The sequence below is a fragment of the Musca domestica genome, unplaced genomic scaffold (genome assembly GCF_030504385.1).
Source record: "Musca domestica strain aabys unplaced genomic scaffold, Musca_domestica.polishedcontigs.V.1.1 27, whole genome shotgun sequence".
NCBI classification, from domain to species: domain Eukaryota; kingdom Metazoa; phylum Arthropoda; class Insecta; order Diptera; family Muscidae; genus Musca; species Musca domestica.
Genome location: NW_026712286.1, coordinates 322,035 through 448,605, shown reverse-complemented (window position 1 = coordinate 448,605; position 126,571 = coordinate 322,035). Strand labels below are relative to the sequence as shown.

General features: G+C 38.6%; 15 protein-coding genes across 23 annotated transcripts; 9 read left to right on the top strand and 6 right to left on the bottom strand.

Annotated features, from left to right (window-relative positions):
• Window positions 1–2,801: 2,801 nt before the first annotated feature.
• Window positions 2,802–3,527, top strand: LOC131803086 (DNA-directed RNA polymerases I, II, and III subunit RPABC3-like). The gene is made up of 2 exons (XM_059124047.1): window positions 2,802–2,917; window positions 2,977–3,527. Exon 2 carries the CDS (start codon window positions 2,986–2,988, stop codon window positions 3,436–3,438), a length of 453 nt encoding a protein of 150 aa, XP_058980030.1. The 5' UTR covers window positions 2,802–2,917; window positions 2,977–2,985; the 3' UTR covers window positions 3,439–3,527.
• Window positions 3,528–14,431: 10,904 nt separating this feature from the next.
• Window positions 14,432–15,861, top strand: LOC101895591 (larval cuticle protein 65Ag1). The gene is made up of 3 exons (XM_059124181.1): window positions 14,432–14,970; window positions 15,044–15,578; window positions 15,651–15,861. The coding sequence occupies exons 1-2, from the start codon at window positions 14,962–14,964 to the stop codon at window positions 15,575–15,577; spliced, it is 543 nt and encodes a 180-aa protein (XP_058980164.1). The 5' UTR covers window positions 14,432–14,961; the 3' UTR covers window position 15,578; window positions 15,651–15,861.
• A 166-nt stretch (window positions 15,862–16,027) lies between these two features.
• Window positions 16,028–46,860, bottom strand: LOC101896269 (ankyrin repeat and BTB/POZ domain-containing protein 2). 6 transcript variants are annotated; one of them, XM_059124173.1, is made up of 7 exons: window positions 46,038–46,860; window positions 39,338–39,683; window positions 31,486–32,014; window positions 17,818–20,816; window positions 17,389–17,752; window positions 16,409–16,733; window positions 16,028–16,344 (listed from the first exon to the last, which is right to left on the bottom strand). In XM_059124173.1, the coding sequence occupies exons 3-7, from the start codon at window positions 31,986–31,988 to the stop codon at window positions 16,081–16,083; spliced, it is 4,455 nt and encodes a 1,484-aa protein (XP_058980156.1). In that variant the 5' UTR covers window positions 31,989–32,014; window positions 39,338–39,683; window positions 46,038–46,860; the 3' UTR covers window positions 16,028–16,080. The 6 variants fall into 6 exon arrangements, with proteins under 6 accessions (XP_058980156.1, XP_058980158.1, XP_058980157.1 ...); XM_059124175.1 differs by having other exon boundaries at window positions 46,043–46,860; XM_059124174.1 differs by lacking the exon at window positions 46,038–46,860 and adding an exon at window positions 39,801–40,406.
• Window positions 46,861–46,916: 56 nt separating this feature from the next.
• Window positions 46,917–50,227, top strand: LOC101896803 (mucolipin-3). The gene is made up of 3 exons (XM_005177162.4): window positions 46,917–47,483; window positions 48,209–49,059; window positions 49,127–50,227. Exons 1-3 carry the CDS (start codon window positions 47,106–47,108, stop codon window positions 49,866–49,868), a joined length of 1,971 nt encoding a protein of 656 aa, XP_005177219.3. The 5' UTR covers window positions 46,917–47,105; the 3' UTR covers window positions 49,869–50,227.
• Window positions 50,228–50,901: 674 nt separating this feature from the next.
• LOC101896621 (receptor-type guanylate cyclase Gyc76C) lies at window positions 50,902–76,781 on the bottom strand. Its single transcript, XM_005177161.4, is given in 18 exon segments — window positions 50,902–54,084; window positions 54,086–54,469; window positions 54,534–54,762; window positions 54,829–54,971; window positions 54,973–55,139; window positions 55,214–55,379; window positions 55,442–55,774; window positions 55,842–56,138; window positions 56,250–56,410; window positions 56,483–56,660; window positions 57,084–57,306; window positions 57,387–57,541; window positions 57,619–57,831; window positions 57,900–57,965; window positions 58,034–58,231; window positions 58,311–58,557; window positions 65,954–66,033; window positions 76,157–76,781. Coding segments are annotated over 16 exon segments (4,731 nt in total). The 5' UTR covers window positions 58,503–58,557; window positions 65,954–66,033; window positions 76,157–76,781; the 3' UTR covers window positions 50,902–52,458.
• Window positions 58,673–59,733, bottom strand: LOC101896441 (uncharacterized). Its single transcript, XM_005177160.4, has one exon. It carries the CDS (start codon window positions 59,533–59,535, stop codon window positions 58,762–58,764), a length of 774 nt encoding a protein of 257 aa, XP_005177217.2. The 5' UTR covers window positions 59,536–59,733; the 3' UTR covers window positions 58,673–58,761.
• Window positions 76,782–76,911: 130 nt separating the features above from the next.
• Window positions 76,912–80,920, top strand: LOC101891269 (protein ORD). Its single transcript, XM_011298117.3, has 5 exons — window positions 76,912–77,248; window positions 77,319–77,899; window positions 77,963–78,413; window positions 78,475–78,543; window positions 78,604–80,920. The coding sequence occupies exons 1-5, from the start codon at window positions 77,147–77,149 to the stop codon at window positions 78,850–78,852; spliced, it is 1,452 nt and encodes a 483-aa protein (XP_011296419.2). The 5' UTR covers window positions 76,912–77,146; the 3' UTR covers window positions 78,853–80,920.
• LOC101891441 (uncharacterized) lies at window positions 80,537–81,308 on the bottom strand. The gene is made up of 3 exons (XM_059124127.1): window positions 81,130–81,308; window positions 80,762–81,075; window positions 80,537–80,683 (listed from the first exon to the last, which is right to left on the bottom strand). Exons 1-3 carry the CDS (start codon window positions 81,248–81,250, stop codon window positions 80,537–80,539), a joined length of 582 nt encoding a protein of 193 aa, XP_058980110.1. The 5' UTR covers window positions 81,251–81,308.
• A 933-nt stretch (window positions 81,309–82,241) lies between these two features.
• Window positions 82,242–83,647, top strand: LOC101896974 (corepressor interacting with RBPJ 1). The gene is made up of 2 exons (XM_005177163.4): window positions 82,242–82,406; window positions 82,467–83,647. Exons 1-2 carry the CDS (start codon window positions 82,335–82,337, stop codon window positions 83,490–83,492), a joined length of 1,098 nt encoding a protein of 365 aa, XP_005177220.1. The 5' UTR covers window positions 82,242–82,334; the 3' UTR covers window positions 83,493–83,647.
• LOC101897149 (COP9 signalosome complex subunit 1b) lies at window positions 83,598–85,865 on the bottom strand. Its single transcript, XM_005177164.4, has 5 exons — window positions 85,722–85,865; window positions 85,482–85,655; window positions 84,698–85,411; window positions 83,961–84,632; window positions 83,598–83,904 (listed from the first exon to the last, which is right to left on the bottom strand). The coding sequence occupies exons 2-5, from the start codon at window positions 85,512–85,514 to the stop codon at window positions 83,821–83,823; spliced, it is 1,503 nt and encodes a 500-aa protein (XP_005177221.1). The 5' UTR covers window positions 85,515–85,655; window positions 85,722–85,865; the 3' UTR covers window positions 83,598–83,820.
• Window positions 85,866–86,224: 359 nt separating this feature from the next.
• On the top strand, window positions 86,225–89,196 carry LOC101897329 (tRNA (uracil-5-)-methyltransferase homolog A). 2 transcript variants are annotated; one of them, XM_005177166.4, is made up of 4 exons: window positions 86,225–86,968; window positions 87,033–87,200; window positions 87,411–88,542; window positions 88,613–89,196. In XM_005177166.4, the coding sequence occupies exons 1-4, from the start codon at window positions 86,756–86,758 to the stop codon at window positions 88,930–88,932; spliced, it is 1,833 nt and encodes a 610-aa protein (XP_005177223.2). In that variant the 5' UTR covers window positions 86,225–86,755; the 3' UTR covers window positions 88,933–89,196. The 2 variants fall into 2 exon arrangements, with proteins under 2 accessions (XP_005177223.2, XP_058980163.1); XM_059124180.1 differs by lacking the exons at window positions 86,225–86,968; window positions 87,033–87,200 and adding an exon at window positions 87,229–87,345.
• A 1,563-nt stretch (window positions 89,197–90,759) lies between these two features.
• On the top strand, window positions 90,760–95,803 carry LOC101897609 (glycerophosphocholine phosphodiesterase GPCPD1). 3 transcript variants are annotated; one of them, XM_005177167.4, is made up of 2 exons: window positions 90,760–91,226; window positions 93,612–95,803. In XM_005177167.4, the coding sequence occupies exons 1-2, from the start codon at window positions 91,164–91,166 to the stop codon at window positions 95,553–95,555; spliced, it is 2,007 nt and encodes a 668-aa protein (XP_005177224.2). In that variant the 5' UTR covers window positions 90,760–91,163; the 3' UTR covers window positions 95,556–95,803. The 3 variants fall into 3 exon arrangements, 2 of the variants coding, with proteins under 2 accessions (XP_005177224.2, XP_011296421.2); XR_891823.3 differs by having other exon boundaries at window positions 91,157–91,298; window positions 93,612–93,753; XM_011298119.3 differs by lacking the exon at window positions 90,760–91,226 and adding an exon at window positions 91,522–92,580.
• A 1,150-nt stretch (window positions 95,804–96,953) lies between these two features.
• Window positions 96,954–100,490, top strand: LOC101891622 (glycerophosphocholine phosphodiesterase GPCPD1). Its single transcript, XM_005177219.4, has 2 exons — window positions 96,954–97,704; window positions 98,500–100,490. Exons 1-2 carry the CDS (start codon window positions 97,580–97,582, stop codon window positions 100,433–100,435), a joined length of 2,061 nt encoding a protein of 686 aa, XP_005177276.1. The 5' UTR covers window positions 96,954–97,579; the 3' UTR covers window positions 100,436–100,490.
• Window positions 100,491–100,661: 171 nt separating this feature from the next.
• On the bottom strand, window positions 100,662–101,478 carry LOC101897785 (uncharacterized). Its single transcript, XM_005177168.4, has one exon. It carries the CDS (start codon window positions 101,325–101,327, stop codon window positions 100,827–100,829), a length of 501 nt encoding a protein of 166 aa, XP_005177225.1. The 5' UTR covers window positions 101,328–101,478; the 3' UTR covers window positions 100,662–100,826.
• Window positions 101,479–122,282: 20,804 nt separating this feature from the next.
• LOC101897949 (uncharacterized) lies at window positions 122,283–123,846 on the top strand. The gene is made up of 3 exons (XM_005177169.4): window positions 122,283–122,517; window positions 122,592–123,322; window positions 123,383–123,846. Exons 1-3 carry the CDS (start codon window positions 122,310–122,312, stop codon window positions 123,776–123,778), a joined length of 1,335 nt encoding a protein of 444 aa, XP_005177226.1. The 5' UTR covers window positions 122,283–122,309; the 3' UTR covers window positions 123,779–123,846.
• The last annotated feature ends 2,725 nt before the right edge of the window (window positions 123,847–126,571 follow it).

Below are 126,571 nucleotides of genomic sequence, written 5' to 3'. Positions count from 1 at the left end.
TCGGCGATAAGAACCTTAGATAGATATCAACGCCAAAGGTAACAACAGAGAACTGTTCCTCCATTGAGTTTTAGATATTCGTAACTTAATAACCTCACCAAACAACCATTTGCAACCGTTTTTGCATTATTTCAGAGTGTTCGCTTGCGACAACGTCTGTTCGAAACTGATTTAATTATTGCCCCTATTCACTACAATACATGCATGCTCTGTACGAGTATAAGTATTGATGAAATTCAAATTGAATGCGCTTATATAAAAAAGTAGAACTCGCAAGCTTCAAAAACAAAGGAGGAGAAAAAAGGAATCGTATGGAAATATGGCTGACTTTGAAAACGTTGCCGAAGTCAGCATATGATTACATTTGACAGAAGAGAATAGTGAGAACAAAGATCTAATTTGAGTAACATGTATTTAAAAAAAAAAAATCTGCCGAGGACAAAAAGTCTATGGAGTTCCCTACCGCTTTAGGGGTGTAGACGAATAACACCAAGCAGACCAAGCAAATCGCTGTTCAATCAGAGGCACATATGCACAGCAGATGTTTGTGTTACGGGGACCGGGCAAAAATTTCCAATATTTGAAAAATAATAACATTGAACCCAATGCAACATAGCGAAGAACACTCCCAAACAGCACGCTTTAACTTTCATTGTTGACAAGACATGACAATTAAATTCTGTGACTTGACAATAGGAATGTTGTTTTATGTACGGTCGGTTAAACCCTCGCCCAGAAGCCGTAGCTCTTCAATTTTTAGCCACATGATGACAATTCTTAATAGAGTAAAAGAAAATGTGTTTGGTTAATAAGCTGTAAGTATGTATATGCTATCAGTTATCAGGACTAGTGTACATATGTATGTAGTATGTAGGCATATATATCTATGTATTATTGAACTGTAGGTACATGCGATGTCTGTGCTTAACAAAAGTTGTGTCACCAGTCTTTTGTTTAAAGATTTCTTAGTAATAATAAAGAGACTAAATGCTACCAATTTAGGGAAAACTCAGGCAAAGGCATATCGTTCCGAAAATCACCATTTTATGAAGGAAAAGCATGCAAATACATACAAATTTCTTTTACCACCTCAATATGAAATTAAAATATTCTCTTACCGTTGTGTGCTGCAGCTGCATTGCTAGAATTATCGAACAAACACACCAGTATATCTCTCCACCAATATTGCTCTGCTTACATGGCATTACTGACTTCAAACAATTCAATTCAAAATCGTAAACTCCAGTTCAAGCAAACATGATTGATTCCAATTGATATTTTTTGGCAAGGGGGGGTTGGTTGTTTGCAATTCAACCCTCACTCAGCTGTTAAGAACGAAATGGATAAAGTGGGCAGAGTATTGTTTCCAAGTTCACTGCCTCTGCACACGGTGGTGTTACACACACTTTTATCAATATAATAATTAATATTTCTTGTATTTGTTATTTAATTACGTACCGACAATGACCACCCACCGAACAAATTTCCCGACTAGAATATTCGCCACAAAATTCTTCTGTCAAGGCGAAAATATTTATTTTCGCCTCAAGCATGAATTTTGACATTTCATCTGGTAATCGAATGAGCGCGTGGGAAACCAAAATGAAAGACGTCCCCAACGGAACAAATAAGAAATCAAAAAGAAATGCCCGATAAAAAAGAACGAGAAAGCAAAATCCCCGAGGGATCTCTGTTGTTTACGAATGAGACATGAGGAAATCGAACCGCTAGCCACATTCATTAAATGAACCGGGGGACTAAGTTCCTTCAACTCCGAACAAATTTCCCGATTAATCGATTAATCCCATTTAATCGATTAAATCTTACGGTGGAGCGGGAGAAACCAAACTACAAAGCTTAATTAAAATTATGACGCCGTCGAAATAAGAAAGTAATGTGGCGTTTCCACTGCACTTGATTCGCTCTCTATTCGTTGTTTGACCCTTAACTATGAAAAAACTACTTAATTCTTCACACAATATTTCCTGAGCGAACACTCATATTTGTACATTGTTCAAATCAAATCACTCTCAGAACAACGAAAAAATATGATCCATCTCTAACACATGAGAGTATTTATCGAAAAAATAAATTATGACATTTAAAAATTAAAACTAGATAAATTTAATGAAATTTTAAAAATTTTTGGACTGAAATTTATGAATGAAAACTACAATGTTGAATAGCGTATGTACATTCAAACGAAAGTAAATTTTGTTTTCTCTCTCATCCGAGGTACGCATATTGTCCACGAGTTGGAATTTCCACAGGAAACTGGAAACAAAAGAGGCAATATTTTCAAAATGTTTATATCGGCAGAAAAAATGTTTGACAAGTGTCTCTCCAGCAAAATTAAAAAACAGAAAAATACAAAAATATGTTAAAAATGTCAACATTTACACAAAAGTTGAAACGTGAATGAAAATTATAAAATTAATGATATAATAAATCTTTGGGAGAAAAACAATCATTTCTTCTACTCATATTACTGAGAATTTAATGTATTTTAATATAAATTCCCATTAAAATCAACAAACAAAATTTTTGAAAAAATGAATTATTTTACTATGAATTACGAATCGTGCCGTATGAACGGGTTAATTCGTGTACCTAATTCTGAGAGCGAACAACGTTGTTCGGTTTTCAATGGAAACATGCTATAAGATACAATACATAAAATAAAAAATTATCGATTGTGAAATTATAGCATGGTCACACGGTCGTTTGAATATAAATTCACAAATCAATGATATTCTTGTATTGTGGATGTACGGAAATTTGATAAATCGATAACCTCTTTTAAAGTATCTTATCGTTACTATAGACATTGACATCGATTGTTTGCCACCTCCACTGCACGCGACTTTTGGAAGATCTGACTTGGAAGCACTCTGGACACTGGACACTCTTGAAGAAAGTATGTTTGTCAAACAATCTTTTTTTGCCATATCCTAATAGAGTGATTACCACTTCCAGCGATTAGCAATGGCCGGTGTTTTGTTCGAAGACATCTTCAATGTTAAGGATATGGACCCAGAAGGCAAAAAATTTGATCGTGTCTCCAGATTACACTGCGAATCCGAATCCTTTAAAATGGACTTGATATTGGACATTAACTCATGGTTATATCCCATGGAATTGGGAGATAAATTTCGTTTAGTTTTGGCGACCACGTTGCGTGAAGATGGGTGTCCAGATACTGGTGAATATAACCCCTTGGAAACTGAAGGTACCAGAGCTGATAGTTTTGAGTACGTGATGTTTGGCAAAACGTATCGCATAGAAGGCGACGAAGCACACAATGAAGCCTCTTCCAGACTATCGGCATATGTTTCCTTCGGTGGCCTGTTGATGCGACTGCAAGGTGATGCCAATAATTTACATGGCTTCGAAGTGGACCAGCAAATGTATCTGCTGATGAAAAAATTAGCTTTCTGATTAAATATTAGTATTTACGTGTAGTGTGTATGAGATTCAATAAAGTAATATTTTTTGTTAGCTGATCTATTTGTACATAAAACTTGAAACTAGTCGTATTAATCATACATTTGCCCCCAATATACATTTAAACCCTGCATAGTGTTTAAATGTATGAAGGAACGTGGAATACATGAATTATTGTCGTAAAGGAACCCAATGTCAAGAGTTCAAAAGGTACGACTCCCTAGATTTTGAATCCAAAGTTTGAAAAGTAATATATGTTGTTTACGAATTTTACCTGAATCTTGGATTTATTTTGTGGGGTACAAGATCAGTTCCGAGCCGGATTACTAATCGGCAGTTCTTAACCCAATAAGTTCTAATATCCTAAGACAATTCAGGAGTTCTAATATTATGGGTGAAGACTATACCATATTTAGTGTGTGTTATACTGATTATAGACAGAAATATGAAAGCCATTGGTGATTACAATAATTAATAATAGTTAGGTGTTAGGGTGATGGTAGCAGATCTTTATTAATGTCTCATGTCAACTATTGTTTGGAAGTCATCTCTGGGGCGAATGCTTGCCTAATTCTGCGCGTACGCAAACTTGTTAACTCTATTGTTAGGTATGTGTTTGGGTTGCACCGTAGTGATCGTGTAACACAGTATGTTATTAAGTTTCTTGGTCTGTCCTTTGACAGATATGTTGAATATCGCCTACTTTTGTGTCATTACAGGAATGTGTCATTATGAGAATTGTTAATTCTCCTTTATATAATAACTTTGTGTTTTGTAGATCAGCTCGAAATCCGCAATTGCTGTTTCCAAGATTTTCGTCTGTAGTTGTGAGAGTTGCGAGATTGTGGAATCAGTTCCCTCTGACCCTGCGTAATTTTACCTGTTCTTTTGGTATAGTCCCCATATAACGGTATCTCCCGATATTCGGTATTTTGATGATTTTAGCGACATAATTCACCGGAATTGTTTCAAATTCGGTATTTGAAGTTCGAAATGGATACTACAGCTTAAGACAGAAAATTATCTGTGCAGGTCCACGTCTTCGTATAGCCCCCATATAACGGTACCTCCCTATATGCGGTATTTTGACGAGTTTAGGTACAATACCCACCGAAATTGTTTGAGACGCGTATTTGAAGTTCGTAATGAATGCTAAAGCCTATGGCAGAATGATTATGATGATTTTTGCTAAATTATTCACCGTTTATTACAAGTTTTGAATTTGAATATGGTAATGACTTATGACAAACAATGCCCAAGTAGGTCCACGTCGTATAAACACCAATATAACGGCTATATTCGGTATTTTTAAAATGTTAACAAATTGTTTAAGGATTTTATCTCCAAATTCGTTCCAAAAGGTGGAGGGTATTCAAAGTTCGGTCCTGGCGAACTTACTGCTTTTCAACTTGTTGTTATTTATTTTTAGTTATTGGCTGAGGGCAATTTTTATGGTATATAAATGTATAGACTAAAAAGTTGTCTCAACTGTTATCTTCGAAAAAAAGTGCTTCAATAGATGTCGTTCATGCCACGAGAGAGCATAAGACAATTCACTATTCAAATAAATATTACAATTATTTATTATATTTATTATTATTTATCAATTGAAAACCAGTAAAGAAAGTCCTAAAGTCGGGTGGCGCCGACTTTATGATACCATACACCACTTGGCTAATTTAGTAGAGCTCCACATAACAAGTTTTTATGGGAGAATTCAATCATACACGCTATGTTTATAATTATAATTTAAAGTTCAAAGGACTAAATATGCCAAAGCATTTGTATCTTTTAAACTCGGACTTGTATTGCCCATTTGGTGCAAAATTAATTTGAAATCAGATTAAGATATATATGAGAGCTATATCCAAATCTGAACCGATCTCGATAAAATTTAGCAAAAGTATTTCTGAGCTGCATTTGATATATTTTCCCAAATATTATTACAGAGTGCATACTACGGCTGCGGAGGACAAAAATAACAAATCGGATGAACAATATATATATGAGCTATAGCTATATCTCAATCGATTTCGATCAAATTTGGCATACTTATTTTCAGCCCTATTTTAATGGAAGTGCAAAATTCCTTACTATTCGGGCTGATATATGGGAGCTATAGCTATATCTCAATCGATTTCGATCAAATTTGGCATACTTATTTTCAGCCCTATTTTAATGGAAGTGCAAAATTCCATACTACTCGGGCTGATATTACAAGTTTGGTGCACAATTAAAGGCAAATCGAATGAAGATACATATATGGGAGCTATATCTAAATTTTTACCAATTATTTCCAATTTCAATAGGGTTCGTCCTTTGGCCAAACAAATGCGACCTGCATTTTGTTCACAAGATTACATGGGCAGGCGGACTGACATGCATAAATCAACTCAGAAAGTGATTCTATGGAGATCCTTAAAAGTAACTATGGGTCTATCTCGCTTCCTTCTCCATGTTACAAACAAATGCACAAAGACATAATAACCTTACCACTATGTGGTGTAGGGTATAATGAAACAGTGACTTTGTTTACATTTACATTACCCAATTATGTCGTGAAATATAAAAATATAGACCTTGAATAGCAGAAAAATGAATAAATTGTTTTCGAATCGAGTGACTTCACTAGCCCTGAGTGACTTTACTGGCCCAAGATCAACCATAGTGACATCTGCCGGAAGGGGTAAATTTTAAAACTTTTTAGTTTATACATTTATTTGTCTATGCTTGTAGTAGCTGCAGCGCTTGAGTTTATTGATGCCTCTTGTCTTTTTCCTCTCTACCTTCCTTAACTGTAGTTCATCTTGGTAGAGGAGTTGTGTCTGAGGGTCTAATTACTAAATTGCTACTAAATTTAAATTATTATTATTTTTTTTATATATATTACTATTTGGTGATTATTTTTGTTATTTATTTTTTTTTAGATTGTATGTTGTATGTAAATATAAGATTTTGGCCATGTTGGCTTATTTATATGGAATTGTATGAAAATAAATGAAATGTTTACAATAAAGTTTTTCATTACAGTAAAATGCTCATGTTTGATTTATGCTCTGATCCGAGACCTGTAAGAACCCATATACAATACATTAATTTTGAAAGTTTTGTCGTGCGTAAAGATACAAGGATTTTTTTCTTAAAAAAATTCAATGCAGTGCCAACTTGTAATGTTCCCATTGTGGGAGAGGTCAGTATTACTGTACAAGACATCAATTATTTAGTAGGGATCTAATGAAATTGTCATTGGTACTTGTATGCGGAATGTAGTTAATATTGAAGGAGGGACAAGTATTTTTTTTTTTTTTCAAAAATTTGTTTTTGATGTATTGTCTTTGAAAATGTCAGTACTTAAAGAGTATTTTCTGTCCAATATAGATGCGGAAGTAAAATATAACTCTGATTCAGTACAATTTGTCTTGTTAATAATAAAGCAATGTATGTTTGTGAGCTAGCGTTGTTGCACTTATTAAATAACTGAATAATTTGAAATTTAGAATTTTGCATGAAACAATATATTCTTTTACATTTAGTTCAATTTCCGAAAATAGTGATCAAATTGTAAAATAGTGAAAATAAATTGTAACAAGCTTTAAAGATCTATTTGACTGAATAAAACTCTACTATACAGTTGTATTTTTTTCTATTTTCATCGGAAATAAATTACCGTTAAGATTGTGCCATGTGAAGTGTGAGCTTTCCCGCCTTTAAAATGAACAAAAAAGAATTCTTTAGTTAGGCATGTAAGGTTGTTGAAATTAGCTTTGTAAATCTGTGCACATGGACAAATTTAACTCAGTTCAAAAATTCAGCACAAACATTTAACCAATAGGGCTAATCGAAAAGCTTTCGAGTTTGAAATTCATCTAAATTAAAGATTTATATAAAATACAACTATAATGCAATACAAGTAATAATGCAGTTAAGTTGAATTGCTCGAAAAAAATCAAAAATATTGACAATCCATACAATTCCGATATGGAATTGCTTCAATAAATACATGTCTGTGATTAAACTAATACTGTCCCTGATTAGTTGGCTAGGCCATTATGTGACATAAATTTAATAGTGAAATTTCCTTGGCCCTGATCATTTGAATTATTTAATGGTACCAATGGCAATGCCTTAGCCTGTAAATTCATTTCATAAAAATCCTTATTTATTTTAAGCAGAGCCAAATAATTTAATATTCCCAATTAGATGGTACATAACAAGTTTTTACAAGAAGGAGAAAATCTTATAACAAGTTTGTATAACACCATTCTGTAACACAGTCAGTTTTAAATAGGACTTTTCCGTATCCATCAGCAATATATAATTGAATTGTATATTATTGCTTTAAACGAATACATTTGTTTGCCGCCGCTGTCCGCATTTTGATTGTTTACGATTTTATAAAAAAGTTTTGCTTAGTTTTCTTCATCATTTCTTAGGATGGGTGGATCCATTGAACAAACACAAATATATGCGAACATCGAGCTGTTTGATTTACGCACACATTCACAGACATATGTTTACACGTTCGGTTTAAGTCCAAGAGGATGGAAAGAAAACTGTTTTCTTATTTCCATGCCCACCCCAAAAATTTCTTTGCAGTAGATGCAAACCTAACAACAGAATAGAACAAGTGAAATGTTTACAAGGTGTGAAGAAATGTATTAAACAAAAAAGGTATATATTTAGATTTTATTGTATACAATTTAAATTAGTAATTGTTGGGAAGGCACAACGCACGATATAACTACATACAGTGAACACATTGGTCTTTCTTTCTAAATCTACGTTCGCTCCGGCCGCATAATATCCCTGGAAAACTTTCTTTGCGGGTTCTGAGGCATAATTTCAAACTTCGACGTTTCCTAAAGCAATAACTTTGATACATATAAACTGTTTGTCAAATATGGAAATTCTTAATAGTAATTATTGCTCTGTTCCAGAACCTGCAAGAGTTTACTAGTTTCTTTTTCGTATTACAATTTCCTTTTTAAAAAGTTGCATATATTTTTCACTTTCACTTATATTATAGTTTCGATTTAGTACATGTCAAATAATTCATTTCCTACATAATACGATTTATGATTATGATTTTTATCCCATATATGTTTACGTTTTGGTATAGCTCGGTCCGATGTTCGGTATTTTGAAAGTTGTGCCTACATTATGTAATCACAAGCTGGATTGATTTTGGTACGCGTTTGTCTGATATTCGTTATCTTTCATGGCAGAAGAATACAAGTAAATGCATCATCGATTGGGAACATTGATATATCAAAAATGTTAGAATTTATTATTATTTTTTTTAAATAAGTAGATTTTTATAAGTTTTCTTAGACGACATTTTTCAACAAATTTCAATCATTTTTCGTTTAAAATTTTCAATTCCAAAATTGGTTTGACAATTCATTGTCCCAGCAGCTGTGCCGATGCGACTTTCGCCTCATTCTCCCAATGATTTTAGTAACATTTGTGGCGTTATTGCTGCTCGCTCGGATACCGAATCAACCAATCAACAATGAAAGTTAAAGTCAGAAAGGAAGATGCATCTAAAAAATGCTTCGCTAAAAGCAGGTCAAGTGGCAGTTATTTGGCGTAAATCATTATTTTTATAATTTGTAATAAGATTTCGAAATGCTGTGCTATTATGCTATGAAATGCTCATTTTCAGAGAATCTCAATGTTGTTAAATACTTTATATCACGCTCTACCTGTAGGCAAGATAATGAGATTATTATAGTTGAGAAAAAGAAGAACATTTTTTGCAATACAAGATTTGTCGAAGAGTTCGCAAATTGACTATTTGTTAAGAATATTTTATGACAACTTTTGAACAAATCCTAGCAATACCCCAACCCTGTCGATTAACATTTCTCTCTACTATCAGATTCGTTAATTCATTAATGGAACATTGTCAGAGACCTTAGACGGCCGATATTTTTCTGTGAGATTCGGATTTTAAATTTAGAACTGTGTAGCATTCCCCGAAGATACCCGAATGAACAACGAATGCAGGCGTTCCCATTAATGGGGGAAATGCAGTAAGCAAACGGAAACTATCAATCGTCAAGAGTGCGTGTGGCGTGTTGTTTACTGTGTGGGTGTTTATACGTAAACAATGAGTCGCCTTAGATCCCTCCGTATTCATGCAATTGATTTGATGGTTCTGCGTTGTTTTGGATATGTTGGAGGCAATCACACATCACAATGGAACACACATTCACTTGGGCCACTTGTCGTTTTCTCCATGCTCGTCGATTGCTTTGGGCTCACTCCCTCTGTGTATTTTGTACACACACTCAGTGGATGGTTGAGTCGATTCTATGGGGGTGCTAGTTGTTATGAAATCTAACGATCCTGCGCATCTCCATCCATCACGGCGTATACGTATTTGTTTATTTTGTTTGGATTTTCTTTCTCCTACTTCTCTTCTGGCAGAGGAAAAACGAATGAAAAATGCTCATGTTTGTTCTTTCCCACTCGTAGTGAACATTTTGTGAATGTTGAAATATTGGAAAAAGACGAACAGAAAAGATTTGCAGAACAGAACGAAAGACGTCGGCGATCGGGAACTTGGGTTTTAATAAATTTTGGAGTGTGGGTGCAGTACGCCGCGACACGTTTACCAGTGCACATCAATTCTTTGGCTCCTCGCGTTCCCGTTGCTTCGAAAACACTTTACAGAATTGAAGAATTGTGTACATACGAACAGACATTTGGATGTGTGTTCAGTGAATCTACGTACGAATATATCGAAATGCTACATATCTACACGCACTCGAGCACTCGAGCAAATATTTTTGGAGATCGGTCTATTAAAAAAAAAACACACACAAAAAACAAACGGCTGAATCAAACAAAGTTCCCATGCCAAAAACTGTTCATTTGTGAGACTTCAAAAAAAAAAACAACAACAAAGAATCTTTGAGACAACTTGTGACGTGTAAGTGAAATGCTGTACACACATTACCAACTGAGCACCATGGAGTAAGTATCCATTCACATTTCGTTCCATAGCCCCATAACTTCTAGGACAAACGACCCCACAAAGTTCCTGGCTACATGGACACTTCGCCCGTGCACTTGTGCACTTGTCCCCATCGATACGCACAATTTACTTGTAATTTGGCTCACAATTAATTGCCAACATTTCGGTGGCAAATTGTCGCTGTCTTTGTGGCAATCTGGTGCATTATTCATGCCCACTTTGCACTTGCACCTTCAAAGGCACATGCCTTTGTAAAAGACAAATGGGCCTGTTAATTAAATAAATGTTTCATTGAATATTGTTTTTGTACGTTATAGCATTTGTACGGAAGGGAACTCCGTGTCAGCGAAGCACATTGACACACACACTTATGTGTGTATGGTGTAACTGAGCAAGAAAAATCGAAGAAAAATGTTTTTCTTTAAACTCTATTCCATATGATATTGATGTACATGTCTGGTCTGGTCTTTCCAGTCTGTTAACTGATCCTTGCGGTTGACGCACCACCTACCTATCCAAAAAAACTCACAAAAACGCTCGCACATACATACAACTGGTGAAATGTGTATGGGCTAATAAAAAAGTTTATGTTTCCGCACAATCGTTTCCAACACCGCCACTCAGATCTATTCGAACGAATCCGACAGAGCAGCTAGCAAACTGCAAAATATCGGAACAACACAAATGGTTTCCTTAGAACTGTATGAACAAACAACCTCCTCGTTAGGTCCATGCCTAGGCACTTTGCACACAATCCTATCTGCATCCACAAATCAGACAGGGAAATATGTCTTTTTAGAAATTGCACCAAAATTCGTGGCTGGACATATAACTGTTCATTACTCCTTTTTTAGAATATATTGCAAGACATTGGTCTGTTATTTGGAATGGAGGTCGATGTTTGTTTGGGCTATCCATTAATACATGTTCCAGTAACATAACAATAAAAGATTGTCTACAAGAGCCAACGTTGGCCAGTAACATTATCCAGTGCTACGACAATCGAGGTCTAACTTGAGTCCAGACATGGCTTTTCTATATAGTTCACAAATGGTGTTTCCTTGTCGACAAGACAAGGGAATGTTTGGTTAGGGGAAAATACTATAAAGTACATCACCTATTAACAACAAAAATTTGAAGCACCCCCAAAATACCCCTACATTCCATTTTTCTTTTGTATCCTCAAGTATTTATTTGAGACATTAGAGCATCAGCTGGAGATTTTTAAACAGTCTTTTTTTGACGGATTCGAAAATTGGACACGTGGCCAGTGTACGTTCTCCCTTCTGAAGAATTAAAATTAGACATATATAAATAATTGGTCGGCATTGTAGAAATGAATATTATTAAAAGAAATAAGTTTTGGAATATGCAATATTAAATACGTATAAACAAAATCTTTTTTCTTTTTAAATAAAACACGTCATGGCCATAAATTGAACTGAACATTCTATAAATCTGTCGAATGTTTGATTTGATTAAATTGTTGAAACTTTGAAGCACGCACACATATGCGCTACATTATTGGCTTGTGCCTTTGATGCTATTGAGCTATTAAATATCTAGGAAACGGTTTTTTGCTTATTCGAATGTCTAAACAGCTCGAAGAAAGAACTTCCATATGGCTAACAGTACGGTCGTCAAGTGTATTTGGTATTGAAAGCATTCATAGATGGAACTGGTTGCTGTGTCTGCAAGGGAGTAGCTGAAGTATGCATGTGCCTGTGTGGATTAACCTTTTGAACTATTAACACATTTTGGGGTAACAGATGGCCAGCAGAATTCGAGTTGATTTGTCTTTTTCCGCTTACTGGCGCTAATATTTGAGACGACAGGAAAGGGAAAAAGGCGCATAGACTACGAATGATCTCAACGCTGGACACACCGAAGAGAAATAAGTGAACTTGTGGCATGCATTGACTTCGGAGAACAGGAGCGCTCGCTGTGTACACATGTATGTTTGTTTGTATGCATGATCGCTCGAAAAGTGTTGAATTTTGTAAACAGTTTTTATTGATTCCATTTCCCGGTGCTAGAAATTAATAATCCCATGATAACGGTTCCGTTGCCTCAGTTGGTACTTTTCTGCAATTTATTGTTGCTATGTTTGGCATACACGAATGAGCATTCTCCCACATACACAAGCACACACACGCACTCATACATACATACGTTCATAAAATCATGTACGAATGCCCCGATATTATTGGCCTTCTGCCAGCTATTGGCATTACGAACGTATTTCTATTCATTATTATTATTGTTGTTGTTTTTGTTATTATTGTTGGGTGATGCTGCGGCATTCTAAAGAGAGAGTCTGTTTTATTTCCTAAATGATTTTATTTCTTTTGTTTTTTTTTTCTCGCTTTCTTCAAAAAGTAATTGTTCTATTATTATATGTTTAAGGAAATCCAATAACTTATTGATAATATTCAAACACATACATATACATATGCATAAAGGTTCATCTCCGTAAATCGTTAGATTGTCGAGATTTGGACAGAATTTCATTGGAATCTAGAGGAGAAAAAACCTTTGTGTTTGTTAAAAGTTAAAATGATTTACAAAAAAAAAAAAAACTCAATTTCACTAACTTCAATAATAGCAAACTTATAATCTTGCAATGTTTCATACTCAACACAATTTTTTAAGTGTCGGTCTTTTGGATACAGACTCGAAAACAGCGAAGAAATCATGGAATTTTCAATAATAGCCAACGCCCTCGATTTCGGCTAAACACAAGGCAAATATATAAACATGTACACATATATGTTTGTATATATAAATACAAATCAACGGGAAATATATATCAATATGTGTATATACCTAGGTACGTTCATATAATCAAGTAAAGCTGCGAGACGGTTTTCACTACCACACTACATGCATGTGCACCGATAGATCATCATGAGTAATACCTACGATTTGTTAGATCCCACAATCACCGATCTTTATTCCAGTCGTAATTAAAGGACCATGAATAGGCCATTGTTCTGTATGCGTTAGCAACATACATACGTTGTTGTTCTCATAAAACTACATAAATACATAGTATGTATATATGTATATACCTATGTATTCTTGGGTCTGGAGAAAATTAACATTAGGCCACACGCCACATACACAAACACAAATGACCGAAATGAATGAATGAAACAATCTTCCAAAAATAAACGCAAACATAAACATACCAAACAACTAGTGCACATGCATGTGTACATTCCTATACATACTTACATACGTGTTCGGATGTATCTCGTGCCCAAGTATTCTGGATGTTATTCCAATGAAGAAGAAGAAGAAGAACGAATGACCAGAATGGAATGTATTTTTATACACTCAGCCAACCAAACCAAACACAAGAAAGGAAATTATTAGCACGGCTGGAGGCATGGTGCAAGAGTGCAGGGTGTCAATTGCCTCATTACCATGCAATGCAAATTAGCCAAACTGGATTTTTATTAGGACGATTAAACAAACAAAACAATCGTGACCCAAAGCATCTGCTATGGGACAAGTATACAGTTCGTCAACTAAAGATTTTGGTTTGGTTTTTTGAACGGATAAAAGGCTATGTGTTATTGAGACTGGTTGAAAAACAGTACATTCTCTCAACAATGCCTGTCCTGTTCAAAATGGTGGTTCTATCTATCTTCTCTTGCCCACCTGGCAGGTTAAGTCATATTGTAACAAACTACCTTGGCACTTAAGGAAGTAGACCTTCGGGAACCATTAAAACCATATTCTATCGTTTAAGACAACTGAGATTTATTTTCGTTTGAGAAGACATACCTGACGGACTGTACACACATACGTATTTATGTATGTATATTTGTCTGTCGATTTAACTGATAATATTTTTTGCTACGATAATAATGAATTTATCAAAAATTTACCCAAATTGCCGTATTTAACTCACACATGAGACAAGACATTTTGTGGAAGACATTGCACGGTGTTCATTTGTGTGTACCTGTACGAAAGCGTTAGTCTAAGTTTTTAAAAGAAATTTTAAAAGTTGCAAACAGAGCACACGTTTTTGGAACAAACCGGCTTCGAATTAATCTGATTAAGGTCGTAATTTTGACCCCTATCACTTTTACGTTGAAAACTAAACTTTGATATCGGGCTAAAGCCTTTTGCATTGACAAACGTTATATCATAGGGTGCCGCAGACGAGTTTGTATTCTGTAGTTATGGACTGCAATATGTAAAAGAGCAAATTTCACAAAATCAGGAAAACTCGACCAGACAGCAAGTCCACAGCCAAAGTTGACTGCACTCGGGTAACACCCTTTTTTAGGGCAACACTGTGTTTTAGCTTTGAATGCAAAACAAAAACACACATATGTAACAAGGTATGTATGTCACATCGAACCGAACCAGATAAACATCTTTAAAAAAAAAAAAAACAAAAAATACTGTAATGATCGGTGCGGCCTTTGTTCGTGGAGAATAAAATGCGAGTTTAAATCACCAACAGCAACAATATCAAATCTAAATCTTCTTGGATCGGTTCTACACCGGACGTCACTATGAAATATGTAAGTTGAAATAATGTTTCTATTCAATGCTTTAAAGAATTAAAAGACTATGGTCGATATTGGACCCGTCCAGCTATGTGTTGTTATGTCTTTGGTAGGTGCAGCCTGTTCGGCCTCCATTGGCAATGCAGATCCAGAGAAAACTACTACCACACAAAAGCCCCACATTGTGGAGATTATGGAATCATCTTCCAGTCACAATATGGATGGCTCGTACAGTTTTCACTATCGTGGAGCTGATGGAACGTTTCGCGAAGAGACAGCAGTCGTAAAAGATGCAGGCACTGAACACCAACATCTGGAAATAACAGGAGCTTATTCCTTCTTCGACGCTGATGGAAAAGAAGTTGTGGTTCACTACAAGGCCGGGGACCGTGGTTTCGTTCCAGAAGGTAACAATATCCCCGAAGAGATATCGGCTGCCGCCAAAGCCAACAGTGAATTGCCAGCATCGACAGACATCGATGAGAGACCTAAAGATATCTCAATTACAGCTAAAGCAAGTAGCAAACTAGCAGCATCGCCTAACATCGTTGAGGGGAGTGACGACTCGGAAGAGGACGATATGTTCAAAGAGACCCCCCAGATGCCGAAGAGGATTTATTAAAGTGAGTTAAATACATTCACACATTCAATTGAACGAACTACGTACAAGTCTAATATAACTTAACATCTTGCAGGCAAAAACATACAAATCTGAAATACCCCACAAAAAAAAAAAAAAATACAGCCTGGCAACAATTACACACACGTATTGCCACCTACATATGTGTATGTATACAGCAGCCACAAGTATTCGAAATTAACGATCAAAATCGATATGTACAAATAATTGTATAAATAAATAAAGGAATGATTCTATTATTGGAAGAGCATGGAGAAATAATACAATGATTGGTTTTTACAATTGCGCATACAGACACAGATACAGATGTGGGTACAGATACAAATACTAGAACACAAGTTCGTATTAAATACAGATATACAAGATACACATACATACACACAAACATACATTTTATGTGTTTGAGTGGATTAAAAAAAGGCTAAAACTAAATAACTAAAACTGTTCAACAGAGTCTTTTAGGAAGTTCGACCGGCTGGAGTTGCTCATTTTGTTGCGCCTGCTGCCGAGGCTGATGTGGCCGAAACCGACGGCGAACTGAGTTGTTGGCGAAAGTTGCACGGACCCATTGATTTTCGTTCTTTGATGCGTTGCTGCAGGGCCTGCAACAGTCCGATCAGGACATCGTGGTTGGGAATCTTCTTGGCGAAGAGTAGTCTCTTGACAGAATCGTCATAGGTCAGCAGGGCCACCATGTTCTGCAATAGAAACCCTTGACAAAATTCTAACAGTTTGTTGGCATTGTAAACCTACAGAGATTGAGAGAGGATTAGTACTTGGGCATTAGCTGGGTAATGTGACAGATGCAGATACCTTGGCATGAATGTACATGGCAACCACATTGTCAATGTCTATCATTTCCGAACACCTCGATTCGGTGTAGCGTAGAAGACCTTCCAATTGAAAGAAACTGGCTGCCGCCATTAACTCCAGTACGTCGGTTTTTAAGACGTCGAGGCTGGTACAGCCACCACTGTACAAGTATTGCATCACCAACTGGAAAATGTGGTAGCGGATGTCGTTTATCTGCACCGTCGGGGTGCTATTTTCGCTCAATTTCGAGCTGAGCATGCTCTGGAACCGCGGGGAAGCCGTGACCAACACAATTTTGTGACCATAGAACAGCTTGCCCTCGACCCTGCAATATAGAAATTCAAAACAGAGTCAAACACACACACACACACACTTAAAACTATAGCACCATATTTCCAACAAACCAAAATGACGCAAGAAAAAAATCTCCTGAGAATGAATTAAAAAACAAATGGAGAATAATCCAAACTGATCCCTTACTCTTGCGATTCTAAAATAAGCTTTCTTAACTTATATCATAAGTTAATTGTTGTAAGCTCATTTATTTCATTTCATTCTTTATTCCCATGGGCTTCTCTCCTGCACCTCTTTCTGTTAACGCGGGACTTGATCCACAATCCACTAGAAAGATTGTATTGAGTTTCTGCAATTCGTATATTTATAGAACCGCAGACTCCCTAATAATCTTTCAGTTAGGAAGTATGTCCTTTGATTAGGAAACACTGTAGATTCTCTCTATATTGTTATTAACAAAAACGAGACATTTCTTGCTGACATTTTTTACAAAAATACAAAACAATTTTGTCAGCTGGGGAGAGACGTGGGAAAATTGGTTGGTCTTATGATGCACCCGACAGGATTTTTAAATAAAATTGTTATGACTAACTTCTTCTTTTAAAAATATTGTTTTCAGAACTATACTGTAGTTTCACTTATGTCTGGTATGTTGGGTTATGTTAATGCATTGACTGTGAACTTGCCTGAAGATAACGTCGCTCAATTCGGGATTGTTTACGAATTTCGGGTCAATCCGGGAACTGTTGATGGGCTGTGACGGGGGCTCCATAATCGGTTTGATCTGTTGCCAGCCATAGCAGGTGGCAAAAATGTCGGCCAGCAGCAGGGTTGTGCCCTCATTCTTACTATAACGAAATATATTGAAGAGCAGGGGCAGGCACTCGCCAACAAATTGCACACTGTAGTCGTCTGGACAGACTTGAAGAAAGTCCTGCAGGAGCTGGTCTATCACGCCCTCCAGGCGTAACTCATGCGCCGCTGCCAGAGCGTGCATCCAACAATGCAGTGTCCAGGGAACACCCAGTGTTCTCAGCTCAATGGTGATATCTGAAATTAAAGATTACGAATTATTTGTGACAATACTTATCCACAAGGTCCGACGTAAATACTACCCAAATGATTGTTTTCTGCACTGTGGTACATGGCTTCCTGGAGGCTTTTGATTTGGGTTTTGCTCAGGGCCGTGGCAATTTCGCTGTTGGACAATCGTTCGGCAACGGGTCCGGCTCTGGTACTGGAACAATCGCCCTCAGCTAGCATTTCCTCCAAAGACAGTACATCCTTTGAGCCCTGCGAAATTGGCGTCGATAGAAGCTTCCTCAGCACGGACCTTTGACCATGGGCTGCTGCGACTGACATTGCACAATAACATCCCCGTTGGGCAGACCCAGCAAAACTCATTGAGTCCCTCTGCTGGGTGGAGAGAAAGGCGTTCGCTCCGTGTAGTAACAAAAGCGACACCACCTCAAGGTTACCCGATCCACATGCAACCTGCAACGGTGTCAACGTATGTTTGTCTTCACTTTGCCGGGCGCCTCCTTCTACTTTACCGCCGCGCTCCAACAGGACTCGCAGAGCGGCATAATTGCCTCGACTCGCTGCAAATGTCACTGCCGTCCAGTGCTGGGTGTCGGGGTGTATGGCAGGGTAGTTGGGATTTCCAATTGCGGGTACTTCTATGTTTGGCTCGCAGCCAGCATCCAGAAGGGCTTGAACCACTACCTCATCATTGCGTATACTTGCGATCATCAATGCTGTCATCCCTGCGTGATTGAGGGTATCATAGCGTGTCGTGACAGGTAACAAGTTCGAGGCCTGGGCTAGAAGTTCAGCCCTTCCGGTCAACATTAGTTTGAAGGCCAGGGCAATGGTGGCACGCTTGCCCAGATCCGTGGAATCTTCACTTCCGTTTGAAGGCAATGCAGCGGCGTTTGCCAAATGGGGGAAGTGGGACTTCTTGGTGGTCAATTCTTCGTCGCTGCACACTGGCCGCATCGGACAATCTACGCCCGGCAGAAGGAGTCTTGCCGCTTGCATTATATCGTCTTTGTCGATCATTGCGGAATTCCTATATTCGGCATGTGCGGAGGCGACTCGAAGCCATTCGACCAATGGCGGCAACACCACATACGCTCGCTCGTAACACAATTCCTGAATGTTCTGGGTGCTGTTCGCATTGCTGTTGTTGCTATTGGCCGCTCCGGCCAATGGCTGTCCGGAGAATTCACTGTGCTCCAGCTGGGAACATCTCATAAAGTAGAAAAGCGCTGAAAGGGCAGCACTGGAGATGGCACATTGTTGGAATTTCTGCTGTGCTCTTTGGGCCAGATCCTTCAGTTCCGAAATGCTGCCAACGCAGGTTGTTAGCAAACATTCCATTGCAACATTACTGCTCCCACTCGAGGAACCACTCCTATGTGTGCCCGAGCCCAATGATGTCTGACTTGCCCATCGCGGCATAGTCAACGCTCCCGAAGCTATTCGTCCTGCGTTGAGGTGTGCAAAGGGCTGCAGAAGACCCCACATATCACCAGATAGCGATATTGCATGTTCCAGAGCGGCAGCTGTCAACTGTTGGCTTGAGTCGGCGGGAAAACATTGAAGTAGTATTTCTTCCAGGAGGTTTTCCATGCCTGCACAAAGGTACACAGCGGCGTATTCGTGGATGAATTTTCCTAACCTGGAGTCAGTCATCCATCGATGGAATCTTCCCACTGACAACTGTATGCCAGCTCGAGATGATTTGCTTTGTTTTAGCGCACTGTCACCCGGCACCGCGAACATGGCAGCCGCACGAAGGCACGCCTTTATACAGGAATCAGCCAGTGCGGGACAGAGCACTATCTTGAAGGCCCCAGCTACTTCTTGCTTGGAACAAAGACCCATATTCGAAGATAGTCTTTGTATTTCTCGGGCTATGCGCACCAATGCCCTCTGCAACAAATAACCGAGACGGGATAAGGCATCGGGCGCCACTCGGTCAGCGTACTCCTTACATCGCCCGTCTCGCAACACTTTGACAATGCAGTGTTGACTCCAGGGCGGGTGTTGCAGTTCCACCAAGCGATTGTGGGAGTCAACCCATACAAACTCGTCGGCGCTGGTTACATTGGTATTCACCGTCTCCAAGGAGGCATAGCGGCCTAGTCGTCTGGCCGGTTCTGAGCTCTCAGAACTGATACTGCTGTATGTGCTGGTACTTGTTTGAGACCTCATGGTCAGTTGCTGTATGGCGAGTTTTATGTCTTCCAGACCATTACCGCTCCATGGTGCTTTTGCGGGGGTGGCTCGATGTCTTGCTCGCGAGTGGTTTGTTGTCGTACGCGAGCGAGTGCTTCGATTGGTGACTGCTGCCGCCAAACGATCCTCCGGCAGAGGACACAGCGCAACACCACCGGGCGAGGAACTGCCATGACCACCGGTGTCCGACATGCTGGCATGACCAGATGATCGATTCTCATCCGAGGAGCTATGACACTCCTTTACACGTTCCAAAGCCCGAAACTCGTGGTGATGAGTTCGAGTGGGATGATTCCCTTTCGACGCATTGCTAGAATTTGGCTGAAAACTCCTCTCAATTGGTATGCCAATACCAGCTGCACTGAAGTCGTATGCGCTTCGATCGGAGCATTTGGTCGTACCACACGTATTGGTTGGTTGTTGACAGAGGCTGCCACTCAGCATTGGCGGCTGCGACCTTACCGGTGTACTTTGTGCTGTGAGCCGGGATGGCCCTGATATAGCCCGCTGCGGTCCCATCTTTCCCGTATTACCATTTTGCGATAAGGTCCTAACGTCCATCTTGGTTTGTCCATTTTCCAAATATGGAGGGACATGTGTCGACAGTTTTAAGGGACCAGCATTGGCCTCGCTTTGACCACCTAAATTTGTCAGCGGTCGTTGAGCCACTTCCTTAGGTATGCGTGGAGCTGGTGTTGCCACAGCCGGACTGTGAATGCGTACGGAGCTTGTGGAGCAGCTTTGTAAGCCACTTGCATTTACTTGAGTCATGTTGGCACTGGAAGTTGGGGTTGCCGGCAAGCCAGATGTATAGGAAAAAGGGGCGCTGGTACGCTGGCTGCATAAATCAGGACGTATGTTACCCACCGGTCTGGAAAAATAAATCGCAAGTGTTGACAATCCATCAATGAACAAGTTACAAATTATCAATAGATGTTGGATAACTGTAAAAATGCGATTTTTCCCAAGTTTCTTAAAATATATTAAAAATTATCTACATGTCCTACATTATCATTTTATCCTACATTATCATTCTAACAATAAATAATCAAAAAAAAAAAAAACAAATCCTGCCTCAACTCTACCCAGGTCTATTTGTGGTTTCAGACTGTTTAAAAAAAATATGCAATAGGTCATTTTTCAATTAAAAGAGTGATTTTTGAACTGAAATCGAAATTCATTGATAAATGCTCATCATTTCATTAATTAATAAAATTTGTCGGTAAATTGGCGTCCCAAGTAAAACAATCGCTGAGAGTTACCGATGCAATCTGTGTCATTCGCTTTTATTTAAAGTTCAATTTTAAAGTTGGTCGGTAACGGTAAGGTTGTTAAGAATTCCACCAGTAGCATTACCCACACCACCAGGTCTATAAAATAAATTAATTTAAGGAACAAACAAAGGGAATGTTACAGCACAAAAGGTTGCTATATACATATATTTGATCGCTATTTTATTTCATCTCAAAGCTGGGGAATTTCCCCTTTGGGAACGTTATATCAAGTAAATGTCTGAACATACTTCAAACCATTCGCCATATTCCTAGAGAGCAATAGGGCACCTCATATCAGATTTCACCTTTTTATTAGGTCTTAGTCGTCTACCCAAAGCAAACAATGAACTCTCTGTAATTAGCATTCTTTTGTTTTGTTGACTTAATCTAACTGTTGGCTGTCTCCGCTTGGGACAATCGAATTGAAATTATGTCACAGCCACCACAAGTGGAACGCACAACCCGTGACACATATCTGCCTTCTGAAAGAAATTCGCCAGCTTCTCTCCATTTGTAAACAGAGCCGACAAAGAGGTGTCGGCATTAGCATATGAAAAGAAAACTGTTAAATTGTTTTACCGTTCGATGTCTTGTTGGGATGTTAACAGCTTAACAGCTGAAAAGAACATGCCCGTTGAATAGTCAGTGTAACTTAAGAGTGCGACGAAGAAGAATTGTGTGCTAGATTCTTTAGCTGATCTAGGCATGTATGAGCATGTTGGTCGTGCCCAGCATGCAGGGTAGAAGATTTTGAAAATTGGAAGAAGAATTTGAAAAAGCAACAGACAAAAATTCTATTATTATTATACGCTGTTGTCGAATGAATACAGATAGTCTCTTAATTTAGGTCGACAAGACAACTGAACACCCTATATTCAATGAATCGTATTGAAAGCGAAAACAGTCTTTCGTTGACCTTCGTAAAACCGCCAGCACATGTTGTCGAATTTGTCCTTTGAACCAAAAAACAAATCAAAAATCATGATAAGATTGAAGGACAGTGGTCCCACATGTATGGGCAGTTGTGACAAAAATGTGCCTATACAACTAATTGATCTGGCTTTTTTAGAGTAGCTTTATAATAAGTAAAATACAGTGTGATCAAAAAAAATGAAGTATGATCCACTTTTAGGCATAATCCCCATAAAATTTGGCGTCTGGTGTTCTTAATGGATACCTGAATTTCTTGTAAAATAATATTGATATGGGTATACAATTTGATAGAGCTTCCATAGAATACCCCACTTTTACTTCTTTGGAGGGTTTTTACCATATGTTTGCAATTGATTTTGCCAAAATTTAACATTCGTGTTAGGGATAGGATAACAAATTGTTTTGTCAAAAACTGTCAACATTGAACATGTTTTTGATATACCTGACACAAAACCCGATTTGAAGAAATCAACAGTAAACCTCCCATATAAAGATACCTCCACATTTGCCTATTTTAAAGATCAAGCTTACATTCTGGAACACATGCAGATATATGCAGCTGTGACAATATTTTCGTAAACTACACACTTTTTCCAGTAATATGGACCAACGTTTGAGAGTGACGAGGAATGCCCCAGGAAGTAGAAGCAAACCTTTTTTAACAACATACATACATAAAGTCGCACTCTAAGAGTTTATTTCTACTGCAGTTAGAGTGAATTAATCCAAAAATTATTTTGATTTCAATTTTTGAGCTGCCTATACTGCAATTAGAATGTCAACCTTCTCCAAAATCATAAAAAAAATTATTCAACATTCTCTGATTTGGGATTGTCAAATGCGGTTTTTAAAGTAAAAAAATAGTATTCGAATATTAATATTTGATATGTTAAGAGAATATTTGCGCAGCGCTAAAGTAAAGATTTGTTGTATTCGGGTTTTTTTTATATTTTTGTCATGGTTTGGGACCACTGTGCAATGACTTTAATTTGTTGAGTAAAAACAAAACATTAAATGTAGTTTCCTTATTACCGTGCACGCCATCCTTGAACGAAACTCCAATCGCCAACGCCAACAGCTGCGTCCTCCTCGTCGCTACGCTCATGACCGCCGGCGCTGCCTTCGTCGTCGTCCTCATCATCGTCCGTTGGATTATCCTCGTTATCCCTGGGCTTGCCAACAAGCGCTTGACAGGGCCTAGACACCTTGTCGACTAGGGCAGTTGCTTGCTGATAGTTGCCTTCAATCTTAATATTAATTACACCATTCTGCACACTCTCAATGTAAGGTGGCAGCTCAGCGTTCGTTGTTGGCGTGTTCTCATTCTGTGTGTGCGAAACGAGATCGCTGGTATTGAGTTGCAATGCGATCGGTGTCGGTGACACTGCCTCATCTGTGCTGCTCTTGTTGCCGCGGTAAGCTAGCGAGTCGCCAAAGTAAATGACAACCTTGTGATTGGGTTTGGGCGGCGTTTGTGGCTTGCAGCCTCCGTTCTCGATGCTTCGGATTGACTGGGGCGAGGGAGGGGCCTGAGTCACTGGCGTGGGCGACGGAGTCTGGGTTTGGCGTCGACAAAAATCATAAATCTGGCCGATATCACGTTGTTGACACATTTCGCTGCATTTCAACGACTGCGGCTGAAATGTCTTGATGGAGCTCGAAGCCCGCCGACGCAAAATAAAATTTTCATTCAAACGGCCGAATATCGATGAAGTGACAGGAGGCCGGGGTGCAGGTTTCTTAACGCCTTTTCCCGGCTTGAATCCCCGCAATTCCCGACACAGACTACAATTACAGTCTTTGGTGCAATACATTACGTTTTGGTTCAGTAGCTTCTCGAGTCTTTGGTCTATCAGATACGACAGAAAAACAAACACTATCACACACACACACACACAAACACACTTGCTTAAGTGGAAACGTTCTCAAAGTAACCGGCGTTTACATTTTCGACCCGTTTCTATCTTTCATGTCATTGCCATTTTTACAGACATATGTACATATGTATTTTCATATCGATGTTGGAGTGCTGCCGCCGTCGTACACCCGCCGCACACCAATAGCGTGTGCTCTATGCTGTTTTGCAAATACTTGAATTTTATTTCGAGTTACGTTCCATTCATTAATTTCGATTATTACAACACTTCCTATGGACACACTTCACTAGCAACCGACCATTTCAAATAAGACCAAGATTGAGCTCCGGATCGAAAGCAAGAAAATTGCGAGCCGAGTAACGGACGTGAGCGTTCAAACAATGTGAAATCTCGGAAGAACTTTTCGCTGTCGTCTCAATGTTTCCGCTTGCGTTACGAACAGTAGTGTGTGTCAGGTCATCAAGCGTGCAGTTGCCTATTAACATTTTCCGCTCGGCGTCTGGAATGGAAACGTCGAAGAGACTGCCGTTCATATAAAGTAACTGAGTATTGTTCCGACACCAAGTTTTATCTTCTTTCCACGACAACCGTTCATGACCAGCAGTAAAATGAAACTGAAACTTTATTGCGGCTTAGCATGAGCTTGCTTTCAGTTTTGATGTGGATGATTGTTAGACGTTTGAAGTTAGATCTTTCACTGCTGAGCGCAGCTGCCACAGCCAGGCCTTGTCTGTGGGGCGGCGGCGATGATGAGCTGTGTTGTACAGCGCTAAAGTGCGGCTGCGCAACGTACTAGGCGTTTCAACAACAAATCACAGTGCATGAATGGTGGTCTGTCTGCCCCTCTATGCTATCCCTCCGCGCTTTTTAAGTCTTCATCTTGACTTGAACACGGGCCTTTGTTTCGCAAAGAAAACCAAGACGTCAAACAAACAATAGCGAGAGTATAACTGAAAATGCAAATTTATGTGTAATGGCAACAAAATGCGTTCGCACACAGATACACACCATTCTTTTACTCACCGAGTGTCATAACTCAAGAAAATCGATTCAGCAGAAAACGCATTCTAAAATTCCAATTGAACATTACCCCTAAGCGATGGACCAATGTAATCCTATTTAAATATATGTGCAAAATCAAACATGGACTGGAATTTAAAAGGTAGATACAATCTCAACAAATCGACTAAAGTAAAAGATCGCTGAGGCACAATATGAAGCAGAACTGAAGCAGAATGAATAACCTATAATTGAAAAAAAATTAATTTTGTGAGTTACGACACTCTCTTGGTAAGCGAGTGCTGATTGTGTATACACATTTAGATTGAATTTGTTATCTTATAATGGTAAGTATTCTTGTAAAACTCAAAAATAGTAATAATTAAAGAAAAAAAAAAAAACAAAACATTTATGAAGTAGAGGCATTAACGTATTTATGCACTGCAATTTGTGAGAAATAATCTGACCTTAAAGGCGTGTTTTTTAAACTTTCATTAGGGATGACTTTTTTTTGAAAAGTTATAACATTTTCAATATCTTGTTTGTTTGAACCGGTAAAGAAAGAATAAAAGTCGGGTGAGCCCGACTTTATGATACCCTACACCTCTTTGCATTTTTAGTACAGCTTCATTTAATATTTAACAATTTCAATAGGGTTCGTCCTTGGGTCAAACAAATGACTTGTGCAAACTTTAGTCTGGATCAGGCGATAAATGCTTTGTTTACAAAATATATGGATAGACGGACGGAAATGCATAAATCGACTCAGAATATGATTCTATGCGGCTCATCAAACGAAACTATGGGTCTATCTCGCTTCCTTTTGTTTGTTACAAACAAATGCACCAAGACATAATAACCTGACCACTTTGTGGTGAAGGGTATAAAAATCAACGGATCTAAGTCATTTTCATGGTAGAACTCATGGTACAATAAAAAGGTAAGATTTTGTGTATGTATTTATACTTCAAAATCAATGATTGGAAGACACGTATATCGCAGTTCGGGTAAATATATAAACGGAAAATATCAAATAAATGAAAACAACTTCTTGCATCTAATTTTGAATAATTCTGACAGAAAGCGGGCATTGCCTCAGGACTGCATTTGTGTAGTTTCATCATTTTGTTCTACCTCCTTATTATACCAAGAGAGAACTATAAAGGCTAAGTTATGCAATCATATGTTTACAATTTCCCTTTCAAAATGATACCTTTGACAACATGTCATTGTCAAAATGAAAATGTTGTATTAACACAAATCAGAGGGGGAACTTGTTTTCTATGCAGCTAAATTTGGAAAAATGTATATTACAGGAATTACAGAGCTGTACATGCTTCTTTGAAATGACGTTACCCTAATTTCATTGAACCTTTTACATTTACTAAAAGCTGACATTTTAATTCCAAAAAATAAAGCAGACGTTTTTACCACTGATTTGTCAACTTTTAATAACCAACGAATAGCTAACTATTTCGAGCGACATGCCTTGTAAAAATAAGGAGTTACTAGGTTTTACTAGCACTTACAATTGGCAAACAAACCCATTACATGGCAATGGATTTTTTTCTGGATTCTGTAGTTCCGATTGCCAATGTCAGCTAAAAATGAAGACATTGCAGATACAAGTTAGTTGTGCCACTGATACTATGGTTTTACAAAGTTTATCCAAAGTGTGCTTCTATTCCGTGGATAATAAGCTTGTATCTATTAGTTGCCAAAAAGTAATTGTCAGAGAACAAGTTCACAAAGATTAGAAAGATCCTATAGGCACAAACATTGTTCTCTTATACTTGGGCGTGAAGGCAAAAAGGCGCTGTGTCACTCCTCAACTGCCTGCGAAAACATCATCGTATCATTTATGGCAATGACTGGTGACAACGAAATTAGCATTTCATTAGGTAACCCGTTTTTCGCTTATTTCTCCGCTCAATATTTAATGCCAAAGAAGCATTTTTTCGTACCAAAACAGCCGTCTTGGTGAAATGATTGATGTGTGCTTAGCGATCTTCCAGTCGGCAAAATATTGAGCAGTTTAAGACTCATGTTCTTGTTTATGTTTATTGTGGAAAACACAATTACAGGCTCAAGATTAGATGCGAATGTATGCCTGCTTCATTCCGAATTAATTGCAAATACTTAAATTTCCTGTAGACACTTTCTACGCTTACTTGCCTAAGTGTTTTCAGCTTGCTTCTTCTCTTCTTCTTCAAATAGTTTCTTTTGTTTTAGCCAATTATAGAAAGAAATGATAATAATTAATTTATTATACAACCCAGCTGAATCAAATACATTACATGTACTCAGAGGTATGGCCCGTTGACTGGCTGCATAGTTCGGTAGCCGCTTGGCTGGCTGGTCGGTCGGTCGGTCGGTCGGTCGGTCGCACTTGCTATATCAAATATGAATTGAAGTCCAGAGCTCCAAGCCAGTGGAGCCAAGGCAACTGTGGCTCCGCTCGGTGTACAGGAAAACAAATGTGTCTGCAATTAAACAGAAAAAGTACTCGGCGGCCTGTTACTGTGAGAATACCCGTCGTAATGTCGACCGTATAAAACAAAAGTACAAGTTATTGTTTTAGAAATTTTAATGTTATGTTTGCGTGAAAAGTCTCGGAAAGTCAAACAATGAAAAGAAAAGTGATGATAGTAAGCAATATTTGCTGTTGTTGCCGTTTTTTTGTTATAGTAAGCCCAGCTACGGCAGTGTGGGATCATTGAAAATTCCCGTGGAACTATGGCCAAAGTGAAGACTTGTCGCTATTGTGGTAGGGGTTGTGTGTTGCACAACCATCACATTATGGGGTGTAGCTGACGAAGGTGTTGTTGGGAGACAATTTAAATAATTACCTTCATAATTACTTCCGAAGTTGGAAGATTGAACGTTGACTAAAATAAAAACCATACTGCTGGTTTGGGCCAACGGTTTACAAGTAAAAGTCGACATTTTGTAATACATGTATTGACGGCCAGTGAAGTAAACTATTCGACACTTCAAGTCATATTAAAGACACTAGACTATTACAGGGGCTCTGAGACCAATAGCCTCAAAAATATCTCCACACTGCAGTGCTGGCAAAATTTATTTGCGCCAAAGGGAAACAAAAGACAATGCAGCCGATAAAGTTCAGGTTGAAGTTGCAGCAGAATGAACTTGCATAAACATGACACGTCTGAAATGAAAAAGACAATGGGTTGATGGTGTGATTTTAGACCTGACAACTCCCACACTTTCTCGTCTCATTAAAGCGACAACTGGAACAAAAATCGTGTACATGGTAAATGCAATCAAATCTTTGTTATTTGGTAGCCGCTATACATGTGTTTCGGAGATGAGACCACATCAACTGAGGAGGAAAATTTAGTTATGAGTCCTCTGGACTTGCAATTCATATATGGGGGGAAATCTGTGGAAAAAATATTGGAGAGTAATAGAAATGGTTTGTTGGCCTTGTCATAGCATTTTTTTAAGACATTGTTTAAGGCTTCAAGAAATGCCCTGTGGGGGGTTAAAAAAAATCATTGTACCAATAAGGCATTTGATATGAATTTCATAATTTTTGTGATAAAAATCTCTTCTGATTTAGATGTAGCTTCCACGCGCACTCAACATAGGCAATTTCTTTACCGATTTCCCTCAAATTGTTATTATATTTTACCATAATATTTGTTATTTGGGTATTCAAAGATTCTTGGGGTACGACTTGGCTTTTAAAAGACCAAGGAGTTTAATCGCAATATTGCGAACTGGAAACTTTTCCCATAAAAGAGCAATGATTTCGGAGTAAGTGTGGCACTTAACACTGTCTTTGTTGAAGGTAAACGTTTTTTAGGTCAATACCATGGAACTCCCATAAATCATGAAAAAAAAAACATTAATAGGTGTGTCTGGTTACTTTTCCAGCAGGAATTGTCCAGCAACTTCTTTCTGAGAGAGTAAGGTAGTTTTATTCTCTTTTGCAAGGAAAATGCGAAAAGTAAACAGACGGTATTCCTACAGAAGTTTGCAACTAATCAGCTGATTTGTCAAAACAAACCAATTTGTCCCCATAAGGAGAATTAAAACAAAGGAAGCAATACTAATTTTACAAGTTTTTTAAATAAAAATGTTGGAAATAGTCTTTTATTTTCTTATTACATATTAATATTTACTTTTTTTCACATTCTTTTACGTTGTTCTCAAATTGAAACTAAACAAACAATAGAAAACATCTGATTGAATGTCGATGAATGAGAAGAAGAAGAGTTGCAAGTGATTGCAAGAAGAAATTTGTCCAGGAAGAATTTGCAAACTCTCACTGAAAGAACTGTCAAAATTTCTCTCTCCTTTTGCAGAACTTTCGGGTTAACAGACGACTTCCAGTAACAATTTGTAACAATTGTTACAAATTTTAGAGTAACCAGACGCACCTAATCTTTTTTCGGAATGTGAGATTAAACTCCCCACGGACCATGTACCGCACCAAACAGTCACACATTGAAGTTGGAGAGGTTTCTCAACAATAACTTTTTGAGTTTCGAGTCCCAGATGTGACATTTTTTCCACCGAGGTTGAAATGAGTTTCATCAGTCAAAATATCAAATTCGATGGAAATACGGGTAATTTTCATGATTTCAAAGAAGCAATCAGCAAAGACACGATGTTGTTGATGAGCGACCGACTTGAGTTCATGTGCTAACTGAACTTTATAAACTTTAAGGCGAAAGTCTTTATACACAATTCCAAAGAACGGCGAAGGGTGAACAGAGGAGTTGAGGTTTCTGCATCATTCTTAGCTGTTTTAAGCGACGGGCACAAGTTGTATTTTTCCGAAAGGGTGCTTCACAACCATCCAAAATTTCTTCAGTTTTGTCACGCATCTACGCCACTTTGTTTTGTCATGTTCCACTGATCCAATAACGAATTGGCAAATCAAAATTACATCAATCGAAGAGCTAAACCTTAGAAGTGCAGGTGTTACCTGTCGAATGTTGCATCTGGCAATGTAGCAACGGCACATGGACCTGATCAACCACACGCGCCCGCTCATTCATTGGTAACAACGGTCGCAACAGTTGGGACATGCTAGCGTGTAAACGTCATCAGTTGATGTATTTTCCGAGCCATTTATAAATATCTTTCTGTTTGACCATTCCGTATTCGATTATCAAATTCTGCCATTCTGTGCGTATGTAGTTGACAGTAACAAAAGACCCAAGAAACGAACACCCACCCAACTAGCCGGTCATTATTGTTGAATTTATCTCTCAGTATTTATTTTCTGCACAATCATCGTTTCTTTCCGAACTTGTATGTTATCTTAACACTCCATTATGTGATATAGTTTAAACCCAGAGATCGACTGATTGCAATCTATGCCTTATTGGTCAAACAAAGAATCGCGATATAAAACGAGTTTGTATTTCGTTGACCTTTTGCAGACCCATATTCCAGTGCCCTTTATTAAGGCCATCTTTGTATGTCCAACAAAATGTATTCACCCGAAACAACACAAGAAGCCAGCTCAAGACACAATTATCCAAATGGCATAATAAGAGTTCGCATTTACTACACACGCACATAGCCTCCTCTCCCCCTACAAATCGTCTCGCAGAGAAACGCCGAGTAGATATTTCGTGAACTAAAAAGGTTGAGAACACAATGGCGATGGTAAAACTATTTTGCTGACTTAATCTGCTGTTCTGCCAGTGTAGACATACATGCACACAAAAATGTGTACATATTTTATGGCCATAATTTTAGTTTCACTCGCACGCAGACCTTGACCAGCATAGAATGTGTTTTCACAGATTCTGAGATGGAAATCAAAAACAATTCCTTCTAGGCAAGACGACATTGCAAGCTGTGCGCCTAACCATAAACATAGATAAGTATGCTGTTTGGCCAAGAGCTTTCAAATTGATTCTAATCTTTTTTTGTTGATAAACCTAAAAAAAAATAATTGTTGCTATTGATTTTAGTTGGAAATGTTTTCCGAAGGTATATTTTTCCTTCCTTTCAGCCATAGGTGTATCGAAATCGTATGCTGCCGAATGGGGTTTTCTATGGGACTTAATTTGAAAAATGACAAATTTTTAATAAGTTGGGTAGACGCTTGTCAAGATTGTATTTGTAAATGTAATTTATAAAGATGACGTTTGATCAGCGATTTATAATCGAATATTACTCCCCTTTATCACACGTAATCGATTCAATTCATTATCCAATTGATCACCCAAAGACTTTTGGATGTTTTTCGCCATTGCAGTTGGTGGCTTTTTAGCAGACCAAAGGCAATCGCTGAGTGGCTGTTTTCGCCAAAATGCGCCTTAACATATGCCACACTTTAACACAGTCTAGTAACGGCGAATATCACAATATGTTGTTGTATACTTCACTGTGCCCTAATATGTAATAGCACATTTATGTATTTACACATATACATGTGTAGGGGAACGGGAGTTATGTACATAGTTACCTTCGTGGTTTCGGTCGAACAATTTCATGATTGGAATTGGTGATGCACAGCGGACTGAGTGCCGCTCCAGCTAGGTGTTCCACTCCGCCTAAACCAGGATCCCAACTATGATGTCCCGCCATGTCTGTGTTATTTTCTGTCGCAGCATTAGGTTGTGTAGCACTTGGTGTTAAGTGAGGTTGTTGTTGTTGTTGGTGTCGTGTAGAATTTGTAGTGCCTGTATTGTTGTTTATGACTCCTCCGCTCAGTTTGCCAACGCCACTGGTTGCGCTGACTGCTGTTGCGGTGGATCGAACTGCCGGCAATGGCATATTTTGCTGTCCACAGTTCTTCGAGGGGCCACAATTGATGCCGTCAACCGCGCATGTGGACGATGTGGAATTGCTGACATGAGCTTTGGTTGTGGAAGTGTGTGTAGTAACTGTAAGATTGTCATTCACTTTGGTTCTTAACTGGCCCTGTTGCGTCGCAGTTGTGGGGCTGACCGCTTTATTGGACACCATTGAATTGTCGGCATTTGCCAAGTGAGCTGTAAAAAGAAATGAATTTGTTTGTTACTAACAAATATGTATATTTATAAGAGATAATCAAAGCGAGCATTTTAAAAGTATTTATCTAGGAATAGTACCACGATCAAAAGAGGTTTAACCGGATCAAATCACTACTATAAAATTTGGTTTATGTTTTAATGAAGACATCAAAAAAAAAGAACTATTTCTGCGTGTTTTCAATTAAAACATATATCAAAAATAGGTAACATTTTTGTTGTTTTAAACGGAAAACTGTCGATATCCTCAATAATTCCATATATACTACAGCATCGCCTGAATGTAACATAGGCTACATATAAAATTTTAAAATTCTACTATCGGAGGTACCTTCAAAAAAATTTAGTTTTTGAATGCTCATATCTATTGATCGGTTAGAGATACAGTCCTCAAATTTGGAATGTGTAACGAAACTCAGTACACAAATAAATTTGCCCAATTATTTTGAAATCAGTTCGGATTTGGGTACAGCTCACATATATATTATCGGCCGATATTTGATGCACCAAACACGTCATGTATGTCCAATTCCAATGAAATTTGTGAATCTGAAACGGAATTTGGCACAAAAATAAATTTGCCCAATTTTTCAGAGATCGGTTTAGATTTGGATATAGTTTCTATATAGTTTTCTCGGACGATTTCGTGTGTTTGATGCACCAAAGACACTAAGTATATCAAATTTCAAAAGTGTGACAAAATTTGGTCTAAAAATAAATTTTGCCAATTTATGTTGAAACCGGTTTAGATTCGGATACTGTTTTATTAAGGATCCTTGATCCACACGCCTTTGCTAAAGTGTTAGGCTAACAGTAAAAAAAACTTCAAAACAATTTAATTGAGACTATGATTCTTACAGGGAAGTATGTAGGTTCATGTGTATTGCTACCTCAAATCCCTCTAATAGCAACAAAAATAACGTTTTTTCTTTGTATTTTCGTTATAAATTTCAAAACTTTGGTTATTAATTGGATATCGATATTAAGGTCCACAACCGTATAACAGTTTAGAACGTCACTATATGATTTACAAATCTCGGCAGCTAAATCTGTTAAAATGGGTCGACTAGTATTAGACGTGCAAAAACAACGAAAACTGTTTCCGTCAACCAACAGTATTCAGATCAAGTCAATTCTCCAGAAATTCAATAGCTTTTGACAAATCGAAAACCCCCAGCTCAGACATTCTATTACTTGGCGTAGCGATACACTAATCACGGTCATCACAGTCAGTATGTGGCCAAATGCCATCCACACGCTTGTTGGCATCTCTCATAGCAGCTGCACCAGTATCAACTCGCTCTTGTCATAGCCTAGTAAATTACGTGGCAAGCAATGAAATGGAAATTCCAATAATTCCAACTTACCGACACGCTATATTGGGAGCATCGTGGAATATTTGTGACCGATTATAGAGTGAAAGAACACGACGTTTCACAATGCGCACTGTGAGCGCCGCTTATTATTGGCTGTTTAACGGCGAGAAATGCGTCAGTGTCTAAATAGGAGAGGAAAATCTATTAAGTGGATTGCCACAGATTGCGTTAGCAACTTCTGTAGTGGGATTCGGAAACCCCTTAATGACATAATTAAAAAAAAAAAAAACAATCATAGAGGAGTAAAGCCACATGCAGTAGTGAGAATTGCTGGAAATTTCAAAACCCAAACTATTTTACGTTGAATACTGAATGTCGATCACTTTGTTTCTTAATTCATTGTCCAACGTAATTGGTAAAGGGAAGTCGGAATAATTTTTTATTATTTTCAAAGATTTGCAATTGAAAAAGTTGTTGTCGTATTGCAATTTATTCACTCCATATTGGATTGTCTTTGTTTTTTCTCTCTCCCACACGATTGCTCCAATCACCATTACGAAATGTGGTCTCATAAATATTACCACCTGAGGCGATCCACATCAATTTCCAATGGCCGTTTACATACCTTCGAGGGAAAATTTATGCATTTCAGCACGACATTTAAGATAAGTGGTACCAGTTGACATTAATGTACATTTAATGGCAGATTCGATTTAATGTTGCAGCATTCTAACCGTTTGTCACTTATCAGATTTCGAACATTACTTGCTCTCTAACACACACACAAACTAAAACAACCCATTTATTCTAGTGTTATTTGTTATTTTTAGTTTTGTGAAAAAAATATCGTGGATTGTAGGAAATGCCAAGATTTGTCCGAAAAATGAGGGTTTTTTAATTATATTACTTCAGAAGGTAGTGATGGCGGTGCTTATACATACCACATATGGTCGAGGAAAAATGTGAGTACATACATTCGTATGGAGGCTGGCAAGCATACTATAATGTTATTGACATGAGATACAACAAACACTGCAGGCAGAACAAAACAAAAGAATTTGGAAAGATGTTGTCAACACACACAGTTTGTCCACTAAATTCTGGTAAAATGAAAAATTAAAGACAATATTGATTTGTACATTGAGCAAGTAAACAACATTGTTAATAAATTTGTGTGCAATAAATTTGCGTATTACGGCTTTAGGGCCGTTTAAATTAGGTGGAGCGGGCGTTATCTAAACTCTATTGATATCATGGTACAATGAAGAGAAGGTAGGTCAACTTTAAAAAAAAATGCAAGTATAGAGGTCTACCTGTTTGGCTTGTAATGTCAGAATTAGTATCAAAACAATAAAAAATCAAACAACTTGTTGCATTAATTTTGAACAAATAATTGAAAACCGCGAAAACTGAATGAAAGGTCAACATTTCTTTTCAAAATCATGTTCTATATATATCTTATGGTTTATTTTGCGACATAAACTGTAGACTTTGTCGATGCATATGTTGCAATAAGCATTTTGAAAACACCCGAATTTGAATATTTTCTGAACAATTTTTTTATTATTGAAAAGAATATGCACACATAAACAAATGAAGTTGACATATTAAGCCAGAAAAATAAAAAAATTGAAATCATATGGTAGTTCTGCCCTACCTTGAATTTATTGTACCATGATTGATATTATGATAAAACATAATATGTATGGGAGGTGTTCAACAAACAATATATCGAATTTCCAAATCTGGGCCAATCATCACCAAAATCGTACATGGACAGGTATATAGATACACTGATATGCATTTCAAACTAAGTCCATCTTTGGTTTCTTATGGTCTGGTACCAGGTTGAGGTATGCGGTGGATTTACCCAACGTTTTTCAACTCGCTTTAATTCACATTCATTCCCTGATAACACAAACGTCGTATGGAAACCCGTTCATTATTGAAGCAATGGATTCATACAGAAAACTAAATCGCCGTTCGCAAACATTTAGTCGACAAACCGTATGTTTTGCAGCTGTTTATGTGCCAGGCACATTAACAGACACCAAATTCCCCATGTCCTGTTGGCCAAATTACAATTCGCGAAAGCACCAAATAACAACAACTACTGATTTTAAAAACCGGTTCGTAAAATACACGTACGGTATTCTCGTAATATCTTAAGGTTTACCCACACAGAAGAGAAGTGACAACACGTATCACGGCCAACTTAAAAATTAAAAAAAAAATAAAGTCTGCAAAAATGGCGGTGGACGGGGTGATGGCTATTAACTTTTTATTGGACATATCGTTGATCAAACGTTCCATCAACAGGTTAGATATGCAAACAAACTAAAAACCTAATGATATAGGCTCATCAACAACATCGCTGTTGTTCAAGCTGAAGCAACGCCAAAAACAATATTTTTTTAATAAACAATGAATATATTTAATGATGATTAATTACAGAACATTTACTTCTTGGCATGTTTTTAGTATGCTAATGATATGCTGCCAGTTGGCTGAAAAATCAGATGGAGGCACACACGCATGCACGTAAGTAAGACTCCGAAAGGAAACCCAAACGTCGGTAAGGGCCGACAACACAATGCCCTACATCACACTGGCTACTTAGAGCAGGAGCTTCCTTAACGTTGAATCTGAAGTTATGTGGAACCTATATGTGAGCCATATCTGAACCCGAATCGACTACCACAAAGTGGTTTTTGAATGAATGTTATCGCGAGAATAGAAAGGCCTTGGCCTTGGCCATGGTATAATTATTACGGCCTTGGCATGCCTTGATTGAGAAAGCGGATGAAATTGGACAAACGTAGCGTCATACCATGAAACATTTGAAGGAAGTATTTGTTGGCTTTAGATTATAGTGTGATGCAACAATGTAAAAAATCCAATTCTGAGCTGATTATCATAAATTCCACTCTTGGTCCAAACAAATCAACTGTGCACAATTGTATCTGAATTAAGCGATCAATACTTTACAAATGAGAATGTTTGGACAGAAAGGGTGGAACTGGGGGACGAATCCATTCTTTCCACAGCGTTGTGTAGGGGAATACATTAAATTATTGACAAATTGATGTCGTTGGGAATCTCTTGTGCCCTGAGCAATCACACGCTAATCCCACATCACATATTTGTTCATGTTCATGACATATGTTCTCTTATTGCGATTTCTTTGCTCCTAAATATTTCGTATAGATGCGCAGGAATAACAAATATATTCACATCTATAAGCACAATGTTCGCGTGCTTATCTAGTGCAGTGACCTGTCCAAGTGGCATTCCATTCATATTTGTTTCGGCTGAATAAAGTGGTTCTGCAACGTAATTGCGGACAAACACACTTTTTATTAGGTAGCATTATTATGCGGCTAACAATATATTCAAAGGGGTTAACAACGCAGCAAACACCTGAACAATAAATGTACATTTCCTTTATAGATTAGTGCCAAAATGTAATTCGCATATTGCCACAAAACCGCGATACATTTTAGAAGTGTCTTTAGAATAACATCAAAATTGCCAACACTCGATGCGCCAACACAAGAAATTCCATTGAACAGGTCGCCTCAACGGCCGTAAAGTAATTTTCCAGGTTTGTGTGCTAAGTCTTTTGTTTTTGCCTATGAGTGCTTGATTATGTATTTCTCATGTGCTATTTATTTATGGATCCAACTAAACATATGCGCGAAGATGAAATTTGTAAGGTGATGCAGATGCAGATTGTTAAATTGAAATGTCATAGCAATCCGCCCGTATAGGCCAAACACAGTTGTAATTGTTGGCTCTACGATTTTCACTTAAAGATGGATTCGTCTGAATATTATGTCTGTTTGGCATGTGTCAAAGTAATACGTTTGATAGCCTATCTAACTGTCATGTACAATTTGGTTTTTGATTGTAAAATACCTTTGTCTGTCTAAATTCCCTAACATATTTTTTGACTTATTGATCGATTTGAGTTTTTTTATTCCGATCAGTATACAGTTTCATTTCTTTTAACTGTCATATACCCATTTGGGCACATTATCATGCGTGTACTCACGCCAACGATCAGTCAGGGGCAAAGCATGGCGGAGAAAGTGTTCATCTGTCTGTGAGACGTGAATACATACATTCAATCGAGTACATGAGCATGCCAAACCTACCCAAATACCTCGGAATTTATTGTCTCGACCTGAGCATACGTCCAGCTAAAAACAACCCAAAAAATTGGGTCAGTATTGTCATGAAATGAATGTTTTATCAACACACACACACACACACGCAGATACATACAGTTTTGCCCGAAAAAAAAAACAAGAAAACAACAAATCTAAGATTTTAAATGAACTTGAAATCCATACCTCATACAATCAAAAATGACCACCTTTTCTTACTGCGATAACAGCGTTATTACTTGAATACGCAAAGGCAATGTCTTATAGTCAATCTAGTAAAAGCAAGGCAAATAAAATAATATTTTGCAAAATGTAACAATTTCCTAACTACAAACATTCACATAATGTGGAGTTCCATTTTACTAGACACATCCCATGGTACAATAAGAAGGTAGAAAAGCTTCGTAAAAACACAGGGCTATGGGGCTATGGGGGCTATGTCTGCTTCCTTTCAAAATTATATGCGACGGTTTTTTTTTTCTCAGATAAATTGATATCTTTTCTCATTTTTTAAATAAGTTAAACAGTGCGAAAAATTAATGGATGAAATGCCTGATTTTCTTCCAAAAATATTGTCCAAACTGCCCAAACTGCCCAAACTTTAAATTTCATGGCAGAACTGGTTAATATCTCTATTACGTGCCCCGCAATATACGTTTCTTCCAAAAACTGGCTTTGAAAATATTTTCTTCCTATTTTTCAAAACAATACACTGTATGTGCTGTGCATTGTAACTGCATCATGGACAGACAACGCCTGGATTTATGTTTTCAACGACAACAACAATCAAAACACGCATCGAAATTTCGATCTGATTTCCATTTTGTCCGAATGATCCACAAGATATCACTGTTATATTATTAATCTCATTTATTTATTGTACTGGTCTCATTGTTTAAAGTTGTGGTCTTGTGTTCGAGCGTGGGTCGCAGGCGATGGTGGTGGTGTTTTCTTACAACTATAATTAACTAATCAAGCGTTCGAACGTTCACGTTCAGGCGTGCGTTTGGATTAGCAAAACAAAATAGCAGAACAACCGAAAAATGTCACACATACACACAGACACAACTAAGGTCTGTGCAAAGTTGTTGTGAATTGATGGTGTCATAGGCAACATAACAAGAAAGAATTTATAGTCTTGACATGATTGTATGTGTCGGATTCGTCGAACAGGTTATAACCACTTGCGAAATGTTTTTTTTTTCTTATTTACATACCTACATAGCTAGATTCCAGAGAGACATATTTATGTTCCAATAGACCAAGCACTCATACACAAATCAACAATAGAATGCTTGTGTTGTATTCTTCGTGTACCACACTAAAGTCTGGTGTAAAATTGTTGAAAGTCTTTTTGAAAAGCAAATGAGATGCCAATTAATAAATGAGAAAAAGTAACAGCAACAACACTAATGGAATCACTGGGAGTATATGTAATACCTCTGGGTTGTGACCCCCACCTGTCACAATTCGTCCATTTGGGCAAACTATTTTGTGATTTGTATCACATCAAATAAACATCAAAACTACTAAGTGATTTTTTTCTGCGGTAAGGATTTCAAAATCGTTCTTAACACAGCAGCCAAAAGTGTTCCCTGGGTCGCTGGGATTTGACCTGAGCGAACAGTGGCTCGTAAATCGCAAATTTGTACCGAGTTTTGGGGAAACAAAGACAATTATTGTTTTAATCTTCGAGTTGGTAATCGTCGAAGGGTCTTCAGTTTTGTACCACATCAAAAATGTAACTACTTATAAATTTTTCATATATTTTGCTTTTTTTTGCCTTCCTAATGAACTAAATAATTAACAATTCTGCTTACCTTTGGGGAAATAACAAATACCAGTCGACCAGCATTTATGTCTGGGCGAATAATCCACAACTCCTTCCTGTCGACGTTGTTGAGTTCGCTGTTGTTTGTTGGTGTCGCTTTTCTGGTATGGCGTCTGTAACTCCTGGCCAAAACTTGTCTAGCCACTAAGTACATACAAACACACGTACATACATACGAATATGTGCATGTAAGGAGGCGAGTATGTCGCCTAGTACGATCGGCCCATTGTTGTTTGTTGCACAATCCGAATTTCGATTTCTAGTTTTCCCTTCGCTATGTATGTGTGTGTATGTATATTTATCAAATCGAATAAACTTAACACTTCTTTTTGTTACTGATCAATAGAATAGGTAAGTTAAAAGAACATGGGAAATTAAATTAAAAACAAAAACAAAAGCGACCGAAACAGTTAGAAATGGAACATTAGCACTATTTTTAAATCATCACACACCCTCCCATCACTTGGACATATTTGTTTTAATTCATAAAATCATTTTAAACTTGAATTACAATGCACTTTGTTTCATTTGCTTTTGCAAATATCTACTGAAATTTATATGTGTGTGTGAGTGTGCAAGTACGTTGGTGTACTCCGATTCACAACATCTTTGCACTTTCAACACCTCTGTTTTGCTCTTTTAATTTGTATTTTCTTTTTTTTCTGCTGTTGTATGTTTTTTTTTTTTCTCTTATTATGCTCCCAGCATGCACGTCTGCATGTGCGTTTGTTTGTACGCTTTCGTTCCTCTATAACATTGGACAAACGATCGGCACGCGCTCCACTCAAGTCAGAATGGTTCTTCTCTGCGAGAGTTCAAATCACAACTGTGGCTGAAATCGCGTATGGCCAGTCCAGCAACTCAACAACTCCCATTATCTTGTGAGCCAGTCTCGAGAGCTGTGTGGTATTGAGTGGTAGTGCCTGTGTTTTTCGTTTTTTCTTTTTTTTTTTTTCAATTTACCAGTTGAGGCAACGAGTATTCAATAAGGCCAATAGTATCTGAGCTCAAACGTGAGCACCAACGACCAAGAAACCTGTTACACACAACCTATTACATGGAAGCAGAGATGGGCATAATGCACTGTATTTTTAGTGCACTAATAATTTCACTATCACTGTTCATTTAGTGGTAGTGCAGTTTTTAATTCCACTACCACTAAAGGATTAGTGGTAGTGAAAAATAAATTGCACTACCACTAACCCTTTAGTGATATTTAAAAAAAAATTGCACTACCACTAAATTTTAGTGGTAGTGAAATTTCAATAGCACTACCACTAAATTTAGTGGTATTTAAAAAAACTTGCACTAAATTAGTGGTATTTCATAAAAAAGAGCACTAAATTAGTGCTATTTGGAAAAGTAATCAAATTTTATGAATATGTACTATATATTCTGGATTGTTGTTCCCCACTCACTTCAATAAACTTCTTTATAGCTGGTATAATACTTATATACATAGTGCTTTTTTTGGCTTCGCTAAAATTTAGTGGTAGTGCAAATTTTTTTTGAAAAATCACTAAATTTAGTGGTAGTGCTATTAAAATTTCACTACCACTAAAATTTAGTGATAGTGCAATTTTTTTTTAAATATCACTAAAGGGTTAGTGGTAGTGCAATTTATTTTTCACTACCACTAACCCTTTAGTGGTAGTGGAATTAAAAATTGCACTACCACTAATTATTTAATTCTTAGTGCACTAAAAATTTAGTGCAATATGCCCAACCCTGCATGGAAGTGCTCATTGCAGGTTCGATCACCAAAATAGCGTATACCAAAGTTAGGTCTTGGTAATCGGGGAAACCATTTGCCATCTATCGGTCTTTGTCGCGTTTGGTGCTGGCCTACCCTACACTGTTGTAGGGTGCGAAATTTGACATTCTACTTAAAAAATATCTAATCGCCATTTCTTATTGAGATAGCTTTACGCTCTCAAACAACAACATCGATGCCATACATTCCATAAGTGGATGATCAAACTATTCCAGTAAAAGGAGATGGTTATTGTTTCAAAATGGCAGGAAGAAAGGTCACAATTTATATATATATATGCCTTGGGCAAAAAAAACAACCCCGTTCTATAGGGTAAAACACGGCCGTCGATCCCAACTAGAGTTCATTTCTTGGCCATATTGCCAACAATTTGGAGTTTTTAAAAAACTCAACGCGAATCGCAACAAAAAAAAATTGAGAAATTCCTTCAAGTCGTTTAGTGTTTTGCGAAAATAAAGAGACATAAACTTGCCAGAGAGTGGGGCCAGCGGACGTTTATTCCAGTTTGGCACACGCTAGATGTCACTAAAATATGCCATGGATTCTGCTGTTGTTGTAGTTTGATTTGTTATTATTTTTGTAGTTTCTACGCTTTTTCCTCATTTTTCATAAAGTACACATTCTAACTGGTTCTCGTTTGAATGGATAGTGTGTATATGTGGGTCCGCTCCTTGGCTGCAATGTGGGCATTTTGGGCATTGGCGAGCTACCGAATTTTCGACATGGCATCTTGAGGAATTTCGCTGTTTTCTTGAAGAAAACTAGTCTTGCGGACAGAGGCTTGTATATGTGTTTACATTAAAAGTTCACATACACACATAGATATGTGTTTATAAACATATTTACATGGTTTTTTGCGGGCCGACATTCCATTCTGACGGAAAAGTAAACACATTGCGAGCAAAGTTATATACATATACATATGCATATGTATGTATATCTATCAAAATTATAATCTATAGTGTTAAATGCTGCTTACACCACTACATTAAAGTTCGACTGGCATCCTACCCACTTTGTCTTCAAAAGGAGCCTACATCACTTGGAGTGCTGTAAGCTTTGTTTTTCTAAGTTCAATGGCCTTTACATGAACTATGTGTACCAATTGGTGTATGTATATATGTATGTGTGTAATGGGCATTGTTCACTTTCTTTTAAAAATGCTAAAATATATTTTATAAAATTTAGATGCGTATCCCCAAAATTGCTTCAACATTGAACGCAAAGCTACACACTTGTCTATATAACTTGATCGAAATGTGACACTACATTTGTAGAGCCAATGCTAAATTACAGTGAACCAATACTAAATTACTAATAGCAAATGCCACAAGTGCAAGAATCTACTATGTTTGCACTTTTCCGATATCATAAAGAAAAAATCGGTTATTGTAGTAGAGATTTACATTTTTGCAGTTTTGGAACAGAACATTAATTTAATTTTTCACGGTTTGTGAAAGATCAAGATTCTTTCAATATATTGGGGTTTTGACAGGACTAATATTTTGTTTCACCTTCAAAACGCTAAAGTTTGTTTGTTAGTTTTACAGGCCTGATGCTGTGCATTGTCCTGCTTTGTATTTACTCCTTAATTTATATAAATTTTCGATATCAAGTCAGAGCTAAGCAGCAACTGGAATGGTATGGCATATTTAGTGACACATTATGAAGGAATAAATTTGATATTAATAAGCAATGCGATAACCGCTGCTCTCAAACCAACTTAAAATCGCAGCAGAAAAATATCGTGAGCCGATATTTATATTTTTATACCCTCCACCTTGGAAAGGAGGGTATATTAACTTTGTCATTCCGTTTGTAACATCCTTAAATATTCGTCTTAGACCCCATAAAGTATATATATTCATAATCAGCATAAAATTCTAAGTCGATTTAACGATGTCCGTCTGTCTGTCTGTCCGTCTGTCTGTATGTCTGTCTGTTGAAATCACGATACAGCCCACATTATTTGACGTAGAGGGCCAAAATTTAGCAGAGCTATTTGCATTGTGTCTAGGATGGTTGGTATTGAAAATGAGATATATCGGTCCACGTTCTGGTATAGTCCCCATATAACGGTACCTTCCGATATTCGGTATTTTGATGATTTATGCCACATTTTTTTACGGATTTGTCTGAAAATTGGTATTTGTAGGTCATAACGGGTCCCTGAGCGTGTGGCAAAACATTGCATGTGTAGGTCCACGTTTTGGTAAAGCCCCCTTATAACGGTACCTCCCGGTATTCGGTAATTGGATGATTTTTGCCACATTTTTTCACTGATTTGTCTAAAAATTGGTATTTGTGGGTCATAATGGGTTCTAGTTCGTGTGGCAAAACATTGTAGTTATAGGTCCACCTTTTGGTGTAGCCCCCATATAACGGTACCTCCCGATATTCGGAATTTTTATGGTTTTTGCCACATTTCTTCTAATGTTTCTTTTACCCTAAGGTGGAGGGTATTAAAAGTTTGGCCCGGCCGAACTTAATGTTTTTTTACTTGTTTACATTTAGAAAATATACAATTTTAAAATTACCGCCGGCCAGAAAATCGTTTCGCTCCCTTGTCTTATGCTTCCATCTTTTTTAACCCTATATTTTAACTTCTGTCTTTTTCTTGACCATTGTCTTTATGTTGTTTTTTTTTCTCATTGGTAAAATTTTTTTATTTTTATCTTCCTAATTCATAACTTTCATCTTCCATGCTGAACAAACAAATGTCGCGTTGTGTTGCCTCACGTTTTATTCGCAGCTGTCTGTGTGTTGCTTGTACTGGAGTAATAGTTGTCAACAGGCTTTTTTATTACTCAATAATTTCTGTTAAGTACATTTTCTTTGTAAGAATTTGTAAACTCTCGGCATTGCCAATTTACTCTCGTTTTCTGGAACCGAAGAACACACCCAATGTGTAGTTAACGGCGTCAAAATGACTACCTAAAGCCGGCCTCGAGCTCGTTTCTGATTGGTTGAAACAAATTTGCCGCAACCTATTAATGTCATGGCGAATCTATGTTACCAGGAACTTACTCCCCCGGTTCATTTAATGAATGTGGCCAGCGGTTCGATTTCCTCATGTCTCATTCGTAAACAACAGAGGTCCCTCGGGTTATGCATTCCACTCATTCGTAAACAACAGAGGTCCCTCGGGGATTTTGCTTTCTCGTTCTTTTTTATCGGGCATTTCTTTTTGATTTCTTATTTGTTCCGTTGGGGACGTCTTTCATTTTGGTTTCCCACGCGCTCATTCGATTTGCTCTTCACAACCGAACAAAGCGCGCGCACAAGCAGATTGGTTTGGTTGGAATTGAATTGGAAGGAAGAATTGGACAAATTGAATTGGACAACAAATTGGACATTGGTTGGATTGGAAAAGACACAGTGAGTATTTTGAGATTTTATTTTAGAAAGGACCAGTTGCAATGGCTGTTTTTGCATTGGCAACATTGCCGTGGCATCTGTCCTTCAAGCTGAGGGTATATCATTTGATACGGTCAAAACGTGCCTAGTCGAAATAATGGTTTTAAACCATAGGTCTCTTTGGACCAAATCCGTTTCAGAGCATTTGGAGTCGATCTACCGATGTCCGTCCGTCCGTCCGTCTGTCTGGCTGGTGCGCACTATAACTTTCGAAGGGAGTATCCGATTTGATTCAAACTTGGTACATCGTAATATTTTTGTCAAACTTAGATCGAGTTCGGATATGAGCAATATCGGTCCACTCCTTCTGGTACCTCCCACACAAAATGTCCAAATTTTCAAAGAAAATGTTTTGCTGCACAGAAAGAGAAGGGATGATCTGATTTTGCTCCAACTTTGCGAATTCTACTATTTGCATCAATTTTAGGTCAGGTAAGAAAATGGACAAGATCGGTCCACTCCATCAAGTACCTCCCCCACAAAGGGTAAAAATTTGGAATAATTATAAGTCTTATAAAATGTGATGTAAGGATCCGAACGTCTTCAAATTTCACACATTTCAATATTTTTATAAACCCAAGATCTGATGTTAACATGGGATGTATCGGTCCACTCCTTCTGGTACCTCCCCCACAAAGTGTCGAAATTTTGAATACCCATGAAGCACATAAAACGCCAAATTAACATGCGATTCCATTTAGACTTGGCACATCTCAATATTTCTATCAACACAAGATCTGTTATAAAGGTGGTATAGATTAAACCATTTCTTCTCCCCCATACATAGGTTTTAAGATTTTGAAAAACAAAACACTCAAAGCGAAATAAATATCCAACTCTCTTCAAATTTCACACACACACATATTTTTGCTAACACAAGATCTGTTGTGAAGTTGATACATATCTGCCAACCCCTTCTGGGGTCACAATTTTCAATAATTATATATGTTATAACTTTCGAAACAATTTAGCTATGTCAAATATTTCTCTCAATAAGAAGCCTGATATGAATATGACATTTATCGGAATTTATGATTTCGCATAAAATTTGACATAAATAAATTTTCTTGCCCCATATTTCGCTCAATATCAGATGAAGTATAAAAATTGAATATTTCGGTAGACTCTATATGGTACATCACGCAGTTTTTAACATTTTCTAAAAATTATTACATATCTCATATAAAGTAAGGAGTGAGCGTATATAATCCATACCAGGAACGTCGGAATATTTATATCATATTTTTGGGTCTGATACGAAATGGACAATATTGGTCCATTCCTTCGGAATCGTCTCCACAGAGGGTCAAACGTTTGAATAATTGTAACACTAGTCAAATACATTTCGATTATTTAATCGAACATAGGCTGAGGGTATATATCTGTTGGCAATACCGACTGATACTTTTTAACTTGTTTATTCTCAATTTTATAATTACCATGCCATTCAGTTTTTTAATAACAATTTCTTAACATTGAAATTCTACAATTATCATACCATACGAATTGGCTCATTCTACTCCACTACCATATTACAAGAGCCCTCTCGCAGTTCATTGAGGATTTCGCTAGGTTTTTTTTTGTTTCCTTTGTGCCCGCCATTGTTAAATGACAATCACAATTTCAATTTCCGTTGATTTTTTACAACATGTGGAATGCGGTAACATTCCACAAGTACTCCAAATTAGTTTATTAACATTGTCTTCTCTCTTTATGGAGTATCCAAATTTAATAGTTAAAAATTGTATGAATGAATCCCTCGAAAGTGATTTCGTTGAGATTAGAAAGCGTTGTGGTAGAAGACCTACTTTTCTGGAACTAGTCAATGTTAAGGCAAGATCCGATTATATTATTACACTAACCGGATCTCTTGATCGCACATTATTTTGGGCCGAAAAGTGTTTTCAATTACAACCTTCTGATAGCAATCGAAATTAATAGACATTTATTTCATCATGTCAAGCATTTGTCGATTTAATGATGTCTACTATACAACGCGGAATTTCTGCAGCTCCCAATGTCTGCATTAATGCTGGATATAGCTTTTTTCACAATATCTTCTTCTGTATTGTTTGTGTTGAATTGTATTGTAGTACTGTAGTTGTTGTTTGTAGTTTGTTGTTTTTGTAGTACTGTAGTTGAATTAGTTGTTTGTTTGTTTTATATATTATTAACTTTTTATTTTTAGTTTTAGATGGGGGTTATATGGAAAGTGATGCGATTACATAGCCTCTCCTTTCCAAGTGTCAACCTCGCCCACTCATGGTGGCCCCTGTTATCGCAAAAGAGGCACTGGCGAAAACAATTCTATCGATAACAGGTGAAATGTCAATTCATGCTTGAGGCGAAAATAAATATTTTCGCCTTGACAGAAGAATTTTGTGGCGAATATCTAATCGGGAAATTCCATTGTCTTCGGTGGTTTGTGTGGTTTGTTTTCAATACAAAGGTTTTTGTTTTTTGCGACATATACGTTGTAAATGCTTCATTATTGGGTGGAATCTGCGGTCCGAACATTTTTCTGAAATCCTGCCAGTGGAAGGAGAAAGTTTGACACAAGGAAACAATGTCGGCCAACAATGCATCCGTCAGTGGGCAGCTGCAAAACAAAGCGTCAGAACCCATAAACGAAGAATCAAAAGAATCTAGGAACGGAGAAAATTCCCCTGGGACCGATGAAGAATATGCCAGTCCTCATAGCAACACTGTGGCCTCCCGTTTGTCCTACAAGGAAGCCATGAACACACCTCTGTCAACAACAGCAGGCGACACTAATACGAATGGGTTTATGGAAATGCCCGCATCATCGACTTGTATTGAGGGTGTCTCCCCGATGGCCATTTACAACGAGGAACGTATGAGACGAAAGTTGCAGTTTTTCTTCATGAACCCCATAGAAAAGTGGCAAGCACGTAGAAAGTTCCCATATAAGTTCGTAGTACAGGTATGATATTGCTTTAAATACGACGGGGGTGCACATAAAATCTCATCTGTGCATGGGAACATTTATCCAACACATGAGCACTTCATTGTTGTCATCGTATTGTTCTGATGTTCAAGACAAGCAAGCGAATAATAGGTATACATTTTTGGGGTGGGTGGCATCCAACAAGATGATAATTCATGCTTATCGCTTGGCTCGTCAGCGACGAAACAAGCTTTTCAAAATATTTGCGATGTGCTTACTGGTTTTCCTTTTACACAATAAACACCAACAATCAAAGTCCGGCATTGATAAGATTTCGCTTCTTTAGCGGCTCCTGTTTCCAAGACGTCGTCTTCTACACAATGTTTATTGGTACGCATCTTTCGAATTTCTTAAAATAGTAGTGTAGTACCTACTTTGTTTTCAATAACATTTGCAATAGTTTCAACTATATTCGATAGTACAGGTAATAACCTGTATCATTGTTTTAGTTTATTAGTCACTCGTGACTAATTCTACTTAGTACCGAGCTCGTTATCGCCAAGAAAATCAAGATAAATTGCTGAGCAAATATTTGAATTGACAACGATGATTATGAACTTTTTAATATCTGTGTTTTTGTAAATGTGAAGGTAAAGATTTCGGTTACATGGAGTCGTTTTTAACAATGTTGATCTCACTTAGTTTCATTTAAACTATAAAATATGCCCTTTATTATGTTTGTAAAACTTGTCTTTTTGCAGATCGTAAAAATTATTTTGGTAACTATGCAACTATGCCTGTTTGCACATTCACGGTACAACCACATCAATTACACATGGGACAATCGAATTGCTTTCTCGCATCTCTTTTTGAGAGGCTGGGATTCTTCGCGGGAAGTCGAGTCGTATCCCCCATCAGTTGGCCCATTTGCCCTCTATGAGAAAAGCGAGTTTTTCGATACAATCGACTATGCCATCAATGGCTATGCCAATATGAATCGATCTATTGGACCGTATGATTATCCGACAAAGGATAACAGCATGGCTCCAATGAAATTGTGCCTTTACAATTATCGCGAAGGAACTATATTTGGTTTCAATGAATCCTATATATTTAATCCTGAAATTGAGCTGATATGTGAATCCATACCTCCAAATGTCACGGCTGTTGGTGTGGAAAAGTATCTGGAACAGAGGGGCGTTGATGTCAGCTTTTCCTCGCTAGTTAAGGCGACTTTGGTATTTGCGATAAAAACGGTTAATTTTAAGGCCTACGGTGGGCCTCTATCGGCTCCGGATTGTTTTAAATTTGACATTACCATGTTCTTTGATAATCGCGATCATGATGGCCAAATGCTCTTGTCACTGGATGCTGATGCAACGCGTCTCCACTGCAAAGGAGACGTGGACTTCATTTCGGATGCCGAATATGACGCCATACTTAGAAGTATACTGAATATATTTGTGCTGCTGGTTTGCGTGTTGTCATTTGCTCTTTGCGCCAGAGCACTTTACCGGGCATACCTCTTGCGTTGCCAAACGGTTAATTTTTTCCGTGCTCATTTTAATAAGGAACTTAGCTTTGATGGACGCCTTGAATTCGTTAACTTTTGGTGAGAACGATTTAACAGTTTAGAAAAACTTTCCATTTTTACATGACCCCCTTTTTTATATTTTTAGGTACATCATGATTATCTTCAATGACGTTTTGCTCATTTTGGGCTCTGCCTTGAAAGAACAAATCGAAAGAAAGTTTTTGGTGGCAGATCAGTGGGACACCTGTTCGCTGTTTTTGGGTATTGGTAATTTACTAGTGTGGTTTGGAGTTTTGCGCTATTTAGGATTTTTCAAAACCTACAACGTTGTTATACTCACATTAAGAAAAGCTGCTCCAAAAATATTCCGATTCCTCGTTGCTGCCTTACTTATATACGCGGGCTTTGCGTTTTGCGGTTGGTTGATACTCGGACCTTATCACATGAAATTCAGGTCTCTGGCCACGACATCTGAATGCCTTTTTTCATTAATAAACGGTGATGACATGTTCGCCACATTTGCCACACTTTCGTCCAAAGCCAATTGGCTGTGGTGGTTCTGCCAGATATATCTGTACTCGTTCATATCGCTCTACATCTATGTGGTGTTATCTCTATTCATATCTGTAATTATGGATGCATACGACACTATAAAGCGTTATTACCGCGACGGCTTTCCATTGTCCGACCTGAAGGAGTTCGTGGGAACACGTACCGAGGAGGACCTAACCTCAGGGGTTTTTATGAACAACATGGATGACTTTGACCAAAGCAGTTTTATCGATGTCATGCGAAAAGTTTTCTGCTTTGGTTGTTGTAGAAATGCCAACGCCTCGTCTGCCTCCGGTCCAACGGGCTACACAAGCCTAACAAGTATTATCAAATGAAAAGCCCATCGCCACATTATTGAACTGGATTCCCCCACTCACATTTATATATCGTTATGTTATTTAGTTCAATGTTACAGTAGATGTGTAAGATATATGTGTATATAGTAAGCTATTGTATTGTAAACGTTTAAGAAGCCGTTTTCCATCCATCGGGAAAGTCTGAAACGGTTGGGTGCATTTGCTTTAAACAAACCACCTTGTGTATGTTAGCAGACAGAATGAAGTGGATATGGTTGTATGTACGAATATTATACATAATATAAATATGGTATTAATTTATAACTTTAAAATTTGTATAATTCTTCAAATTGGCGTATCAATAACAACACAGAGCTCTTGTTTGATGCATTTATAAATCGTTTCCTAAATTATTTGCACAATGTTATATTGCATTCTTTGATTGGTCGGTAGCTGTCTCTTGTCTGATGACTTACGAAATATGCATAGTAAGTGTTTGAATTGAATATTTCGCATGCATTTTGTGTAACAACAAAAACATGTTGGGAATCTGTGCCTCTTTCCCTACTGCCAGTAAATACCATCTGTATTACCATTGGAATAAAATAGTGGCAAATTTATACCTTCTGCATTACCAGTAAGACACTAAATAGTATGTTATTCCTATAAAATGTGTAAGACAAAATGAATAGATCTGGTAGTGGGCTACGATCGCATATTCTATTCGTCTCTATAGTAAAGAGTAAAGGGCTACAGAGACGAAAGTTGTTCTAAGTGAGAAAAACGAAAGCTGTGCTTTGCTGTGATCAATTCTGTAACCAATGCTGGCTGGTGATACCGTGTCTAATCCCCAGAGCAGAAGAGAATTTAGAGAATTTTTACGATTACAACACTCATTTCGTTTTGCTGAATTACTTTTATTATTTTTTCAATTCTACGAAGAACGTTGGCTTGGTGATTTGAAAAGTAAATATGTCATAGAACGCGTGACGTTAGTGCAGGTATTATCATTGTTTCGAATCAATAAAAGTTTTCGACATTTCTTTCATATAAGTGAAACGAAGGGTTGAGGTATGCTTGTTTATAATTATTTATTATTTATTTAAAGTTGTAAATATTCATACTTTTAATATGGCAATTCATCATTTGAGAATAATTACAAAAATAACTAGAATCGATGCTATTTGATGTTTCCTTACAAAACATTTACATAAACAACAAAAACAAAGAATTAACCAGAATGCAAAAGCAAATAATAAAATAAAAAGAAGTATATTTTACTACTACTAGTATTGTTCTACTTTTTGCGTAATTCTGCTTCCGTTACAAGTTTTCGGGCAATGTAATTAATTGGTTCTTTTTCGTGCTCTTTGTCAGGATTACGGTAGTGAACATGATTTTCGACAGATATCCAGTAATAACATAAATACGTAGATTAAACTCAAGTTTCTTAATAATTCTCGACATTTCTGCATTCACATTTTATTTTTGTCTCTAAAGCTACATAAGTAAATGTAGAACAATCATCTTAAGAACTAGAAAACAATAATAGTATATGTTTATATATAAATAATTACGTACGACGATATGTAAATTGTAACACGTCTGCATTGTATAACCTAGGTGACCACAAGCACGGCATGGCACACATGCACCTAAACAGTAGGCGTGCATGCGGTCTCACAATATAAAACACAACAACACATAAGCAATGCACGTTTCGAGGTTGCTTATAACTATCTTACAAGTCGAATAACCAGAAAATGGTGTCGGGTCATAGCACCTCCTGACTGATGAAGATCAAAAGTATTTACTTGAATTACTTAATATTTCAATTACTAAGCTATCCAAATATGGTTTCAAAATTTAATTTCTGCAGCGTTTGTTCATGCTATTCGTACTTGAACCACAAACGCGTTAAGGTTGCTAGAGATCATGCTCTGCTTCCATTTTGACTTGCATTAGAAACACTCTTTAAATGTAAAAGTCTGGGACTGCAAAGGATCTTCTTTGACTAATACGGAAAGAGTGATTCATAGTTGATGGTGAAAATCAATATCTTATTTGTAGGGGATTTTTTTTATTTGCTACACTCATGGAAATGTTACATTACGCTAAAGTGAACTGAATGTGTTTCGTGTTGAAAAAGCAATACTTCATTATTTGATACATGTATAAATGTATATATATATATATACAAAGCACTTAAATTGTGCCATCTAACTCAATAACTAGATGTAGGTAGTAGTTTCATTTAGAGCTACAGAACTTATCTAAATTTTTATCTAATTAAGCATAAGATGTTGTCTGCTGTTCGATTAATAATTGGGCTTTCTTTCCGGATGTGTCTTCGAACAAGCGATCGAACAAAGTAAAATAACTAATTAAAAATAGGTGAAATTAGAATTATATATATTTAGTACTGCTACTGTGAATTTTGGGATTGGGGAATTGATGATGCGGGTGGAGAGACTTTGGGAGCCGGAGATAGAAGAAGGGTGCTAACATGGGGTTAATATTACAATAATTAATCTTGTTAAGAAAAACTAAAAATACATAGTTAGTCTAGAGACTGTGACTAGACACAATTCTGCGGACAGGGAAGATCTCAAAAAAAGCATATCATGTGTTACACTATACTTTCGCGGTCTCGTGATGAGCTGCTTAGGTCGTTGAATCCAGGAACTCCCCTTACAGAGCTGGGCAGAATGCCTACACGGCGCATTGAGGAGTTGGTGCCTTTTTTCCCGTTGCCGTGGAATATACTCACCAGGCGGTCCAGGAAAGAGGACGAATTTCCATTGCCGGGTGCATTGCGGTGGGATGATTTTTTGTTGCTTGCTGCCTTAGACGATGAGCTACTTGCCTCGGCTTGCCGACCGTCAATGTCGGCTGCATAGCTGACACTATTGACGGTATGGTGTTGAATTCCTTCAAGTGAATGCCATCGCTTGGCCTTTTCTAGGGTAGGTGTTGTAGTTAGAGAAGCCTGACGTTGCAACAGTGGGGCCTGGACGTCTTCTTCGATAGTCATGCCACCATTACAATTGTTGTTAAGATGTTTATAGGGTAACATTGAAACACCCGTATTCCCCGAACTGAGGCCAGCAATGGAGAAGCCACCGCCGCTCCGTCGTCTATTAAGCACAGATGATCCAGCGGGAACGATTGAGACTGAATTTCTTTTGTTCAGGTCACCATTATCACGTGACAGCAATAGCCCAATATCGTCTTCGAATTCCTCTGACATTTGCGTAGAGTTTGGTTCAGTGAGTGGTGCTTTACATCTTCGCTCCCCATCTGAGTTCGAATCTTGCGCTTGGGACGACGCCGTGCCTGTAGTCCCATTTGGATTATCGCTTATAAGTGATACACCTGCATCCAAAGACCTGGAATTATTTTTGCTAAGCTTGGATGGTGGCAGTATCTTTGGTTCATGCCGTTTTCGCAGCTGGAAGGGGATGGGATCAAGAGATCGGGCTTCTCGCAGATTATGATGAGCAACCACAGAAGTGCCGCTTATATATCCACTACCATAGTAATCCTGAGACGAGTTTGGATAGTTGACAATTCTATGTGGGCGCACCATCGCCAGAGGTTTTTGTGAAAGACTAGCAATAAGGCGTGAAGTGCAAAATGAAGAACTGATGTCGCCATTGACGCCCACGCCACTATTATCACAGTTTGTTTCGGAATGCTCCAGAGTGCTGTGCGATATTCGCGGAGACTCCGGCAAGATATCTGAGAAACCAACGCCATAGCTAGCGCCGCTCCCGCAGAAGCCCATGTGCTCAGGTATGCTATTGTCTTGAAAACTACCCACCCCGTTTGCCGATGGACGATCGTTGCGCTTTGAAGGCAAACGGGGCGAATCACGTAGCACTTGATGCGTGGAACCCTGTAGGCTATAATTAGATTCCATATCAGCTCGTGGAACACTGTTGGATTGTCGCCTCGAACCGCCCCCGGCGAAATGCATGCCGACAATACTAGGCTGTCTGGAATCAGAATTTAGTTTGGGACTTTTTCGCGGACGGCAAAACAACGGCGGCGGTAAATCGGTCATGTCCACTGGTTTCTTTTGTATGGCCTTCTCTGTGGCGCCCACGAGCCAGTAAGTGACGACCTCACCCTTGCCCTTCATATTGACTAGACCCCGTTTCTCGGTTATATAACCGTCCAGTTTATCTAAGGCTTCCTTACATTTGCTTGAGATGTGTATTCTTAATGCCTCGCCATTTGACTCCATCCGGGACTGCGGTGTTCACAGTGTCACCAAAGAGACAATAGCGTGGCATTGTGAGACCCACAACGCCTGCAACCACAGGCCCAGTATGCATTCCAATGCGCAACTTGAGCGTTTCGTTGGGTCGGTGGGCAATTCTGTGCTGTTTTACCGCTTGAAGTAGCTCCAAGGACATTGAAGCTATTTCGCCTGCATGTCTATCGCCATTCTTTATCGGCAAGCCGGACACTACCATATATGCATCCCCAATTGTCTCAACCTTGTAGACATCGTAACCCCTGATGATGCGGTCGAACACGGTGTATAAATCGTTAAGGAAATTCACAACTTGTAGCGGTGTACTCTCTGCTGACATGGCAGTAAAACCGACAATGTCGCTGAAGTATATGGTGACCTGTCGAATGATCGAAATTAGAATGATCCATGCCAAAACACACTACGCGATATTGAATACAAACCAAATCATAGGAAACTGGTTCCACACCCAATCCCATTGTGAGTTTTTCAGCCACAGACTGCGGCAACATACGATGCAGTAGATCTTCTGTCTTCCTCTTCTCTTCACACAACAGACGAGTGCGTTCCGTGACAATGTCTTCCAAATTGTTGGCGTACTTCTCCATCATCTCCATCATTTGATCCATAATGTTTTTCGTTTTGCCACCCCTCATTTTCTTAAGACGTGTTCTGTAAAGAAAATTGATTAAATATAAGCGGTCTTTCCTATAATTAGGTGGGCTAGCCACAGCATACCTTATGGTGGGAAAGTCGGGCCTAACCTCTGGATCTTCATGCCAACAGTCTGTTATACAGCTTAGGACGTAGTCGGGACATAACTCTCCCTCAATAATGCACTCAAGCTCCGGCCGAAATGGCAAGTGTCCCCGTCGTGGGCTCCTTCTTTACCAAATCTACAATTTCCTTAGGCTCGTACAGAGTTTGTCCAAATGGTCCCTTTCTACTGAATATTTCATACATAATAATCGCAAAGGCATAAACATCTCCCTTCTGGGAGCCATAAACATGCGGGTTTCTCAAAAGCTCTGGTGCCTTCCAGAACTGATCTGAAATTACAAAAAAAAAGCACAAAAAATAGAAATAAGTAAACCACAAAAACGTTTTTGATTTTAAAGCTCACTTCTGTAGTGTTGATGCTCTCCTATTGATTCGCTTTCGGCGCAATGCCTCAGATCGTGCAATCCAAAATCTGTGACCTGCAACATCCACCTCGATGTAACCACGCAATTAGATGATTTAAGGTTTCCATGGAAAACTAATGATGAGTTGTGTATATAAATCATTCCCTGCGAAGGCAAAAAATATGGTAACTACTTCGCCGATAAGTCCTTCCCCAGATGGCACATACCTTTATGAGATCGTGAATCAAGGACGCTATGAACAAATCGTCCAGTTTAATGTCCTCATTTTCAATGATATCGTATAAGCTTCCCTTTGCACAGTAGTCCGTGACTAGAAGGATTCTCATTGGCTCCACACAGGCGCCAATAAAACTATTCACATTGTCATGACGGAGTTCGCGCAACAGACGCATTTCCTTCATGATTTCCCGTGACATGTCCTTTTTTCTCAAGAATTTCAATTCCTTTATGCGGACCACAGCTCCACGTAGTCGGGCTGTCGATGTAAATACTTGGTTCGAGCACCGCGACCCAAATGACTGTGCACTCACCAGGCTTAACTGTACCAACAAATACCAAGCGAATACATATTACGCACATGATCCAACAATCATTCCAACTACGTACCTTACTTGGAGACGAGACCATGTCATTTACGGCATAACCTTTTATTTCCGATATATCAATTTTCCACAGTAAACCTTCGATTTCCAATTCAATCTTCCATTTCCGGTATATACTCATGGTTACTACGCCGGCACAGAAAAGTAGCAGGCCCAGAATACCGGCTGCCACTAAGGAAGTTATATGCCGATCATCCTTTTTACACAGCTCATTGGCAAATCCACACATGGGCTCGTCAAACGGCCGGTCTCCGCCTGAAGGCCAGTCCACACGCATAGACCCATTGATAAGTTTGTATTCCTAGAAATTACCAATCACACAACAGAGTTCAATTTAAAATCACTGTAGCAGGACAATTTGCAAATTGATTTTAACGTGAAAAACATAGATAAAAAGTGACGACTCACTCACTGGAATATCAGTTCCTTGTTGGAAATGTGCAACTGGTACCATGTGGAAATTACATTGTAAGTTTTCCCGGTATGAATACTTAAACGGTTTGTAAGCCAACACCGAGAAGTTACCTTCGGAATCCCCATTGTTGTCGATTTTGATGGTGGCTCCCGTAACACCTTCCAAACAAAGAAAAAAAGCGACAAATCACACCATTAGTCTGACATTCAAATCTTTAGAGAACAACTTACTTTTGTAGGTGCCATTTTTAATTATGGTCTCAATGATTTTCGTTCCATCGCTGGCTATATTGTATATCTCCTCAGAGGTCAAGGGGCGGTCTCCAGTTGAATTACGCAGTAATTCATCCAAAGCCCAGGCATACAACTTGGCAGAGTCATAGAGGTAAGCGGCATATATAGAAACAAACTTTTACCGCATCCCCGAGAAAGAGAAATTGAAGACGTCACCACGACCATCGCAAAGGAAAACATGCAAATAGAAACAATGAATTTAGGATACACCAGCTGACTCTGAACAAACAATGCGAAGCAATATTGAGTGGAAAATAAACAAAGAGTGCACACCCAACAACCATTAAATACTATGTACTCGTTGTCCTTGTCGAACTCCACACCCGCCAATGTCTTCGCCTCTCCCTACAACAAAACCAACAGCTCCACAATTATTTATGTCTTCACAAAAACAATTAGAGCATTCCATGGTCTTGTAAATCATAGATTCTCTTGTGTCTGTTATCTACGGCGGCGTTGGATGGGCGCATAGGACATGGGCAAGACTGTATTGCAACGCACGGAGTTGTGTTCTTACGAAGCCAAATAGTTTACCTACCTTGATGAAATTATTGCTGTGAAATAATTGTGGCAAGGTGAAGTTGAACGGCTGCTTCAGATTGTACTCCCTAACTTTGGCAGTAAAGTTCTCGTAGCTGTCCGTGGGTGGGGTGGAAGCAACCACCAGCAAACTTCTGGCGCGCTGAATGAAAGCATCCGTTTCACCACAACTCGTCATGTGCTCTACTTGCTCTGGCTTTCGCAAATACTTTTCGGCTTCTCTAAGGTGAAGTGATGTTGTTTAAATAAATAATAGATCGAAATGTCTATGGGTGCACAATGCACGGGCGGGTGTACTTACTTCGGTGTGTAAGTCATCATGTCCACAAATATGACCATATACTCGCCTTTGGAGAAAAGATTCGCCGTGTCCATAGAAGCCATGAACTCCACCAGAGCATTGGCCGTCCCAAGAAAGACGTAGATGCGCGTCCGATTCATAGTGTTTTGAACAATCTGGAATTCGATAAGTTTCGTTTAAGGATCGCTTCCAACTACATGTTTTTGAGCTAGTTTTACCAATAAGTCCATACCTGATACCAAAAGCCCGTACGACAACATGCCAGCATCTCTTCACAGCATTTGGCCATGTTGTCTATGAATGATTCCTTGTGATTGATGGTCATGTTCTTTTTAATGGCCTCCACTTTAAGCAGTTCCGCGACCATAGTCCAACTTTCGTCATGCAGAATGGAGAACTTTTTCCAGCCGTAGTAACGCAACAGAGAAATGACAGATTTGATTACCTACGAGTGAGGATAGAAAACGATTATTCCGTTTGCGGACCCAATGCTCTTTAGGTTTTTGGACCTACCTGTGTATCAGGAGGTTCGGTTCGGGCAAAAGTTGGTATTGATGATGCTTTGTTTTCTGGACATTTCTGAAAGGCAATTCCTTATTAGATGAGCCCACCTACAGATCTAAACAAGTCTCTAGTTGAATACTCACATATGATATCATTGGAATGTTACGACTTTGAGTGACTATCGCCTCGACATAACAATGACCTTCGGGTCCGAATATCATTGCAATGCCATCACAGATCATTTCTGTTATCGCTTTGGTGGCTAGGACTGTATCACCTTTGGTGTCATTCCAGCGTAGTGTCAGCTGAACATTGGGCAATAGACTAGTGTCATTATTGATCTAATCGGGACATTGCAAGCGATCACATGAGAATATTTAGTAAATTACAAATGAGCACGTGCGGGGGATAAAAACTCACCTCTTCCAAGGCCATTGTCAAGGCCCCGGATATAGCCAAGCCCTGCTTATCCTTCAGCTCACCTGTCAATGCCGTCAGGTAACCGACATTGATAACAGTCCGCTCCCCAGTACTGCGCACACATCTCACACTCGGAATCAGAACTACTGCCACCGAGAGCAAATGCAAGATGATAAAGGGCCACCGCTTCATGGCCCCTTTGGCCGGGGCCGATCAGCGCGACACCTATAGGTAGCAATGGTTTTCACTACAAATAACGAGAAAGGAATAAAATGTGTGTGGTCCACATAAGTAGCTGTTCTGTATTCCTTGCAATATTCTTAAGTACTTCACGGCCTACACGTTCAAGCAAAAAATCGGTGTTGTAGATAAATTAAAAAATATAATTTATTACTCATTACAGATTATTTTTATATCGGAATAGCAAGGGTTAGGATGAATTTTGTGCAAATCAATGATCCAGTGTCGGCGATATAAGATTGCGGGCGTCGAGACCGGTCGTGAGGAATGATATCTCAAACAGGGATGGCCGGCTGTGGTAAATATCGGCCAGCATTGTGACAAACCATCGCGCTAATCTATCGAAGTTTTCCATAGCACAAATTGCCACAACGGCTCCTGCACGTCGACCATGCTGATGAGAGTCGAAAAACGACACTGTATTACTGGGGAAATCAAAAACAAATATCGTTGTCCGACTGTCCGCTATTAGGGCGGCAAACAGGTTTTTGGCGCTGCTATTGCTGCTTGGTCTCTTAAACAGTTGCATTCCTAGCCGCAAGACCTGAGCAATGCGAGAGGACACCGATTCGGCGTAGGTTTCCTTCGTGGGATTGGCAGTGAGATGCGTGTAAAACCACTCTTTCAAATCGAATTCTATTTCGACTTGAGCGTTTAGTGCATCAATGGCCTCGGGTATATTAAGATTCGGAGCTCTTCTTTTGCCACTGCTGTCGAGCATAACGTCGGCTTGGTCAAACAACTGCCAATAGACTTTATTACCTTCGTTCATAGCATCACCAAATATTTGAACCCCTTTTGCAGGTAATATTGCCGAGTCATTGGGACGGAACACAATTTCTTTGGAGATTTTATTGGCCAGTATCAGCGTTATTAGGGTACACGAATTTGTACCGCTTGTTCGATATTCTCCATACCTCGACTGACAAAATTCCTTTGGAAACCACCAAATATTAACGTTGTCGTATTCCTCAAAGACCGCCATGACTCGGTCAGACGCGATATGTATTCATTTATACGTTCCTATTGATCACTGATTGCATTGCAGAATAGACTAGTCGCATGCCCGAATTCCCTGTTACATATTTGAAGAATTTTTATGCACAACAATAATATATTTAAGGAAAAGATTTCTCTACACTAAGTCCTCTCTAAACGTCGGAGTTGATTTGATAAATTCGACATTCGAAGCTAAGCTACTTTGATGTTGACATAAAAAGTAGTGAAAATTAGTTCTCCTATACAACTGTATGACAGATCTTTGAACAATAAATGTCATTTAAATTCAAAGAGGAGAAGAAAATGTGTAACTTTTCAATAAAGGAGTCACACTTTATATACCCTCTGTCATTCCGTTCGTAACTCCTCGAAATAATCGTGACAGACCCTACAAAGTAGGGATCAGCGTACAATTCTAAGTCGATTAAGCGATACCCGCCTGCATGTCTGCTGTAATCAGGCTATCTTCTACTAGATATAATACATTTATTAGTTTTGCCTTGTTAACATTTATGTTTTTAATTTTTGGTCTAATTTTGTAAATTGATCCTTAATAAACAATTTTAATAACACCTTCTTGTTCTCTGAACACCTTTCCTTTTTGTAAACCCAACAGTTATTTTTATTACAGAATTAGTTCGATATTAGAGCCAATTGTACTCAGGATAAAAGTAAACAAAGTTATAAAACTTATTTCCACCTGACGACTCGATACCTTTAGATTCATTTTGGCTCGTAATTTCCGAACACGTGATCTATTTTCATAATATTTGCCGGGATTGACTAGCTTTCTATGGCTTGAATGTTTATTCAAACGTACATACAGACATCTATGACAATATGGGACAGAATAAAACAAACAACTTGTTCGTCGTGGTATTTGTTTGGTATATTTGCATGTTTTTGATTCTGTTTTAAATTACAAAAACATCGATAGAAGAAACGACTTCGTCGCAAGGTGAGAAAAATATATCCAAGAATTTGGTATAAAAAATGCGACAGAGAAGAGCAACAACGCTCTCGCAGCGGTTGGAAGCACATTGTAGAAGAATCAGCTGGCTGTGACGATTTGCGCTTTGTCCACGGAAACACCACAACCAAAGAAACACACATTCATACAACGATTTTTAGCTGATCTTTAAATCGAAAACATTTGGGATTGCAAGCGTTTTCTTACTGAATCACGTATATTAAGGGTCAATGGGTTGATTAACTCCAAATTTCCCTGTCAAAAATACTAATTATGTGGTGGCCAATCCACATGCAACTGAATTACCCCTTACAAAACCTGTTTTCTAAATTCTTATTTTATTTTCTTTATGACATTAATTACTTTTTTGTTTAAATAAGTTTTAGTGTGCTCGCTTAGAACGCTGAAAAATAAACACTTTTGCCGCCAAATTCAAACATTTTGAACACTTTATTATTTAAACCGCAACTAACAACTAAACGCAACTAAAGATGATCTTGACTTTGTTATTCCGTTTGTTACTCTTCGAAACTAATTTTAGACCTCACAGGCATACAAACACACATTCTTCAAATTCCTTCTAAACTGAATAATCAGTTTTACCCAGTTTGTTGACCAACATTTTGGAATAATGGCAAACAGCTGTTGAATGAGAAGTAGATGTCGATTTTTGCATATCCCAAAAATAACTAGTTATCAACAGGGCTCTGTTACTTTTTAACCTAATGGGCCACAGCTTTGAGGCCTATTAAAAGCTTTCCGTATCAGCAGTCACTCGTACAAGTGTACACATTTTTTCCATCCCCAGTGAATGTCGGTACTCTTTTGTTACGATTGGCGCTCTCTTCATTGATTCATTCTTCTCTTCTCCCACTCATACCCACCCATGTCATTCTTCTAAAGAGCATGGTTATCATTACGAATTGAAAACATTGTACATACGTGACGACCGTCGACCCACACTCGCTCACAACGAATGAGTTACGAGTAACTACGACTATTGCAGAAAATAGCTAAAAATAAATGTGGACGGTAATAAAACAATAATAAGTAATAAACAAAAGAATATTTTGCGACGTGATAAAACGCTGAATGCGACAACAACGACGACTTTTCAATTTTATTTCCCCCACCGCCAAGCCATTGGCTACGACGCTCTGTTCTCGGTCAATGGTAGTAAACACTTTTGAGAATTGTGACAAAACAAAGTCGATCCATTCCAACTGAACTTGTCATCCAAATATCAGATCAGAAAGTCGTTGTAATTCGTGCGTACATTCGGTGAATATGTGAAACGAATGCTTGCTGGCCTGGAGCATCGGATAAAACCAACTATCCGCGTCCAAACATACAAAACACATACCTAGCTAGCTACCTATATGCAAATCGATTGATTACAAACATGGACGGACACATTTTACGCAGTGTTAGATTTCGAATGTACCCAGCTATGTATGCGAAAAGGAGGCAGTGTTGAGCTCTCGACTCGATACGTCATGTACATACCAATGTGTATGTATCGAATACGGAATATGCAAACACATGTACCTACATATGTATGTATGCATGTGTGTGCATAAACGCCCCACCAAGTAAAATTGGCTGTCTTGAGTTTCTTGTTTTGCTAAAAACAAAAATAAAAAACCAGATATGAAATAAAAATAAACTTTGCGTCTAAAAATAGCACCAAGCAATAATCGGAGAACGATCGTTGTAAAGCCGTCTTTCTGCTTCTGCTTCTGCTCTAAAATAAAAATAACGACAGACAATAACAAACTACAAACATCAGCCTTAGCTGCATCCACAATGTCTGAGCACTATTATCACAATACAAGTCATAAACACACTCACACAGGCAAATGCTGAGTGAATCTCACCCGATCCTACTCAAATTATGTGAGACGATAACTATCAATAAAAATACCCTGGATAAAAACCGAACCGATTTCATGTTCGGAGAGGTGAACCTTTTCAAAATCTATGCGCATGGGAATTGTTTGTTTCCAAATAAACTTCCGATCTGCATCCACATACAACAGGACCACAGAAACAGAATCAATGGTTCTAAACTTAGGTTCACTTATATAGTATACAGTCAGGGACAAAAGTTCACCTTCACCCTGTAAATTTAAAGTGAAGTATACATTTTTATGAGACTCCATATACGGACGTAGAACATGCACATTTCATTCCATAAACAGGCCAAATTAGTCGCAAACAAAAATACCGTAGCTCTGACAGCTTGTGGATACATATAGAGAAAATATAACTAGCGTTTTAGTACTTTTTTTACTTATATTCAATTAAAACAGTTACCTAGCCCATAGGGCCATGGACGGTTCCAAAAACTTCTATACATACTTTTTAGTACAAATTTAAAAAAATGTTACACACTTCCCCACCATACCAAATTTCAAAATTTGAATTTCAGCCGCTAACTCATACATTTGTAGAATGAATTTTCGAAAACCAGCTTTATTTCGCCCTATGAGGCAGTACAAGGCGAAAATCTGTATAAATCGGTGAATAGAAATGATAGCGAGAGGAGACCGTACCTAATTTACACTACACCGAATTCTAGCTTGATTTCAGAGATCTAGCTTTTTTCATGTCACACCCTGCGCCCCGCATTTGCAAACGTTAACGGTTATTTAGTAGCTCGTTTGCAGGATTTAAAATACGACTAAAGGATGTCTTGTATTTTTTCTGTGGACATTCTGAACATTCTTCCAACATTTCAATTCAATATTAATGTTTTATTCCTGATTTAAAAAGAAAGAATTGCCTTTCACGACTTTGTTTTCAATGCTGCTGCTCGATGGTCCGCCATAGTCATAGCCATGAAATGTTGAATTATATAACTCCTGCAAAAGTTTGCAAAGAAGAGAAGAACTCATTACAAGTTAAAAATTCTCAAGTGCATTAAGTGCGGAGATGCGTACAGACAAGTCCATGGAAACAGGTCGTCGCCATATCATCATATTCTGGTCACAACTTATTTCCACGTTTGTAACAAACTGCCAGCCATGAAAGTCATATAATTTCACTTTCATTTCGACAATTTGTCGCAACATCATCAGGCGAGCTGTTGAAACAGTTATCCAGTTTGTCCATATACGACAGGACGGCATAGATGAAACTTTTTATAAATGGAAAGGAAATTTTTTTGCTGTCGATGAGTAGTCGACAGGCGGGTGGAGCCATCTCCTCAATATCACAAATTCCATTAAAAATGCTTCACCAAAATTGTCACCGTCTTGGGAGCAGACGGAAGATGCCTGAACCAGATCTGAAAACTGCAACAGACATTGTAACAACTGGAATACTCTGCGATTAGGCCGTCAGTTGGAGAGTGTCGTAGCTCTATATTCACGCAACAAACAACGTACCTACCTTGTTGTGGTAGGTTGTCAGGCTCAATGGCTATTGATTGGATGTTGTGCCGATGTTCTACACATATAGCAAAAGCCTGCCTGACGCAGCAGCAGTGGGGTCTTTAAGCACTAAGGCAACAAGTTTCTGTGGCGCTGTGGCTGGTGTCAACGCAAACTGCACTTGTGCTTGTGTGCAATGCGTTTGCCAAAGTGTGGCGCACACCGTGGTCGTCCCATTCAACTGAGCAGGTATTTCCCCACGGTCTATTTTTAGACAATCCAGTTTTTGGCAGCAAAGCTGAACTTAGTTGTTCGAACACCTTAATTTCTGAAATGCAAACAGGCCATACCATACCAGACAAAAAAAAAAAAAACAAATTTGGACTGGCTATCTGTCTGTCTGTTCTCTTTTAGTGTAAATTATCTTCAAACTTATTCTTGAACTAGCTGAACCTCGAAAGCATAGAGGAGAAGATTTCTTTGATTTTGTCCCATACAAAAATATCCGTAAGCCAAATTAGTTATTAACATTTATGTATTCATTTGGTGCATTATGTATTTCTTTGAGAGGTTGTTTGCTAGCCATCTGTGCGATTATTCAAACATCGCCAACAAACGATAAAGTTTGAAAACACAGAAACGCGAAGAGAACCGACACAATTTAAACATTTTCATTGTTTCTCATATTGCCTTCTCCTCCGCTCTGGTGGGGCACCATGTGTTGGTTGTGCTTGTGATTGTTTGGATGGATGTGCCGCAATAATATAGGAAGACGTTTTGTGTTTTTTTAAATACAAGCACAGACCCAGCGTGTGTTTAGATGAGGATCGTCTGTTTGTTGTTTTGTATGTTTCCAACTCACTCTCACTGGGTCTCTCTCTCTCTCCCTCTCATACAATTCAAGGCCACTTTAAAATTTACTCTGCTAAAAATAGATCTATTTTGTGCCGTGACACCGTGCTATGGAAGAACAATGCGATAAAGCTTTTTAGAGTATTTTATTAGGGCGCCCACCAACACCCAACAATCCGATCGCTGACAATCTTTGGAGCCGACTAAGCAGCCACCAAAAAAACATCACAAAAACAAATAATGAAGAAAAGCTACTGTAATTTTCATTCTACTTTAGTTAATCCAAATGAAAAATTGGAATACAGATGAATATATGTGGATTGAGGCAGGTCCGAACTTGTCACGTTGGAGTAGTTCACTCGTCATGTAAAACATATTATTTTAACAAAGCTAATGCTTTAAGCAGAGATGTTCTGTTTATATATATATATATATGTATATAGTCCTCCACGTAAAATGAAGTTAGGCAATGTAACAAAATGATTCAACTACTGATCAATGAAATAATGGCCGAAACAGAGGCCGTGGGGTATTATTTACTTCAGGTGTTAAAAAAATTAAATGGTATAGCTATTACATAATTTTTTATACACCGGACTTGGAAATCGAACAAACACTTGCCCAACGGCCCTCGTACTTTTTATCTTTGTCAAAAGTCAATTTTAAAGTCATTAAATATAGTAGCCAATTAATCGGCATTTGCATATTCAACACCCCAACGCTCACCTAATTCAGTAGCTGAAATTAAAGCTCATCAATTATAGCCGGAACAACACAGCAGCAAAAGAGAAGCAAATCATGTGTGTTTTATTGTTTTGAACGCGATTTGCTTGCTCATCGATCAATATTAGATCTACACGCACATTAATTTGCCGATTGCAAATGAAGCTTTGAGCAAAACAAAAAAGTTGTTTATGCCAAAAACGAAAACAAAACAAATTATGTACGTATATTAAAATATTCAGACGCCAGTAGCAGACAAGCACATTTAAGCTCTTGTTTATGCTAATAAATCCTACGTTTCAAAATAAATAAATAATGTTGAGTCTTTAGAAGTAATAAACATTATGTTTAACAATATTCTAAACAATTAAAAATATTACAGAAAAAAGTCTGATATCGGAAAACGAAACTGAGCCTTAAAGCTCAAAAAGTCTGAATTGTCGTATGGAACACCTAAGCATGACACCGACAAATGTTACACTTACATGATGAAGGAGTTATTGCGATGATTACAGTTTATTTGACGATTGAGAAATGTTTGCAAGCGAACGAAATCCTTCCATAACTGAAATGAAAAACAAAAGGAAAGGTTTGGTCAATGTAAATAAATAAAGGCGTGATGCAAAAATAAAAGCACAAGGACAGAAACTAATAGGATAGGATAATAGTGAATAAACAGTGGTTTGGACGTGGATGGTCGTATAATGTTGAAAGATACAGAAGCTATAGCAAACATCACCATTCGTTTCAATAGCAAATAAGTTATATGATAAGGAATTGAGAGGATATATTTGCAATTGATGATTTTGTGTTTTTTGCACACATTTAATTGACAAACTGTAGGTATTTAATTTTTCAAAGACATGGATGCATATTTTCTACTGACAGCCCAGTCGTGTCCAATTTCAATTAAATAAAAATAACATTTTATCTGAGTTTCTGTTAATGCCAATTATGCAAAGGTTGAAGAAACAAAAAAGGAATGTATTTATGCGAAAACTCACAATTAAAAATGAAGAGTGGCTTCGTCGGAACTCGGAAACAATGATATCCATGCAATGCAAACATTTTATGCAAAAGGAATAAATCAAAGGAATGGAATGGCATTAATTATGGCATTGCAAACAAAAGCAAATTCGACATTAAGACATACTGCTGCAAGGAATATGTATGACCTAAAACAACGTGTAATTGTGCACGAACAATATAATTGTTCGCGGTACAAGCATCTGCCGAAAAATGTGTATTCTTTTAAATATGTGTGTTTGAAAAAGAGCTAGTGCAGTACTATTCGCTTTTTGTGACTACAAACATGTATTATATATTGTCTTAGATATAATTGACGTTAAAGGCGTTAACTCGCTTTAGCAGAACCAACTAGCGAGAGAAGATTTTATAGTTTGTAGCACCATGAGACTTTGGGAAATCCTATATCACCGATGTTACAAATGTTGTGCAGAAGTCCGATATCCCTCAAAACGATTAGTTATGCGTAGACGAGCAATTCAACTACATATTTTTACGATTATAGTTATGTGTTCGGGATAAACAACACCCATGTCATGAAGTCCAACTAGAAATCCTCTCTTTTATACCCAAGAAGATGTTGCGATTCTGGTTCGCTTTTCTTTGTGACACATACCATGCGTAAGACTGACTTAATGTCCTAGACTAGAGATACATGCCATATTAACAGTTGACTTTGTAAAAAAGGAATTTGAATATATTTGTATTTCTCAATGACCGATTCAGAATCATGCCCCCCGAATAAGATTAAATGTATCACCCATGTGCTAATCGACGGTTCGAGAATCAATCGAATGTACAATGACAAAATGTTATCAACTAATTCACATGGACCCACTAATAAATCATTGTGTTCTATAAATAGCTTCCGCTACTCATGCCTTTTGTACAGATTTCCACATTGCCTGACGTATAGGAGTTAGTTCAATATTTTGTCAAAGGGTTTAAATTTTGGCACTGACATTGCCACTCGCAAGACACTTGAAAAGCAGAGTGCAGTAGGGCATGTCTTTAGGGAAGCCGCAATCCATGTTTCTGCTTTAACTATTGTTTGAAATGCCGCAATAAACTAAAATTAAATAGAGTGTGCAAACAAGTCCACATTACCATAAATTCCCGTGGCAATTATTGCGAAAGCTAAACCATAGAAATTGGTATGCAAACAGTTGTAAAAGAAAAATGAGTAAAGGAACACAGACGTTAGGACGAAACTTTGTTAAACGTAACTTATTCCCAGTTATGGCAGCTATATTGAAATGGGAATGTGACATTTGCAATGGGATGAAAACTAGCTACGCAATTAACAGCGTAATGGTCGGTCACACACACCCACCCCACCACATCGATGGCTGTTGTGGACGCCTTTCTTAATGGCCAGAAACTTTTGCTATTTATTTACCAACAACAGCGTGTGTACAAAGAAAAGAGACAAGCCCAGAAAAGTGAATCCTTTGAAGTAATAACCAGAACACAAAAAGTTGAGAACTACAATTTGTTGAATTTACGTTCCGGTCCTTATTTGCAATAAAAAAAATCACTGATGACCCCACATATAAATCAAGCAAATTAACCAGACGCCGAGTTCAAACATATATTGAGGTGTCAACCGCTGGTCGGAACCGTTGCAGCTGAAGAACGTAGGTTATGTGGACAAACCAAAGTATTTTTGGCCCCAATTTGTACTAGACGCGAGTTAATAATTAGTTGGGGAACGTGTATCCAGCTTGACGTGAAGGTCTGCATACTATAATGTATCTTCTATCTGTATCTTCTATAATGTATCTTGTATCTGCCCAGCTAACATAATAATCCGGGAGATCTCTGGTTACAGTCTGTCAAAGTAATTGATTTTTTATATCGCAAAATTAAAGCAGAACCCGATTAGCGGATCTTCAAAACCAAATACACATAACTTCTACAATAACAAAGGTGCGTGAACTCATAGGAACGAAAATCATTCAATGTGACTACAGGTGGGCTGGCGTCAGCTTCAACGTTGCATTTATGATCAATGAAGAAGTACTTAAGTTCAACCACTGACGGTAAACTTGTCACAGCTTTATTCCTTTCATAATGATACGTTCGATGATATCGAGCGTGAAAACATATGTATATCTCTATACCAAACATAATGTGGCGTTTTCACTGCACTTGATTCGTTCTCTATTCGTTGTTTGCCCCTTAACTATGAAAAAACTCCTTAAATTTCCTGAGCGAACACTCATATTTGTACATTTTTCAAATCAAATCACTCTCAGAACAACGAATAAATATGATCCATCTCTAACACATGAGAGTATTTATCGAAAAAATAAATTATGACATTTAAAAATTAAAACTAGATAAATTTAATGAAATTTTAAAAATTTTTGGACTGAAATTTATGAATGAAAACTACAATGTTGAATGGCGTATGTACATTCAAACGAAAGTACACTTTAATCATAAAACATATGATCTTCGCCTTAACAAGGCAAAACTCAAAAATTCATCCGAGCCTGGCTGTGGGATTTGAACCGCGGACCTCTGTGTGCAGCCAACTAGAAGTTGCCGTCTCTACGTTCAGAGCCATTAACCCGTCTTCCTAAAGCAGCACTAAAACAAGTGTATGCTTTGGAAGCAATGTAGTTGTTGTGGACAAAAATCCATCACTACAAAAACAAAACGTTGCTGTGAAAAAGATCTGCCAATAGAACTTGAGTCGAACCTGGAGAGTTTCTAGTGTATAATTCGCATATGCTAATTTGCAATAAGTTCGAAATATATACTACTTTCCAGAGAACGGCCCTTGTAAGCCATCATCCACATCAAATATGCCTGATGAGCCGCTTAACCAACGGCGAAACGCGTCGCATAGTGGTGAGTGTGTGATAGTGTCTATCTGGCTTTCCTTTTCACTGCAAATTTCAGATCATTAAGCTCGTCTCGAAAGAGAAAACAAACACTTTAATCATAAAACATATGATCTTCGCCTTAACAAGGCAAAACTCGAAAGTACATTTTGTTTTCTCTCTCATTCGAGGTCAAAAAGTTGAAAACGTGAATAAAAATTGTAAAATTAATGATATCATTATTCTTTGGAAGAAAAACAATAATTTCTTCTATTCAATGCTGTGTTCCAGAACCTGCAAGAATCTACTATCTTTGCAATTTTTTTCGATATCATAAAGGGAACATCGGTTATCGTAGGAAAAAGTTTTACATTCTAGCAGTTCTGGAACAGATGAAAATTTCATGTATTGTTGTATAAATTCCCATTAAATCAACAAACAAAATTGTTTTTACTATGAATTACGAATCGTGCCGTATGAACGTGTTAATTCGTGTACGTAATTCTGAGAGCGAACAACGTAATTGAAAGTGTAATGGGAACATAGCATAAGAGAAGGCGGGTCTCCATGTCATATGTTGACAATAATAGAAATAGAAATCACCTTTGTAATTTAAAATCGCCCATATATTTCATGGAAAACACTGTCTCTGTCCCTCCCTCCCCCCTCTCTCTCTCACTTTCCTATCATATTCTCAATTCGCACTACAGGTGACGCTAAACGAATCGCTCTAAATACGTTCTTATCGCATGGGGACTCAAATACACTTTTTGCGATAAAGAAAAGTCAATCTGGAAACAAATAGTGACGCGCCACAAGCAACAATACATCAAATATCACACTGATGCGTGGGATATTCGTATGCAGCTGCGGAAAAAAATATAGCACCACGCCCCACGAAAGCGCCTTAAAAAACGATGATGTTCATAAGTTGCAAGTTTAGCAAATGCGGTTCATATGCGAACGTACATCGGAGAGCAATTCTGTTTTCGCTTGACAGCCAGCCAGCGACAACTTGATTTTGTCTTTTACACCCATATAATTTTTAACCAGCAACACACCCTTTTCCTTCTCTCCTACCCTGAATCTGTTCGACTATACTAAGCACACTCGTATAATTTTTCCCATTCATTCAGGTCGTTCTGTTTCAGCTCATCAGCAGATAAGAAACCACCAATGTGCTTTCATACCCAGCCACCACTATTGGGAACGTTGGTATTGTGAATTTGCGAGCATTTGATAAATGAATTGTGGTCATAAAGATAACAACGACCAAGACTTGTTTCCCCCTCCTGACAATCTGATAAGAATTCGGATACTGGATATTGTCTAAAAATAAATTAATATATGTTAGGTCTCAGTTGTGTGTTGTGATGACCTTGCTATTGGAATTTAGCCCACGGGAACCATGGGAAGAGTACAGAAAACTAAATGTCCCACTCCGAACGAAGAAGTAATAAGCAAAGCATTGCCATGTTTCCAAGATTGGCAGCCACTGCAGCTCATTCATTTTGCTAAAAGTAGTAACATTGTCCGAAACGTGATAATCCTCGGAAGCTCACGTGTTGTCCTGGTATATCTACATAGAAGTGACAACAAAAACGTTGAATTTACAATTGCCAGAATAAATCCGATTTGTTTAAAATCTAAACTTCACGTTAATGTGTGTGTTTCTGTTCCATTTCCCACACGACAACCACAACATACCAACAACAGGTGCAACACGTTTCATTTAAATTCCTGTCGACCTTTTTGGTATAACGGCGTTGTTAAAGCTCCGTTTTCACCAACACCTTTTTAAATTTCGAAAACATTTCGGGAGGTCCAATGTAGCAAAAAATTAACTGTAACAAGTAAAACATACAATAAATGACAGAAAATTAGTTTTTTTTTTTTTGGAGGACACCCAGGTCCCCGCACTGCCTACGTCCCTGAGTTGTATAATTTTATGTACATTGGAAAAAGCATACTCTTCAATTCTCATACCCACCGCAGATAGCCCCTGAGTTGTATAATTTTATGTACATTGGAAAAAGCATACTCTTCAATTCTCATACCCACCGCAGATAGCCTCTCTTACTACTTGAGTTATGTGTTCATAACTGTGTGTTGTGCGTCATGAAGAAATGACTTGGATTGGTACCCAGTGGAATAAAATGGAACTAGTTTGGGATGAAGTACTACTTTCACTGCTTGTTTCGAAGAAGGATTCGGATTTTATTAAATTATTGAATTTTAAAGATTTGTATTGAGAAGGTGTTATCTTGTTATTTCCTTATATCAAGATAATGGAAAGCAAGAAACGTCATTCTTATCGAATAATGCAAAAGTTATAGAAAATTAACTGGCACTCAAACATTTTGCTTGGCATGTGCATATTGCAATGTTCAATGTTAAATTCTATAATCCTTAACGATTAGAACTTTCATTCATTTTTCTTTTGGCTACTCTCTGTATGTCCAATTTTAAAAAGGGGATGAAGAGTGAAACCCGATGCAATGCCGTTGTTAGCAGCAACGATGACCATGACATCAAGGCAACGAACATTATCTGTCTGCAAACGCATATGACATTACTTATCCTCCGCTTTAAATTCATTAAAGTTACAAATTGAAAAACATTAAGTTGGTCATACGCAACAAGCAGAGATTTTTTTATACAATGTTAAATATATATGTATTTATTTTGTTATGTCTAGTGTTTTATAAATACAACGCCTAATTATCTGGAGAAAGAATTAGCAATAGTTAAAAGGCGTAAGCAGGAAGAAAATAGGCTTTCGAAAAGAAGAGGAAGATCAAATCGAAACTTGCAGAATATAGAAGATCTTGTAAGACTTACGAGAAAACTTATAAGTATTGTTTGTTTTTCTTTAAAAAAATATTTCAAAGACATGGTTTCAGTTTCAGAGTCATATTTTCACCTTAATGAAAAGTGGTGTTCGTGTCACCCAAACCCAGCGTCTACAACATTTTTGACGAAGCGGGTGAACGCAAGTATTCATAAACGTGGTTATAAAACGGTTAATGTTTGCTTAACATTTTCACAAGTGTATATTCGCAAATGCGTGTTGTGTGAGAGCAGTGGCTGCGGTACGAAACATACCGATTTGTTTATTTTTTGAATTTCTTTTTCTCAGAGCGCTTGGGAATTTTCCATGAATGCTGTTTGCTTAAGTTGTTCTTTTTTTTTTTTTTTTGACTAACAACAAACATAATTTCAAAAGGAACTGTTTTCAATCGGATTTAATGAGTCCATCCCATTCGATACGATCATTACTACCTCCCCCCCAATCGATTCGTATCAATTCAGCAAATCAATGCGTTTTAGCCGAGCAGTGGATGGGTTATATATCGTCGTTTGTAGATTTTTATCGTTATCACTATGGTGTGGACATTTCAAGTTTGAAATGTGGGTATGGATACGGCTAGGTAGATAGATAAATATTCGGCTGCTGACTGGCTGGCTGTATGCCGATAGGTATTTTGGTAGATAAACAAAATGAAGCTGAGCAGAAACCAGTTATTTACCTGTCGCTAATTCTTTTGTCGTCGTATGCGTGAACGTATGTTTGAACGTATTGCAGATTTTATGTTCCGAAAGAGACTCAGCCCTACACTTGAAATGTTTACGTTAATATTTTTTTGACTTTCTAATGAATCGTCTGAGCTTACTATGAAAACATGTTCTAGAAATAAGAAAATAACATTAGCCTTATTCTACAAAAATGAGTAACAAATAATTTGTAGGTACTGCTAACGGATCTTTTTAGTTTACCAGTTTGTTTTTACGCCACAAACACACATGGATATTCTTTGCGGATTTGTAATATGTTCTTGATTCTAAAGCGCCCGGATTGATTTAATTTATCCACATAACCCCAAAGAATCCTTTTTAAGGATTCAATAGTCTAAATAGCAAATTGTAAATAAATATGGTTAAATGCATATATGTATACCCTTAGATGACTTTTTTATCCCACAAGGTTTCGAGATTAGACACGACACCTGTGGTAGGGATAGCAAAAACGCCAATATGAAATACAGCATACGTTAAGGACGAAAGTTATTTGAAATTGAGACGAATCATCGAATTTAGTAATATTAGGTTTTCTTTTTGGGTGTTTCAGACTGCATGATTTAACGATCAGGGCAGAAGTTTGAAAAATTTATTAGCAATAAAGGTATATATGCATGTATGTGTGCTGTTGTAGAAGCAAAATGTAGAACCGCTAATGGTTCCACAAATAAAATATTTATTTTATGCTAGTGATCGATCGCCACCTCTTTCTTTAATGGAGCACACTCAGACACACACGCTCACTGTGCACTCCTCCCTGTATTGGTGTTTCGTCATTATACTGTCGAATTCATTGAAACTGTAAACAAACATGTGTGAGCTCTTTAGCATTATCATTATCATCAATTTGATGGCTTTCGTGTAAACAATTCAGAATGATAATTGTGTACAGCAGGAACAAGAACAAGGCGATTATTCTATTCGAGCAGAACCGCCGATGGCAAGTGAGAGCGAACTAGCGAGAACGACGGGGCAAGGACAGGCAAAAAGAGCAGAATGAATCCCAATGGCCGACAGACAACAAACAATTAACTTTTGGCAATAACAAGACTGCACCAAAAATAAACGTGTCGGGGTCCACTGAAATGGAATGTATATTTCAACGAGTCTTAAGAAACATATGACGCCAGTGAAGAAATTGTAGCGCCAATTTGTGGATGCCGCAGTTTCATTCTCTCAAAGGATTGGCGGAAGTGAAAACTACGCCGAAAAACAGACTAACATACCTTATAATACAAAATAAATCACTCATAGTCGTTCAAATGCAGTTAAATCTTTCTTTTTTTTAAAGAAAATAGAATATTGCAACAAATATAATACCTATAAAAAGCAACAAATGAGTGCGAAAAACATGTATTATATATTAACTATTTTGGTAAAAACCATAAGCGACCAATATCAAAACAGTTCTTTGGTTACACACCCCGAATATATACAAGTAGGTGAGATTTACTTTCCGGCCAGGCCATTTCCGGAAGGTATTCGCTGATATAGCATATTAGAACTTGACCCACGTTTGGTTATAAATATTACAATGTGCTAGATCAGGGAATCATTTCGTACTTTATGAGAGTTACGATTATTAAAAATGTTCACCCATTGTGGTTAAGGTGCCTGTTTCTATTAAATGTACATGATAATGGCTCTCCCCCTTGTGTAAAATTTTCGGAACACATTATTTTAAAGTAGAATTATTTCCCAGAGGTTGGTATGTTGACTCTGATATTGGGAATATATTTTTTGGAGGAGATTTTAGAACCCATTCCACCGAACGAATGTGGTTATTCCAACAATGTGGTCATATCTTGGGATTATTTCAGCCGGAAATTATAGCAGTTCCAAATTGTCGTGTGTAACAATTGCTTGATATTTTCGCATACCATACCGCACTATAGTTTTTCTATAGTTGATAATTTTTTTAAACAGCAGGTGTTCTAAACAAGAAAGTATCTACAGAGTCCCAACAATTTTTTTTAAGTTGCCGGTCTTCTGCCGGGTCTAATGCTTTTCTCCTTTGCGATAGATAGTTTAACATCGGCTACAAAGTTATCATAATTGTATGTTCATTTAAGTACCTAAAACTTAAAACTGTCTCCTTGTTTCGTTTGTTCAATACGAAAGATTTTTACTTTTAATAATGGTTGTAGTAGCGAACCTTCAGACCTGGGGTTTGAGATTAATTCCTCTGAGGCATGTCAAAACACCGGCTACACAAACTAAAGGTCATTTATATTCAATCGTCTTTTTATTATATTGAAGGATATATCTAGCACCACTTAGAAAGTTTGGATTGCCCCCGAAGCGGCCAAAATAACATATGGTCACTTGTTATATAGGTATTTTCCGAGTTTAATTCGGCTATATACCCGTTCCCCAAAAAGTATATATTTTCCCTCCGAAAAACTTTTTAGAAAAATCGCAGCGTTTTTACTAAAAAAGGAGAAACTAAATGTCTTTACTAGGATTGGTTCTGTTTGTAAATGTTTAAAATACTTTATAGTCAAAAAATATATATCTATCGGGTTTCGAAAGTTTACGATTTTTAACAAGACCTTAATTTTGAAAAGAGGCCTGTTAGTATAGAGAAATTTGCTAGAAAAAGGTAATTGAAACCTTTTTCAACATCTTCCAGCTGTCTAAAATAATTTTGGACCCTGGGTCTATTAAATTACATGCCATGATCAGAACCTTGAATCTGCTGTATAATTTTGGACTGTCTAAAACGGATTCCCTTCTACATTGTGCACCTCGTATTACCCAATAAAACCTCGAACTCCGATTAGATACTCTACTTATAAGTACCCGAATACTTGATACCCGGCGTTTGTTTCCAGGCATTCCATCATGTGGTGCTATCAACAGGTTGCAAGAGAAACAAGGAACGGTTGTCGTGTGAATTGGAATCAAGTTAAATACAAATTTGCATTCAATACAGGGATGTGCCTCAATTAGAAGATACTAAACAAAATGCCCATAATCCTTGTTGTACTTGGACAACTTTTGTAGTATTGTTTGCTAACTATATTATTGCGCCTCCAACAAAGTAGATACTTCCCTCGCAAAGTACTCAACTTTCCATCATTCTCCTGATAATATTCGAAATGTAAAGAAAAAGAAATAGCTTCACAGAAGCAACACTGCAATGCTTCAATTTGAATACGGCAACCATACGACTACTGCCGCAGCCCGCACGGCAGCGAACATACTCCAAATAGTTTTTATAGCCTCAAATCGTTGTCCACTTATACTTACAGCTTACAGCCAGATGACTCTCTGCAATTTGACCGACGGCAACAATAGACTGCTGGCGGTGGGTGTGGATGGATGGGTAAAGGACTGCTGCCACCACACTGTCTCTGTTACTACCTTTGTTTTTTTAATATCCTATTATCACTTTTTTATGGAAGTTAATCTCTGACTTTTCCAGGGAATAATATATTAATTGTGTGTTTTCACGATCACTGTGCGTTAAATTTCCATATGCGCATGTTTTTGTCGAGGTATCCACTGATGTATATGTACGAGAACCTAGTTGTACGATCGCTTGCGCTCACTTTTCTCACTGTCTCGTCGTGCCTCGCCAGCCACTCACACAGCCATACTATTCACTTTCAAGCAACAAGAACTTTGGTACACATTCAACCATTCAAAATCACAAATAATAACACATGATTTGCTGCTTTCTTTTCATATCATCCATCGCCAGTACAGATACCGAATAAAATCTATATTTCCCGATAACTGCTATTTGATTTCTCGTACGCTCGTATCTTCTTGTATTTTTTTTTTTAGAATTTGTTCAGTTAACTTTCAACTTTTATTAACTACAATTAATTGAAACCGAAAGAAGCGTGCGGTGCGGCAGAATCTGTTCGCTTGAAGATCCAAATCGAAAATGACACTAGGGATACGTAAGTCGACTTTCGATTAATCGACTCAGGTGTTCAAAAGTCTAAGAATTGAAATCGATTTTTGCCTATAGCGAATACACACTGTCATTCAAAACTAACAGTTCAGCGTAATTATCGATTGTTTTATTGGTGTTTGGCGCTTTCTATGTGGCCACGTTATTATTTATATTGGAAATAAAGCTGCCCATCAATTCATAAAATTAGTCGGACAATAGAGTGAAAGAGTGAAAACGGACTAATTATACAACTAAGGAGAAATAACTGTTTCTCCATATAGACATGTAAATAACGTTCAGTAAATTTTCTACCTTGGAACCCCTGGACGTTGAAGATGCTCCAGAAAATCGACCTATTTACCCCTTTTTTAAATGATCGACGGTTGAGAAAACATCACTTTGCCGCCCGAAATCCAATCGAGATGAAACTGCTGGAAGTAAATTAAAATTTGACAATAATTACGAGTCAGAGTAGATAATAAGAAAGTACATATTTTAATATTACAGCTAGAGTTAAACGACATCGCTAACTGCCCACACGCTCACTTGGATTTTCAATTTGATTCCATATCAACATTTCTCATACGGGGTGAGTTCAAGTCTGACGTTCTTCAGTTGGCTTTGGAGTTGGTTTGCACCACTAAATACGATTCATTTGAGAAGCTTGGAAGTATATATCCAAGAATAAGAAATGGAAAAATCAGAATTAAGTTCATTTTACCCCTGCCTGAGATAGAAGGAGGTACAACGAATGGAGCTGTTGATAGCAGTGATAGTGAAGCTCCATGCACATCAAGGGAAGCGCGGGAAAGAGCTTTCAGGAGAAATCAAAGCAGGGCAAAGGAACAAAAAGATAACTTTACATTAGTTACGGCGACGCGGGATTTCTACTCTAATCCTCATGTAATTAGTTACGCCGAGGGTGATGGTGAAGTTAAAACATGTTCAGCTGATGTATTTCATTCGCGATTTTTCAACTGCACGGATATAATATTCCCACGACTGGCTGACTTGCAGAATGGCGACTGTGTAGATGGCCGCTGGATGGATATTATTAGTTTGGATTTTGTGGGTGGTAGAATGAAATTGTAACTATACAATTTGGTAGGGAAATATTGCAAGTTTAATGTATATATGTCTTTGTTCTGCAGGAAGGATTACATCGTTCAGTTTTGTGAGCTTTACGCAAAACGCAAAGTTGAGATTCAACATGAATTGGGCTCTATAACAACCGCTGCTCTAAAGGGCCGAAGTTCGGTAAACAAAAATAGAATAGTATCATTTGTGTACATTTTACAGGATATACGTTGTATTTTTGAGTACATATCCTGCTCCACTTACACAGTCTGGTTTTTGCTTCCCACAAATTACGGACATCTTCAGGATATTAAGGAAATAAACGATGTGGGAGACATTTCGGAGAATAACATAAACTTCAATTTGATTAGAACTCAGCTGCAACTGATTGGTTCAACCACGTCTCACAAATTTCCATGGACAGAGGCTGAAATTTACATTAAGCAACTGTTCCTCGTCGCAGTACAGCTAGCGTTTGGTTATCACTTCCGCCAGAATTTAATATTTCTACACGACTTGGAGGAGGTATAGCTGCATTGAGTTTTTTTCTGTTTCAATAAGAACAAATGTAATATTGCCTTTTTAGTTAGCAATTCACCAAAATTTTGAGTATTTCAAAGCTGCCTTCAAACTGAGTCGCAGAGGGTGCCCACAGGTAATATATAAAGATCAATCAAGCAAAGGTGACAATGTCCGTTAATCTTTTAATTTACAGGTTATAGGAAAAAATTATATAAAGAGAATCATAGATGTTTGTCTAAAAAGTGGCTTGACATGCATTTTGGATTATAGAGGCGGGGAAATATTCGATGTGGAAAAGGTTGTTGTTATAGAATGTAAGAAAGTTGAAGACTGCACCTATTACACCAAAATACCTTGGTCACTCCCAATGCAATTTAATGCCAACGAAATAGCGAATTATATACGCAGAGCAACAGAGGAAGCAAAGGAAGGTAATCAATAAATCTAATCTAGTATTCCAAACAAATCCATCAGTGGATTTTTTACTCTTATACGAATAATTATGAGTTTAACAATTCTAATTTTTTCTATAAAAACATTCTCTACTACTCTTACATTCCAATGAATTACTTTCTATCATTTTTCAATAATTTTGTACATCGAAACCATTGCGCTTCACAGCCCCAATTAAAATTATCTATTTGTGAATTGTATATTAAAGTTGATTTATATTTTGTTTTCCATATATTTGTTCTTGCAACTTTTGATCTGCGTGCGATTTTTTGAATTGAAGACAAACTTTTAGTGTTTTAGCCACATTATTCGTCCATATGTTAGTGAATCTCTTCGGAATTTAAACAGTTTTAACTTTATACGAAATGGAAACTTGGCAGCATGAACAGTTTTCTTTCCAAAAATTATCACGTAGGCTCCACTATTTAGAACAGAAAACAGTATATCTTCTGAAGATTCAGTATATCAACGAATTACTTAATCTCAAGTTCTTTAAATAAATACGAAACTGGAAATGATTTTACAGTTACTGTCGATCATCTTATTCAATGATGCCCAAGTGTAGATATGCACAGGATTGGATTGTATATTTTATAGACGTTGGAGCATGAAAATGGACGGAATGTTTCGAAACTAATACACAACTGGAAATGATTTTATAGTTATTGTCGATCATCTTATTCAATGATGCCCAAGTGTAGATATGCATGGATTGGATTGAGCATGAAAATGGACACCAACCGATCATAACAACAACCTTTACAAAGTCCTCGTTTCGAATATAAAAATTAATACATTAGGTGGTGGAATAAATCTGAAATTGTCGATAGATCTTACTATACAAAAATGTTGCTCAAAACATTAGTATTATTACTAATACTGAACCAGTTCGGAATCTAGGTCAAACCAGTTAAAAAGTATCAGTCGGTTTAGCCGACAGATGTGTATACACTCAGCCAATGTTCGATTATTTAAATATATTTTGACTTCTGTTCTGATTGTTCAAATTGTTGACCCTCTATGAATTATGTTCCGAAGGAATGGGCCAATATTGTCCATTTCGTGTCGGGCCTAAATATGATATAAAAATTACGACGTGGCTAAGGATTTGCAAAGTTGGAGTTTTTTTTTGGAAAATTGGACCGATGTTCCCCATCTCCGAACTCGATCTAAGTAGTATAATTATCAAGCAAACGATGTACCAAGTTTAGACCAAATGTAATAATACTTTCGAATCGCTAGATCGATTCCAAATGTCCTGAAACTAGGGTCTAAAACCCCTTACTTCGATAAGGCACGTTTTGGCCGTATTCATATTTATTTTATTTTAAACACAGTAGACCGTAGTCGAAGTATTAACTTCATGTAATATAAAATGTACGACTATGACATATTGTTTAATACATTCTATAGATCAGAGAACCGAATTTGTAATATGGGAAAATGTCGAAATAGATTGTTAAAAATCTTTAAAAATTAAAATTTAATCTTTCCATATTTTGAAATGAGACCAATTTTTAGTATTCATCGGAAGACAAACTTCCTAATAATAATATGTTAGTATATCGTCCTATGGGTCAACGTAAATGCCGGCGATGTGGATGTATTATGGAATGAGACTTCTAATTTCGTGTAAACATTGATTTTCGAACATCGATTTGTATTGTTCGATATTAGTGCGATAATCTCTTCAATTCTTGTGAGGACATAACCACTGGGACAAAGGCATCGCATTTTGTGCAAGTGGTGTTACAATTGTTATAAGGATCCCTTTGCATTAGCAAATATTTCATCCAAATATCGTTGCTGTCGTCCAATTTCTTTGAATTACAATTAGAAATGTGGAAGTATTTGTTTGATATATATACATTTCCTGGCCCAGACCTCTGTCTATATGCATTCCGAAGTTCCAATTTCAGTTCAAAATTTTGCCTTTCTAGCTTATGGACATGTTGTACAAGTGCATCCTTTGACCTCTTGAGAATACAGTCGGCATGAGGTTTTTGTAAATTCTGCTCAAAGTTTGTTAGTGTTTTAATTTGTTTGTACAATTCTCTTGCCAGATAACCCTCCGTTACAACCGCGACCTTTGCTAGGACACAAATACAAGCGAGCAGACAAATGAAATTCACATAAAACTCCTTTACATGATATTGAGGAATTGTTGGTAGGTAAGAGAAGTCATTCTGTTCCATTTTTAATGTCTGAAATGCTATTAAGACCTTATCACATTCATAATCAATGCGAACTAAAATGTAAAACATACCATTATGTTCATCGATATTTTCCGGTGAATACATTAGGTATTCCTCAACTTTTTTCAAATAACAGAGAATTATCCAGGAGAAAAGGCCCAATGAAGAAAGAAAGAGGAATTGAACCGACATTATTTAGAATTTTCAATTTTGATTCAAGTTGATTCAAATAGCATTGCTTACTATAATTTTAAAGTTGTGTGTTCTTGGTTGCTAAGCCTGGATATTTTCTTAGCAAAGTTATAGTCGAAAATGGGATTTACGTCTGAGAAAAATCTTGGACTGTCTTCTGCAGGTGTTACAACGTATCTACCTCTTCGTCTCTTTCACATAGTCTGCAGTGGTCTGGTTAGCCACTTATAGTGCATTCAAATTCTGATTCAAAAATTTTTTGACAAGTGACTCTCCAACCGATTTTAAAAACAGAAAAATATATAAAATGCCAACATTTATACAAAAAGTTCAAAACACGACCTAAAATAACTAAACAAAGTATTAAACCATTCATGAATAAAAATTGTTAAATGAAAGATAAAATAAATCTTTAGAGGAAAAACAATAATTTCTTCTATTATTATTAATGCAAATTTCGTGTACTTTCGTACAAAATCGTATAAAAATCAACAAACAAAAAGTTTGATAAAAGGAATCATGCATGGCAGAAGAATACAGGTAGATGCATCAACCCTTGGGAGCATTGATATGTCAAAAAAATTTAAATGTTTTTTTCAAATATAAGTGGAATTTTATATGTTTTCTTATACTACATCATTTGGAGGCTATTATAATTCGCATTTTTCAATAATTTTTACAAATTTAAATAATTTTTCATTCAAAATGTTCAATTCCAAAATTGGTTTGACAGTTCATTGTCCCAGCAGCTGTGTCGACGCGTCTACCTATATTCTTCTACCATGGAATCATGTTACTATGAATTACGAATCGTACGGTATGAATGGGTTAATCCGTTTACCTGATTTTGAGAGCGAACAACGTGATTGAAATTGCAATGAGAACATAGCATAAGTCGAACAATCGACTATGAATTGTCGAGTACTCGGTTTTCATCCAAGTCATTAGTCGAGTTTCCGAACTTTGAGTACTCAAAGTCGATTAATTGGAAGTCGACTTACCTATCCCTAGTAATCTTTATTGAGAAGAATATTGGACATTGTTGGTGGCTTGTCGAGAGTTGGGACAATACAACACACACAAAATGGGCAAAGGATTTAATAATTACATGTGCAAAAAATTCTTCCATCCCGCATCCAGGGACAATCTGAAGCGGGTAAGCGGGTTATAAAATGCATTTCCGTGTTTCAAATACTAAAGTGATATATGATTTCAGGTATGGATGGCCGAGCAGCAAGCTGAAGCTTATAAAAAGAAGCAGGAGGAGCTTCGCAGCCAGTACGAGAAGGAACAAAATTTGCATGAAAACAAGGCCATGATAAGCAAAGAGAGCAGGGACAAACTTAGTGTGAACTTTATGTACGAGCCTCCGCCAGGTGTACGGAAGGAACGCGAAAAGGATGATAATGAGCCAGAATACAAATTCGAGTGGCAGCGGAAATACAATGCGCCTCGTGAGTCTTACTGCAAAGGTGATACTGAAATCCGGGACCAACCCTTTGGCATTCAAGTCCGCAATGTCAGATGTATCAAATGTCACAAGTGGGGTCATATAAACACCGATAAAGAATGCACAATGTACAGCATATCGATGAGTGAAGCTCGAAAACTGCATTCGGAGGCAGAAGCTGCCGATATCATGACCAAATCAGTCTTGGAAGAACAGATGAAAAGTGATGGTTTAATGATGAAACGTTCCGCCTTGGAACTGCAAAACACCAATAGTCAAACTCATGCTCTGGTTCCTAGCGACCCCGAGGACAATTCCAGATCCAATGGCGAGGAGGAGGTCAATCCTGAGAAAACGTTTTTGAAATCACTTACTAAGGAGCAGAAAATTAAACTGCTTAAAAAACTTGAGAAAATAGAAAAACTAAAGAAAGGTAAGAGTGACAAAAGCAAGAAAAAAACAAAGTCCAAAAAGGATAAGCGCCGTGAAAAGTCGGGAAAAAGTAAATCAAGACACAAGAAAAAACCAAAATCAGACAGCTCTTCGTCATCAGACACGGACAGTGAAGACGATTCCCGCAATGACCATCTCCAGGAAACCAAAAAATACAGTGACAAAGAACTGCATTCGCGTTCACAAGAACTAGCAAAAGATCGGAATGATGGCCGTCAAATGTCCAGATCTAGAGATCGTAAACATATAGGCAGAACATCAAAATCCAGATCACGGGAACGAGGTCCCAGGCGTAGCAGATCTAGATCTCGAGAGCATCATCAACGACACAGACGTTAGATTATTTAATACCTATTTGTAAAAAATATAAATCCAACCAATAAAGATTTTTTACAAAACAACTAAATAAAAAAGTGGAAAAAAAATAAATCCAACCAATAACGATTTAAAAAAAATAATAAAAATAATTTTAATTGATATTTATGAATACCATACTTCAAGCAAGCATGTGGCACTATGGTAACCAAACTCTGGTATAAGGAGCAGCCAGGTTAGTATTGGTATTTCACACAAAATCGAATACAGTCATTTTTAATTTATATTCATAATCATCATATTTTAAGCAAATGTGTAAACAAAATGGGCCATTGACAAATTCGCATGAAAATTAGATCCTAGCTGTAGTGGGGGTACTAGAACCGGCAGCAACGCATAAATCAGTGACATGACTTCCCGAATCACGTGGAATACTCTGAAATAAATACCAATTGGATAATATCGAATGATCATAAAAAAAAAACAACTAACCTTAACGTGGATATTGCTCTTGAGTAGAGCAGCTCTTAATACTAACATTCGCGTACGTCTTTGATATTCCTTTCCCATAAGAATTGCTCTCTCGAAAGTGCTGCTGCGTTGGTCTGTTTCCTTGGCATAGAGAATTTTATTATGGGAATCTATGCGCGCCTGGATCTGTCCTTCCAAAATCAACTGCATTACTTCGTTCTCAAGAGCTTCGACAGTGCGATTGAAGGAAGTAGCCATTTTACGCATATCAGCCGACAAATAAGGACTAAAGTACTGAATCAAAGCACGATTACGGATTTTTGTGTATAGAGTATTGACATGGGGTGCAATGTACATATCTAATAGAAGGTTATCCCTTATTTCGTCGAGCAGTGTCAGACATGATGCGTATTTAGATTCATAAAATTTGAAGACAATATCCCGTAGTTGCGGTTCCAATTCCAGAAATAACTTAAATGAGCTAGAGGAAATTACATTTTTTTGCAGTTCTTGGCGATCAAAAGTGGCCAATGCACACAGGCCACCATACATGGCGACGTTGTTTGGAGATATCATTTCAGGAAAGTCGCAATGGTCAAAGCTGGCCTGAAGAAAGAATTTTGCAGCTAGCTTGTATTTTTTGGTTTGCAGCTCGGCTAAACCAGCCGCACACTTCAGACGTGTTAGGACAGCCTACGATAAAAGGATACATAACTTTGTAAAAACACTAAGTTTGCACAAAAGAAATGATTTCTAACCTGGTTTGCATCCTTTGAACTTTCACTGAAATCTGGAGTACTTTCTGCTTTAGAAACGTAGCTTAGGACGTGCGACCAATTTTGCAAATAGAGTGACACCTTTATGACATTCAAGCACATGTTTACCACATCTTTGCCGCTGGTACAATAGTCCCTTGCTCTGGAATAGCATTTGAGTGCATTTGATAGATCCCCGCAACTCAGGTAATGATCGCCAAGATCATCGTGACCTCTACGTATACTTTCTTTTATGGAGCTTGATTTAAAATTCTTAAGGTCAGAATCCAACTTTTCTAACTTAAGAGCAGCCTTCTTGCTTTTAGTTTCAACCCAACTCTGGTCAAAAACTGGCAAATCTCCCTGGGCAGCCAATGCCGGCTGGGCCGCAATATCTGGAAGGGGTCCACCAGAAGCGTTCGCTCCTCCAGCACCGTTACTGTTAACATATATGTCGTTCAGCTTCTTATGTAGCACTCGATACATGGTTACGTTGTAGGTGGTCATCACATAGTTAATTGCCATTTTTAAGGCCTCTAGTCGCAATGATGGACAAACATCGGCCACGAAAATCAAGCGATACAGACGGGCCAAACCCACATAAGAGTTAGCGTAGACCTCCAAGTCCAATGTTGGATTTTCCACAATAAGATGGTGTTCCTCGTTGTTGTCGTTGTCCTCCATTGGAGCATCGACTTGCATTGGTTCGATAGCATTCTAAACGACAGAGGACAAACAAAGACAAACATACGTACTCGTAATAGAAGTACGTGTATATTATTCTTACCTGTGCCAAAGGAGGCAGGGGCATTTGAGGCATGTCTTCTACAGAGTTTTTTCTTTTAGTAGGACACCAGATATTCCTATATTCTTTCCAATTAAATAAAAGGTCTCCACAAACGTAACGTAGGTCGGGGGACAATTATTTGGAAATGTTTATATTCCGAACGTCGCTATTATCCTTTAAAATTAAAGGTATTAGTGAAAGAATAGGAAACAACAGGTAAAAATCAATAGTGAGGAGTACCTCGAAAATATCCTGTACAGAGTAGATTCTCGGTACAGAGATGGGTGATGAAGCCACAGTGTTCACAGTGTTCGTTGAAGAAGATGAAGTTTCCACAAATTCTTCATAGGGATAGGTAAGTCGACTTCCGATCAATCGACTTTGAGTACTCAAAGTTCTGAAACTCGAACTCGTCTATGGATTTGGGTGAAAACCGAGTACTCGACAATTCATAGTCGATTGTTCGACTTATGCTATGTTCTCATTGCAATTTTAATCAGATTGTTCGCTCTCAAAATTAGGTAAACGGATATTAACCCGGTCACACGGCACGATTCGTAATTCATAGTAACATGATTCCTCTTTTCAAACTTTTTGTTTGTTTATTTATAAAGGAATTTGAACGAAAGTACTGGATATTAGCATTAATAACAATCTCTAAGAGTGAAAATAAGTAGAACATTTTTTATTTGGTGGTTTGTGTGTCCGTGTGTGCAGCAGCAAACCGGTTTTGATGTTGCTGTGAACTTCGAAGTTGGGGAGGCAGATTGTTCTTGTTGATCGTGTACAAAATCAAAGAAAGGAGCAGCAGAATGAATGGATCGGTGGTGTGTACAAAACGCATTCCTAGAAGATTTCGAACAGTGTTGTGGTTTTTGAAGAAAATATCTTTAAAGAAACTGACGAAATTGGTTTGACAGTTCAGTGTCCCAACAGCGGCGTCGATGCGTCCGCGGCTCGTGTATTGAATGTTTCCGGCTGATTGTGTTGTTCTCGTTGTTCTCATTCGTAAACAACAAAGTTCGCGGGTATTTTATTTTCTGTTTATTTTTTATCGGCCATTACCTGTTTGCCTTCTTATTCGTTTCGTTGGGCACGTCTTTTCTTTTGGTTTCGACGCAGGAATCACGGATGAACTCTCAGAAACATTGCCGGAGTTAGTCTCTATTACCCAATACCACCTTACAAAGCGTACACACAGTTGCAGAGTACAATTCGTGGCGGAATAAAGTCTACGCCATAACAAACAGAAATCACCACACCACGTGTTGAGGATGCGAGGTGATCAACAAGTAAAACAACAAGAAATGGAACAATATTCTGCGGAGGAAGAAGTGACTAAAGAAAGCCAAGAAGTGGTCGACAAGAAGGAAGATCCTAACTCTGGAGAAGTGGTTCCTTCAGAATTTGGATATCTCCAGCGCAATGAGTTCACTTCCGAAATTTACAAAATAGAAGTGCGAAATCTGGGCTACTTTGGAATAGGGGTATGTACGACAAACTTGGCATGATATCAAGCAAATGTCTGTAATTGTGTTTTTTATATGGTAGGAGTTTAAAAAGCTTTTGAAGAGCAAGCTCAAGCTGGACATGAGCAAGATAAAATCGCCACAGCGGAAAGATTTTGCATTTGTTTGTTTCCGAAGTCAGGAGGATCAAGAGAAAGCATTATCGTTGCTTAACGGGTACAAATGGAAGGGGAAAGTTTTACAAGCACACGTATGTTATCACACACCTTAGATTTCCGTAGAATTAAGGAAACATATTTCCTTCTAAGCAAGTGTACATTCCCCTAGTTTTGTTAAACTTTCGTGTAGAAAGTGATAAACTGTACTGGATGGATTCTGTACCCATTGCTCATATGGTAGATTAAGCAACTTCCAATATCATTGATTTTTATTTGAAAGTGATTTTGGTTTTTGTACACAGATCGCAAAGGCTTCGGCCGATCCATTACAGCGTAAAAGAAAGGAAGCAGGAAATGTCGAGGACGTTGAATCCAATAAGCGACAAAGGTCGTCGGCCGAGGCCACCTGTCCGTTGTCCGGTATGCCATACGAGGACCAGCTTAGGCAAAAGGATTCCAGTATGAAGGAATTAATAAAAAAATTTGTTGGTGAATTGAAAAAGACCAACCGCGACTCGGCTAAGAATTTAGAAAACTTCAAATATGAAGGTGTACTTCCGTCACCAGCAATTGACGGTTACCGAAACAAAAATGAATTTACTGTAGGCAAAAATGGTCAAGGCGAAGTTGTGGTGGGCTTTCGACTTGGAAGCTATGCTGACGGTTCAGTAGAAGTCGCTGAAGTGGAAACCCTGCCCCACATACCAAAAGCGGCAAAATGGGGAGCGAAATCCTTTCAGAACTTTGTCAGGAAGTCTAGATTTGAACCATTTAATCCCGAAGGCAATGCTGGCCACTTCAAACAGCTAATGGTACGAACATCTTCATCAAACACTAATGAACTTATGTTGGTTGCAGGTATTTATTCTTCCAACTTGAGTGATAGTGACTTGATGGAATTAAAGCGTGACTTAAAAGAGTATTATGAAACGATCGAAGAAGGTGACTTCAAATGCTCCTCGCTATATTATCAAGATGTGAAACACCGTGAAGCAGGACAAATGGTTTCGCCCGTGGAACACCTTTCGGGATCAACCCATATATTCGACACAATCCACGGGCTAAACTTTAGAATTAGCCCGTTAGCATTTTTTCAAATTAATACAGCTGGTGCCAATGTTTTGTATCAGAAGGCAATAGATTTAGCTGCTCCGAAAGCTCACTCAACCGTATTGGATATTTGTTGCGGGACTGGGACGATTGCACTTGCATTTGCAAAGCATTGCAAACAAGTTCTGGGCGTTGAAATTATTCCAGATGCCATTAAAGATGCGGAATTCAATGCAGAAAATAATCACATCTCAAATTGTAAATTTTACGCTGGAAATGCCGATGACTATATACAATCCATGGTGCGCGAAGTTACCTACGGAACGCCCCCCGGATCTCCTTTGAATATTATTGCCGTTGTTGATCCCCCTCGAGCAGGACTACGTATGAATTGTCGCTATCTAATTTGCTTCCTCATTCACTAAAAATCGTTTCTTTCTACAACTTTTCACAGACAATCGATCGATTGCAGCGATTCGGGCAGCGGAAGGAATTAAACGATTGGTGTATATATCATGTAATCCACAACGAGCACAACGAAATTGGATTGAATTGGGTCGGCCGCAATCAAAACAGTATAAAGGTGATCCGTTTTACCCTGTAACCGCCGTGGCTGTGGATATGTTTCCCCACACAAGTCATACAGAGATGATTATTCTTTTTGAGAGGAAGAACGATGTCGAAGAGCGTACAGATGTTGACAGAAATCAATCTACGACTTTAGTTGATGCAGGAACCACAGAGATTGCAGCAGATACCATAGGCGAAACATAATTACAGGTTATAATATATTTGCAGTCTAGCGACTTGTAGTTCTTAAATTACATTTTTTTTATTTTATTTGTACTTCCTAACAATACAACACATATAAGTAGTTTACATAACGTGCATAAATTACCTAAGTGCACAATAATAAATGAGATTGCCGGCTTCGTTAAAAGAAATCATTGTGATCTCTGGGCAACCCAAAAAAAAAAAAACATCCATTAATTATTTCGGTACCAAATATACAACGCATATTCTGTAACAGCAACGACATACATGTGACATAATTGCGAGTGGTGGGATGATACTAGACTCTGCAAAATTAAATCAATGGGCAATTCATATGCACGCGCAATACCTGTCCATCTACAATATTCTCATCCGTTTCTGAATCCAGCCAAACTATATTGAAATATTTATCGAAACGAAATTGGGTTCTCGCACCAAAATAATGCTAAGTATGAGCGGGGCTGGCAAGAGTAGTTAAAGGGTCATAGGCAGGTACGAAAACAAGAACAAACCATATGAACATACTTCTGGCTGCAATATTATTTAAAATGCACATCATATTCACAATTCCACATAACAGTTGGAATTATGTCTGGGACGATTGATATTGGAAATGGTCTTCATGTTTGGTGTTTCAGTAGTTTCTGTTTCATTAGTGGCCGGTCATTTATTTTACAGATCCTATTCGCATATTTCAGCCGAAGGGGATCTAATTTGTTATAACTGAAGTTTTTACATCGCGAGGCCCCGGTCGGAATTAACACCATTTTCACAGATTCCCATGTTTTAGGATTTCTTTTGAAATCACACCAATCGAATTCAAATGGACTTTGGCCGATATTCACGCTAATAAAAGTGTAAATGTGTCAAATACAGAGAGACATACATACTATATAAATACATATAACGCCACAAATAGACGTTTGTTTGCATACTTTTGTTTTTGTTTACAAATAAAAGATTAAGCATGCTGTCGATTAGATCTGTATTTTGAACTAAGTCAGTAAATTATTTGCAAAGTTTAATGATTTTGTGTCAGATTTTGAAAGAAGCAAAGTTTCTCTACAGTGAAGAAAACCTTGAACACAAAAGCTCTACCACCTGACGACAAAACACACCCCCGATTTTCAAGTATAAGCATATTTTTTTACTGCTAATAATTTTTTTTAAATACCTTGATAGCTTGCTAAATACTGATGATAGTGTTGATGCTTTTGTTTACATTCAGAAAATAAAATTAAAAATAAAACACAAACAACATGTGAGCGGGCAACGACATGGAACAGAACGAGGGCTTCTGAGAGAAACAAAACAAAGGAAACTAAAAAGCTCCCACCGAACGTAAACATGTTTACGGAAATTTATTTTCTTTATTCTTGTTTTACAACTCTTCAACGGTCAGTCACAGTCACGTTCACGTGCTGCCGAGATGGCAAGACAGATGCGCGACTATTCAAGCTATGTCCAATCCATTTTCTGCGCCCATTGTTTCAGACAAAGCGAGTTGGGAACATCTGTCCTCTTCGCACATGAACCTGCTTTGAGGGTGGAATACGTATTCCTTCGTGCTTTGTTCGAGAGCGGCAAGCACCAACTATTTCTGCGGAATGATTAGACCCATAGCGACACCAGCGAGTGTAGTACCGCCTTTTGCTATCATCACCACACACACGCGACAATAGTTTTTTTTATCTTTTGATATTTTTCTTTATAAATTATATTATATTTTTGATGCAACAACAACGAATGTGCTCTGCGGACGGACGGACGGCCAATAAAAAGCTCGAAGAAAGCTACTGTTTGCTGTTTTGCTTGGGTTATAAAGGCCAAACCAAACGCCCCTCCGTTGTTATTCGCCTGAGAACGCTTAAGAAAAATAATCACGGTGACAAAGTCAAGTCAATCGTAAACCACCAAGGGCAAACAATAACAAATTAAACAAAAAAATAGAAGAAAACAGCCATCGATTTTGCTCGTTTGTGTCGTTGTACGTTTATTTTTATTAATTGCGCCCGAGTGGAAGTGCAAAACATTTTAATTGTGACAAAAGCAATGAGGAACTTTTTAACAAATTGTGAAGCAGCAACTTCAACATGAGCGTTTGCCAACTGTGAGACAACGCTGCAACGCACACAGCAACGTGAAATACAAGAATCGATTTAGCAGACCAGGTCTGAGGTATTGGAAAACTGCCGCCCCCTAAAACGCTGACCTGCTTCAAAGAACAGAATATGTCTGTTCCGGCCGTTTTGCTTGCGGACAACCCCCTTACGCTGGACGAGTGCAATCAAACAGTAAATACCCACACTAGCATTTGTCTTCACACACCATCCAATGGTGAATTCATCTGACTTCTGCAATCAAGAGTAATTATTCTACCATCTGTCACGGCGGTGGTTTGTCCTCTCATATAAATCTCATTTCAACGTGTAGTTTAGTGAAGTATAAGTTCCTGGCGAGGTGGACATGGGATTTGGGTTGTCCTTAGTTGTGCTTGGCCCACACTGTTCATGCAATTACCCATACGTCGAAATTTTATGACACAGTGGATGTTCATTAAGTATGGAAAAGAAGTTAATGTTATCTTCAAATGGGGGTACTTCTTCTTGAGGATTATCTTTTTGGATGGGCCCACAACGAAGTTACTCAATGTGTCCCAAACATGATGCGACTTAGTAATTGCCTTTGATAATCACAGAGTTTGCCCGAATTTTTGGTTGTTGTATGTCGAGGGCTATATTGAATGAACATAGTGTAGCATCTTTAAATCTGAAATTTGATTTCCGCTTAGTTCAATAGTTGTCACTAAAAACATATTTAAACAATTATCATTTTTGCCAGACAATTCCTAAAAACTACATTGATTAAAATATTCCGTGGACAGACGGAACCACGAGCGGAATCATGAGCATATCACCAAATTTTTATGTTTTGTAAACAACTGAACAACAATACGATTACCTAAAACCGGTGGACTATCATCCATATTTGGCAACATGACACATTTTATTCGCCAGTGAATTGTGGTAGTGATTTATGCCGATCCGGGGATTAACATTTCAAAAGAGTTCTTTCAGAAAGATTGGGGCTTGGGCACTTCGATTTAACCCCGATGAAAAAACTTTAATTGTGTGTGTGTGTGTGTGTGTGTTTTTTCTCATACCGCACTAACGTTCACACATGTAGGCTTCAAACATATTCATTTGTTACCACTACCATTTGAACGACCATAGGCAAATGCTCTTTTGGCTACATGCCAATCACGCTCAAATAAACGACACGATGATTTTATCTCTTCATATCTCGTGATTCCTGAAGAAGACCAACAAATGCCCCGAGCAGAAAGTCGTTTAGTATTGCTCGAATTTTCAGACACACAAATGTACATAGGCAGTGTGATCTTGGTGTCGGTAGTTGGCATAAATAAAAGTAAAAGAAAGTATTCTATACGTTGATATGTTTGTTTTAAGTGTCCAAAGAGGGAAATTATATTTGAAAATATCAAGACAATGTAATCTGTCGAAAACGAACTGTACTCTATTTTCGAAACTATTGTTCCATCTGTTGTCGTCGAACAGCGAATCGGATCGAACACTGAATCGCTATATTTACATTCTACGTTCCCAACACTACTCTGACAATGTCCAGGTAATTAAGGCGTCGCATCAGCCCACACATGGCACCCTGTGGTCAATTTTATTATACTGTTCGAAGGTGGAATATAGAGATACGAGATTTGAAATTTTATCAAACTTCGTCGGATATTTTGTGAATTTTGAGTAGCTTGTTTTACAGTGACTTGTTGCAGGTCCTGTTATATGCGATATAAACAATTTACACAAGACAAAGATTCAACTTTGCTTCCTAGATAATTGAATTTAAATTGTAATTCAAAATTCATTACATTTTACTCGATATTCGAATTATTTCAATGAAAAATAACTGCATTTTTTCTCAAGTTCTAAATGGAATAATTGAAATGAAAATGGAATGAATAATTCGAATTGGAAATATGTAATCCCCAATGCCAATTTGCTTGTCAAAATTCATAGGAATATTTAAACAAAAAATATAATAATACATTTAAAAATTAATTTTACCCCCACTGTGCCTGGACAACGTAGTATGACGTAAAGATTTAAGAGACAAATATCATCAATAGATCGTTTTGTTTGCTACGCCAAATTTGGGTAGATTGTTGTTTAATTAGATTTTCGCTATCTAAGCTTTCAAATTTATAACGCAGCTCTAAAATTGAGCGATTGGTGTCACCGATGCCATGGGACAAACATCATGTTCTGTCTTCTGTCCACCATTCAGTGCAGATAAGAGAGGTGGCTTATGATAGGAACAGTGCAGAACTAATCACAACAGAACTATAAAACTCGGACCCATACACATTTGTGTTTATTGTTTCGTCCCGCCTCATTTCGCCTGCCATTCTGTCACGTTCAGCGACTTATCATCAAATAGACTGTATGTACAAACGCTTCGACAGTTGCCTCGGTTAGGCATTTGAGACAAACGCTACAGTATACAAGTTCTAGCGCTCACGTGTGCACGTATTCGATCGGAACACAGCTCATTGCTAGCTTCAAATCATTTTTCTTCCATCCACACATTGCAAGGCAATGGGGCGATACATTTTCTTAATATTGTCGGTTATTCTTTCTCGACAGAGTGACACGTTTGGGGATGCAGCGGCCGTCACAACGTTCGGCAAGGTCGATGCGACGGTCAGTGCGGTAGAAGCGGTAAAGGACGAGGTGGTTTCACCGACATGTGTACCGACCCTGCGGGCATTCAGTGTGCTCGTGAAGCATGACCTCGAACCCAATGAGTATGTGGGCTTGACGGGAGATAACAAGGCTCTGGGCGAATGGCAACTGGAAGGGGCCATTGCCCTGGAGCGGAAGAACGGCACCATAGAATGGACCACCAAGGTTCTACTGCAGGCATGCCGCAACTTCCATTATCGCTACTTTACCTTTGTCGAGGACAAGAGCGGGCAGAGGCATATTCGGCTGTGGGAGAGCCATTTGAAGCCACGTATTCTTGGCGGATGTGTGGCCCATTGCCCCCAAATGGACGTGTTCGGTCAGCAGGAAAATGGAGACGTGCAATTAAATAGAGGCTGGATAACGAATGAGGTTGTCTATCAATTCAAATTTGAGCGAGAACACATGTTCCAAGTCCACGACATTGAAAAGTTCGATCCGGAAAATGTGTTGATCAAGTTGCTACCATTGGAAGAGGACCACCAAACCGCGTTGGACATCCAGGCGGCTGGGGTAAACATTGAAGTGGTCAAAATGAACAACGGCGCGAGTCGCTTGCAGAAGCAAAATTCATTGGGCGTGGCGCACAAGCGAAACGAGGTTGTCATTTTCCATGTGACAGTTCCTAAGACTATTAATCCGGCATATGAATTACAATTCCACTCTGCCGACGGCAAGTCCATGGGCAGTGCTGTTATAGACCCATCTCAGTTGCGGGGCAGTGAAGGAGAAATAGAACTCAGTATTACGATGGCGACGCCAAAAGGCGAATCTCCGGTGATTGCGAGATTGAAATTGCCATATTTGGTTGTGAAACCATTCAGCGATGTCGGTATTTTAGATTTCCGCACAACCTATGCACACTACTGGCCAAGGAGCTGGCCCATTTTGGACGTCGGACACAGAGGAAATGGAAAAAGCTACATAGCTAATCCGCCAGTAGAACTAGAGAATACGGTGGCGTCATTCCTAAAAGCCTACGAAGTGTTTGCGGACATGGTCGAATTGGATGTCCATTTGACTGCGGACGGAGTACCTGTGATATATCATGATTTTGGGCTACGAACGGCTCCTCAGGGCAAAAAAGTCACGGATGTGACCCAGCTAGAGTATGTTTTAATAAAAGACGTCACATATGCCGAGCTATGTGCCCTGCGAGTTTTTGCCGTTATTAACAACGAGATTAAAGAATATCCCTCCCACAACTCGGAGCCAATAGTAGAGCGTCGTATATTCCCCCGCTTGGTCGACGTCTTGCAAGCATTACCCAAAACTCTGGGCATCGATGTCGAAATCAAGTGGCCTCAGCGAAGGAAATGTGGCGGCGTCGAGGCAGAACAGACCCTCGACAAAAACTTTTTCGTAGATCGGGTCCTCGAAACGATAATTCACAAAGGCTGCGGCAGGCCATTGATATTCTCCAGCTTCGATGCTGACATCTGCACCATGCTGCGCTTCAAGCAAAACATTTTCCCCGTTATGTTCCTCTCAATGGGCGAGACCAAGAAATGGGAACCTTTCCTCGATCTCCGCACAAGGACATTTCAGCAGGCCATCAACAACGCCCAGGCATTTGAGTTGGCTGGTACAGCTCCCCATGCCGAAGATTTTATTGACAATGAAAACGCCGCTGCGATGATGTCAAAGGCCCGTTCCTTGGGCCAAATAGCCCTGGTGTGGGGCGATGACTGCAATTCCAAAGAGGCCGTTAAATACTTCCAGAAAATAGGCGCTACCGCTACCTGTTACGATCGCAGTGACCTCTACATGCCGGAGAACAAAAGCCGATCTTTCTTCAATTCCAGCCTCTCGCTTGATGAGTTCCAAGGCCAGTGCCGTCAGTAGACAACGCGATCTACCGACACCCAACTACCAATCCTTCCAAATACCCCCTTTTCAGCATCTTAGAAATTAGATTATCTATTTTTGTAAGCCTTTTATGCACCGACGTAAGTATGTAAGTATTGTTAATAAAAAGTATCGGACAAGCCGCGGTGTAGTGGTGTGCGGCAGACAGTGAGTGCTTGTTACGTTTTTTTGTTTTCTTAAAAAGTAAAAAATTAAATAAATGAATAACAATAAAATTGATTGCATTTAATGCATTTTGCTTTAAAATTCTCGAATGGACGGGCGGGTGCTTCAAGATCGGTGGTGAGTATATTTCTACAATGGATTTGTTTTCAAACGCTCCAAACAAAATGTGGAGCCAACAAATGTGGGAGAGGGAAGTGCTAGGCAACTAAAATGCACCATTGGGTGCAAGCGTTTGTACTGGAAGCTACTCTGTAAGCCGCCATCTCGGGGGATTCCAGCTGATACAGCCGTCATGTATAGACGGAATAAACACTAATAAATATGGATTTATAGTTGATTAGTTAACAAATAATAAAATACGTTTAACTGCATAAACAAGATTTTTCTCTATTCCAAAAATGTAACAACATTAGGTCTGAATTGGATTCAAATTTAGAAATTAATCATTGGAACTTCTAAAAATTGTCACATCGACCTCACAACGTCTGACTAAATATCGACTGATCAAACTTTCAATTATTCCTGAGCAAATTTTCTCAGTGGTTCAGCTGTCAACTTTGCTCCCGCCACTCGCTGGACGGGACTTTTGAGTTGTTGAACAATGGTCCGTAGCAATTTGTACAAAATCTTACATGAGTCGGGTTGACTTTTTCCACTATGGCAGTAGTAGTAGAACATAAAACAAGTGCATCATAACGTGCTTAAACGCGGGAAATAACATTTTTAAAGGCTACCACGAAAGGCTATATTGGGATAGAAACCACATCTATCATATAGGCGTTAAACCGAATTTTAATAAAATTTGCAATGAATTATCCTTAATTATGTGAGATGACTGGAGGACATGTTATATTGACAATTTCCCACTTGCATTGCCTCTAATGTCACCCTCTTTGCCTGGAGTTCATCGTTTCATCGATGTTCTGTTCCAGTACCTAGAAGAACCTACTACTTTTGCCATTTTTTTTTTCGATATAATAACGGGAAAATCGTTTATCGTAGTAAAAACTTTACATTCTGGCAGTTCTGAAACAGACCACGAGATACGATGAACATGGTTCTATCGACAACCAATCTAAATTGAAAACGTCAAGCCACATAAGTTTTGTATATGCCGAGAAAATAGATTTAACATAGATTTCTTCCAATTGACCAAGTAGAAAAGTGAGCACTCCTCCCGTAGGGTATCCGACATTCAAACACTCAATAACTATAACTTTCATCACATTTGAGTCATATAGATTGGCGGCATATTGATAACTTGTTTCTTTCGTTTATCGTTGACGTTGGGCCAAATGATACCAAAAACCTTCGTCTGTACGAATTGTGAGTGTGTGCGAGCCCGTTGCGGTGGGAATCATTAAAATGCTCAAAATCATTTTAGAAGAGAAGAAAACGACACATTGTTGTTCAGCGGTTACAACAACTTTCCAAAACCAAGGCAGAGCAAGTCACAGATTCTTCCCATAAATCCAAAGGCCAGAGACAGCTATTTTCAGTTGTGATTTGATGGTGGCCGGTGCAAACACCAACCAGACAATAGAAAAATCAGATAGCAGATATATTAACAAATACACAAACTAGTTCTCTTTAAAAACATATTGACGATTTGACGCTTGATTCTAGTCTAGTTTGAATGGGGCTATTGAGCGCAGCCTTAAGCCAGGTATCTTAAAGAATGCAATGTATTTGCCCAGCCACTGCAAAACGACAACAACATAGTAACAAAACAACAAATAAGAGATAAGGTTCTCGGCTCGCCCATGTTTTGCTGTTAATGGTGGGCAGTTTCATTCGCAATTTGGAAATTTCGCATTCACAGTCCGAGGTAACAAATGTCAACCGCCGCCCACAGATGGAGCAATTTAGGCTGGTTAATGTGCTTGATAAATGTTTGCAGCAGTCTGGTGTTGACACCAACCAACAGCCATGAGCTTTTGACTACCAACAGAACCAAGAGGTAAGCTATTTTCGAAAGCTTATTTGTTTCCAAACACAAAAATCTATTTGACGGCTTTTCTGTACACTGAATGGCGCCCAAACAAGTAACATTTGGATGTTAGTGCTGGCAAACGCCACTATGCTAATGTTTTCAGCACACCATACTGCAAAACAGAACCCAAAATGAGGTATAATAACAGTTAGTGGAGACGACTATGCGATGCCCTATTCGAGTTGAGGACGAACACTGGTAAAATTAAGTCGGATAGAAGTTATACTGGTTCGATAAAGGAATATATGTTGTGAACCCTTTTCCTAAACTATGATGCAGAGTGGGGGGAATGAACGAATGCTTACTTCATTTCTATTGAGTACCAAAGGTAACGCACATCTATTCTGAACTAGATTTTCCTGTCTATTAATGTCTCGTTGTCCCCGATTTCCGAAATATTTGTTAAATTTGAACTGATTGCCAGAGTGGGCAAGAAACAAGATCCACATTTTTAAAGGTGTGGGCGATTATTATTTTATTATCTACTCCATGAGTAAAATATGTCCATCTGTTGAAAAATCACAGAACTTTAATTTGGGGAGCGATTCGAAATCCCTGTGCAGCCTATTAAGATCCTCTAAATATTTTCCTACTTGCAAAACATTCAAGCATTAGCTTGCCGTTCAAATATACTATATACGCATTCTGTACGGCCGTATTATTAAAATACACAGGGTTTAACGAACGGCTAACAGACCGCTCAGTGATCCAATTAAATGTCCATTTGTAATTGGGGTTCGAAATCTGCTCTTATTTTTTTAGGAGTCTGAAATGCATACCCATGATCAAACATTTTGAAGTGGAGCTGTATGAGGCATTACAACCTGGTGAGCGAATGGGCCTTACGGGGGACCACGTAAAGCTGGGCCACTGGATCGTTGAGAAAAGTCTGGAAATGAAGCAGCGAAGGCGAAATCCTCTAAAGTGGTATTTGAAAATACCCATGTGCTCGGCGGCACGCATCTATTATCGCTTCTTCGTCTATTACAAGGATTCACGAGGACTGAAGAGAATACGGCGATGGGAGGGACAACAGCACGCTCGCGTTCTCGAGGCCTACGAAATGTACCGCAGTCGGGGCTCTTTGAAATTCGGTGAGGCGCATCCGACCGCAATTGGAGGGGGTGTGCAGAGCGAAAGAGGCTGGTTGCGTGGAGAACAGGTAGTCCAAATGAAATTTATATGGCCGCAGCACATACGTTTCACATCGTTTTCGCATTTCATACGAAATCTCGAGTACAACCTAAAGGTGGAGAGTTTTCCCATTGATGAGCCTTCGGCAGAGCTGAATGCAGATGTCGAGATTGAAGTGGCTCGTTTCAGTATTAAAAACTCGCACTTGCGAGCACAGGCTGATCTCGGCGAATACTATAAACCAGGCCAGGTACTAATCTACCACGTAACTGTTCCTTTGGGCTTCGATAACTACTATGTCCTTAACATCGAGTCAAAGGAGGGGGAGCACTTGGGTGCGGTCACCATTTCTGGGTCATACTTTCAGAGCGGAGAAGACATATTAGAGTTGCCGATCTACGAAAAATGGCAAAAGCAAAGGATAGGATGGCTAACACTGCCATATGTTCGCATAGATCCACTGCCCATTGCTGGAGAATTTAACTTCCGCTCCAGTTTCCATCACTACTGGCCAGCCAACTGGCCCACCCTCGATGTGGCTCATCGAGGAATGGGCAAAAGCTTCTACTATCACTCGGCGAGGGCTTTAGAAAACACAATCCAAAGTTTCCTTAAGGCCTATAGGCTGCACAGCGACATGGTGGAGCTGGACATTCAACTTACAAAGGATTACGTCCCGATTGTTTTCAGCGACTGTGGTTTCTACACGGTCGACCATAGGAACAAACTATCCAACTTCGACATGCATTTCGTCTACATCAATGAGATGACGCTTGCAGAACTGCGTCGCCAGAGAGTGTTTGTGTTCCTAAATGGAGCTATGGTTGAGCTGTCGCATCTGAATTCAGACTATGTAGATGAACGGGAAATGCTTTTCCCCCGTTTGGAGGACGTTTTCAAATATCTGCCGTCTTCATTGGGTCTTATAATGGAAGTGAAATGGCCGCAGCTGCTGAGCAGCGGTTCACTCGAATACCCACAGTCCTTGGATAAGAACAGATATGTCGACACCATCCTAATGATCAGCATCCAGTATAGTTGTGGGCGTCCTTTGATTTTCAGTAGCTTCGATGCGGATGTATGCAGCATGATTCGGGTCAAACAGCACGTCTTCCCCGTCGTTCTGTTGACAGTCGGTCAGCAGAGTCCATGGGAATCGTACGCGGATCTTAGGACAAGATCTCTAGGAAGTGCCATAAACTTTGTCCAATCGTCTGAGATTCTGGGAACGGCTATTTATGCAGGTGACTTGGACCAGTCGGTTCAAGAGGAGGAGGTCGATGCAATGTTCCAACTGCAGCAGGTTCTGTTTGTGTGGGGAGATCAATTGAACAGTTCGGCAGCTCTGAACAGCTTAAGGCGCCTGGAGGTGGCCGGCGTGATCTATGACCATTTGGACGAGTTGCTGGAAGAGAGCAAGCGTTTCTCATTCTTCAAGGCACCTGAGATGCAGCACATATTTTTGAGGCAGTGCATTGTTGCTGGCAATATTACTGCAAGTGAAGGGGCACCCGACACCCATTCCCCATTTTGGCCTCGGGTGCGTACTGCCGACGAGCTATAGATGCCGACCGTAAATTTATTTCAATGAAACAAATAAATTGAGACCACATTAAGAAACATTGAATTCGATTTTTTTGTAAAAAAATGATTTGAGATGACATCAGTTGTTCAATGAATCCCTAACAGCTGAGAGGAAAGTAGAGAATGTCCTTATTCAGAGGGGTCTTCTGATGCAAAACCACAGAGCCCAGTGGAACCTCTTTCGAACCCATTAAAACGTACAAGCCTTTGCATACGGTCTTTTGCCATTTAACAACTACATTTATTGACGTTTCAATACAATTTTAACGATGTAACGGAACTAAGAATAGGTGAACAGTTGAGAAAGGTAAGAAAATGTGTACTCCTGCATTGTGTGCCAACACTTTGCGATCCTTGGGCAGCTATCCACCCTACATGCACTCGGCATTGAAGACATCGATGTAGTCGCCCGAAACACAGGCATTGCCGTTTACATAGGCCATCGACTGGCAAATACCCGGTATTTTGCTGCTGATCTCAATGGAACAGCGTCGGATGGAGGGCGTAGAGCCGGGCGCGTGTCCTTGTCGATGGGAATGGCTGTGCTTTGGGTGTTTATGTTTGGGCTCGTGCTGCGCCATGTGCGCCTCTATCCAGTTTGGGGCCACACCCTTTGCGTTTGATTCGTCCTCCGCATATTCCTTCTCTTCACCAGAAGAAACCTTCGGAATAAAGCCGTATTCATCCTCAATGCTCGGCGGTATCTCGACAACGCTGTCCGAGTGCGAAGGGAACAAAAGGTGTCGTGAATAATCCATCGGCTTGGAGTTTTCGTGCATCAACTCCAGGGGCATCTCCAAAGCACTCAAATGACTAAATGCCGTGATCAACTGCAGCAGTACAGCGCCGAATGAGAACATTTTCCTCGGCATTGCAAAGAATTGATAGAGTGTCCACGCAGTAGCAAACAGTCCCAAACGGCTAGTCTCGATGTGCCAACTATTTATTTCCAGTCTGGTAGCACTTTGTTGCTGCTATCGTTGCCTAGAGATGACTGATATTTGCTCGATTATCCTAAATGGCTTTTATAGATGGCTCAAACTTTTGAGGTTGCATTGTCGTCCAGTGGGTTGACTTTTCCAATACGCAGACATTGGTGTGTACAGTTGGGGAAAGAGCCCTAGTTGTCCATATGAACGGACATTAGAGGGTATCGAAAAGTAGAATCTAGTGTGTTCGTACACCAGTTGCTTGTACCAGCTATCTGACTGCCCCGACATCGTTATCAAATATGAAATGAAAAAAATTAATTCCCTTTACCAGACTTTGCTTGCTCCGAATCGACATAGTCTAATGTTCGTTCTACATCATCACGAACAGATGTCGAAGGACATGCACAGTTGTAACAATAAAATTGGAAGGAAGCTATACAAATGACTTCATATGTGATTTCTGATTAAAATAGACACAAAACGCATCGAAAGCCAAAAGGACATGCAGAACATTACGGACGTATGGTGAAATTGAACTTTTAATGACATAGTTATCCACTCTAATTGGATAGCATCGTTCGGATATATTCAGATACAGAAATAGACATCATGTCATTGTTGTGACTCAGTTGTGGCAATCCCAAAGAAGATAGTAAGGGATGAGAATGATTCGTTCCCCATCCAGCTTATATTTGTAAGCCCAGGATTTTCGACAGATTTGCTTTTGGGAGATCGCAAACATGGTGCTATAATAGGCATTGCATAGCTATCAGCTGATAATAATATTTTCTGAGTTTGCATCACTTCTGTGGAAAGTCCACCGTGTTATTTAATATTTCCCATTTCAATCAATGAGACCACCTTGTTCCTTATCATTTTAAATAATTCTAACAGAACCCAGATATAGCCGCAGAGTTAAAGTTTCAAATTTCACCATTGTATCAATTGTATCAATTGGTGTGTCAGTGCATTCGATTTTTTGTTATAATCTATGATATTTTAGTGAAAGTTGTATTTTTCCCAAGAAATTCGGTAAACATAAATACGATTAATTAAGTTTTCCTTTTTTGAAAAATTTTCTCCAGTAACATTCCAATTTTAAAATATTCTGTAGGCCCATTTTTCAACTTCACGATAAAATCAAAATTTTTCAGTGGACGTCGCACTATGTAGCTCCACGGTACCTCAAATTATTTAGTATTTTGAAAGATGTGTTTCAAAATTGATTCTTGATGTTCTCAATAGATACCAACCACTGTAGCAAACAATTGACTACACATAGTTTCATGATTTCCTATAGCCCCATATATCGGTACCTCTCGATGTTCGTGGTTTTTATGATTTTAAGCACTTTTTCTAACGGATTTGTTTAAATGGGATCCACGTGTGGTGGCGAAACACTCTCTATATAGATCCACGTTTTTCTATACCCCCCATATACAGGTACTTTCCGATTTCGGGAATATTCATGATATTTGTCACATTTTTAATATAATTGTTTCAAATTTGGTACTTCTGGGTCCAATGTTTGGTATATCCTCATTTAACATTGCGGCACATTTTTAATATTTGAAGTTCTTAACAACTCCTCCAACCGAATTGGGATTTTCATTTTCAAACTTTTATTTTTAAAGGTTTTCCTCATTCGCTGGGATGGTTATTAAATGCTCGGTCCTGCCGAACTTAATGTGTTGTTTGTTCTTTACCTTATCGACAACATAAAAACAAAATGTCGTTATGACTTCCGCCAAATTCGATGATACAAGTTTACCAATATATGGGTGTTTTGTTCTGACAAAACTTTTCCGTATAGGCGAAATACGTGAGCGACCTCTTAATGTAGAATTATTAGTTTTCTAAATATTAATTATAATAAGAACAATAATACGTACAATAATCAGTTTTAAATACTTTGTAGAATAAGTATAACCTTCAAACTTGCCGAATCGAAATCAAATGCACCGTTCCGAGCTAATCTTTTAAATTTATTTCTACTCTTTGTCTGTTAGGACAACATCTTTTACATTTTGAAGACAATTTCAATGTTTGGTTTTCCTTTTAATTACTAATTCGCATTTGCATTCTGCCCTCAACAAATGTTTTAAGTGTACACATAACATATGACCTATTCCGATGAGTCACTTCTGCCCATTTCCGCAAAATATCATATTTTTTTATTGAGGTGGTCACTGGAAATGGCAAATAACATTTTCGTCCGCAAACCCCAGTAGCGGAAATCTTAACACGTTTAAAGTACTCACTTTTCCCAACTCCAACAATAAATAAAATCGATATACACTTTTATACAAAAAAATCCCACTCTGCTAATTTCAGAATTTGCTCTACTAATGTGATGAAATAAGTACTTTGTAAGTCTAAACACCTTATGATCAGTATTGACACGCCAGTGAATGTAGAGCCAGGCTTACTACATCCCAAGAAAGCTTACTAATCACATTTGAAGTGACCAATGTTTGAATTTTTAAATAGTTGATTATAATAAATTATTTTAGACAACAAATTATCTACAATTGTCGGATTTAAATCCTTATATAGTAAAAAATACTTGACAAATCAATTACAAAGTTCAGATTCCTTCTAATTAATATGTTTTGTATCAATTCCCATCAATAAATTGGAACTGCAAGATCATTTTTGGCCACGGTCGCAACACTGTGCGTCGTCTATTTATTTTTTGCAATAAATGTCTCTCTCTCTCTCTCTCTCTCTCGAAACAACATACTGAGTAAATATCACTGGAAAGTGTACAGATTATGTTACATAATGTTAAATAAACAGAGATAGATAATTTATTTGATTTTTAATATGTGTGGAAAAAAATAGAGCAGTTCCTTTCCTGATAGTTCTTACCGAAGTCATCTGTTTACGTTTTGCCTTATTTTATTTTTTTTTTTTTGAAATTACTCTCTTGCATGAAGTTACTGATATTTGGATGGATTTGACTTTCTCAGGAACAATAACTCATTAGCTTCTGATGAGAGGATTTGCTCTCTCACGTACACATACTGCAAAAGGGTATCGATTGACCGTCAGTAAAATCCAGTGAGAAGTAAACGATGAAAAAAAAAAATAATTGCTGACTAAAAGTCTGATCAGCTACTCTATCTTGAAACGCTCTCATTTTCTGAACTCTACAGGTAACAATTTGCTTCAAATGTATGAGTTAACAAATACACCTATACTTGTGTGTTTGCCGAAAATCGAATTTTGTTGATTATCTAACAACATCTAACAGTTGTAAGCGATATATTGTGGAATTGCATATATGTACATGAAATATTCTGATTGATTCCCAAACTATTTTTGTTTTGTTCAGGAAACTCCATTTGCCGGTGGCGGCATCTGGCCATGTGGCGTTTAATCGGCTTAAATTCAATGGCAGAATGCAGCAGCGTTAAATATGTTTTCATTTTTTTACTGAGGCGAACCCATTATAATGGAAATTAATTTTATGGATTGAATGATTTTTATCATTTTGCCATTGATTGAAACACCACAATAGTTACTTACAGTTCTCCGTTGGTGGTAGGAATTGAATAGAAGATTATGGAGGTAAATTCCCCCCACATCGCAGCCTTCCGAAGAGAAAAACACATTTTCAGTATCGAAATCGCTAGGGAGACATATTTGTCACACTTCGCTCCGACATGGCAACAGATACTCGCTTTGGTTCGTCCGTTGTTCGAACGCAAGTGGACATCGGACAATCAGGTGACCCTTTATTAATTAATAATAAGGACAATGTATCTTCATTTTTGCTATGCCGTCCATTAGGAGCAAAAAAGTAGGAGTTTTTTTTTGTGCTGAGTCCATCGATTCGTAGTCCACAAACACACAAAGAATCCTGAAGCACAAATACTTCATTAGGACTTATAAATATTGATGTCATCGTAAATCACATTTACGTCGAGCGGCCAGTGATGGATGTGGGAAACGTCACACAAATACCTAGAAATGAGCGGCTGTGACCTTCACCACCGGTCAGTCACATGATATCGAACGGAGGAAAGTGTGGAGACACAAAACTTGTAATTGATAAAGTTTATTTCGTATTTATGTGATAAATTATCATATTCGAGTTAGCTCGTTGTTATTCATAGGCCTAGCCTTTTATCTTCGGGGGAAAAGAACAACGGTGAGCAGTTTCGTTTCCAATTTATGTAAATAGATGTGTGTGTGTGGGTGAAAAAAGGAATGAATGAAGAATCGATTAAACGATTGTCTGCAGAAATCCAAAAAAAAAAAAAAAAACAATATTTTATGGGACTTGCATTTTTATTTTAATTTATTTAATTTTTTATACCCTTCATCATACTATGGAGGATATATGAACTTTGTCATTCCGTTTGTAGTTCCTCGAAATACTCATGTCAGACCCTACAAAGTATATATATATTCTCGACCAATGTACAATTCTAATTCGATTTAGCGATGTCAGTCTGCCTGTCTGTTGTAATCATGCTATCTTTCGAACAAACTGAAATAGAAGCCTAAAATTTTGAACACACGTGTATTTTGCCAGTAGGCAGGTTAAGTTCGTAAATGGTACCTTCCCATATAACAGTACCTTCCAATATTTTTTATTCTGATGATTTTAGTGTCATTATTTACCGAAAACAAACTTCGTATCTGAAGATCTGAATGGGTACTTCAACATATGACAGAAAATTGTCTATGCAGATCCACGTCTTCGTGTACCCTACATATAAGGATACCCTTTTTCGGTATTTTGATGATATTATTCAACGGAATAATTTTAAATTTCATATTCGGGGGTTCTAATGGGTACTACAATCTATGACAAAAATGTCTTATGCAGGTCCACGTCTTCGTATAGTTCCTATATAACAGTACCTCCCAATATTCTGTATTTTGATGGTATTAGAGACATTACCGACCGGAATTGTTTCAAGTTTCGTATTTAAAGTTTTTAAACTGTATTTTTTGACGACGTTTTTTATAGTTCCACAAGTTCCTTCTAAATGATGGAGGATATTAAAAGTTCGGCCTATGATGCTTTTTTCCTTGTTTTTATTGGATACACTACTACAGTTCGGCTTCTCTTCGTCAGCCCGGTGGTCATGTGACCTTTGTCGCAATGTTAATGTAGTAGACAAAATCGGATTTTTGAATATAGGTTAGACTGTCGACGGTATTGAATGGTGCTTGGTTCTCAAAAAATTTTAGACAACCAGGGTGTTAGTTTTAGGACCCAAAATATACTTTAATAAGGTCAATTGATTTTGAATGAGCAGACACTTAGCTTATGAAAGAGGAATATTTTTTTTTATAATAAATAAATTAGAATTTGTAGTTTCATAAGATCACTGCTGTACGGTGTTGTTTGTGTTGTTTTCAATTGTCTCGTCATATTCTCCTTCACTTCGACAATACAGGATTTTTTATTAATTTTGTGGCCTATGTTTCACCACATTGTAGTGCAATGCAAAGTTTCCTCAACAATTTGAAAGAGTTGTAGTCATGCTGAATGTTACTGAGAGAGACAACTCGGGTCGGGTTGTAAATGTCAAGATCATAAAAAATATAAGTGAAGCCGAAGCTTTAAACGTTAACAGAAGGAGGTTAAGGAATAGTTTCCTCTTTTTGTCTCGCGTTTAAATATGCCATTCCTATTACGAAGACACTTTAAACAACAACTACGAATTATGCATGTGACAAAAACTCAATATCCATGGCGTTGCTCACCTCTGCGCTCACAACACCCTTAACTTGAAAATTGCCTTTCTTGAGTTATTGTCGTTTTTAATTAACAAAGTTGTGCTCTGATGAAAAGCAAACTGAAATCATTTAGTTCTCCGCCACAAAAAATTGCTACGTATCTCATTTTCCAATGTCGGAGCAAAGAAGGAATGTCACAAGCATCATTTGAACACATTCAAACGAACATCCGAAATGGGGAGGATGTGGTAAATACATTTTCACACGCCGACACACTCACGCGGGCAAAACAATGTTGGGCAGCCAGCTGGATATACGACAGGTTAAATTAGGCTGAAAAGTGTTAAACAAACACGTTTGTCAGCGACAACCTCGACTAATGGCAGTCCTCGTAAACCACGCACAAGGTGACACATACGTAGCTACATGTCGGCGAATGGATTCGCAGAACTGCTGCGTAAAAGCCAGACTAGTAGATTTTTAAAAAAAGGTCAGGACGAGTGCTCTAAGTATCTGAACATGCTTTGCCAATTCATACGAGGCTCTATTATTGAGTGGTGGATATATGCCTATCTATATTTGTAGAAATGGTCTCACTTAAAAGGATGAAGTTCAAAGAGTCGGTTGCAAACCATCTGATTATTTGATATACAAACAAGAATTCAACTTTTTATTCTAAACATTTCTCTACGGGGCTATCATCGACCAGCAATCAATTCTTCCACCGTGTGCCCGTCAACACGGCAAACGGCAGGTCGAAGGGCAGGTTGAGTAGAGGCAACACTTTAATTGAAATCGTTGATGGTGTCTCATTTGCCGGCATACCATGTGGTGTAGTGTGGCCAACAGGTGATGTCTGAGAACTGACGCTATACAAGGCTCACAAATGATGGAATGCATCATTTGCCAGGATAATTAAAAGTACCTGCGAGCACTGTATGTAGAGATGAAGCCAGGGTTCGCTAGCCACCAGCTGCCCTCAAAACAAACTTGCCGATATATTGCATTGTTGTTGTTTCCTCTGTGGCACAGATGACTGCTTCTCTAATCATTTCCACACATTACAAAAGGATATTCTCGTGCGGCATTATAAATCCTACAAAACCGTAAAACCATATTTTTTCCTTCCCTTTGGTCCTTTGACACATTTCGATTGTTCTCTTCATAGTTTGGTTGCAGTGACAAGAATTGGTAGCATTTACTGTCTTTACTGTTTTAAAGAACGCGGACCTAAAAAACGGTGGCAAACGGTGCAACAACTCCGGGTTTTAGGTTATAAAAGAAAAAAAGGAACGATGTTTTATTGCAGACAGTTTGTTGTTATCTGTTCGTCCACCCCATTGCGCTGCTGGGTAACTACTTTGAGCTATGACGTCATATGGTCATTCATGCATGCATATATTTTGTAAATTATTTCCCAGGAAGACTAGGTGCTTGTTTATTGAGCTCCAACTACTGCTCCACCATCTGTCACCTGTATAACCCCTCTCTGCCTCGTGTGGGGCAATTTTAGTTGCAAACAAATGATCGGCAATTGAAAGTGTTGTGAAACTGTGGAATACAACTTACAAAGCGTACATGCACTTTGGGTAATCCTCTTTGCTATTCGACACAAAACCAAATTTTAATCCGCTTTCGGTTTAAAACTTTTTTTTGCCAAGTTAAATGATGTTGAAGTCGGCATTGAATTTCAGTTGGTTGGCAAATTGAAAACAGAACAAGCATAAGCTTATGTCTGCGCGGTGGATACTTTTCGAGTCCAAACAAAAAGGATTTAAGAGCCTCAATATCGTGGGAAACAATAGAAACAAATTCTCCAATTCTCTGGCTCTTTGGCTCGGTCCCCTGCGGCTCATCTCCCTTCTATTGTGGCCAACTAATGTTGCTTTGCTAACTACAGATGGAGAGCCCAAAACAAAAATAAGTCGGAAAACATCAACCAATCAAACATTAAGTGCATCCATTTAAACAAACATCGAATCAGCTAGTCAGCCATTTAGCCATTTAGCCGGATACGTGCCATGATATTAAATTACATTCCGTTTTTAAAGAGCCGACTCCAAGTTGGAATTGTTTTCCGAATAAATCCAAAGAGCTTTAATGGAAACAAATCAAATTAAAATCAAAAGTGGTAGCATAAAACGAGGCAAAAACGACGGAATGGAATAAATCTAATTTACCGTTAGCATAACAAATATCCTGTCAACGAAAATGGCTAAGCGAAACGTTTGTAGCTTTTTTATTGCGTTGACAATGAAACAAGGCCAACAACAATCTGCAATAAAGCTGCAGAAAGCGCTTTAAAATAAAATGAAAGAAAAATATGGCTGTGTGAATCGCCATTACAAAGTGTACGAATGAAGCGCTTGCACCCTACCCAATGTTTAGACATGTTTAGAAATGTCTAGACATCACGCGGTAGAGGCTACAGGCATGAAGGCTTGTAGGATCGCGTTCTGTTCACTGTACGTCTAAATCTGGCAACATTAACATCGGCCAAGAAAGCTACGAATGTTTTTTTCTAACTCATACATACCGCTGCTCCCGACCGGGCTCTAGCAATTGCCCATAAATCTACTACAAAGCTCGTAACGTCTGCCTGTGAAAAGATTTCTTCAATTTGATTTCACCAGGGGATTTCTGGATTCCATTTGTCTAAATTTCGTTACTTATGTTGCGGTGTAAGCTTCAACAATACCAACCCCGTGGCCCCTTCTACGAATGTATGGATGTGTGTAGGCCAAGAACCCAATGAAAATTTAGGGACGAAATAATGAAAGTACACCCATACATCCGCACACACACACACACACAGTGAGTATTCCGAAGAAGCAAACCGACCTGATGCCAGCCTTCATTCATTCACCAAGAAACACTGAGTCAGCCGTCCTCCACCCCCTCCACTTTCCGCTTAATTGAAATGCGTAAATGAAACTCGTTTAAGAGAAATGTTAATTTTATTATTTTTCATAGTTTTTCGTTATAGAAAAATTGTAGAGTTCTGTTTTCAGATATTTTTGTTTCATTTGCAGCCACTCATTGTACCCGATTGGATTTAATTGAGAAGCTTCTGCCGTTTCTGCTTTTGTTGCCAGCTGTGGTGGTCGGTGTTTTCCCCTCGGTCACAGTTCGTTGTTACTGCGAAAAGAGGGGACCACAAACATTCAAGGTTGAGCAGGTTGCCATTTAGGGTGGTTAGGGGTAGGCAAATTGAAGCAAACCAAAGTCAATAGAAAGAATGTATACAACCCATAAAACCAGCTATACATTCATATTTATTGCGAGAAAACAAATAAAACTGTCAAGGGAATTGTTTTTAATGTACCTACATGATGTTCCTAGGATCCGTAACGATTTTACTTTAACGAATCCGCACACACACACACACACAAGCGCCATCAACACCCAGTTGCTCCATGAATAGCAGTTGTCTCCTTTTACTCAGCTATATCCAATGGTAGCTACTTGTTAAGCGAACTACTTCTTATCAAAGATGGAAAATGAAAATGAGTTCCAATCAGAAGAACGCGAGTTCAACCCCTCCACAACCATAAATCCGTGGTTTGCACCAGTACTGGCCCCATAATGTACTTGGTAAACCCATGATTCGGTAAGAAGAGTTGTTGCTGGATTGTAATTCGAGAAATCCAGTTGTTATTTGTTTCATTCTATTCGAAATTCGATTCAAACCTTTGAAATTTAAAACAAAAACAGCTACATTTCGTTTTGTATTGGCTTTGTGCTGATTTTCGAATTTCAAATGAAGTTTTCGCTAGTTCGGCACTAGTTACTTGAGCAACTGGGTACGTACGGCGTATCCTTCCACGTTTGCGACCACGACCACTAATGTCACAAAGATTGCTGGGCTATCGATTAAGAGTGGCTGGAGAATGTGTGTAGCTGCAGACAGAGCCAGATCACACCTCAATCAGTTCATTAAAGGAATAGAGAATGTAAAAGAATCACACATCCATTCACATGCACATATACCAACAAGACAAATCGACGAATCCAGATGGTTCAGTAGATTTCAATTCGCTGACATGGGATATTATCCGAAAAGAAACAAAAAGAATGGATATGGAATGGCAAACATGCTCATCACGTCCGATGCGTCCTAGAAATATAGGCATGATGGTTGTGTACGATGTGGAAGATATTCTACTACTGTCATTAGGCTATATTAAAATAAGAAAAAAAAAGAGCTAAAGATAATCTTTAAAAATAAAGGTATTCGTATCTCATACTCGGACCAATTCCATTTTGAACTGAACGGATTGCTATGTAGAGCGATAATTGAAAAGTGTGCAATTATCTGCTACAACGTCAGATATAAAATGTAAAACACTTTTGTTAAAAATGTGGCTAAAATCATTAGAAATAATTAATAGTCGAAGGTACAGCGCTACGGCGAATGGCATGAAAAGGAAAATAACGAGCAGCCTCTTTTTCCCATACAGAGAAACTCCGGATGTCTCTTAGGTACCTTAGTACTGGTGATGAGAAATTTCCATATTCAACGAGACTCCTTTATATTTAGCGTTGGTTGTATTTCCTTTCCCAAGACTAACGAAATTCAGTATTGATACATTAAATCGGTACGAAGAGCGTTACAGTACGATATTAGCAATTCGTCCAAGTCCACGATTGTAGATAATATCAAAATATATCAACTACGACAACTACAACGAGATGTGCCGTTAGACGACTAGCTGTATATGATTGAATATCTATGCTCCTTTCGAATAAGAATCGAACATACACTTCGAAAAAAATAGGTGTAATCCAAGCCACATACAAACAATTGGTATTATCGCGAGATTGAAAAGGTGCAACGCTTAGACAGACTTTGTACGATGGGTTAAGCTACATCCAGTTGCCATCAAAGATGCAATCAATATCTGGTGTGACACAGAAATAATAGTTTAATATCTATATATATATATGTGTGTGTGTGTGCCTATGTGCCCGCGGACATCAGCACATGCATAGCCATGTCTAAGACGTGAGCTCGGGAAGAGCAATGTGTGCAGCAAAGCAATTCGAATCTTATGTGCAAACACACTTATGGTAAAGTCCAAGCAATGGACTTGACGCTACTGCTGAGACAGTGTTTCCAGTGCGAGCGAACGCAATCAATTAAAATCTCGGAAACTTTGCCTACACGAGGGGTGTGATGCGGTTCAAAGGAGCAAAGTGAAAATGAAAACAAAATTAAAATAAAGGACTCAGGTGGGCACAGCAAAGAATTCTAAATTGGAAAAGTTTCATTTTTTCCATCGGTAACAACAGAAAGTTTTAAAGTTTCAACTGCCGTTTTTAATTAAGAGAGGGAGGGAGAAAAAGAGATAGGGAGAGGGATACAACTATGGTAGACCTCACAGTAAAAACGTTAAAAAAAAACATTTACAATGTAAAACAGATTTACAAGGATACATATACACACACACACACACACACACAGCGATACTGATACACCCATCCATTAACATCCAGCACAAGTATAAACAAAACATTATGTATTTGAATTTGATTTTCTTGTCCGTCCCGAGTTTCAGTTTTTTCTTGTGCCAAAACAATTTGCAACCCAGTTTAAAAAGTATTCTCAACAATAGCAAGAACAACAACAATGTAGCCGTTTTAAATGTTACTTATAATTCACAACTATGCACAAACAACATTTACAACAACAACTCTTCGAATATACCAGGAATTTTTGGGGCGACTCAACTTCTAAATTGCATTAAATTTCCAGAATGAAAACACAAATTATGATCTCCTAACATCGCCGTATACAGCCCCAGAGGCCGGGTGATATTTCTTCTGATGCATTTAAGTTTTCCAAAAGGATTCTAAAAGAAACATGATTGTTGTTTGGGAATAACGACGAGTACAAATCCCAAAGAAAGTTTAAATTCGAATAAAGGAAAGTGGGCTAGACAAAAATTCATTGCAGCCGGTGGGAGGGGGAGTGGTCAATTACCCATCTATTGTAGCTGTGTGTGGTGTGCAGATATTTAAGATTGTACTGAACGGAACTTTGTTGTTGGTTTTTTTAAAGCTAGATAAACCGCACTGACACTGCGTCTGGTAGGCGTCGATGCGTATACATACGACGCAGTGTCCAACTTGTTCGTGCTGTACACGCCACATAGGGCACATACTTTGCGACTATGTGAGAAGGATTCTGGACCCGACGGAAAGATTGTCAAAGATGGCACACAGGTTGGTGCAATGTACACGGAGTTAGAGTGGACTTTGGTGTCACGACATTTGCTTCTGTATTTGTGGTGACCCATAAATTGTTTGCTTTTGTTTTGCCTTGGTAGGTAAGAATTGTGATTAAGAGGAAACTCGTTCTGGTTACTCCTCTATCGACCACAAAATTTACTTGAAATAATTGTTTCAAAATAACGCACGGGGGAAAACATCCTCTTAAATCAGAAGCCCGATTTGAGACATACAAAACCCTTTAAAATCTCCTAGTGTCTGCAAATAGACATAAAAGTATGGGATGGGTATACCGTTCATAGTTCCTTCTGGGAGGCCTTCCAGTATCGCAGTGTGGATGTCAGACCCAAAGTCCACATTTTCACGTATTTTCTGAACTTCTGCATTTAAAATCGTTTCTAGCCTCATTCAAAGTGTCCTAAGTTATGTTGGCAAATTTAATTTATTCTCATTCGCAATGTGTCCACATTGGGGTAACGTAACACTGGCTTACAGCGCGTGTGAACTTGATCAATCGCCGACAGCGTACTACCTGCACCGAGCAGATGGCAAGTCCGCCTCCTTGATTAATTTCCAGCAATTTTTTATTGAGTCCATGTGTGCCGGAGCATGTGTGTGTCCTTATTAAACTGTCACTTGTGGTTTACAGTTTCCCCGGTACTGGCATTGTAAACACTGGACGTGCAGCAGTGAGCCGGTGTGCTCTGCTCGGAAAGAGCTCTGTTTGAATGTGACGACTGATTGGTGGTGGCTGCTTCATGTTTTATTCGCTTTGCAATCTGTAGAGCAGGTGCAAATGCGAGAACAAGCTGCCGGGTATGAAATTTAAGCAACAGTAAAATGCAATGCCAGAGAACCTGTGTCAGTGTGTGTCCCAGCTCCGGTGTGCAAATACAACTCGTTACGACTACATTGTTGATTTATGGGCGAGCCTTCACTGTTCACTGTTTGTGCAAACATACAAACACACACACGTACACATTTGCATAGTAAAGTATGTGGTAGGAATGGAAGGTTGTGTATAGGCATGTGAGCACATTGGTGTTGCAACCTGTTGTAAACATGACCACAGTTCAAACATTTGATGCCACCTCCTCGATACATTCCTTCGTCCGTTCGTTCATTCATTTATTTATTAATTTTATTTTCCATTTGTTTGTGGCTGGAAATAATTTGAAGGCCACATATCCATGAAAATTAAAATTTAAACAATGAGAATGGTCGAAAAAAATTAATCGGCTATACATTAGCCGAAATTTTAAAAACATTTGCAACGAATTTGTTTTTTGTATTGAGTCTTCTGGGTTTTGTGAAAAATTAATATCGAAATATGGATGGGGATGTACAAATATAAGCCACATGAACGATTATTGTAAATGAGAAAAGAAAACCAACCGAATGGAGTGGCTGTTGATTCAATTCTGATTTTATTTCAAAAACATGTTTCTTAAGTGCTACAAAAACTAATCTAACTTAACCTAGTCGCAGCCACACAATTGTTCTTATCTATTGGAGAACATTGCAGGGCTGCTTCACATCTCATTAAAGTGGTCTTGTGCATCTACTGAGTGCATCGATATCTGTGCGTGTGGGTCATAACCTTTATTATCTCACACATTATCGTATGCATCAACGCACAAGATCACTGAATTGTTCACATGTGGTATTTTATGGCGGCTGGGAAATATGTAATTTTTGAATATTTATTGCTTATTGCTAGATTTTCCCAGCGGAAAACGTATTTTGTACAATTATTTATTATTAAAGTTGTAACAGATCCTTTGGAATGTACCACGATGCTAGGAATGTGAGTCCGTATTATGAGTATTTATTTGTTTAGCAATTAAGGCTATTTTATACTTTATTGGCCAATTAATCATATTCCCTTCAGGTACAAAAATTTCAACAACAATGTTCTGAACTATAATAAAATTCCAATTCTAATTATCGAAAAGGACATACAAATCTATAGATTTGGCTACGATAAATGCGAGTGGTAAAAGACAATATTTTTATTTTGGTAATTTCTTCTCTTTACATCCATTGCGACCCAATTCATTCAATTCATGTTTAAGGATTTTTGAACTTGTTTTCAACTCCGAAATCGAAATAAGTAATGCTAAGGTCGTGCTTACCTTTACGCCTTTCATCGTGATGAAGTGTTGTGTCTTTACACATTTGTCGCAAAACAAATGTTTCTAAATGATTTTCGTGTGAGAAGTTGTCTAGTAAGCCGTGGCAAACCCAACCAGCTGTTTGCATTTGACTGACGTTGTTCTCCTACAAGAAGTTACCGATAAAGTATCCACATGCCAATCGGCTTAATTATCACTAATGTTATACGTCATATAATAATTTAAAGATGATTTTTCCATTTGGTTGACATTTTATTCTTCTCTGAAATGTATAGCAAGCAGAATTGTTGAGAGACCCGGCAAAAGAGCTGATAGATAAAAGACCGCCTGTCTGAGGATTGTGTTCCCAAAAAAGGAACTCTAATTCCACAGTAGGTTCCAATCAATTGCCTGACTCTAGCTATTACTTCCTACTGTGTCCCCAATTTGTCAATTGGAAAGTGATTTGCTCGGATTTGTAAATAATTCGCAACACTCGATTTCGCTCTAGTTGGTCTTCCACTGGCTGCCACCAGATTGAGGCTATAATTGAGCTCGGCAGTAATCACCGCTGGATCTCCCCACAATGCTGTGTACCGTGGTGGAGGGCGCGCTTAATAAGATTATGAGTGTTTGCATTTCCCTCGACGAGGGTTCGCTTGTATGTGCATACATATACATTTAAAACGGTGTACAAACAAGTGGATGGCATTGTGTGTGAGTGTGTCTACATTAATTGTTAAATGCTTATGAAAGCTGACAGTAAAGTTGGTGAAATCATTTCGCATGATGTGAAATAGAATTGGATTATCGGATTAAAAGGACGAGCACGCCGCATACTGCGTACATTACACATGCATGTATGTATGTATAGATAGACATTCGCGCATACATTTGTACAACATCCATTCACACATATGCACACGCACACATACACACACACGTACATTTGGGAAATTTGACTTTCCATTACAGCCATCTCGCATGACGAATCGCTGCCTGCCTTGAAAGTCATACACCATGCTACACATCGGCCTACTCCAACTATGCGCCGAACATTCCTTCGCTCTTTGCAGCCAGTTATGCGACTTTGGAATTCAAATCATTCGCTAATATTGTTATGATTATCGAAACTTGGAGAGCAATTTTAATCTGGGAAATAATGAAGTGTGATAGGAATCATTAGGTGGCGATGTAATAAAGGTGGTGGGCGGTGGGCTGTGGGGCGTTCGGTATGTGACTGTTGTAACACAATTATTCATGATAGTCCTCCCCGAATGGCACATTAGAGATGTACATACGAATCCGTAATTCGTTGTTGAACTCTGTTAAGTTCCAATGCCTTGTCAGAAGACGACGCAAGAGTCAAGAGCTTTACATTGAGGAGTGGGGGGAATTAAATTTAGACAAGTGACGAGTAGTATTGTCAGTGAGTCTGCCTGTCTGTCAGTTAGTCAGTCAGTCTTTTCGTCATCAGTCATGTGGATACATGTTCGTATGTGTGTCAATGCGCCCTCTACACGGAGGCGCTCGCTCGAGCTGTTTGAAGTTTACGCAGATCCAACTCCTAGGAGAATGCCTGTCCTACACGTAACATCTAGTCGACATGTAATCCATTTTTGCAATTTAGATCCTTATTATGTTATTGTTATTGCTATTGCCAGTGTTGGTGGTGCCGGTGCTGGTGCTAGCATTGGGTGTGTGTGAGTGTGTGTTTGTGTGTGCTGGTGCTTTTTCTTTCTGCAACGTAAGCTTTCCCTCTTTACGCTCGAGTGTTTAACCTTTCAGATAGAAAATCAATGATACATAACAGTCTCCATAAAGCATTTGGCTGTTATTCCCCGCACCAGACTCTCAGCTCCACACGGTCCTTTGGCTCTATTTTAGCTGTGTTCTGGTATGGGCGGGAGTGTGTATGTGTGTGAGTGGGGCTCATACATAAATGTCGATTTACTTCATTATACATGCATCTTGTTAAGTGAAAAGGGATCCTTTTCCTTTTCCAGTTGATTTCTGATTTCCATCTTAGATAGCGGTGACGACGATGAGGGTCTATCTATGGCTGGTACCGCACGACGGGGCGTAGCGGGGCGGGGCGCTGAATCACCGGACTAGTCAATTGCTTGTTAAATAAGCAAATGGCTTTGGGAAATGCTGTTTGCTTCTGAACCGACACTGACACCGACACCATCGCCGTCGTCGTTGTCGTCTTCGTCGCCGTCGTCAGAACTAGCCGACCAGCAAATGGGCCATTTATGATTCAAGGACAATAACCTTTCATTTGAAAGTGGGTTTCTTTTCTTACTTCGTCGAGCATAAAATGGTCTGCAGCCGAGGCGGAAAATGTGGCAAAGGCTGGATGGCTTAACAAATTATCGTCTATCGTTTGCTGTGGACGGTTTGTTTTAAATTTTTACGACTTTACATCGAATCATCGGCCCCATCATCCAATCTAAGCCATGTATTTATTTTTGCTGTTTCCAATGCTCCGGAATATCCTCGAAATCCGTAATCCATTATACCAGCAAGGACTTATCATCACAAAAGATTGAGATGGAAAACATGTGAATGCGTGTGAAAGTTTAAAAGTAAACAGACAAGCCAAGTTCTTGGAAGATGATTGTGTGTGTGTGTGTGTGTGTGTGTGTGTGCCTTACATACAAACAAAACCCATATCACCCTCACCTTGCGCAAAAAAAGGATTTCCTCAGATTTACTTATCGAAGTGTTATAGTCGTCTTACGCTTTCCGCCTGGCAGCGTTGGGCGGGGGGTGTGGCTGTGCGATTTCTTAACAAAATCTTGCGACAAATGTATCTTTGTCAAAGATGTAGACATGGTCTTATGCAGGATTTTGACAAAGGGATTCAATTATTTGCGCATAAAGGAGCACCGATATTCTTCCCATGACTTTGCACACACTCACACACCCGATACTTCCCAGTCCACACTACTTATGTATATCTACCGGCACACAGAGATCTCCACATAAACTCCCTCCCCCTTCCTATTCCAATCGGGGAACACAAACAACACCAACAATTGCACACATCGAAATCCAATTTCTAAAGTTGTGTAATTGATTCGGACCAAGATTTCAAACATCCACCCATCCATCATACAGCTGCTATGCTTTTGTAGTGTGGGGAGGCGGGGGTGATTTGTGTTCCAAGGAGTGGGCTTGGTAAATATGATGGCGGTGCTTTAATATCAGAGTTGATTTAATGTTTTATTTGTTTCGGCTCAACCCTTTTCATTAGACGCACCAAATGCCAAGTACTTAACGAACCTTTAAAAGTGTCATTAATCATTTTATTCGAGGGTCGCTTTTTATTGCTGCTGTTGTTGTTGTTGTTGCTGTTGTCGAACATTAACTAAATGAAATGGTTGTTATGTCGTCGTCGCCGTCGCCGTCGTCATCGTCATCGTCATCAGTCCATGTCCTTCTTCTCAGCCCACTCAGCCGTCATGTGCCGTTTCCCGGGCGCCCAATTGGTTTGGTGTTCGCAAGACTTTTTCTTGTTGATTTCTTTGTTCCACACCATTGCAGGGGTGGCAGACACGTTCAGTCCCTCGTTGTCGGGTTCGTTCTGTTCGTGCTTGTGTGAAGAATGTCGGAAATCTGTTGCGCCGTTAAAGGCAAACAAACTTCCACACAAGTCATCAATTACAAGAAATTAAACAAACTCCGAGAACATGACCACCACCCCTCTCCCACCTGGTGCCACTGGCCAAGTGCCAATTCACGTTTACATTTACATCACTAATTGTTCTTGCCTTGCTGTGCAGCACATTCGCTTCTTTACACTTGATTTTTCTCCGAGAACTTTAATTCGGAATCTGTCCAGAGATAATACTAATTACATAACATTGACAGCTCCTGCTGTGTGTTGAGGGTGAGCGTTGCTCTATATTTCGGTTTTTCTTTTTTAATTTCATTCTTTTTTGTCTTCATTTCACTTTGCTAAATAAGTTTGAATTAAATTTGAAATGCGATAAAGGGACCGAATCAATGAATGTTGACATGACCCTTTGCACTGGAGACTGGCCGAAGCACCAGCTGTATTAGTTGTGGCCTAAGCATAGGGTTTCTTTGGTAACACGGGTAAACAATGGTAAGAAGGTAAAAACTGCATCCTACAGAGAAAAATCAAAATCCGGCCATGTTTACTGCGACACAGTAGTATTAATAAGCCTTTAGCGGAACGGGTTGATGGGATGTACCAACGTAAAAGTGAGTATAACCTTATTCAAGGACAATGTAAAAAATGTCCACTTCGAGGTAGTTTAATTTGCTCGTTGCCCTTTGAACAATTTGATAAATATTGGAAACAATCCAATTGATGTGTCTCGAAACACCTCTGCCTAGTCAGCACCTTGTCAGGGAGCCTATGTTTCTGGAATTATTTCGGAGCTTCTCTAACAGGTTCATTTCTAAATTTTTGAAAACGACATTCGGATTTTATGCTATCAAAGAGGGTGCAAATTCATATTAATTGATATGTCAAATGGCCACTTTTGAGGTTATGTAGATTTTTGTTTCTCCAAAAAAACTAACCGTTTAATGTGAAAAAAACCCCAGATAAATATTCTCCAATCCCTCGGTTTCAAAAAGAAAAAAACTGGATAATAGAGTATGTATCCTTTCCTTTTTCAGCAACGTCGATGAAAAATGCTTGAGAGTGACAAAAAATCGGCAGCAAAATACATTCTAATACAGGACAATTTGTCTTGAGCAAACGCCGGATAATGCGTTAAGAAACCCGAATAGTGTGAACGCAGATTTACATTGAACTTAACTCATATATTCATTTAAAAATGCTTATGCAATTATCGAACTTCGTTGTCTTGCCTTTTGGACCCTAAAAGATAAATGTACATGTACAAATTCGATACGTTCCACCACATCATCCCAATCCCCGTCAATCACGGATGCGGATTGGTATAGTCGCACCACCTCTACAACATCTTAGTAAGCGGTTTAGCCTGCATTGGTTGTTGTTGATTTGCTCTCAAAAGAGATAAGGGATCCTCTGCGATCACTAAGAACCTCTGCGTTCACTTGCCTGCATTTGTATATGTATGGTAGATAGACGTGGGATCCTCAGCGAGCACTAAGAACCTCTGCGTTCACTTCGTTCTACTAGTAACGACAGCAAATGTACACGGCCTCTGTCGCCACCTCAAATTACATAATGGTAATTTTATATTAAATGAATACTAATTATATTTCTGTGTTTTATTTCCGTGAGAATCACCCTCAACTCTCACCATCACATTACATAATTCTTCGCACTCCCCTGAGTTAAGCAGTACATATAATGCATAACCCAATTTTAATCAAATTTTCTTCTCAAACCTGAAAACCGCAATTGTTACACACAGGAAAACAAGGGAGCTGGTGACTTTTTCCGAAATCTAGGTATTCTCTGCCTTACCCCGTGGTAAACATTGCCAGCTCTCTCTTTACTAATAAACAAACGCTGTGTATATAAAAACAACAATAATGGGATTAAGCCTGACTATTTTGCAACAACAAAATACTACGGTATCCAGGACAAACATACCAGCAATGTTGTGGAAATATTTGTTTTTTTTTCTACATTTTATGAGTTTTGACCAATAAAACTGGCCATTTGTGCTAAAATTTAAGCTGAGGGAAATAGTTCAAAATTTGAAATACTGATTGTTACAGGGAAATATGTCCTCCATCCTATCACATTGGTTTGACAGTATGTACATAGGCACATGTATTCGATACATTTGCCAAGCCAAGGACAACCAACCGTGGCAAATCCTAAATCCTTTAATGATTTCAATTTCGGTGTCAGTTGTTCGTAGGTACTGTCTTTTACGATTCTCGGCAGGAGCATTCGCCGGCCCCCTCTCTGCTTTTATAATCTGTTGATCTATTTGTACAAATAACAATTTGCGCCGTTCCGTTTGACATTGAGCACGTCCGCATTAATGGCGATGGTGTTGAAAGCGAAGCGGAGAAACAGTCGAAGAAATCTCTCTCGTTTGGCAGCACCATAAAACTGCCGAGCTAAGCCATTTCATTGCGGATGGAAGATGTGTTTGGAGGTTTCTTCTTGGCCATGTACGTGTGTGTTTGGGCGCCGTTTCGTGGGTCGTGCCGAATTGAAGATGACATTAAGTTTTCATTCATTTATTACTCTTGACGGCAGTGCATTGGCTGCTTTCGGTTCGGTTCAGTTCAGTTCTATTCGCTTATTTCATTTATCACCCGCAGTGTTGGCATCTACATCAGGGTAAAAGGTGAAACGTGTCAAAATAGGCCCGGAATGATTGAGTAATTGTGTAATTTGCTGCCTACTGCTGTGAGTCTCACTATCATTCTCTACACGTTATGTCCTGTCCTGCGGAATGGGTTCGTGGAGAGTCAGACATGTTTTTGGAGTGACACCGTCTTTCCAAAATAAAATATTGAATGGAGGCGAAATTCCACCTTCGGTTGTTGTGGAATCGTGAAAAGCTCATATTGCCATGGCTATGGTCTAAACGTGTTTGTGAATGACCAACAGAGGTACTATCGATCTATTGCAAGCGATAAACTCGAGTGGTAGTAGAGTGAAAATAGAACGGCGATGAAGATAAAACTGATGGTTGACGCGGACACTTCAGGCGGCGAACCTAAGCCAGATTGGTTAGATAAAAGCCAAGTTGGCCAAACAAAACAATCTCGGCGATAAGGCCGCCAAGAAAGATGCCTAGATTAAATGCAAAATAATGGTGCTTTGAGAACTGGCCGAGTGGACTGGAGGCGTGCTATCTAAGAATTCGCACTGATAAGGAGTGGCAGTGGTATTTAAGCCACAGCCCGTGCGAATGGGTGTGTTACAAATCAAACATTCGCGATGAAACTCGCTACAAGTTTATTGCTGCTGGTGGCAGGATTTGCCTGCCTGATCCACGTCAGTGTGGGAGGTGTGGTCGGTGTGCCCACCGATCTCTTGGAAAACCTGAAGATCGCTGACGACCTGCCCGAAGCACCCCCAGTAGTGGAGGAAGAAATCTTCGAACGCAATGTAGTCGTTGATGTCCTCCCCGAAGGCCGTGCCAACGGTATGTAACATTGGAGTCCAGTAGACAAAGTTCTCAGTAGTACTCATTCGGGATGATTGTGTTGTATGTTTCAGAATGCCAGATTACTATTCGCACTGGTTTGAGTGAGCCCCAACCTGTCTTCCTGAAGACAAATGCCGCTGAATTCTATCCCTACTCCAACACCGGTGTCATGCAAGTTCATGCTGGCGGTACCTTGCAAATGTTCTGCCCTGGAGAATTCAAAGTCAAGGCCACCAAACTGATCACCGCCACATGTGTTAGCGGCACCACCTTCAAGGTCGATGGCACTAGCTACGCCTTCTCCGAATTGGTCTGCAAATCCTGGCCCGGCTTCGTTGCCAAAAAGAAGGGCACCACCTGCAACGGTGGTATTTTGGTGGGCGTTGGCTTTGAAGTTTCCTCCACCCGCTTCGTCGAACAAATGGAAATCTGCTACAACGAACAAGAAGAAGTCACCCGTTATGTGCGCCACACATTGGGCCCTGCCAGCAACTACTACCAGACTGGCGTTGACCGCATCACCTTCCAAACCGCTGGATTCTTCAATGGTAAGAATGTCGACAAGCTCTACACCCAAGCCACCCAACTCGAAACCATCAACGCTGAATTGGGCGGCAATGCTGGCAAATACTTCGACAGCTCCAAGAACATTTACTTGGCCCGCGGACACATGGGAGCCAAGGCTGACTTCATGTACGGTACTCAGCAACGCGCCACTTTCCTGTTCATCAATGCTGCTCCTCAGTGGCAAGTTTTCAATGCCGGTAACTGGGCCCGTGTTGAGGACGGTGTCCGTGCCTGGGTGAGTGCTGCCTTCACTGGTGTGTTGTTCATAATTTCCTAATTTTCCATTTCAACGTAGGTGAGCAAAAACTCCAAGACTGTAAACTGCTACACCGGCGTCTATGGTGTCACTACCCTGCCCAACAAGAACGGTGTTCAGACTCCATTGTATTTGGCCCATGACTCCAACAACAATGGTCTCATCCCCGTACCCAAACTGTATTTCCGAGTTGTCATTGAACCCGCCACCAAGAAGGGTATCGTCTTCGTTGGCGTCAACAACCCTCACTTGACGTTGGAGCAAATTAAGAAGGACTACATCATCTGTACCGACGTCAGTTCCAAGGTCAACTACATCAGCTGGAAGAAGGACGACATCACCGCTGGCTACTCGTATGCCTGTGAAGTTGCCGATTTCTTGAAGACTGTCAAGCATTTGCCAGCTCTCACCGCCACCGGTGGTCTTCTTGTCTAAATCGTCATCAGTCTGATCTGAAGTCAGTGTGACAATTCAATGACGAATAAAAACATTTGAGAAATCAACCTTGTGTTTGTTGTATTATTGAAGCAAAAATCAAGTGTTCCTGCGCTTCGATGTTACCGTATCGTTCACTTTGCTGACCGAAAGATAGCCACATAAACAAATTTTACGCCTTCAAAATATTTCTCACGACAAGAAAACGATATTTTGATTTTTTTTTTAATTTACCCGACAACTGTGAATATTTTCTTTCTGCTAGCTAACCATAAAGCAGCTGATCGAAACACACAGTTTCGCTCTCCTTAAGTGGAAAACATGCCGTCGAATACTGTACCATATTTTTCGTATTGCTATGCCGTGCTATTGGTTTAGGCAACGAATGAATTAGAAGATACACATAGCCAGAGAGTTAAATATTTAAGTAATCTATTCAAATTTGCATTTGGTCCCCATATTTTTATTTTTCCGATTTTAAAATTTACATATGGCCCCGAATTCCATTTCAAATTGAATTTGCCACATTCCACCTCATCAGCTACAAAATCATTCCAACCAATTTGTCCATAACAGGGTATCTGTGTCTAAGAAAACAGCAGGCAAATTGGTGGCGCTTTATGTATCAAATATTCGTAACCGGGCCTATTTCCAAAGGAAGGCATCGGTGGGCCCAACATTATATCTTGTATTTTGAAGTTGCTTTCCTGCAGTGGGGAGTCACTCCAGTTAGTTGACGGTAACTGCAAGCGCATGTACAGCGCCATTCTTTTCAAGAGGCGTAGCAATGACACGTGTGCACTAGAATCGAGTGGAACCATTTTTAAGCTACTGGGTATTATAAGGTTAGTGAATGCAAGAGGTGAACGAAGAATGTTTCGAATTGTTTTCCATTTAAAAGTTATATATAAAGGTTTCCCCCTTCTCTGGGGCACAATGAAATGTCAAGATTTTGAAAAACAAAACGCCCAGATATATTTTTATCTGTCATAACTTGCGAAACAAGTCAGCGATTCTTTATAAATTGCTATATCTAAACACTTCTCTCAATCAGAAACCTGAGATGAATATGGAATTTATGATTTCGCATAAAATTGGACATACATGTTCGATTTTCTTGTATTTTTGTCCATACCAATATTTGTATCTGTATTTGATGAAGTATGAAAATGAAATGCTTCGGTCGACTATATGTGGTGCTACACGCACCCTATTAACATTTTCTAAAATTATTATACATACCTCATATAAAGCGAAGGATCTAACTAATATAGTCCAAACGTGGCACGTCGCAATATTTATACCATATACCATATTTATTTAGGTCCGATACGAAATGGACAATATTGGCCCATTCCTTCGGAACCTACTCCATAGAGGGTCAACAATTTGAACAATCATAACAGAAGTCACAATTTTTTTAAATAATCAAACATTGGCAGAGGGTATACATCTGTCGGCCAAACCTGATACAGCCTCAATTCAGAATATATAATAAATATTTCTTTTCTGACAAAAATGTACATATACAACGTTTAGCTTTATTATTGGTGAAATGTATTTAAAGGGTTTCCTCCTTCTTTGGGGCATGTAGCTCATTGAAATGTTATTTTACAAATGATAAGTGACATTCCAATTGCTAAAAAAAGGTGAACATGAAAATAGTAAGTGTTACTGTTTAAGACGAAAAGAAACCTCAAGGATAGAACTCAGTATTGTCTAGCCCAAAATCGTAAGCGGCTATACTGCTGGAAACCAGGGACCATCTCACCACTTCTTTGGGTGGTTAATTTACGTGGCTATAATCACAACACTGAGTCAATCAGATGTTGAATACCTCTCGATTTTGCCTCCACTTGCATCGATTGTCTTGTCGAATTTGTGAACTAAAGTACGACCCAAAACTCCAAGTGTGCGTAGAGATAGTTCAAGGCTGCCATAAAAGATGTGCTCAACCGTTTCCTGCCTCTGTGGCAGGTCTTGTCCACGTAGCCGTGCAGATTACAATTTGCAAATGGTCCCCTCTGGAGTGACTCCCACATATATCTAGAGAGAGAGAGTGCAAGCAGATTGTGCCCATCTACAATAATCTATCCCCATGTGGTCGGATTTCAAAAACATATTGTTGATAACAAGAAACATCTGCGGGATATTTGAGCTATCATGCATTGACAACATTCTTTTACTCATTTTAGCGTTTTAACGCCGCTCGACGGTAAAGCTGGATTTGTCCATATCCGCTTTTTCCATTTGCACATGAGGGACAAAGAACAGCTTGCCTCTCAGATTGTTGAAGGCCGCTGTGCTGGCTTTATAAATTTTAAAGAAAAAACCAAAGCATTACCCCTTAACTCGCTCGCCACCCCCTCCCTACAAATCTGTTTATTGGCCCTCCCTTAGTTTGTTATTTTTGTGTTTCTTTTTCCCTTCTGGTTTGCTCGCTTCGTTGGTAAATCCATCCGAGTGTAAACACAAAGGAGTAAATTTCGTGCTGTGTTTTTATTCGCCTTGTCCATTGAGGACCAAAGTAAAAAAGTTGCCGCAACGCAAGAGGAAAAGTTAAGAAATATTCAAATGAAAGCGTGTCACGAAAAATTGTGTGAATTTCAATGTTCAAATAGAATTCAAGGGAACTGCGACATTTCTACAACAAAAGATGTTTTGGTTTTGATTGTGTGTGTGTGTGTGTGTGTGTGTGTGTGTGTGTGTGTGTTTGAAACATTGGCAGCGGTTTATCCAAAATTGGGTTTTTAATTTATTTTATATTAAAAGGGGCAAACGGGGGTTTCCAGT

Coding starts and splice junctions, on each gene's coding strand:
- LOC101896441 (XM_005177160.4), bottom strand. CDS start 59,535: ATGGCGGTCTTTGAGGAATACGACAACGTTAATATTTGGTGGTTTCCA.
- LOC131803086 (XM_059124047.1), top strand. CDS start 2,986: ATGGCCGGTGTTTTGTTCGAAGACATCTTCAATGTTAAGGATATGGAC.
- LOC101896269 (XM_020040114.2), bottom strand. CDS start 23,966: ATGTATTGCACCAAAGACTGTAATTGTAGTCTGTGTCGGGAATTGCGG. Junction 16,734..17,388: donor TTGAGCGACGTTATCTTCAG/GCAAGTTCACAG, acceptor TCTATATTGCAG/GGTCGAGGGCAAGCTGTTCT. Junction 16,345..16,408: donor CCATGTACATTCATGCCAAG/GTATCTGCATCT, acceptor CAATCTCTGTAG/GTTTACAATGCCAACAAACT.
- LOC101891269 (XM_011298117.3), top strand. CDS start 77,147: ATGCTCCAGAAAATCGACCTATTTACCCCTTTTTTAAATGATCGACGG. Junction 77,249..77,318: donor TCGAGATGAAACTGCTGGAA/GTAAATTAAAAT, acceptor TTAATATTACAG/CTAGAGTTAAACGACATCGC. Junction 78,544..78,603: donor GTCGCAGAGGGTGCCCACAG/GTAATATATAAA, acceptor TTTAATTTACAG/GTTATAGGAAAAAATTATAT.
- LOC101891441 (XM_059124127.1), bottom strand. CDS start 81,250: ATGTCGGTTCAATTCCTCTTTCTTTCTTCATTGGGCCTTTTCTCCTGG. Junction 81,076..81,129: donor AAATATCGATGAACATAATG/GTATGTTTTACA, acceptor AGGTCTTAATAG/CATTTCAGACATTAAAAATG. Junction 80,684..80,761: donor TGAAATTGGAACTTCGGAAT/GCATATAGACAG, acceptor TGTAATTCAAAG/AAATTGGACGACAGCAACGA.
- LOC101897329 (XM_005177166.4), top strand. CDS start 86,756: ATGCGAGGTGATCAACAAGTAAAACAACAAGAAATGGAACAATATTCT. Junction 87,201..87,410: donor GGAAAGTTTTACAAGCACAC/GTATGTTATCAC, acceptor TTTTGTACACAG/ATCGCAAAGGCTTCGGCCGA. Junction 88,543..88,612: donor TCCCCCTCGAGCAGGACTAC/GTATGAATTGTC, acceptor AACTTTTCACAG/ACAATCGATCGATTGCAGCG.
- LOC101897949 (XM_005177169.4), top strand. CDS start 122,310: ATGAAACTCGCTACAAGTTTATTGCTGCTGGTGGCAGGATTTGCCTGC. Junction 122,518..122,591: donor CCCCGAAGGCCGTGCCAACG/GTATGTAACATT, acceptor TGTATGTTTCAG/AATGCCAGATTACTATTCGC. Junction 123,323..123,382: donor AGGACGGTGTCCGTGCCTGG/GTGAGTGCTGCC, acceptor ATTTCAACGTAG/GTGAGCAAAAACTCCAAGAC.
- LOC101897785 (XM_005177168.4), bottom strand. CDS start 101,327: ATGCCGAGGAAAATGTTCTCATTCGGCGCTGTACTGCTGCAGTTGATC.
- LOC101896803 (XM_005177162.4), top strand. CDS start 47,106: ATGTCGGCCAACAATGCATCCGTCAGTGGGCAGCTGCAAAACAAAGCG. Junction 47,484..48,208: donor CATATAAGTTCGTAGTACAG/GTATGATATTGC, acceptor GTCTTTTTGCAG/ATCGTAAAAATTATTTTGGT. Junction 49,060..49,126: donor CTTGAATTCGTTAACTTTTG/GTGAGAACGATT, acceptor TTATATTTTTAG/GTACATCATGATTATCTTCA.
- LOC101897609 (XM_011298119.3), top strand. CDS start 92,389: ATGTTTGTTTTAAGTGTCCAAAGAGGGAAATTATATTTGAAAATATCA. Junction 92,581..93,611: donor ACTACTCTGACAATGTCCAG/GTAATTAAGGCG, acceptor CTTTCTCGACAG/AGTGACACGTTTGGGGATGC.
- LOC101897149 (XM_005177164.4), bottom strand. CDS start 85,514: ATGCCTCAAATGCCCCTGCCTCCTTTGGCACAG. Junction 84,633..84,697: donor GTTCAAAGGATGCAAACCAG/GTTAGAAATCAT, acceptor CTTTTATCGTAG/GCTGTCCTAACACGTCTGAA. Junction 83,905..83,960: donor AGAGCAATATCCACGTTAAG/GTTAGTTGTTTT, acceptor TATTTATTTCAG/AGTATTCCACGTGATTCGGG.
- LOC101896974 (XM_005177163.4), top strand. CDS start 82,335: ATGGGCAAAGGATTTAATAATTACATGTGCAAAAAATTCTTCCATCCC. Junction 82,407..82,466: donor CCAGGGACAATCTGAAGCGG/GTAAGCGGGTTA, acceptor ATATGATTTCAG/GTATGGATGGCCGAGCAGCA.
- LOC101891622 (XM_005177219.4), top strand. CDS start 97,580: ATGTCAACCGCCGCCCACAGATGGAGCAATTTAGGCTGGTTAATGTGC. Junction 97,705..98,499: donor ACTACCAACAGAACCAAGAG/GTAAGCTATTTT, acceptor TTATTTTTTTAG/GAGTCTGAAATGCATACCCA.